Consider the following 144,179-nt stretch of genomic DNA (forward strand, 5'->3'; position numbering starts at 1 on the left):
AGATAACAAGTATATTATTAATAATAATATATATATGAAATTGTTCGATTACGAGAATATATTTTAATATAAATACGAATGATATAGGTTCGTGAATTCGAGGCCAACCCTGCATTGTTAGATGTCGTCTTATGTATTTTTACTACAAAATACATTAGGTGAGTGCATTTGCTCCCTTTTACTCTTTACATTTTTGGGCTGAGTGTAACGACCCTGGAATTTCCAACATTTTTTTATTAATAATTACTATTATTAATACGCGTGTTTAAACGAATGTACGTTATTACATTTACATGTTGCCATGATTGCCCGTACTTGACTTTTAAGGGCCCGAAACGTCTTTGTGACACCCGGAACTTTCACGAATAATATTTTTAGATATTATTTACATTCATGATTAAATTTATTAATCATTTTAATTAACTAAGGCTATTAGTTAGTTACTTGGGCTTTAATTGGTTTAACTTGTGATTTATTTGAACTTGGGCTTTGTTAGTGTAATGGACTCATGTTATTGGACTTCCAAGCCCACCCTACACTACTAGTGGACTTAGTTAGCCCATGTCTTCAAGTGTAAGTATTATTTAGTGAAAGGAACTAGTTAGTTAAGAATTGGAATCTAGTTTGCATGTAATCCCCATGAAACCCCACCTATTAACCACCTTTGTAAGACTTTTCATGCAAGAGACCACTAAACAACTCTCCCCCCCTCCCCTTGATGAAAACCAACGGCCATATGGCCATATGGGGAGTTCAAAATCTTTTTTTTTTACTACTTATTCTCATGTATCTTCATTTCACTCACACACACTTACTTGCTACTTCACTTTTCTCTTATCTTTTCTCTCTTTTTCTCTAAAAGATTGTAAGTAACTTGTGACTTTTCTTCTCTTCTTTCTCTTGCAAAACCATAGCACTAAACCCTCATCATCATCATTCTTTTGTTTAATGTTACTTGTCTTTGATTATTATTTACTTACTTGTAGTTACTTTGTTGATTGTTACTTACTTACTAGCTTTCAAGAATCAAACTTGTTAGTTTGATTCTTCATTTTATCTTGTTAAAGCAAGAACAACAAGAACATATACTTTCAAGTTATGTTCTACATTTGTTATTTTTTTTAAAGCTTTATGTTCATGTGTTGATAAACCCATACTTGAAGCTCATGAAGTAAACTTTAAAGTTTACTTTCTAAAGATCAAACTTTGGTTTGAATCTTTAAAGTATGAACAACCATGAACCTTTTCTTGTTTATATAAGTTTACTTCTTCAATTTATGCACTTTAATTTCATGTAGTTAGTTTATATGGTCAAGTACTACAAGTTAGTCTTGATCTCATATCTCTTGAACAAATTAAGTTAACCTTGGAAGCTCAAGAACACACAAATAAGTTTTCTTTAAATATAACTTTGGATCTAGACTTTTGAGTCTTGGATCTTCAAGATCAAACTAAGAACTATGTTCTACTACTTATGATCTTGATTAGTTAGTTAACTTTCAAGTTTATAGTTCATGTATGTGTTAGATCTAAGACTTTGATGTAACTTTGGTTCATCAAACTTCATACAACTCTTAAGTGAGTTGTGCTTCATGTCTTAGACTTGCACTAGGGTTATGATGGTCAATACTTGGTTAAGATGATGTAGATACATCAATGAGTTGTACACTTGAAGCTATATGCATCAAGGATGAGAACCATGATGAACATCAAGCACCAAGACCACCGGAACCCTTTTAAACTCACTGTTCTGTCCAAAACCTACTGACCTGATGCTTCTGGAACAGACCAGTAGACCTGGGCTGTTCTAACCTTGATTTTTAGATAGAACTTTTTGAGTAGATAACTTTTCTTTATAGGACTCGTCTTAATCCGAGTTACGGTTTAGGATTTATGGCCCTCCGATCGTTACTATGTCCTTTAACGTTGTGCAGAAATTTCTGACCTACTCGCACTTAGACCGTCGCCACGGTCAAACCAAGACAATTTTGCTTCTGTAAATTTTACCACACTTAAGGGACTCATAGACGGAGCCGTGGCCACTGGTCTCACCTTAATTCAGTAAGGGTAGAGGCCGTGGCGACTGACTTAAGTCAGACTTTGTTGAAAACTACTTTCATAAACGAAACTTACTTTACGCCTTTTGTTTGATGATGAATGATGATGACCCTTAAGACCTTAATTACATACTTTTAAACCTATTAAGACGATTTACTGACTTAGTACTATTTGACTTAGGTTGAGGACTTCGGACCATTTACTTGCACACCTTTCCCGACTACTACTTTACCGCTACATATCATTGTGAGTTATAGCATTCCCTTTTTACTTTAACTTATTTTGGGAACTGAGAATACATGCGGATTTTATGTTTTACATACTAGGCACGAGTACTTAAACTTATATATGTGTGGGTTATACAACGGCATAAACATTCCCTTTAGCTCGGTAACGTTTAATCATTGATTTTTGAACCATGAACGCGAATCTTAGATATGGATCCATAGGGTTTGACATCCCCACTCGGGCTAGTCGCGCTAGCAGTCAACGAGTGTTTAATACTTCATAAACATACGCACTCGCCAAGTGTACTTTCAGGGGGTATTTTAAACGTTAAGTTAGTTACCAAGTGCCCACGGTTAACATATACTTTATCATACTGTTTTGAAACGCTCTTTGTAGCACTGAAATCTCGTGGCCTACCTTACATACTGTTATACTTAAACTATAGCTCACCAACCGTTGTGTTGACGTTTTTAAGCATGTATTTCTCAGGTGCTTGAGGTTGCTTCCGCTGTGTACTAGTCGTGCTGTAGAACCCGCTGCTTAGAGTTGTCCACGCATGAACTACTTTACTTTGCATTCAAACATTCGTACTTTTGAACTATGACTTGTAACGACCATTGTGGTTACGTACCCTTATTATTTGCTTCTACTTAGTGAAGCATGCTTTTGAAATGTAAAACATTTAATGTCGGTTATGACATCACCTTTTTATCGCGAATGCAATTTCTTTAATTACAGCATATAGTACTTAACCTTGTAATGATCCTGTTGTTGATGATTCGTACACGATGGTTTTGTACGGGGCATCACATTTGGTATCAGAGCATTGTTTGTAGGGAATTAGGTTGCATTAGTGAGTCTAAGACCGACCCGAGTAGGATTCACTAATAGGACTAATCTACAACTTGCTAGTTTACTTGTTTCCGCTGAATTTACTGCATTGTACTGCTTACTTTTTTTCCGCTATATGCCGTATGCTACTACATGATTTCACTACTGCATGATGCTACTTGCTTTCGATTGCATGCTACTTTCATACGAATTACTGTTATTGCCCTGCTAGTTACCGTTATACATGATTTAAACTGTTGTCCTATTATTTGCTTGCTTTATGACATACTGACATGGAAAATTTATTTTTCCTTGTTCAGATGTCGGATGTTCCACCTGCTGGCATTTCGGGCAGTACAGACTCAGACCCCATCGCCCTACCTACTGCTACACCTGCTGCTGCTACTGCCGATACACCGACCCCGACACCCACTAGTGATCCCGGCGCTTCCACTTCCGGAGATGGTACTTGTAGTGACCCGAACTTTTCCATGTTTATATATATTAATTGAGATTGATATTTACATGATTAAATGTTTCCAACATGTTAAGCAATCAAACTTGTTAAGACTTGATTAATTGAAATATGTTTCATATAGACAATTGACCACCCAAGTTGACCGGTGATTCACGAACGTTAAAAGTTGTAAAAACTATATGATGACATATATATGGATATATATATAGTTAACATGATACTATGATAAGTAAACATATCATTAAGTATATTAACAATGAACTACATATGTAAAAACAAGACTACTAACTTAATGATTTTTAAACGAGACATATATGTAACGATTATCGTTGTAAAGACATTTAATGTATATATATCATATTAAGAGATATTCATACATGATAATATCATGATAATATCATGATAATATAATAATTTAAAATCTCATTTGATATTATAAACATTGGGTTAACAACATTTAACAAGATCGTTAACCTAAAAGTTTCAAAACAACACTTACATGTAACGACTAACGATGACTTAACGACTCATTTAAAATGTATATACATGTAGTGTTTTAATATTTATTTATAAACTTTTGAAAGACTTCAATACACTTATCAAAATACTTCTACTTAACAAAAATGCTTACAATTACATCCTCGTTCAGTTTCATCAACAATTCTACTCGTATGCACCCGTATTCGTACTCGTACAATACACAGCTTTTAGATGTATGTACTATTGGTATATACACTCCAATGATCAGCTCTTAGCAGCCCATGTGAGTCACCTAACACATGTGGGAACCATCATTTGGCAACTAGCATGAAATATCTCATAAAATTACAAAAATATGAGTAATCATTCATGACTTATTTACATGAAAACAAAATAACATATCCTTTATATCTAATCCATACACCAATGACCAAAAACACCTACAAACACTTTCATTCTTCAATTTTCTTCATCTAATTGATCTCACTCAAGTTCTATCTTCAAGTTCTAAGTGTTCTTCATAAATTCCAAAAGTTCTAGTTTCATAAAATAAAGAATACTTTCAAGTTTGCTAGCTCACTTCCAATCTTGTAAGGTGATCATACAACCTCAAGAAATCTTTGTTTCTTACAGTAGGTTATCATTCTAATACAAGGTAATAATCATATTCAAACTTTGGTTCAATTTCTATAACTATAACAATCTTATTTTAAGTGATGATCTTACTTGAACTTGTTTTCGTGTCATGATTCGGCTTCAAGAACTTCGAGCCATCCAAGGATCCATTGAAGCTAGATCCATTTTTCTCTTTTCCAGTAGGTTTATCCAAGGAACTTAAGGTAGTAATGATGTTCATAACATCATTCGATTCATACATATAAAGCTATCTTATTCGAAGGTTTAAACTTGTAATCACTAGAACATAGTTTAGTTAATTCTAAACTTGTTCGCAAACAAAAGTTAATCCTTCTAACTTGACTTTTAAAATCAACTAAACACATGTTCTATATCTATATGATATGCTAACTTAATGATTTAAAACCTGGAAACACGAAAAACACCGTAAAACCGGATTTACGCCGTCGTAGTAACACCGCGGGCTGTTTTGGGTTAGTTAATTAAAAACTATGATAAACTTTGATTTAAAAGTTGTTATTCTGAGAAAATTATTTTTATTATGAACATGAAACTATATCCAAAAATTATGGTTAAACTCAAAGTGGAAGTATGTTTTCTAAAATGGTCATCTAGACGTCGTTCTTTCGACTGAAATGACTACCTTTACAAGAACGACTTGTAACTTATTTTTCCGACTATAAACCTATACTTTTTCTGTTTAGATTCATAAAATAGAGTTCAATATGAAACCATAGCAATTTGATTCACTCAAAACGGATTTAAAATGAAGAAGTTATGGGTAAAACAAGATTGGATAATTTTTCTCATTTTAGCTACGTGAAAATTGGTAACAAATCTATTCCAACCATAACTTAATCAACTTGTATTGTATATTATGTAATCTTGAGATACCATAGACACGTATACAATGTTTCGACCTATCATGTCGACACATCTATATATATTTCGGAACAACCATAGACACTCTATATGTGAATGTTGGAGTTAGCTATACAGGGTTGAGGTTGATTCCAAAATATATTTAGTTTGAGTTGTGATCAATACTGAGATACGTATACACTGGGTCGTGGATTGATTCAAGATAATATTTATCGATTTATTTCTGTACATCTAACTGTGGACAACTAGTTGTAGGTTACTAACGAGGACAGCTGACTTAATAAACTTAAAACATCAAAATATATTAAAAGTGTTGTAAATATATTTTGAACATACTTTGATATATATGTATATATTGTTATAGGTTCGTGAATCAACCAGTGGCCAAGTCTTACTTCTCGACGAAGTAAAAATCTGTGAAAGTGAGTTATAGTCCCACTTTTAAAATCTAATATTTTTGGGATGAGAATACATGCAGGTTTTATAAATGATTTACAAAATAGACACAAGTACGTGAAACTACATTCTATGGTTGAATTATCGAAATCGAATATGCCCCTTTTTATTAAGTCTGGTAATCTAAGAATTAGGGAACAGACACCCTAATTGACGCGAATCCTAAAGATAGATCTATTGGGCTTAACAAACCCCATCTAAAGTACCAGATGCTTTAGTACTTCGAAATTTATATCATATCCGAAGGGTGTCCCGGAATGATGGGGATATTCTTATATATGCATTTTGTTAATGTCGATTACCAGGTGTTCACCATATGAATGATTTTTATCTCTATGTATGGGATGTGTATTGAAATATGAAATCTTGTGGTCTATTATTATGATTTGATATATATAGGTTAAACCTATAACTCACCAACATTTTTGTTGACGTTTTAAGCATGTTTATTCTCAGGTGATTATTAAGTGCTTCCGCTGTCGCATACTTAAATAAGGACAAGATTTGGAGTCCATGCTTGTATGATATTGTGTAAAAACTGCATTCAAGAAACTTATTTTGTTGTAACATATTTGTATTGTAAACCATTATGTAATGGTCGTGTGTAAACAGGATATTTTAGATTATCATTATTTGATAATCTACGTAAAGCTTTTTAAACCTTTATTGATGAAATAAAGGTTATGGTTTGTTTAAAAATGAATGCAGTCTTTGAAAAACGTCTCATATAGAGGTCAAAACCTCGCAACGAAATCAATTAATATGGAACGTTTTTAATCAATAAGAACGGGACATTTCAGTTGGTATCCGAGCGATGGTCTTAGAGAACCAGAATTTTGCATTAGTGTGTCTTATCTAGTTTGTTAGGATGCATTAGTGAGTCTGGACTTCGACCGTGTTTACTTGAAAAATGATTGCTTAACAAATTTTGTTGGAAACTATATATTTTTAACATGTGAATATTATGTGATATATTAATCTCTTAACGCGTTTGATATTATGTGATAGATGTCTACCTCTAGAACAAGTCCCATTGACTCACCTAATAATAATGAAGAGTTAAATGTAAATTGGAATGATTCGTGGACTGATTCACAAGTTCCCGAAGAGGAACCGGAAGAAGAGTCGGAACCGGAAGAAGAATCGGAACCGGAAGAAGAATCGGAACCGGATGAAGAAATAGAACCGGTGGGGGAAATAATAAAACGGTTAAGTAAAAGAAAATCCTCAACCAACCGACCAAAGTTAATTATGGTCAATGGTGTTTCCGCCAGGGAAGCAAAATATTGGGAGGATTACCAATTCTCCGATGAATCAGATTCCGACGAGAATTCCGATGATGTTATAGAAATTACCCCAACTGAATTTAAAAAGGCAAAAGAAAATAATAAGGGAAAGGGCATAAAAATAGAGAAATCTAATTCCAACCCCGATGAACTGTATATGTATCGTCAACCCCCGAAGTCCTTAAGTTGTAACAATGACCCGGGAACCTCTAAACCACCAGGTTTTTCTAAACCAATGTGGATAACGACGGCTCGTATTAGGGGAACATCATATATCCCTAGAAACTTGGCAAAACGAACAAAAATCGAAGAAGAAGAAACGAACGAGTCGGAATAAGATAGTTGTATTCGTGTGGTGTAATATATGTAATATAGTGTTCTTATGCTTTATGATATATGTAAAAATTGCTTGTATTAATAAGTATTTTTTTTTTATGAATCTAACTCTTGTCTATTTTACAGTTTAAAAACACAAAATGGATAGACAGCCCAATATTTTAAGAGACCTACCCGGAGACATGATTGATGAAATCTTGTCTAGAGTCGGCCAGAATTCCTCGGCACAACTATTTAAGGCGAGATCAGTTTGTAAGACATTCGAAGAACGTTCCAAGAATGTCTTGGTTTATAAGAGACTTTCGTTTGAAAGATGGGGGATATCACATTGGGAAACCCATAAGTTACGATGTGTTTACTTTGACGCATATATTGCGGGGAACCCAAATGCTATTTTACGCAACGGGTTAAGAAATTATTTTGACTCAATATATCCGAATATTGGACTTCGTGATTTAGAAAAAGCGGCTAACATGCAACATAAAGAAGCATGTTATGCTTACGGATTAGTAATGTTCGCTTCTCACCAGAGTGAGAACAAGAACATCGGGCTACAACTATTAAACAAAACATTTCCACAAGTGACGGAGTCGGTAATTGGGGTAAGAAATGAGGTTTTTAGATTGTTACGGGACTGTTGGACATTACGTAACCCTCGTCCCTTTGACGACGTTACAACACGCTGTCTTATCAACGGCCATAACGGTTATGTTGCACAAGACCAAGGATGGGAAGTAGTCCTAGTAAAACCAGAATGCATGACTTGTTTCTGGACGTATGAATTACGTGTCTTTATTGCCTTTGCTGAACGACTTGTGTATTAGCTAGAATTATCTTCACAACTATCTTGTATCAAAGTTATTGTGTGCTATATTTCATGCTTTATGTAAAATAAGCGATATTGTAAGTTTGTAAAATATTGTATAAAAGTTTGAACGCGAAATATTATTATAATCAGTTTTTCATATAGAATTGTAGTAGTTGAATTGTATATTAGCTACTAAGTATGAACTTAACGGGTAGGTACTACCCGAATTTAAACTTATAAAACGCTAATATGAAGAAAAAGCTTTTATAAATGAGTTCATATTATGCTACGAAATACTATTAACTACTCTTAATATTCTGTATGATTAACTTGTTCCATTTAACTATTTTGAAGGAAATGGCACCGACTACTCGACACACCGTGAATATGAATGAAGAGGAATTCCGTACTTTTCTAGCTTCAAACATAGCCGCAGTACAGGCTGCGCTACATACCAACAATAACCTTGGATCTAGCAGTACAGGAAATCGTGTAGGATGCACCTACAAAGAATTCACTGCCTGCAAACCTTTGGAATTTGATGGAACCGAAGGACCGATCGGATTGAAACGGTGGACCGAGAAGGTCGAATCGGTGTTTGCCATAAGTAAGTGTACTGAAGAGGACAAAGTAAAGTACGCTACGCATACCTTCACAGGTTCTGCGTTAACATGGTGGAATACCTATCTAGAGCAAGTGGGACAAGACGATGCGTACGCACTACCGTGGTCAGCATTCAAGCACTTGATGAACGAGAAGTACCGTCCCAGAACCGAGGTCAATAAGCTCAAGACAGAACTTAGAGGGTTACGAACCCAAGGATTTGATATTACCACGTACGAAAGACGATTCACAGAATTGTGCCTATTGTGTCCGGGAGCATTCGAAGATGAGGAAGAGAAGATCGACGCGTTTGTGAAAGGATTACCGGAAAGAATCCAAGAAGATATAAGTTCACACGAGCCCGCCTTCATACAACAGGCATGTAGAATGGCTCACAAACTCGTGAACCAAATTGAAGAAAGAATTAAAGAACAGACTACTGAAGAGGCCAATGTGAAGCAAGTCAAAAGAAAGTGGGAGGAAAACGGTGATAAGAATCACCAATACAACAACAACAGCAATTACAACAATAATCGCAACAATTATCCCAACAATCGCAACATCAATCGCAACTACAACAAACGGCCCAACAACAACAACAACAACAACAACAGCAACTACAACAATCATCCCAACAACAATAATAACCGCAACAACAACAACAATCAGAAGCAGCTATGCCAAAGGTGTGAAAAGTATCACTCGGGGTTCTGCACCAAAGTTTGCAACAAGTGTAAAAGAAATGGTCATAGCGCGGCGAAGTGTGAGGTCTACGGACCAGGGGTTAATAGAACAAAAGGAACAAATGGTGTCGGAACGAGTAATGGCGGAGCAAGTAGTGTCGGAGCAAGCTATGCCAATGTAGTTTGTTATAAATGTGGAAAACCGGGCCACATTATTAGAAATTGCCCGAACCAGGAGAACACGAATGGACAAGGCCGCGGAAGAGTTTTCAATATTAATGCGGCAGAGGCACAGGAAGACCCGGAGCTTGTTACGGGTACGTTTCTTATTGACAATAAATCTGCTTACGTTTTATTTGATTCGGGTGCGGATAGAAGCTATATGAGTAAAGATTTTTGTGCTAAATTAAGTTGTCCATTGACGCCTTTGGATAGTAAATTTTTACTCGAATTAGCAAATGGTAAATTAATTTCAGCAGATAATATATGTCGGAATCGAGAAATTAAACTGGTTAGCGAAACATTTAAGATTGATTTGATACCAGTAGAGTTAGGGAGTTTTGATGTGATAATCGGTATGGACTGGTTGAAAGAAGTGAAAGCAGAGATCGTTTGTTACAAAAATGCAATTCGCATTATACGAGAAAAAGGAAAACCCTTAATGGTGTACGGAGAAAAGGGCAACACGAAGCTACATCTTATTAGTAATTTGAAGGCACAAAAACTAATAAGAAAAGGTTGCTATGCTGTTATAGCACACGTCGAGAAAGTACAAACTGAAGAAAAGAGCATCATTGATGTTCCCGTCGCAAAAGAATTTCCCGATGTATTTCCGAAAGAATTACCGGGATTACCCCCACATCGATCCGTTGAATTTCAAATAGATCTTGTACCAGGAGCTGCACCAATAGCTCGTGCTCCTTACAGACTCGCACCCAGTGAGATGAAAGAACTGCAAAGCCAATTACAAGAACTTTTAGAGCGTGGTTTCATTCGACCAAGCACATCACCTTGGGGAGCTCCTGTTTTGTTTGTCAAGAAGAAAGATGGTACATTCAGGTTGTGTATCGACTACCGAGAGTTGAACAAACTTACCATCAAGAATCGCTACCCACTACCGAGAATCGACGACTTATTTGATCAACTACAAGGCTCGTCTGTTTATTCAAAGATTGACTTACGTTCCGGGTATCATCAAATGCGGGTGAAAGAAGATGATATTCCAAAGACTGCTTTCAGAACACGTTACGGTCATTACGAGTTTATGGTCATGCCGTTTGGTTTAACTAATGCACCAGCTGTGTTCATGGACCTTATGAACCGAGTGTGTGGACCATACCTTGACAAGTTTGTCATTGTTTTCATTGATGACATATTTATTTACTCAAAGAATGACCAAGAACACGGTGAAAATTTGAGAAAGGTGTTAGAAGTATTGAGGAAGGAAGAATTGTACGCTAAGTTTTCAAAGTGTGCATTTTGGTTGGAAGAAGTTCAATTCCTCGGTCACATAGTGAACAAAGAAGGTATTAAGGTGGATCCGGCAAAGATAGAAACTGTTGAAAAGTGGGAAACCCCGAAAACTCCGAAACACATACGCCAGTTTTTAGGACTAGCTGGTTACTACAGAAGGTTCATCCAAGACTTTTCTAGAATAGCAAAACCCTTGACTGCATTAACGCATAAAGGGAAGAAATTTGAATGTAATGATGAACAAGAGAAAGCGTTTCAGTTATTGAAGAAAAAGCTAACTACGGCACCTATATTGTCATTGCCTGAAGGGAATGATGATTTTGTGATTTATTGTGATGCATCAAAGCAAGGTCTCGGTTGTGTATTAATGCAACGAACGAAGGTGATTGCTTATGCGTCTAGACAATTGAAGATTCACGAACAAAATTATACGACGCATGATTTGGAATTAGGCGCGGTTGTTTTTGCATTAAAGACTTGGAGGCACTACTTATATGGGGTCAAAAGTATTATATATACCGACCACAAAAGTCTTCAACACATATTTAATCAGAAACAACTGAATATGAGGCAGCGTAGGTGGATTGAATTGTTGAATGATTACGACTTTGAGATTCATTACCACCCGGGGAAGGCAAATGTGGTAGCCGATGCCTTGAGCAGGAAGGACAGAGAACCCATTCGAGTAAAATCTATGAATATAATGATTCATAATAACATTACTACTCAAATAAAGGAGGCGCAACAAGGAGTTTTAAAAGAGGGAAATTTAAAGGATGAAATACCCAAAGGATCGGAGAAGCATCTTAATATTCGGGAAGACGGAACCCGGTATAGGGCTGAAAGGATTTGGGTACCAAAATTTGGAGATATGAGAGAAATGGTACTTAGAGAAGCTCATAAAACTAGATACTCAATACATCCTGGAACGGGGAAGATGTACAAGGATCTCAAGAAACATTTTTGGTGGCCGGGTATGAAAGCCGATGTTGCTAAATACGTAGGAGAATGTTTGACGTGTTCTAAGGTCAAAGCTGAGCATCAGAAACCATCAGGTCTACTTCAACAACCCGAAATCCCGGAATGGAAATGGGAAAACATTACCATGGATTTCATCACTAAATTGCCAAGGACTGCAAGTGGTTTTGATACTATTTGGGTAATAGTTGATCGTCTCACCAAATCAGCACACTTCCTACCAATAAGAGAAGATGACAAGATGGAGAAGTTAGCACGACTGTATTTGAAGGAAGTCGTCTCCAGACATGGAATACCAATCTCTATTATCTCTGATAGGGATGGCAGATTTATTTCAAGATTCTGGCAGACATTACAGCAAGCATTAGGAACTCGTCTAGACATGAGTACTGCCTATCATCCACAAACTGATGGGCAGAGCGAAAGGACGATACAAATGCTTGAAGACATGCTACGAGCATGTGTTATTGATTTCGGAAACAGTTGGGATCGACATCTACCGTTAGCAGAATTTTCCTACAACAACAGCTACCATTCAAGCATTGAGATGGCGCCGTTTGAAGCACTTTATGGTAGAAAGTGCAGGTCTCCGATTTGTTGGAGTGAGGTGGGGGATAGACAGATTACGGGTCCGGAGATTATACAAGAAACTACCGAGAAGATCATCCAAATTCAACAACGGTTGAAAACTGCCCAAAGTCGACAAAAGAGCTACGCTGACATTAAAAGCAAAGATATAGAATTTGAAATTGGAGAGATGGTCATGCTTAAAGTTGCACCTTGGAAAGGCGTTGTTCGATTTGGTAAACGAGGGAAATTAAATCCAAGGTATATTGGACCATTCAAGATTATTGATCGTGTCGGACCAGTAGCTTACCGACTTGAGTTACCTCAACAACTCGCGGCTGTACATAACACTTTCCACGTCTCGAATTTGAAGAAATTTTTTGCTAAAGAAGATCTCACTATTCCGTTAGATGAAATCCAAATCAACGAAAAACTTCAATTCATCGAAGAACCCGTCGAAATAATGGATCGTGAGGTTAAAAGACTTAAGCAAAACAAGATACCAATTGTTAAGGTTCGATGGAATGCTCGTAGAGGACCCGAGTTCACCTGGGAGCGTGAAGATCAGATGAAGAAGAAATACCCGCATCTATTTCCAGAAGATTCATCAACACCTTCAACAGTTAAAATTTCGGGACGAAATTTATTTAACGGGTAGGTACTGTAGTGACCCGAACTTTTCCATGTTTATATATATTAATTGAGATTGATATTTACATGATTAAATGTTTCCAACATGTTAAGCAATCAAACTTGTTAAGACTTGATTAATTGAAATATGTTTCATATAGACAATTGACCACCCAAGTTGACCGGTGATTCACGAACGTTAAAAGTTGTAAAAACTATATGATGACATATATATGGATATATATATAGTTAACATGATACTATGATAAGTAAACATATCATTAAGTATATTAACAATGAACTACATATGTAAAAACAAGACTACTAACTTAATGATTTTTAAACGAGACATATATGTAACGATTATCGTTGTAAAGACATTTAATGTATATATATCATATTAAGAGATATTCATACATGATAATATCATGATAATATCATGATAATATAATAATTTAAAATCTCATTTGATATTATAAACATTGGGTTAACAACATTTAACAAGATCGTTAACCTAAAAGTTTCAAAACAACACTTACATGTAACGACTAACGATGACTTAACGACTCATTTAAAATGTATATACATGTAGTGTTTTAATATGTATTTATAAACTTTTGAAAGACTTCAATACACTTATCAAAATACTTCTACTTAACAAAAATGCTTACAATTACATCCTCGTTCAGTTTCATCAACAATTCTACTCGTATGCACCCGTATTCGTACTCGTACAATACACAGCTTTTAGATGTATGTACTATTGGTATATACACTCCAATGATCAGCTCTTAGCAGCCCATGTGAGTCACCTAACACATGTGGGAACCATCATTTGGCAACTAGCATGAAATATCTCATAAAATTACAAAAATATGAGTAATCATTCATGACTTATTTACATGAAAACAAAATAACATATCCTTTATATCTAATCCATACACCAACGACCAAAAACACCTACAAACACTTTCATTCTTCAATTTTCTTCATCTAATTGATCTCTCTCAAGTTCTATCTTCAAGTTCTAAGTGTTCTTCATAAATTCCAAAAGTTCTAGTTTCATAAAATCAAGAATACTTTCAAGTTTGCTAGCTCACTTCCAATCTTGTAAGGTGATCATACAACCTCAAGAAATCTTTGTTTCTTACAGTAGGTTATCATTCTAATACAAGGTAATAATCATATTCAAACTTTGGTTCAATTTCTATAACTATAACAATCTTATTTTAAGTGATGATCTTACTTGAACTTGTTTTCGTGTCATGATTCGGCTTCAAGAACTTCGAGCCATCCAAGGATCCATTGAAGCTAGATCCATTTTTCTCTTTTCCAGTAGGTTTATCCAAGGAACTTAAGGTAGTAATGATTTTCATAACATCATTCGATTCATACATATAAAGCTATCTTATTCGAAGGTTTAAACTTGTAATCACTAGAACATAGTTTAGTTAATTCTAAACTTGTTCGCAAACAAAAGTTAATCCTTCTAACTTGACTTTTAAAATCAACTAAACACATGTTCTATATCTATATGATATGCTAACTTAATGATTTAAAACCTGGAAACACGAAAAACACCGTAAAACCGGATTTACGCCGTCGTAGTAACACCGCGGGCTGTTTTGGGTTAGTTAATTAAAAACTATGATAAACTTTGATTTAAAAGTTGTTATTCTGAGAAAATTATTTTTATTATGAACATGAAACTATATCCAAAAATTATGGTTAAACTCAAAGTGGAAGTATGTTTTCTAAAATGGTCATCTAGACGTCGTTCTTTCGACTGAAATGACTACCTTTACAAGAACGACTTGTAACTTATTTTTCCGACTATAAACCTATACTTTTTCTGTTTAGATTCATAAAATAGAGTTCAATATGAAACCATAGCAATTTGATTCACTCAAAACGGATTTAAAATGAAGAAGTTATGGGTAAAACAAGATTGGATAATTTTTCTCATTTTAGCTACGTGAAAATTGGTAACAAATCTATTCCAACCATAACTTAATCAACTTGTATTGTATATTATGTAATCTTGAGATACCATAGACACGTATACAATGTTTCGACCTATCATGTCGACACATCTATATATATTTCGGAACAACCATAGACACTCTATATGTGAATGTTGGAGTTAGCTATACAGGGTTGAGGTTGATTCCAAAATATATTTAGTTTGAGTTGTGATCAATACTGAGATACGTATACACTGGGTCGTGGATTGATTCAAGATAATATTTATCGATTTATTTCTGTACATCTAACTGTGGACAACTAGTTGTAGGTTACTAACGAGGACAGCTGACTTAATAAACTTAAAACATCAAAATATATTAAAAGTGTTGTAAATAGATTTTGAACATACTTTGATATATATGTATATATTGTTATAGGTTCGTGAATCAACCAGTGGCCAAGTCTTACTTCCCGACGAAGTAAAAATCTGTGAAAGTGAGTTATAGTCCCACTTTTAAAATCTAATATTTTTGGGATGAGAATACATGCAGGTTTTATAAATGATTTACAAAATAGACACAAGTACGTGAAACTACATTCTATGGTTGAATTATCGAAATCGAATATGCCCCTTTTTATTAAGTCTGGTAATCTAAGAATTAGGGAACAGACACCCTAATTGACGCGAATCCTAAAGATAGATCTATTGGGCTTAACAAACCCCATCCAAAGTACCAGATGCTTTAGTACTTCGAAATTTATATCATATCCGAAGGGTGTCCCGGAATGATGGGGATATTCTTATATATGCATTTTGTTAATGTCGATTACCAGGTGTTCACCATATGAATGATTTTTATCTCTATGTATGGGATGTGTATTGAAATATGAAATCTTGTGGTCTATTATTATGATTTGATATATATAGGTTAAACCTATAACTCACCAACATTTTTGTTGACGTTTTAAGCATGTTTATTCTCAGGTGATTATTAAGTGCTTCCGCTGTCGCATACTTAAATAAGGACAAGATTTGGAGTCCATGCTTGTATGATATTGTGTAAAAACTGCATTCAAGAAACTTATTTTGTTGTAACATATTTGTATTGTAAACCATTATGTAATGGTCGTGTGTAAACAGGATATTTTAGATTATCATTATTTGATAATCTACGTAAAGCTTTTTAAACCTTTATTGATGAAATAAAGGTTATGGTTTGTTTAAAAATGAATGCAGTCTTTGAAAAACGTCTCATATAGAGGTCAAAACCTCGCAACGAAATCAATTAATATGGAACGTTTTTAATCAATAAGAACGGGACATTTCAGTACTAGTGCACCTGCCCCAGTGTCTGCTCCCGGACCCTCGAGGTCACAGCCCCGCATTGGTGGTATTGAGATCCCCGCGGAGTTCGGGGAAGGGCCGTTTGGTAACCACATGCGCACGCCTTGCCGACGCACTCCCGACGGACGTTTAGTCGTGATTCCTCCAGGCAAACACAGACAGATGTTGGCCGCCTTCGGACGCTTCGGATTACCAGCTCAGCCACCAGTGTCACCACCACATGATTCGGATGACTCATCATCCGCCGATTCTTCATCATCAGATGACTCCAGCGATGATGAGGATCCTGCTGATAGACCTATTCAGGCACCCTCCACCCCGCCGAAGAAGCGGTACCGTTTCGACGGCACAGTCATTCCAGGGGTGAATGGAGGTCGTGCTTTTACTGATGCTTTTGGCCATCGACGTAGGGTTACTGCTCGTAAACGAGTTGTGCCATACCCTGCCGACCCACAGATACGTAAGGTTCCCCGTTACGTATTGACTATTCCTGGAACCGTACCACCTAGATTTAGATACGGACCGCTTACATCTAGGGACGTACCGTCTACATCCGGAGCCGGACCATCTACATCAGCACCACCCGCACCACCCGCACCACCATCCCCACCTGCACCACCTGCCCCACCAGCTCCCTCTAACGAGGAACTGATGAGGGAGACTGAGACTCTTCGAGCTCGAGTCACTGAGCTCGAGGAGCAGTTGGCTCGAGGAGCAGTTCACCCGCCTTCACCGTAGGACCTTGTATTTAGATTTCATGATGTAATCTAGATATAGTTTCATGCATTTCTTATGTATTGTACGAACTTATTCAGATGTATGAAACTTATTATTATTAATGAATGGAACTTTGCGTTATTTAATTCTTGCACGATGTTCTATTTACATTGCTGTACGATGATTCTGTGGTATTTGTACCTAGATGCATTATTTAATAACATGTGATGTTTTGATTCCATGTTGGTCACTATATACTGTATTATTACTACTTGCATGCTGGATTTTGACTTGGGTCAAAAATTTTGTTTAGAATACCATGGCTAATGGAAGAACCACACCTACCACCGCCCAGATTGAGGACATGATCAGCGAACGGGTCACTGCAGCCCTAGCAGAAAGAAATCTCCAAGCTCCACCGCCACCACCACCAGTTATCCCACCCGTTCGAAATGGGTGTACATACAAGGAATTCCAGAGCTGCAAACCACATAACTACAGCGGCACCGAGGGACCAGTTGGTCTCACCAGATGGTTCGAGAAACTTGAATCAGTATTCCGAGTTAGCAACTGTTCGGAGGATAATAAGACCAAGTTTGCATCTTGCACACTATCTGACGACGCGCTAACGTGGTGGAACACGTTAGCTCAAGAAAAAGGGATTGATGAGGCGTATGCTACGCCTTGGGAAGAGTTTAAGTGTGCTATGATTGATGAGTATTGTCAAAGAACCGAAATTCAGAAGATGGAAATTGAATTCATGCAGTTAAAGGCCGTAGGGAACGACCTTAATAGTTATAATCGTAGGTTTTTGGAGTTAGCATTAATGTGTCTGACCATGGTCACCCCCGAATTCAAGCGCATGGAGAAATACTTCTCGGGACTTCCTAAGTCCATCAAAGGAAATGTCACCTCATCCAAACCACCGAATGTTCCCGAAGCAATGCGCATGGCGCATACCCTCATGAATCAGATCCTTATTGATGAGCCGGAGAAGGCTAAGTTTGAAGCTGGTAGTAGCGAAAAGAGAAAATGGGATAACAACCACAACAACCACAACAACAATAACAACAACAGGGGTAGAAACTATGATCAAAACCCGGTGAAGCGACATGAAGGGTTCAGGCAAAACAACAACAACCCCAACCCCAACAACAACAACTCCAACCCGAACTACAAAGGCACGCTACCACAATGCAAGAGGTGCTACAAGCACCACACCGGGTATTGTAATGCTGTTTGTGAGAAGTGCAAGAAGAGCGGGCACATCGGTAGAGACTGCAAGACTACCACGATGACAGGGAGGCCGAACACCAACTGGCCGAAAAAGTGTTACGAATGCGGGCAGACGGGCCATTTCAGAAACGAGTGCCCGAACAAACGAAAGGATGGCGGACCACCGCGTGCTAGGGCTTTTAATGTTAATGCAAGGGATGCACGCGATAACCCCGACTTGGTGACAGGTATATTCAAAATCAATAATCTTTTAGCTTCTGTCTTGTTTGATACTGGTGCGGATAGAAGTTATGTATGTAGACATTTTTGCGATAAGATTAATTGGTCATTAGTCCCGTTAAAAGAAAGTATGCTTGTCGAGGTCGCCAATGGAAAACTTGAAAAGGTTGACCATATTAGTCGTGGAGCTATTATCAACATAGCTGGTGCAGATTTCGAAATTGATTTGATACCTATCAAACTGGGAAGTTTTGACGTGATCGTCGGTATGGATTGGTTGAGCAAGATAAAGGCCGATGTTATCTGTGGAGATAAAGCACTTCGCATACCACAAGGAGATGGCGAACCACTGGTTATCTATGGAGAGAGATGTACCTCGAAGTTGAACCTCATTAGTTGCTTGAAAGCGCAAAAGATTATGAAGAAGGGACGCTTTGCTGTCCTAGCACATGTGAAAGCGGTAGAAACTGAGGTGAAGAGCATGAACGATGTTCGAATTGTGAACGAATTTTCCGATGTCTTCCCAGAGGAATTGCCTGGATTACCACCGCCGAGAGCCGTAGAATTTCAGATTGATTTTGTGCCAGGAGCTGCACCTGTAGCTCGTGCACCTTATAGACTCGCACCTTCCGAGATGTAAGAATTACAGAGTCAACTACAAGAGCTATTAGATCGAGGGTTTATCCAACCAAGTTTCTCGCCTTGGGGTGCACCTGTTCTGTTTGTGAAGAAGAAGGATGGATCCTTTTGTATGTGTATCGACTACCGTGAGCTCAACAAATTGACAATCAAGAATCGGTATCCTCTTCCGCGAATTGATGATCTTTTTGATCAACTACAAGGATCGAGCGTTTATTCAAAGATCGATTTGCGATCCGGCTATCACCAGTTGAGGGTGAAGGAAAGTGACGTGATGAAGACTGCATTCAGAACCCGTTATGGTCATTATGAGTTCCTCGTGATGCCATTCGGTTTGACAAATGCACCTGCCGTGTTCATGGACCTCATGAATCGTGTCTGCAAGCCTTACTTAGACAAGTTTGTTATCGTCTTCATAGATGATATCCTCATCTACTCTAAGAGCGAAGAAGAACATGAGCAACACCTCCGACTAGTACTTGAACTCTTGAGACAAGAACAACTTTATGCCAAATTCTCCAAGTGTGAATTTTGGTTGAAGGAAGTACAGTTTCTGGGTCATATTGTGAGCGACCAGGGTATCAAAGTTGATCCCCTCAAGATTGAAGCCATCAGCAAGTGGGAGACCCCCACTACTCCGACGCATATTCGCCAATTCCTAGGTCTCGCCAGTTACTATCGAAGATTCATCAAAGGATTTTCTCTGATTGCGCGTCCTTTGACCGCGCTGACTCACAAGGGCAAGAAGTTCATTTGGGAACCCGCACACGAATCAGCATTCCAAACTTTGAAGAAGAAGTTAACCACCTCACCTATCCTATCACTTCCTGAAGGCAGTGACGACTTTGTGGTTTATTATGATGCATCGAAGAGTGGTTTTGGTTGTGTACTGATGCAACGATCAAAGGTTATTGCCTATGCCTCCCGCCAATTGAAGATTCACGAGCGGAACTACACTACACATGATCTTGAACTTAGAGCCGTTGTCTTTGCACTCAAATTGTAGAGACATTATTTGTATGGAACTAAGAGCACTATCATCACCGACCACAAGAGTCTCCAGCACATCTTTGATCAGAAGCAACTGAATATGAGACAGCGTCGATGGATCGAGACGCTCAACGACTACGATTGTGAACTCCGTTATCACCCTGGTAAGGCCAATGTTGTAGCTGACGCTTTAAGCTGAAAGGAGAGGACGACACCTCTTCGTGTTAGGGCTCTGAACATCACCATCCATTCGAACCTCAACAGCCAGATCAGAGTAGCCCAAGTTGAGGCTCTCAAGGAGGAGAACATATCTCACGAACATTTGAACATACTTGTCTCTCGATTCGAGGTTAGGGAGTCTGGACTCCGATGTTATGCCGGAAGAATTTGGGTACCTCTTTATGGAGATCTACGGAACCTGATACTTGATGAAGCACACAAATCGAGATATTCGATTCACCCCCGGTGCGGGTAAGATGTACCACGACCTTAAAGAACAGTATTGGTGGCCGAATCTTAAGAGGGACGTTGTGACTTATGTTGGTAAGTGTTTGACTTGCTCGAAGGTTAAAGCCGAGCATCAGAGACCTTCTGGTTTACTTCAGCAACCGGAAATCCCACAATGGAAGTGGGAAAGGATCACAATGGATTTCATTACTAAGCTGCCGAAGACGGTGGGCGGATACGATACCATTTGGGTTATTGTTGACCGCCTCACCAAATCTGCACACTTCCTAGCGATGAAGGAAACTGATACAATGGAAAGACTTGCTCAGCTGTACATTAAAGAGGTTGTATCTCGTCATGGTGTACCTTTATCGATCATCTCAGATCGCGATCCCCGTTTTGCTTCTAGATTTTGGCGTTCTTTGCAAGAAGCCATGGGAACTCGTCTCGACATGAGCACTGCTTATCATCCTCAGACTGACGGGCAAAGCGAATGAACGATTCAGACCTTGGAGGACATGCTGCGTGCATGTGTCATTGATTTTGGAAAGGCCTGGGAAAGACATTTGCCACTCGCCGAATTCTCGTACGACAACAGTTATCACTCTAGCATTAATGCTGCACCTTTTGAAGCATTGTATGGCCGCAAGTGCCGATCTCCTATTTTTTGGGCCGAAGTAGGCGAAAAGCAAATCACCGGACCCGAGGTAGTCCACGAAACGACGGAGAAGATTGCTCAGATCCAAGCTAGACTTACGACTGCCCGTGATCGCCAAAAGAGTTATGCCGATCTTAAACGTAAGGACTTTGAATTCAACGTTGGTGACCGTGTAATGTTGAAGGTTGCACCTTGGAAGGGTGTGATTCGCTTTGGAAAACGTGGAAAGTTAAACCCACGATACATTGGTCCTTTTGAGATCTTGGAACGTGTTGGACCCGTTGCTTACCGATTAGATCTACCAGCACAATTGAGCTCAGTTCATCCTACCTTCCATGTGTCAAACTTGAAGAAGTGTCTTGCTGCACCCGAACTTATCATACCATTGGAAGAACTTACTATTGACGACAAACTCCACTTTGTGGAAGAACCAGTTGAGATTATGGATCGTGAGATCAAAAATTTGAAACGCAACAAGATTCCAATTGTACGGGTACGATGGAATGCCAAACGAGGACCTGAGTTTACTTGGGAACGAGAGGATCAAATGATGCGAAAGTATCCTCACCTTTTCCCAACTCCTCCATCTACCTCAGCTTAAATTTCGGGACGAAATTTTCTTTAACAGGTGGGTAATGTAACGACCCTGGAATTTCCAACATTTATTTATTAATAATTACTATTATTAATACGCGTGTTTAAACGAATGTACGTTATTACATTTACATGTTGCCATGATTGCCCGTACTTGACTTTTAAGGGTCCGAAACGTCTTTGTGACACCCGGAACTTTCACGAATAATATTTTTAGATATTATTTACATTCATGATTAAATTTATTAATCATTTTAATTAACTAAGGCTATTAGTTAGTTACTTGGGCTTTAATTGGTTTAACTTGTGATTTATTTGAACTTGGGCTTTGTTAGTGTAATGGACTCATGTTATTGGACTTCAAAGCCCACCCTACACTACTAGTGGACTTAGTTAGCCCATGTCTTCAAGTGTAAGTATTATTTAGTGAAAGGAACTAGTTAGTTAAGAATTGGAATCTAGTTTGCATGTAATCCCCATGAAACCCCACCTATTAACCACCTTTGTAAGACTTCTCATGCAAGAGACCACTAAACAACTCTCCCCCCCTCCCCTTGATGAAAACCAACGGCCATATGGCCATATGGGGAGTTCAAAATCTTTTTTTTTACTACTTATTCTCATGTATCTTCATTTCACTCACACACACTTACTTGCTACTTCATTTTCTCTTATCTTTTCTCTCTTTTTCTCTAAAAGATTGTAAGTAACTTGTGACTTTTCTTCTCTTCTTTCTCTTGCAAAACCATAGCACTAAACCCTCATCATCATCATTCTTTTGTTTAATGTTACTTGTCTTTGATTATTATTTACTTACTTGTAGTTACTTTGTTGATTGTTACTTACTTACTAGCTTTCAAGAATCAAACTTGTTAGTTTGATTCTTCATTTTATCTTGTTAAAGCAAGAACAACAAGAACATATACTTTCAAGTTATGTTCTACATTTGTTATTTTTTTTAAAAGCTTTATGTTCGTGTGTTGATAAACCCATACTTGAAGCTCATGAAGTAAACTTTAAAGTTTACTTTCTAAAGATCAAACTTTGGTTTGAATCTTTAAAGTATGAACAACCATGAACCTTTTCTTGTTTATCTAAGTGTACTTCTTCAATTTATGCACTTTAATTTCATGTAGTTAGTTTATATGGTCAAGTACTACAAGTTAGTCTTGATCTCATATCTCTTGAACAAATTAAGTTAACCTTGGAAGCTCAAGAACACACAAACAAGTTTTCTTTAAATATAACTTTGGATCTAGACTTTTGAGTCTTGGATCTTCAAGATCAAACTAAGAACTATGTTCTACTACTTATGATCTTGATTAGTTAGTTAACTTTCAAGTTTATAGTTCATGTATGTGTTAGATCTAAGACTTTGATGTTACTTTGGTTCATCAAACTTCATACAACTCTTAAGTGAGTTGTGCTTCATGTCTTAGACTTGCACTAGGGTTATGATGGTCAAGACTTGGTTAAGATGATGTAGATTCATCAATGAGTTGTACACTTGAAGCTATATGCATCAAGGATGAGAACCATGATGAACATCAAGCACCAAGACCACCAGAACCCTTTTAAACTCACTGTTCTGTCCAAAACCTACTGACCTGATGCTTCTGGAACAGACCAATAGACCTGGACTGTTCTAACCTTGATTTTTAGATAGAACTTTTTGAGTAGATAACTTTTCTTTATAGGACTCGTCTTAATCCGAGTTACGGTTTAGGATTTATGGCCCTCCGATCGTTACTATGTCCTTTAACGTTGTGCAGAAATTTCTGACCTACTCGCACTTAGACCATCGCCACGGTCAAACCAAGACGAGTTTGCTTCTGTAAATTTTACCACACTTAAGGTACTCATAGACAGAGCCGTGGCCACTGGTCTCGCCTTAATTCAGTAAGGGTAGAGGCCGTGGCGACTGACTGAATTCAGACTTTGTTGAAAACTACTTTCATAAACGAAACTTACTTTATGCCTTTTGTTTGATGATGAATGATGATGACCCTTAAGACCTTAATTACATACTTTTAAACCTATTAAGATGATTTACTGACTTAGTACTATTTGACTTAGGTTGAGGACTTCGGACCATTTACTTGCACACCTTTCCCGACTACTACTTTACCGCTACATATCATTGTGAGTTATAGCATTCCCCTTTTACTTTAACTTATTTTGGGAACTGAGAATACATGCGGATTTTATGTTTTACATACTAGGCACGAGTACTTAAACTTATATATGTGTGGGTTATACAACGGCATAAACATTCCCTTTAGCTCGGTAACATTTAATCATTGGTTTTTGAACCATTAACGCGAATCTTAGATATGGATCCATAGGGTTTGACATCCCCACTTGGGCTAGTGGCGCTAGCAGTCAACGAGTGTTTAATACTTCGTAAACATACGCACTCGCCAAGTGTACTTTCAGGGGGTATTTTAAACGTTAAGTTAGTTACCAAGTGCCCACGGTTAACATATACTTTATCATACTGTTTTGAAACGCTCTTTGTAGCACTGAAATCTCGTGGCCTACCTTACATACTGTTATACTTAAACTATAGCTCACCAACCGTTGTGTTGACGTTTTTAAGCATGTATTTCTCAGGTGCTTGAGGTTGCTTCCGCTGTGTACTAGTCGTGCTGTAGAACCCGCTGCTTAGAGTTGTCCACGCATGAACTACTTTACTTTGCATTCAAACATTCGTACTTTTGAACTATGACTTGTAACGACCATTGTGGTCACGTACACTTATTATTTGCTTCTACTTAGTGAAGCATGCTTTTAAAATGTAAAATATTTGATGTCGGTTATGACATCACCTTTTTATCGCGAATGCAATTTCTTTAATTACAGCATATAGTACTTAACCTTGTAATGATCCTGTTGTTGATGATTCGTAAACGATGGTTTTGTACTGGGCATCACACTGAGAATATATGCAAATGCTTTATTAACTGTATTACAATATTTATATGCGTGAGTTCATTTGCTCCCTTTTTACTCATTACATTTTTGGACTGAGAATACATGCAAATGCTTTATTAACTATTTTTACAATATTTATATGCGTGAGTTCATTTGCTCCCTTTTACTCTTTACATTTTTGGGACTGAGAATACATGCGCTATTTTTATAACTGCTCTATTAAATGCTTTTGAAATATATTTTGAACTGAGAATACATGAATTGCTTTTATAAATGTTTGACGGGATAGACACAAGCAAAACATTCCTCGAATGAATTATTATACAGACAGAAGTTCTGTTGATTATTATTGAATTAGGTGGACATGATAATTGCCACCAATTGATGAATATATTTTCCCCTTATTATTATTGCTTGGTAACCTAAGAATTAGAATCGGGTATGGCCCTAATTCACGTGAATCCTAAAGGTAGCTACCGGGTTTAACACCCCCACCCAGAATGTTCACTAGACGGAAGGGCTAGTGGGCGTGGTGTTTAGTACTTCGAAGTTTATATGATTATTATACAGACGAGATGTTCTGTTTTGGGGATATTATTATGCGCATTATATGTTAAGGTCGGTTACCAAGCCAAGCTATGAAAGCAATGAAAAGTGAATGTTATGTATCGAGAGAATGATTTTATACACAGGTTATGTGTATGATATTTTTATACACGATATATGTGTACGGTTACTAAGATTTATGAAAATGGTTTCGTACACGAGATAAGTGTACTGTATTTGAATCTTGTGGTCAATCAAAATGTGAATTTTATTGTTTACGATAAACTTATGAACTCACCAACCTTTTGGTTGACACTTGAAAGCATGTTTATTCTCAGGTATGAAAGAAATCTTTCGCTGTGCATTTACTCATTGTAAAGACATTACATGGAGTCGTTTATGGCATATAGAGGTCAGAACCTCGCAATGGGACCAACTGTCGAAGACTTCTTCCAGATGGATTAGGACGGGGCATTTCAGTATTACAATTATTTAATATTTATTTTTAATATACTTTATTTGTATATAAATATGTTTTAAATAATATTTATTATTTTTACATAACTAATTTCTAACAATTACATCATAAATTATATTTCAAATCATATATATATTTATATTTAAATATATACATACCTATTTACAAATAGTTGTTTGTGAATCGTCGGAAATAGTCAATGGGTAATTTGAATATATGAACATAGTTTCCAAAATTTTTGAGACTCAATAATACAAACTTTGCTTATCGTGTCGGAGTTATATAAAGATTAAGTTTAAATTTGATCGGAAATTTCCGGTCGTCACAGGTACTTAAGTATTGCTTCTGCTGTGTATTTGCTAATTGAAAGCAACATTTCAACGAGCCATTCATGGATAATTTGAAAGACTTGCATTTGCTAAACTGATGATAATTGCTTGCTATGCTTGGAGTCTTCATCACATATCATATCAACTAAAGACATTTAATGTGTTGTTCATTATATACAATGTAACTTATTTATCTTCTGCTGCAAATCTCAATAAAACGTCTCATATATAGTCGTTCTCATTTATAAAATTGTGATTTGATATATTTAGTGACGTTATTCTTCCAGGCCCTATCTGGAGGACGTCACAGATTGGTATCAGAGCAGATTGTTGTAGAGAACCAGGATTGCATTTTATGTGTGCCTTATACAATTAGGTACCTTAGCAATGTAGGACTACAACTTTCCTTGACCATAGTGCCTTTACTTGTTGCCTTTAACTGTTAAATGCTACACTATACTATAGAAACTTTACTTATCTTAGAATGCCGAGCCAATCTAAGAACTCTGCTCACTTTCCTAAGTACTATCCAATTCCGCCACCGCATTTAAATGCAACACCATGATTTCAGAAATTCTTGACATTCCTATGTCATTTATCATGGTTTTGTATATTACATATGTATTACATGAAACATTATCCATGATTTTTAAAACTCCTATAATTGTTACTATTCATACTCAAACGTATATAACTCCCTGTTATATATCACGTACCTATATGCCTTATGCCCATATGCATCGATTTGCGAACCAAAAAATGTCATTGGGATATCACAGTATACGAATTGAAAGTCTTTAATCGAAAGATTATTAGATTACATACTTATCATTTTATGATCTCGACACATCATACTGCCATTATTGGAGTATAGACAAATCATATCTTATCATATCTATCTCAACAGACTTTGTCTAACACTTTTCCTAAATTTTCTCCGTAAATTACAGAAATCTTTTGCTATATATACATATTCAAGGAGACAAATATATCATTCAGTATTCAACAACTCATCTCATATCGAAACCCTTATCCGATCACATAATATGGATTTCTCATCTGATTCCTCGAGCTCCAATGGTAGCGTAACCGGAACGAACGAACCAATCAGTTATCATCAATTCTGGATGGATTGGGGATGGGTTCGTAGTCGACTCAATCAATGGAGACAAGAACAAGGTGATCCCTTACACCAACCGAATTCACCACTTGGCGAAGAACCTAAAGCACTTACCGGCGAACTGATCCGAAACACCATTTTCACCCTCATTTCCACAACAGCTCGCCACGATTATATAATATCTAGAATTCTAGATCTTATTCGTCCCCTTGTCCGAACTGCCAATCATCCCAGTATAATAGAAGAAGTTAACGAGCTTCGCGCTCGAGTGGTGGCTCTTGAGAATATGGTGCAATATCTACATGCATCAGCATCACCAGCAGCATAACCAGCACCACCAGTACCATCAGCATCACCACCAACAGCAACAGTACCAACAACAACATCCGCATCCCACGCCTCAACATTACACTCAGTACCTCAAAGATTTACATCATACGCCCCTAGATACCAAGGAATATTAGTAATAATGAGTTAAGATGTATTGACTCATTCTTCCTGAAGAATTATATATGTATGCTTTATATATATATGGTTTGGAACAATAATAAATCTTTTCGTACTAAGCTATTACGTGTGAATCTTAACTAGTATGTACTACTTGGTTAATTCATATCACTAATATGCTGTGATGTACATCTTTTGTTAATAACTTAACAATCGTTAATCACTGCTTCAGCACAATAAACTCCATTTCATAATAAACCAAGTGTATTACTCAAATACATGATTGATTGTATATTTTCATTTTCGGTGTACTCGAAACTTTCTAGAAAATATCATTCGTGCCTTGTAAATTTCACAAGAAATCCACGAGCACCAACATCATATACCGAGATATATCAATAACAATGAACGATGAAGTATTGATTCATAACTTCATTAGAGAAATATTCCCCTACGATTATGTAATCTCTCAAGTCTTGAAGATTATTTATTCTCGTTACAACCGCAAATCAAATGAGTTTAATATTATATTAACTCATTAAATCTAATTATATCTGAAGAATACATATATGAACGTATATCTTCATAAAGATTGTAATTAAAAATTCTTTTGTACAAACTGTTAATTGTGAAAATATTTTAACGGTAGGTAATACCCGAGAAATATTTATATCTCACATTAATATATTACATTGTACATTCTTCAATTCTGATTCAATAGTCAGTAACTATACTACTTACAAGATATATGTATTCGTTCACTAAAGAATAAGCATTTTCATACAAATTCAATTACATATTCTGATTTTGACAAATCAGAATTCAAGTAAAGTTTTAGCAGATGTTATCGTCCTAAAGATCACTACATTCATGAATTATATTCCTTCATATTCTATGATGAATTATCACATCAAACCACCGAAAGTATCATTGATTACTTTTGAAATCAACAACGCCTATTCATCAACCATTAGATCCGTTGACGATTACAATCAGCGTTTAATCATCTAAAAATAAAAATTTCTTGAAACCATCTCGGATTGATAATCAATGATTCAGATTCGTTAACCTTGAGAATGCTGACGAAGCAGCAAAAGCTATAGATGGTCTTAATGGCCAAAAGTTTGATGATAAAGAATGGTATAAGCTCAGATTTGGAACTGGAAAACAGATTGAGCAAACTATGAAGGAGGCTGTGGACAAATCACAAGGACTAAACCTATACTCAAGGGATCCAGATGATTCGATTTCTGATGGAAATTACAGAAGACAAATAACCTCCTTACGCATTCTAAATCCTTACAGAAGAATTTTCCTCATTATCATTCGATCTTAGAAATTCTAAGATATCATCGTATCTTTCGTTATAAATATCCTCTATATTTCTGAAGATATCTTCATAACGATTCTTGTCCACAATTAATTATCTCTTTGCGATATCTTTATTTCATCATAAAGGAAACTGTATTAGTTTTTATATTCTGTAAAATTCAAGTTTAAATTATAAATGTTTTGAAGAAGTGTTGGGAATTGAAGCATGAGTTAGTATAATATAATGACATCAGGCCAACATGATTATATTACAGTAAGTTATGCTAAATTTTTAATGGAAGATGATGATTCATAAACCTTATAATCATCATTTCTCATGTTACACGACTCTTGCATTCTACTTAATCTCTGAACATATCAAGAAAATATATTCTTGATAGTTCTATTTTCAGTAATTCTGGTAATTTACCAAATCAAATCGTGATATTACGCTTAGAACAGCAGGTCCATTCGAAACTTCATACCTACAAATTCTGGACCATTACTCGCTTAACTTAGAGTCGAGAGGAGAATAAAAAGGCAAAGAGCTCTGACATATAAGAGAAAATACAAAGCCCGATAACAACACGAAAATTACAAACCTTGTATATCAATGCGTATAGCAACATAAATACACGGGAGAATTAAAAACACTATAACCCCAAGAGCATAGTAGAAGTAAACAGATTCCTCTGGTGGTAAAAGAAAAAGAAGAATGACTGCATATATGGTTAATATAATAACAAGTATCAATACGGGATTAAGCATATTAACAAATCTTTTGGAAGTATGAATTTAGGAAGAAATTATAGAAGTGGTGAAGATAATGAAATGGAAGAAGCTAATTTATAGCAAAATTTCCAAAAACAGCAATCGAGACAATTTACCGCATTTAATCAAAGAAAATCCCAATTTCCTTAATTATCGGAGAATCAAATCTTATAAAGATTTATGAAGATTTCTTTAAATCCCTAAAATTCCGGAAGTCAACTATGACTACGTCAAAAGTTAAGACAAAGCTTTATTACCTCATTTCACTCTTTTGTGATAGCTTCACTCGTACTCTTCGAGTAATCGAATTATTTTATCCATATTATTCAAAGGTGATAAAACTCTATTTTTCAACTCATATTCATCATTACAATATTCTTATTGTAAACAATGACGATCTCTATCAAATTTAATGACTGTGATTTTCACGAACTCCTCTGTGTCTTATCTTCCCCAATATTGTGGCATAAACGCTGAAGGTTTTAAATGAGCTCAATAATATTCATAACACATTTCATGTGTTCAGTTTACTGAAATGCTTGTATAGCACCATCATCTCTTTTGAGGATAACTCAGTCAAATGACACTCTTGCTAATCCTTTAGATAACCTCTGCATTAATGATAAAATGCACTTCATAGAAGAACCTATAGAAATTATGGTTCATATGATTTAAACACTTGAAACAGAACAATATTCTATCCGTTAGAATTCACAAAAGGCCCCGAGCATACCTGGGAACGTGAAGACCAAATAAAACGGAAATATCCTCACCTGTTTACAAACAACGCCGATTGATGGCAACAACTAAATTTCGGGACGAAATTTCTTTTAATGGGTAGGTACTATGACAACCCGGAAATTTCTGACTAAATTTAAACCTAACTTTTATATGATTCCGACGATTCATGAACAATTTTATGTAAATATATATATTAATTAAAAACGTTACGTATTATAATAATTTCTATTATTTAAATGATTTTAAAATAAACTTTAAAATATAATTGATTTTGAAAAACTAAATATTAAATAAATATTTCAAATATATATTTCGAAATGAATATATATATATATATATATATATATATATATATATATATATATATATATATATATATATATATATATATATATATATATATATATATATATATATATATATATATATATATATATATATTCAATGTAATGATTTAGTAAAAAGAAAATAATACTTATCATGTAGTAAATGTAATAATAATAATAATAATAATAATAATAATAATAATAATAATAATAATAATAATAATAATAATAATAATAATAATAATAATAATAATAATGAGACTAAAAAAAAGAATCCTAAACAAATACATCCTAAACAAATACATCCTTATGTTGACTAAAAATAAATAAAAAAAGAAAAAGAAAGTATAAACTAGTACATCCTTATGTTGACTAAAAATAAAATTATAAACTAGTATACATATAGTCAATTTTGGTACATAAAGTATATATTTTTATATTGAAATTTTAGGCTATAAATACTCATGAATGCAAGCATTAAACTTGCACCATTTCTCACACTTACAAAGTGTTTCTTTCTTTCTCTTCATTATCATCTTTATTCTTAAACTTCATTATTAGTATTCTTAATCAAGAATCAAACCACTAAAGGTAGTTATAAGCCTAATGAATTATAACATATTATTATCTATACATAAAATACTACGACGAAGTCATGAGCGGGTCATTTCAAAACGGGTTTTATGAGCGGGATAGAGCTAAGGAAAGTATGGGTTATAGCTATGGAGGTTATGGGTATTGTTCGTGAGGTCAACCTAGCATTTGTAATGTCCGTTACATCTACGTACTTTTTCCTGCAATATTGAGTCACAATTATCATACGTGAGTGATTTTTCCATTTTCAATTATTATTATTATTACTATCGTTATTATCACCAAGGTAATAATCAAGATAACGTGCACTATATATGAACCTCAACGTTACTTAAGGCCTAGGGTGATCGTTGGTACCACTATGGGACGCTTGTAGATTTCGAATGCCAAACTTAGATTTTGGTCGAGAAATCATGGACCAATCGGTAAAAACAGATCATTCAAATGACTCGGCGATGGCATAGATGTTTGGGTATGGTGCACAATATCAAACCCGACTATAGTAATCATACACTCACTAAGTGAACAACACTTAGTCACTTACACACTTAATAAGTGGTGGACTTATTAAGAACAACTCACTAGTATTCAACACTAACTTACTAAACATGGAAACTTACTAAAAGTGGAAACTTTTCATAGATAGTAACCTTTCCGAAAATGGAATTTCTTTCAGAAAACCATTATCATTGGTATAGTTACCATACTTATGTCTATTAGACAACATCTGATCGTACATTCTATCTCTAGGTTGAGATCCCGGTCACTTATTTCCATTCATTTCATTCCTTTCAAGGAATACTTCAACTGCTATTTAAGGTGAGTTTTCATAGTTCCCTTTTTATCTATATTTTTGGGCTGAGAATACATGCGCTACTTTTATAACTGTTTTTATGAAATGAATACAAATACTAAAACTGATTTTTCGTGAGTTTATTTGATTCCCTTTTACTCTTTACATTTTTGAGCTGAGAATACATGCGCTACTTTTATAACTGTTTTTATGAAATGAATACAAATACTAAAACTGATTTTTTGTGTTTATTTTATTCCCTTTTACTCTTTATATTTTTGGACTGAGAATACATGCACAACTTTTATAACTGTTTTACACGCTAGACACAAGTACCAACTTTAAACTATGCTATACCTGGCTATGTCCGACTAAATCCCTAACCGACAAGTATAAACACAACATGTCTTTGGGGTAAACTTTGAACAACTTTTGGATCTATGTGATCTACTAATTGGTCCCTACGAGACCAAGCTTATGAATAACTTTTAGATCTACGTGATCTACTAATTGGTCCCTGCGAGACCAAGCTTATGAACAACTTTTGGATCTGCGAGATCTACTTCTATATTAAATCTTGTGGTCTATATCTATTACTGAAATCATTATTTATGATAAACCTATGAACTCACTCAACCTCGTGTTGACACTTTAAATCATGTTTATTCTCATGTACTTAATTATTGCTTCCGCTGTATATTTGCTAATTGAAAGCAACATTTCAACGAGTCATTCATGGATAATTTGAAAGTCTTGAATTTGCTAAACTGATGATAATTGCTTGATATGCTTGGAGTCTTCATCACATATCATATCAACTAAAGACATTTAATGCGTTGTTCATTATATACAATGTAACTTATTTATCTTCCGCTGCAAAACTCAATATAACGTCTCATATAGAGTCGTTATCATTTATACAACTGTGATTTGATATAATTAGTCACAAATACCCCCGGCCCTATTTGGGGGTGTGACACTAATTAAGAGGTCCATCAATTACATGATTTGTCTTAAAATCCGGTGTGCATATAAGCCTTCCCGATTATGAGACAGCCGCACAGGTAGTTGTACTGAAACGACCTACCTTGGGTGTAAATTTTTTGGGGGGTCTATTGCACGAAATCTGAAAGACTTTACTTTCAAGCAATGGTCTTTTGAAACTCAACTTTAACTTATAAGACTTTACTTACAAGTTCGGAAGACTTTACTTCCTAAGAACAACATGGGAGGACTCGATTCTTCCGGAAGTGTTTAAACACTTTTAATTTATTTAAGGTCCTTGGACCCCACTTGTAATACCCCGTCAGAATCCACTAACGGCATATTAACTCTCGTCCCAATACTTGGCTTGACTTCTACATAACAGCAATGTTCTACAGCGGAAGCAACTAATACCTGAGATAAAACATGCAAAACGGATCAACATAAAGTTGAGTGAATCTACAGGTTTGAGTAAATAGTTCTTGTATGTTTCATAAAACAGTTTTCATAATTCGTTTGTCGAAAATCATTTCTCAAAATTGTTTATCTGAATAAACCGCTAAGGTTTAATCTCAAAAGTTTGTATTTAGCAAATGCTAAGTAATAAACTGTTTGTAAGATGTCAAGTTTCAACTGTGAGTGACATCAAAAAGTTCGTTTTGTTTCATCTGTTTGTAGACATAACTATGTCTAGTTTCAAGTTTGAAAACATCATGTTTAAGTAACATTCTTCGTAAGTTAGGCCACGAGAATTCTGAAAAACTTCGTAATAATATACACTTATCATGAGCACTTGATTATAAAGCTTTAATCTTTGCGTGAGCCGAGCCACACGTCTTAGTTTACCCTATCTTGGTGATACACCAATCAAGTGTACGAGTAACAACAAAATAAGCAACAGTTTATGTTGCGGTGAGGTTTGTCAAACCTAACGGTACCGTCCCTATAAGTCGATCTTACAAAGTAACTAATATAATCAAGCTAAGGGATTTTTGATCTGAACTCATATGTATATTCTTGGTAAGTTACTTGTGCCTATTATGTAAAATAGTTGTAAAAACATTTTAAGAAATAGTTTCAAAAGCATCATGTATCTCATCCCAAAAATTTTGCTGAAAAAGGGACTGTAGACTCACCTTAGCAAAAGCACCTGAAATATCTTAGCAAAACGTACTGTAGTCGAACAATCTCGACCGAATAACGCAATCTAATCATGTAAGTCATCTTAAGTATATACATATAGGTCATACTATGTCAACCCATAGTGTACGCAAAGTCCTAATGCTCAGATTGACCCGACAGACAAGTAAAAGTCAACTAGTCCAAGCAAGTCAACAAAAGTCAGCCAAAGTCAAACCAAAAGTCAACTCGGTCAAAGTGGTCAACTAATGTCAAACATCTCATTAGGTCATGAAAACATGGTCAACATGTCAAACCTAGGTCAAGTATCACTTTACAACTCGTAGTTAAGCAAATTACACATTCACAGTTTAAAGCATGCCTTCAAAATACGTACATCGTAGAAAGATACAACTATAGCTCATAGCACATAACTCATAAAATTATGACCAACTCCAGATCACAAATAGACTTAAAATTGATTCCAAAAAGTTTAACCAAAGCCTCATACGATAATTAAAAGTTGGATATCAGAAGGGGTCTAGTTACAGTTTACTAAATCAGTTTCAGCACGCGCATCAGTTTTGTAACATTTCTCAAAAAATATAGTAAATAGATTTTGATGAACGGCCAATTGGGGATTACTCTAGACATCTCAAAATATTAGTGATAAAATAATCAAAGAAATATCTTAAGCCAATTCGTACAGTTTAGCAAACCTTTACAAACTTATTAGTTTTAATCAACAAATAGACACATCACTTAGACGAGCATATATCTCATGGCAAATCATGTTTTCGCAAGTTCTCATACAAATGAAATATGTCAAGTAACATATAAAATATCATATTACAGAAGATCAAAGTCTCAGAAAATAATCAAAGACATATCTTAAGCCAATTGGTACAGTTTAGCAAACCTTTACAGACTTATTAGTTTTAATCAACAAATAGACACATCACTTAGACGAGCATATATCTCATGGCAAATCATGTTTTTGCAAGTTCTCATACAAATGAAATATGTCAAGTAACATATAAACTATCTATAAACTATCATTAGCCAAATCACAAAGCATACAACTCAGAAAATTCGAATTACATGTGAAACCCTAATGAAACTTCGATTAACCATAACTTGAGCATACGATAACGAAATCAAGCAAAATCGAAGTCCAAACTTATTAAATTTTCGAGATCTATCCATCTAGATATAATACAAAATCAGTACATAAACTAATTTGATCAGATCCATAGAAAACAAATTCGTGATTCATAGCAACGACAACAATCGAGCAATTTAACGACTAATGACAACTCCAATCGCATGTAATTGAGCACTAGACATCAATACACTATGTAATTGACATAAAAACCGATCTAATGAAATTAGGCTTAGTGTTTATACCTCAATTGATCAATTAGTTTATACTATCGCATAGAGGATGATCAAGGCTATCACTATCGTGTAGAACGCAAGAGCAAATAATCAAAATTGAATGGAGGATGATGATGATGATAAAGTCGACGATGGAGAGGGGTTTGGGGGTTGCAAAATTCGTGGATGGGGGTTAGGGTGGAAGGGTTGGTGATTAAAAGGCTTTATTTACTTATTTCCTTAATTAGGTTAGGTCTTAAACTAGTGGGTTAATAATCAAAAGGCCAATACATGAACCAAATGGATATGAGAGGTAGATTTTAGGCCATTAGAGCCTTAAGGAAAGTATTTGGGCTGAATCTAACAAGTTAGTACATTTCTAGTGTAGCCCATTAGGTGTCGTTGGCCGAAAACGCAAACTGGAACGTTAACTGAGCGTTTTAGCGAATTCTTCGCGTTTTAAATTCTTAAAACTTCTAATAAATTAAAAGTATTCTTAAAACATAATAATTACATAAAATAATTATTAAAAGTGAAATGAAATTCATTTCGTTATTTCCTTGTATGCGCGCGGTCCGTTTCGAGTGCCGTTAACCATACCGGGTCTCCGAAACGTTAACTAATCGTTGAAACGATATCACCGGGTTTAATTTACTAAATAAATAATAAATTAAATTAATTTTTCTTAAAGTCAATAATTATTAGAAATAATTATTTTATCGTTTTTCCGAGTTCCGTAAACTAAAATCCACTAGAATCAAGTATGCATTTAATTCCATTAAACACACAAAGTCTAAGTAATCACCGTTAAATATTTAACGGACAAGTAACGATAGTAAACTGAAAAAGTGGGGTTGTTACACCACTTCCCATGCATCTAGCTTTTATGCTAGTTTTAAGAAAATGTAGGAAGCAGATACTACATTCCCGTAATTTAAAGGGTACCATGGATTTTGGCCATGACGTGCGTTGTCTAAGCAAACGCTAGCACGAAGCCATTGCTCTTACATAAAAAGACAGCACGGTTGAAGCTCAAGGCTCCTCTTCCCACAGTACGATACATCAGTGTAATACATCGTAAAATGAAGTATTAACCAATGTCAGTATGAAATGATGTAGATTAGGAAGTCTCCTACACCAAGTAAGACGGGCATTCGGAAGACTTGACTTCCATATGGATGCACTTGAATCATCCTACAATTTGGATTTTTAAAATTCTGGAAGACTTTGCTTCCTTATTTTTTTTCAACAAAAACTTAATCAAAAAGTCCATAAATTTTTCAAATTGGCGACAAATATCGGCAAGGATTTATCTCCCCCCCCCCCACACACACACACACTTAAGATCATGTAATGCCCTCATTTACATGAAATCAGATAATCAAAGATAAATTCGAGAGGACAATAGTGAAAAGGGAAAAGAAAAATAAAAACCCGGATTTTTAGATCCAGAGATCATGGAGAGACGGTGCACGATGGCGCTGAACTTACTGCCAGCATAAGAACATCAGCATCCACTCGAACATCAACCACACAATTATCATCAAATGCAATAAATTGTTGAACTTAATGCCAGTCTTTGAAATTTAACAGCATGCAAATCATAATATCCTACAAATAAAATAAAAACCACGCATGCAAGGATGAGGTGGTACCACCGCGATACCAAAATGCCCCATCAAAATACCAAGGTACATAGTTTAAAAATATCAAATACAGTTATCCAAAATAGAAACAGACAGAAATTAAAAATTGTCTTAACAACCACACATGCGCACACACACGCCCACGCCATTAACATAAAAACTGTTCAAAAGAACCACCAGAAGGACCCACTTGGCCCGGGGTTTTGAAGATCATGTTGTTGCTACTGAGACTGCTGGTGCTGCTGTTGCATTGCAAGCTGGTGGGTGGCTTGAGCCTGAGCAAGAGCCGAATCATAGCTGTAAGAAGGGCGAGGTGAGCCTGGACCTCCCCAGTCAATCCAACCGGGACCAATCGGTTGAATGAAGTTTTGCGGATCACGGCGGTAAAGATCAAAGGAATGTTGATTCCACTGCAAATTAGCACGAATACCGGCTTGGTTATACCAAGTCTGTTCAAAACCCTGATCAACATGCTGACGAAGTAATCGGTTCTGCGTCATAGTACTCCCGATCAACTCTACTAAGATCATTAACATACTCTCGCATACTCGTAAACTACTCCTCAGTATGCAACCTCATACCACTAAACTGGTTTGTAATAAAATCACAAGTCAAACCAGCACCACTCGAACTACCAGCCTCGGTCATCTCTACATCAGCTGGAGGCACATCCTCCTCCTCATCTGGATCTGTCAAATCAGCTTCAGAGCATGCACACCTGTATACTTACAAATCTTTTTCTTCTTTCTCACCAAAACCTTACAACCTTCATAGACCTAAGTACCAAGTGCTCTTGTACCCTCATTCACTATCTTAGCTGGCTGAATATGCCTAACATGCAGAGGCGTTAATGAAAGACCAAGAAACTCAGCAATTAAAGTAACATAAACACCACCACTTAACAGACTGTTGGGCTTAAGATTATGACCCTGCCCTCAAAGAGATTTAGCGACCCCATAAGGAATGTTAACCTTCTTCTCATCTCGCAAATGACTAAGATAAAACAAATCAGCAATACTGACTTTCTCTGTGTTTTGCCATTTCTGATTAATGGTATTTGCAATAAACCGCTAGATGATACGAAGACGATTATCTTTTATCAATGTGTAGGAGCTGCTACTCAGTTTGTAACTGTACTTATGAGTCATGTTGTACCAAGCTACCTCATGCTGAAACGAATTAGTGAAACGAGTACACTCAGTCAAATAATAACCCAGCATATCCTCATCCACCTCAGAATCTTCATAAATAGTGAGTGCATTAGCCATGTCCAAGATAGTCATGGCGCGCATTTGACCACCCAACTGAAAAGTTAGTAACACATCATCATAGCGAATGGCAGTTGGGACAAACTTAGCAGTTGAAAAGAATTCCAAACACCACACTTTGTAGATCGGACGATCGAGGTAAAAGAACTCATACCAATCATTAAAACTAATACGTTCCCCAGGACCTCTAATATACTGTTGAACCAACATTTCGCGTACCTCCTCAGCTAAACCAACCTCCTCGAGAGGTTCCCAATCAGGATAACGCGTAGATATAAACTTACGGTCCTCTATTTCAGTTAACACATCCATCCATTCGGTATAATTTTCATTAGTATGCTCCCAACCAACTAAGGATGCAAATCCTCAGGGAGTTTATGAGTCCTTGGATGAACGGGTGCCATTGGCACATTCTGTGAAGAACTAGGTCTTTTCATTCCCTACAAAAACAACCACAAACAAAAGAAACAAAATGGGACAAAGAAAATGTTAGCATTAGTTAAAATCAAATAAATTCAGACTTCCACATTTGCTTGCATGTTTAACAAATAACATCCATATTCAAAAACTCAATTAACAAAAACCTACATTATCATATAAACGCATAAAAATCATCATTACATAATACCAATATCATCTTTCATGCAATAATAGATAAAATCAATTTAACGAATAACACATGAATTAGGCATAGTACATTCTCATAATTTAATCTCAAATCAACGGTCAAACTGAGTCAAACTTAGTCAACTAGTTCATAATAACCCAAATTGACATGAACCCTAATTTTAAAAATCGAGTAATCAAATGATTCATGACAATTAATAACCAACAAACTTGATAACTAGCATAACTAACACCAATTCATAACAATTAATGAACAAAATCAAAATAAAGGCCAAACTTTTTCATACTCATAAACCCTGGAATTAAAACTAACAATTAAGATCAAATAGCATATGAAACTAGATTCTAGAATGTTATACAATCATAATCTAAATCAAATTCGTCCAAAAACAAATCAATCAACACCCCCACACTTGATTTCAACCAAACTCATTTGAGCACCCAATTAGAAATCAAAATTAGAAGAAATTACACATAGAAAGAATGTTAAAATCATTACCTTTGTCTTAGGAGGCATGATTAACAATGGATTTAATGTTGAATTGAAGTGAAAATTGATTAGGGTTTAGTGTGGGAGCTCAAGAAATTCAGCTGGTGTATGTGTGTGTGTGTGTGTGTGTGTTTTTGAGAAGAAAACAACAATTAAAACAAAAAACGATTTTGAGCTAGGCCCGAATCGCGATATGTAGTGACCCGAACTTTTCCATGTTTATATATATTAAATGAAATTGTTATTTACATGATTAAGTGTTTCCAACATGTTAAGCAATCAAACTTGTTAAGACTTGATTAATTGAAATAGGTTTCATATAGACAATTGACCACCCAAGTTGACCGGTGATTCACGAACGTTAAAACTTGTAAAAACTATATGATGACATATATATGGTTATATATATAGTTAACATGATATTATGATAAGTAAACATATCATTAAGTATATTAACAATGAACTACATATGTAAAAACAAGACTACTAACTTAATTATTTTGAAACGAGACATATATGTAACGATTATCGTTGTAACGACATTTAATGTATATATATCATATTAAGAGATATTCGTACATCATAATATCATGATAATATAATAATTTAAAATCTCTTTTGATATTATAAACATTGGGTTAACAACATTTAACAAGATCGTTAACCGAAAGGTTTCAAAACAACACTTACATGTAACGACTAACGATGACTTAACGACTCAGTTAAAATGTATATACATGTAGCGTTTTAATATGTATTCATACACTTTTGAAAGACTTCAAGACACTTATCAAAATACTTCTACTTAACAAAAATGCTTACAATTACATCCTCGTTCAGTTTCATCAACAATTCTACACGTATGCACCCGTATTCGTACTCGTAGAATACACAGCTTTTAGATGTATGTACTATTGGTATATACACTCCAATGATCAGCTCTTACCAGCCCATGTAAGTCACCTAACACATGTGGGAATCATCATTTGGCAACTAGCATGAAATATCTCATAAAATTACAAAAATATGAGTAATCATTCATGACTTATTTACATGAAAACAAAATTACATATCCTTTATATCTAATCCATACACCAACGACCAAAAACACCTACAAACACTTTCATTCTTCAATTTTCTTCGTCTAATTGATCTCTCTCAAGTTCTATCTTCAAGTTCTAAGTGTTCTTCATAAATTCCAAAAGTTCTAGTTTCATAAAATCAAGAATACTTCCAAGATTGCAAGTTTACTTCCAAGTTTTCTAAATTCATTCCAAGTAATCATCCAAGATCAAGAAACCTTTGTTACTTACAGTAGGTTATCTTTCTAATACAAGGTAATAATCATATTCAAACTTTAATTCAATTTCTATAACTATAACAATCTTATTTCGAGTGAAAATCTTACTTGAAATTGTTTTCGTGTCATGATTCTGCTTCAAGAACTTTCAAGCCATCCAAGGATCCTTTGAAGCTAGATCCATTTTTCTCATTTCCAGTAGGTTTATCCAAGGAACTTTAGGTAGTAATGATGTTCATAACATCATTCGATTCATACATAAAAAGCTGTCTTATTCAACGTTATAAACTTGTAATCACTAGAACATAGTTTAGTTAATTCTAAACTTGTTCGCAAATAAAGTTAATCCTTCTAACTAGACTTTTAAAATCAACTAAACACATGTTCTATATCTATATGATATGCTAACTTAATGATTTAAAACCCGGAAACACGATAAACACCATAAAACTGGATATACGCCGTCGTAGTAAAACCGGGGGCTGTTTTGGTTGGGATAATTAAAAGCTAAGAAGAAATTTGATTTAAAAGCTATACTTCTGGAAAAATGATTTTTCTTATGAACATGAAACTATATCCAAAAATCATGGTTAAACTCAAAGTGAAAGTATGTTTTTCAAAATGGTCATCAAGATGTCGTTCTTTCGACGGAAATAACTACCTCTTTCAAAAATGACTTGTAACTTGTATTTCCGACTATAAACTTATACTTTTTCTGTTTAGATTCATAAAGTTAAGTTCAATACGAAACCGTGGCCACTGGAATCACTCAAAACGGATTAGAAACGAAGAAATGGCGAGTAAAACAAGATTGATAAAAACTACTCATTTTACCTACGTGAAAGTTAGTAATAAATCTATTCCAACCATAACCTAATCAACTTATATTATATATTAGGTAATCTTGAGATACCATAAACACGTATACAATGTTTCGACCTATCATGTCGACCCATCTATATATATATTGCGGAACAACCATAGACACTCTATATGTGAATGTTGGAGTTAGCTATACAGGGTTGAGGTTGATTCCAAAATATATATATATATAGTTTGAGTTGTGATCAATACTGAGATACGTATACACTGGGTCGTGGATTGATTCAAGATAATATTTATCGATTTATTTCTATACATCTAACTGTGGACAACTAGTTGTAGGTTACTAACGAGGACAGCTGACTTAATAAACTTAAAACATCAAAATGTATTAAAAGTTTTATAAATATATTTTGAACATACTTTGATATATATGTATGAGGAATATTCATTTGAGTCCATAAATTAAGTTGAGATTCAAGGGACCAATGAGAGCGCGACACGTGTCGCGAAAATCATTGAAAAAAAATTCGAAAAATTTTTTTTGAAAAAAAAAATTTAAAATTTTTTTTTCGAAATTTAAAAAAAAAAAATTTTAAGTTTTTTTTTTTTACAATCACATGTGATTTACCTGCACAATCACATGTGATTGAATTGTACAATCACATGTGATTGGATTTGCCATGCATAATCATATGTGATTGGGTTTACAATCACATGTGATTGGGTTTACAATCACATGTGATTGACATGCATAATCACATATGATTTTTTTTAAAAAAAAAATTTCGAAAAAAAAATTTCGGAAAAAAAATTTGAAAAAAAAATTAAAAAAAAATTTCGAATTTTTTTTCCAATCACATGTGATTTTCGTGCCACATGTTGCCATCTCATTGGTCCCTTTGTTTTCAAGCAAATTTATGGATGCAAGTGATTACAACTCATATATGTATATATTGTTATAGGTCTGTGAATCAACCAGTGGCCAAATCTTACTTTCCGACGAAGTAAAAATCTGTGAAAGTGAGTTATAGTCCCACTTTTAAAATCTAATATTTTTGGGATGAGAATACATGCAGGTTTTATAAATGATTTACAAAATAGACACAAGTACGTGAAACTACATTCTATGGTTGAATTATCGAAATCGAATATGCCCTTTTTTATTAAGTCTGGTAATCTAAGAATTAGGGAACAGACACCCTAATTGACTTGAATCCTAAAGATAGATCTATTGGGCCTAACAAACCCCATCCAAAGTACTGGATGCTTTAGTACTTCGAAATTTATATCATATCCGAAGGATGTCCCGAAATGATGGGGATATTCTTATAAATGCATCTTGTTAATGTCGGTTACCAGGTGTTCACCATATGAATGATTTTTATCTCTATGTATGGGATGTGTATTGAAATATGAAATCTTGTGGTCTATTGTTACGATTTGATATATATAGGTTAAAACTATAACTCACCAACATTTTTGTTGATGTTTAAAGCATGTTTATTCTCAGGTGAATACTAAGAGCTTCCGCTGTTGCATACTAAAATAAGGACAAGATTTGGAGTCCATGTTTGTATGATATTGTGTAAAAACTGCATTCAAGAAACTGATTTCGATGTAACATATTTGTATTGTAAACCATTATGTAATGGTCGTGTGTAAACAGGATATTTTAGATTATCATTATTTGATAATCTACGTAAAGCTTTTTAAACCTTTATTTATGAAATAAAGGTTATGGATTCTTTTAAAAATGAATGCAGTCTTTGAAAAACGTCTTATATAGAGGTCAAAACCTCACAACGAAATCAATTAATATGGAACGTTTTTAATCAATAAGAACGGGACATTTTAGTTGGTATCCGAGCGTTGGTCTTAGAGAACCAGAATTTTGCATTAGTGTGTCTTATCGAGTTTGTTAGGATGCATTAGTGAGTCTAGACTTCGACCGTGTTTACTTGAAAAAAAAAAAAGATTGCTTAACAAATTTTGTTGGAAACTATATATTTTTAACATGTGAATATTATGTGATATATTAATCTCTTAACGTGTTTGATATTATGTGATAGATGTCTACCTCTAGAACTAGTCCCATTGACTCACCTAATAATAATGAAGAGTCAAATGTAAATTGGAATGATTCGTGGACTGATTCACAAGTTCCCGAAGAGGAACCGGAAGAAGAGTCGGAACCGGAAGAAGAATCGGAACCGGAAGAAGAATCGGAACCGGAAGAAGAACCAGTGGGGGAAATAATAAAACGGTTAAATAGAAGAAAATCCTCAACCAACCGACCAAAGTTAATTATGGTCAACGGTGTTTTCGCCAAGGAAGCAAAATATTGGGAGGATTACCAATTCTCCGATGAATCGGATCCCGAAGAGGATTCCGATGATGCTATAGAAATTACCCCACCTGAATTTAAAAAGGCAAAAGAGAACAATAAGGGAAAGGGCATAAAAATAGAGAAATCTGATTCTAACCCCGATGAACTTTATATGTATCGTCAACACCCGTATTTCTTAAGTTGTAACAATAACCCGGGAACCTCTAAACCACCAGGTTTTTCTAGACCAATGTGGAAAACGACGGCTCGTATTAGGGGAACATCATATATCCCTAAAAACTTAGTAAAAAGAACCAAGTTCGAAAAAGAAGAAACGAGTGAGTCGGAATAAGATAGTTGTATTTGTGTGGTGTAATATATGTAATATAGTGTGCTTATGCTTTACGATATTTGTAAAAATTGCTTGTATTAATAAGTATCTTTTATGAATCTAACTCTTGTCTATTTTACAGTATAAAAACACAAAATGGATAGATAACCCAATATTTTAGAAGACTTACCCGGAGACATGATTGATGAAATCTTGTCTAGAGTCGGTCAGAATTCCTCGGCACAACTATTTATGGCAAAATCAGTTTGTAAGACATTCGAAGAACGTTCCAAGAATGCCTTGGTTTATAAAAGGCTTTCGTTTGAAAGATGGGGGATATCACATTGGGAAACCCATAAGTTACGATGTGTTTACTTTGACGCATATATTGCGGGGAACCCAAATGCTATTTTACGCAACGGGTTAAGAAATTATTTTGACTCAATGTATCCGAATATAGGACTTCATGATTTAGAAAAAGCGGCTAACATGCAATATAAAGAAGCATGTTATGCTTATGGGTTAGTAATGTTCGCTTCTCACCAAAGTGAGAAAAAGAACATCGGGCTACAACTATTAAACAAAACGTTCCCACAAGTGACGGAGTCGGTAATTGGGGTAAGAAATGAGGTTTTTAGGTTATTACGAGACTGTTGGTCATTACGTAACCTTCGCCCTTTTGACGACGTTACAACACGTTGTCATACTATCGGTCACAACGGTTACATTCCGCAAGACCAAGGTTGGGAAGTGGTATTAGTAAAACTAGAATGCATGACTTGTTTCTGGACGTATGAATTACGTGTCTTTGTTGCCTTTGCTGAACGCCTTATTTATTAACTAGAATTATCTTCGCAACTACTTTGTATCAAAGTTTTATGTGCTATATTTCATGCTATATGTAAAATAGCGGTGTTGTAAGTTTGCACGTTATTGTATAAAGGTTTGAATATGACATATTTTTTTTTTTTTTTGTGATTAGTTTTTCATATAGAATTGTAGTAGTTGAAATGGTATGTTAGCTACTAAGTATGAACTTAACGGGTAGGTACTACCCGAATTAAAGAGTATAAAACGCTAATATGAAGAAAGAGCTTTTATAAATAAGTTCATATTACGCTACGAAATACTATTGACTACTCTTGATATTCTATATGATTAACTCGTTTCATTTGACTATTTTAAAGGAAATGGCACTGACTACTCGACACACCTTGAATATGAGTGAAGAGGAATTTCGTGCCTTTCTTACTTCAAACATAGCGGCAGTACAGGCTGCGCTACATACCAACAATAACCTTGGATCTAGCAGTACAGGAAATCGTGTAGGATGAAACTACAAAGAATTCACTGCCTGCAAACCTTTGAAATTTGATGGAACCGAAGGACCGATCGGATTGAAACGGTGGACCGAGAAGGTCAAATTGGTGTTTGCCATAAGTAAGTGTACTGAAGAGGACAAAGCGAAGTATGCTACGCATACCTTCACAGGTTCTGCGTTAACATGGTGGAATACCTATCTAGAGCAAGTGGGACAAGATGATGCTTATGCACTACCGTGGTCAGCATTCAAGCACTTGATGAACGAGAAGTACCGTCCCAGAACCGAGGTCAATAAGCTCAAGACAGAACTTAGAGGGTTACGAACCCAAGGATTTGATATTACCACGTACGAAATACGATTCACAGAATTGTGCTTATTGTGTCCGGGAGCGTTCGAAGATGAGGAAGAGAAGATCGACGCGTTTGTGAAAGGATTACCGGAAAGAATCCAAAAAGATATAAGTTCACACGAGCCCGCCTCCATACAACAGGCAGGTAGAATGGCTCATAAACTAGAGAACCAGATTGAAGAAAGAATTAAAGAACAGACTGCTGAAGAGGCCAATGTGAAGCAAGTCAAAAGAAAGTGGGAGGAAAACGGTGATAAGAATCACCAATACAACAACAACAGCAATTACAACAATAATCGCAACAACTATCCCAACAATCGCAACATCAATCATAACTACAACAAACGGCCCAGTAACAACAACAACAACAACAACAACAACAACATCAACTACAACAATCATCCTAATAACAATAATAACTGCAACAACAACAACAATCAGAAGCAGCTATGCCAAAGGTGTGAAAAGTATCACTCGGGGTTCTGCACCAAATTTTACAACAAGTGTAAAAGAAATGGTCAGAGCGCGGCGAAGTGTAAGGTCTACGGACCAGGGGTTAACAGAACAAAAGGAACAAATGGTGTCGGAACGAGTAATGGCGGAGCAAGTAGTGTCGGAGCAAGTTATGCCAATGTAGTTTGTTATAAATGTAGAAAATCGGGCCACATTATTATAAATTGCCCGAACCAAGAGAACACGAATGGACAAGTTCGCGGAAGAGTTTTCAATATTAATGCGGCAGAGGCACAGGAAGACCCGGAGCTTGTTACGGGTACGTTTCTTATTGACAATAATTCTGCTTACGTTTTATTTGATTCGGGTGCGGATAGAAGCTATATGAGTAGAGATTTTTGTGCTAAATTAAGTTGCACATTGACGCCTTTGGATAGTAAATTTTTACTCGAATTAGCAAATGGTAAATTAATTTCAGCAGATAATATATGTCAGAATCGAGAAATTAAACTGGTTAGCGAAACATTTAAGATTGACTTGATACCAGTAGAGTTAGGGAGTTTTGATGTGATAATCGGTATGGACTGGTTGAAAGAAGTGAAAGCAGAGATCGTTTGTTACAAAAATGCAATTCGCATTATACGAGAAAAAGGAAAACCCTTAATGGTGTACGGAGAAAAGGGCAACACGAAGCTACATCTTATTAGTAATTTGAAGGCACAAAAACTAATAAGAAAAGGTTGCTATGCTGTTCTAGCACACGTCGAGAAAGTACAAACTGAAGAAAAGAGCATCAATGATGTTCCTGTCGCAAAAGAATTTCCCGTTGTATTTCCGAAAGAATTACCGGGATTACCCCCACATCGATCCGTTGAATTTCAAATAGATCTTGTACCAGGAGCTGCACCAATAGCTCGTGCTCCTTACAGACTCGCACCCAGCGAGATGAAAGAACTGCAAAGTCAATTACAAGAACTTTTAGAACGTGGTTTCATTCAACCAAGCACATCACCATGGGGAGCTCCTATTTTGTTTGTCAAGAAGAAAGATGGTACATTCAGGTTGTGTATCGACTACCGAGAGTTGAACAAACTTACCATCAAGAACCGCTACCCACTACCGAGAATCGACGACTTATTTGATCAACTACAAGGCTCGTCTGTTTATTCAAAGATTGACTTATGTTCCGGGTATCATCAAATGCGGGTGAAAGAAAATGATATTCCAAAGACTGCTTTTAGGATGCGTTATGGTCATTACGAGTTTATGGTTATGCCGTTTGGATTGACTAACGCACCAGCTGTGTTCATGGACCTTATGAACCGAGTGTGTGGACCATACCTTGACAAGTTTGTCATTGTTTTCATTGATGACATACTTATTTACTCAAAGAATGACCAAGAACACGGTGAACATTTGAGAAAGGTGTTAGAAGTATTGAGGAAGGAAGAATTGTACGCTAAGTTTTCAAAGTGTGCATTTTGGTTGGAAGAAGTTCAATTCCTCGGTCACATAGTGAACAAAGAAGGTATTAAGGTGGATCCGGCAAAGATAGAAACTGTTGAAAAGTGGGAAACCCCGAAAACTCCGAAACACATATGCCAGTTTTTAGGACTAGCTGGTTACTACAGAAGGTTCATCCAAGACTTTTCCAGAATAGCAAAACCCTTGACTGCATTAACGCATAAAGGGAAGAAATTTGAATGGAAGGATGAACAAGAGAAAGCGTTCCAGTTATTGAAGAAAAAGCTAACTACGGCACCTATATTGTCATTGCCTGAAGGGAATGATGATTTTATGATTTATTGTGACGCATCAAAGCAAGGTCTCGGTTGTGTATTAATGCAACGAACAAAGGTGATTGCTTATGCGTCTAGACAATTGAAGATTCATGAACAAAATTATACGACGCATGATTTGGAATTAGGCGCGGTTGTTTTTTCAGTAAAGACTTGGAGGCACTACTTATATGGGGTCAAAAGTATTATATATACCGACCACAAAAGTCTTCAACACATATTTAATCAGAAACAACTGAATATGAGGCAGCGTAAGTGGATTGAATTGTTGAATGATTACGACTTTGAGATTCGTTACCACCCGGGGAAGGCAAATGTGGTAGCCAACGCATTGAGCAGGAAGGACAGAGAACCCATTCGAGTAAAATCTATGAATATAATGATTCACAATAACCTTACTACTCAAATAAAGGAGGCGCAACAAGGAGTTTTAAAAGAGGGAAATTTAAAGGATGAAATACCCAAAGGATCAGAGAAGCATCTTAATATTCGGGAAGACGGAACCCGGTATAGGGCTGAAATGATTTGGGTACCAAAATTTGGAGATATGAGAGAAATGGTACTTAGAGAAGCTCATAAAACCAGATACTCAATACATCCTGGAACGGGGAAGATGTACAAAGATCTCAAGAAACATTTTTGGTGGCCGGGTATGAAAGCCGATGTTGCTAAATACGTAGGAGAATGTTTGACGTGTTCTAAGGTCAAAGCTGAGCATCAGAAACCATCAGGTCTACTTCAACAACCCGGAATCCCAGAATGGAAATGGGAAAACATTACCATGGATTTCATCTCTAAATTGCCAAGGACTACAAGTGGTTTTGATTGATTATGTATCACAATTTCATCACTACATCGAAGGCTTTTTTGTAAATATATTGATGAGATAGTTTGGATACATATATGTATATATATATGTATATATATATATATATATATGTATATATATATATATATATATGTATATATATATATATATATATATATAATAGTTGATCGTCTCACCAAATCAGCACACTTCCTGCCAATAAGAGAAGATGACAAGATGGAGAAGTTAGCACGACTGTATTTGAAGGAAGTCGTCTCCAGACATGGAATACCAATCTCTATTATCTCTTATAGGGATGGCAGATTTATTTCAAGATTCTGGCAGACATTACAGCAAGCATTAGGAACTCGTCGAGACATGAGTACTGCCTATCATCCACAAACTGATGGGCAGAGCGAAAGGACGATACAAACGCTTGAAGACATGCTACGAGCATGTGTTATTGATTTCGGAAACAGTTGGGATCGACATCTACCGTTAGCAGAATTTTCCTACAACAACAGCTACCATTCAAGCATTGAGATGGCGCCGTTTGAAGCACTTTATGGTAGAAAGTGCAGGTCTCTGATTTGTTGGAGTGAAGTGGGGATAGACAGATTACGAGTCCAGAGATAATACAAGAAACTACCGAGAAGATCATCCAAATTCAACAACGGTTGAAAACCGCCCAAAGTCGACAAAAGAGCTACGCTGACATTAAAAGAAAAGATATAGAATTTGAAATTAGAGAGATGGTCATGCTTAAAGTTGCTCCTTGGAAAGGCGTTGTTCGATTTGATAAAAGAGGGAAATTAAATTCAAGGTATATTGGACCATTCAAGATTATTGATCTTGTCGGACCAGTAGCTTACCGACTTGAGTTACCTCAACAACTCGTGGCTGTACATAACACTTTCCACGTCTCAAATTTGAAGAAATGTTTTGCTAAAGAAGATCTCACTATTCCGTTAGATGAAATCCAAATCAACGAAAAACTTCAATTTATCGAAGAACCCGTCGAAATAATGGATCGTGAGGTTAAAAGACTTAAGCAAAACAAGATACCAATTGTTAAGGTTTGATGGAATGCTCGTAGAGGACCCTAGTTCACCTGGGAATGAGAAGATCAGATAAAGAAGAAATACCCGCACTTATTTTCAGAAGATACGTCAACACCTCCAACTGCTTATGGTCTTCATGTAACCTAAAGATCTAAGCTTTATACTTCAAGATCTTCAAGAACACCAAAGATTCAAGCTTTCTAGCTTTGTAATCTTATAACTTGTGTGAAAAGGATCCAAGCTCTCTAGTTTAGGGCTCCATCACTTCATTTGATTAAGATTTTTTTCATATTTGTTTGATTGAAGTAAAGTTTGTAGCTTTAGTTGTAAATAGAACTTGTATTTGTGTTAAGACTAAGGATATGATGTAACCTTGGTTCATCATCCATCTAAGACACTTAAATGAGTTGTATTCTTACGTGGTCTTAACATATTGTGTGTTTATGTTTGAATCTTGGTCAAGGTGATGCTAACCCATCAAAGAGTTGTACACTTGAAGCTTACAAGCATCAAGGATGAGAACCGTGATGAGCATCAAGCACCAAGAACCCCACCGGAGCACTTATTTACTATTTTTTGGGATCTGAACAGATTCTTGGACTTCTGTAAAATTTATTTTCAGTTAGTTTGTTTTGATTAGATGACTTTTCATTTAGGCCTCCTCTTAATCCGATATACGGTTTAGGATTTATGGCCTTCCGAAAGTCACTACGCCTTTGTAACGTTATGCTGAAATTTCTAACCTTCTCGCACTTAAACCGTCGCCGCGGTCAAATGAAGACGAGTTAGGTTCTGAAAATTGGTCAGCGGTTAGAGGACTCACATATGGAGCCATGGCCACTGACTACGTGTCTTTTCGATTTGTATAGAGGTCGTAACAGCTGTCCGAAGTCAGCCTTTTGTTTCGATCTGTATTCTTGTTAAACTTACGTTAGTGTTGATGAATGATGATGATAATGATGATGTTGATGATGATACTTAAACATAATTTATTCACTCTTAACCCTTTTGGGACAACATACTGACCTAGTAACCTTTGACTTAGGTTGACGACCTTTTGGACCGACTTACTACTTGCATACTTTCATTATCGACTTTACCGCTTTTATCACTGTGAGTTATAGCTTCCCTTTTTACTTATACTATTTTTGGGACTGAGAATACATGCGCTTGTTATGTTTTACTTACTTGACACGAGAACTTAAACTTAACATCTGTTTGGGTTATATAATGGCATAAACATTCCCCTTAGCACGGTAACATTTAATCATTGGTTTTGAACCGGTGAACGCGAATATTAGATATGGATCCATAGGGTTTGACATCCCCACTCGGGCTAGTCGCGCTAGCATTTAACGGGTGTTTGATACTTTGAGGACATACGCACTCGCCAAGTGTACTTTTTAGGGGGTATTACTATTACATTAAGTTAGTTACCGGGTGCCCATGGATTAAGCATATACTTTATCATACTATTATGAAACGCTGTTTGAAGCACTGAAATCTCGTAGTCTACATTACATTACTGATTACAAATATACTATAGCTCACCAACATTCGTATTGACTTTTTAAGCGTGTATTTCTTAGGTGCTTAGACGTTGTTGCTTCTGCTGTTAGACTTGCTGTCTTGGTGTTATAGACTTGTTGTTATGGAGCTGCTGTGTTAGATTTTTGCTTCATTACTTAGAGATATCTCAATCATGATACTTTTATTGTGCATTCGCAACTTACGTTATTTTCAAACAATGGCTTTGTAACGACCTTTGTGTCATATACTTATGTTAATGCTTCTATTCATAGGAAGCACGTTATCATTTGTAAACGCTATCTTTTTATGAATGCAAAACTGGTTTTCAAACAGCATATAGTGTTTGACCGTGTAAAGATCCTGTTGTTGACGAATCGTACACGGTGGTTTTGTACGGGGTGTCACATTTGTTTTCAGAGCATTGGTTATAGGGAATTAGGTTGCATTAGTGCATCTTGACCGAGTCAAGTAGGATTCACTAATAGGACTAATCTACAACTTGCTCATTTACTTGTTTCTGCGGAACCTGCTGCATGCTACTGTGTTAAATTATTGCATGATACTGCTTACTACTACTTCATGCTACTGCTTACTTTTACTGCTATATGAACTTGTTGCATGTCACTGCCTACTTTCACTACTATGTTAACTTGCTGTATGCTACTGCGTGTTCTCGCTACTGCATGCTACTATCTGCTTTTTGCTTGATACTTCAGTTTGATACTGTTACTATTGCCATGCTACGTACTGCTGTAGACGATCTAGGCTACTGTAGTTGTTATGCCTGATTACGCTCTTGCTACATGTTTGCTATTCGTTGTACCGACTTGGAGAACTTATCCTCCCCAGTTAAGATGTTTTTCTGGACTACTTTCCCACTCGTCTAACCCTAAGAACTAGTAATGTAATCCACTTGTTACTACTGTTCCACCGTTCCAGAGATCGAAACATTGCTTCACGTAATCTATAAGGAGTACCCATCAGATTACACGCCCACTAAAGTTGATCCTCGGAGGAGGAGATATGTGAGGACTTGTCGGAGTAACCGCACCCCGAGCTCACTCTAATTAACCACGTACACCGCATGAACATTAGAAGGATGTTCAGTTTTTGCAAGTTGACTCGTATCCCGTACGCTTTCATGATCGTCGCTTATCTCTTTCCTTCTACACCACTACTCGATGATCTAACGACACTTCTGGACTTAGGTCCCTAACACTCCTAGGCATTGGAGAAGTCGGGAGGCCATCTCCTTTCACAAGGTCATAGTGTCTTCTACTGATGCTCAGCCATAACCGAAGACTTGAGAGTCGCCTCAAAACATATCGTATTACTACTTGCTACATGTACAACTCAACACGGGACCCAGATTGAATTTCTAGAAAGGAACCTAACGACATTACCTGAACCTGAACATCTTGAAGAGAATTTCGGGACATTTGGGCATTGATGCATGATCTACGGAACCTACGCACCTACACCGAGAAACCGTGAGATTAGTTATGTAGAATCTGTTTTGAGATAGCATAGATAAAGCACCGTTAGGTAAAATTGAGTAGGACTTAAAGTGATCACGTTACATTGACCATATGGAGTGATATTGGAATGAAAGTGCGATTTAGTACAATATAATGATGCCAGGCCAGCGTGATTATGTTGAAGTAAATCATGCAGAAGTCCCAATGTTACTATATAAGGAATATGAAGTGATTCAGAGAAAATTTTGGTAGGAACCACTTAAGTATACACATTATGGTCTGTTAGAGGTAGGGAAAGAATAACCACGTAGCCCAGATATTGTACATGGAGGGCCTTGATTGCAGAATTGGTAACCCAAAAATTTGTTATAGATATAGACACCCGGGACACTTAAGGAAAAAGTTCTCAAATAGGAAAAACTTCGGACTTACTTGCGGTAGAGCAATCATTATCTCAGCTATGGAGACTCGCATGGATCCTGATTTTAGTTAGGGTACGATTCATCACAACGTTTTGTTGTCTCGGAGTTGTTTAATACTAGAGCGATAGAAACCCTATATCTAAGGACCTTAGCGTTATGACTAATAAGCCATTAACAACCATGAGGGTTAAGTATTCTATAGGACAAGCAAATGGTAAGCTGGCAGAGATAGAGGAATGATTTAAGGTAGTACCTTAAAATTAACAGGTGAGTCATTTGGAGATGACCTCATGTCAGCAAAACTTGGAAGTTTAAGGTAATAGTGAAAAGGATTAGTTACCTACGCACAAGCAGATGTTATTTGAGAAGATTGATAGAGTTTTTCACGGTATTATAATAAGATTTGTTGGAATGAACCTTAAGATTAACCTAACACCCATCAATTTGGGAAGCTTGATGTAATGGTTGGAATGGACTTTAGGATTAACCTAATACTCATCAAGTTAGGAAGCTTGATGAAATAGTTGGAATGGACTGGCTTTCAAGGATGAAAGTGAAAGTTATTTATAGTAAGAAGATTTTTCGTATACCTCGCGAGAATGGTGAGCCAAAAGCCATCTGGGTTACTTCAACAACCCGAAATCCCACAATGGAAATGGGAAGGATTAATAATGGATTTCATCACAAAGCTACCAAAAACGGTAGGCGGTTACGACACTATCTGGGTTATCGTTGACCGCTGCACCAAATCTGCTCACTTTCTAGCCATGAAAGAAATCGATACAATGGACAAACTTGCACAACGATACATAAAGTAAATTGTATCCCGTCACTTCAGCGATTCAAAATTAAAGATTACCCAAGACTCTTATTTGATACTCATTCTTACGCGACTCTAAATCCTAACTTATCCCGAGAAATTTCTTATTTGATGATAATCACACCATCATCCTTCTTACGCCGATATTAGTCATACCAGTTCGAAATTTCCAAAATCAATGGGTAGTTAATTCTCATCCTCATACTCTCCCTTTCGCATCTCACTTATAAGCAACAACTTTACACTTAAGTATTTTTGGTCGAAAGACTTATGCCCTACCAATAGTCATCAACAACATTTAAACACAATGGTTTTTATTACCTCAAAGATCACCCGACATTTTCAAAATCTTTTACTCAATCCCCATCAATCTTTTTCCAACTTATAACCTCCGAAATATAAAAATTTTTGTTTGCCAAAATTTTTCACACACTATTTTACAGTACGATCCTCTTAAAGTTTTATAAAAGTAAATTTATTTTATTTGCCATTCGTGCAAATTTTTGAAATCGTATATGTTATACAAATAAGAGTAAATGATTACTTATTTTTGACAAATACATATGAAATTTTACTTTCACTTTTACAAATCAAATCTTCTATTCAAAAGATATCTTACTTTGAATGGTACGTGTTGTACATAGCCCCAGTTTACTAAGAACTTTGTTTCTTTTTTTACGTTGTCACCTTAAACGATTTCTATAAAATTTTCGTTGATTATTATATAAAATTTTTCGTTGCTTATTCGTATCCAAGTCATCATGAAGACTGACAACCGTCGAAATTGAGAAATTCATATGTGTGTGTATGTGATGGAGGCACTTACTACCACGTCATGCAGAGCCTTCGGGCATCCACTAACACTTAAACCATTTAAAGCTATTGCGTTACCCCAAGGATCTTATTTGCCAAGCCTATTGGAACGATGCTCTTTCTTACATAACTCGAAGTCCTGACTTATTCCAAGAGATTCTCATCTAGCAATATTAACACCATCAGTATTCCGACTTTAATATTAGTCATAACTTGTTTGGTATTTTGCAATGTCAAGAAGCGATTAACTTCTCATCCTCATGCTCTATCCTTCATACCTCACTTTTTAGCAACAACTTCGCACGTGAACATTTTTTGCCCAAAGACTTATGTCATGATAGTTTTCAAAACTACCTTTAATTCATTAGTTTTCATTACTTAGTAACATGTCAACCAATGGTTCAAAGATTTTTCACTCGATCTTTTTCAACTCGTAACCTTTGAAACCTTTGAAATACGAAAAACTATGTTTATCAAAATTTTTACACGTTGATTTTTACACTTTGTTTATTCGTGCGGTCCTCACGAGATTTATGGACAAATGAAAGTAATAAAGTTTTTCTATCACTTATGCGATTTATAAAATCATATATGTATGTATATAATTAAGTTAATAAATTTACCTTTACTTATTTGGGGTTAGTACATACTAAGATATACCTTCAAATTATTTAAAAATCGCTCCTTTATTGAGTTGTTCAACTTAAGTCAAATAGTTTTGGTAAAAAATGGTACACGTTGTACATACTTCTAAATTTACTAGAAACTTCGTTCCGTTTATGTTGTCACATCAAACGTTTAAAGGTTTTTCAAAACTTCCTTGGTTGATTTTATTAAAGGTTTTCGTATTAGACTACACCATGTATGGATCACACTTCTTCTCGCCCTCCGTTAGGGATGAAACTTACTATTAAGATCTTTATTAAAAACTCTTGAGCCACTTTGGATGGCGGTTTTATAAAATTTGTTAAGAAGACCTTGCGCTCATGAAATGTTCCTTTTAAGGTTAGACATGGCAAAAACGCGGGCCGATAAATCAGTTTTCTGGGGTACACTCAGTGGTCACCCTATCGTAGGAAAGGCACTAGGCGGATTTTTACTCTCAATGTTTCACGACTAATCGCAACACCCTCGTAAACATCATCTCTATGAATCAGTATATTGAGGTACAAAAAATCACTTTTGGGATTATTTTCACTCGGAGTAAACCATTCTTTAGGACCAACAGTTCACGTATCTTCTCATCCGCGCATCCCCTTAAGTATAAGGATAAATTCAGAACGAACCGCTTGAAGAGTTCACTCTCATTCAAAGATCACACCTTTCGTGCGATTTTCTTTCGGAAATGTAATATAAGATACTTTGAGAATCTATGAAACTTGTTATCCTCTTGGAAGGGGACTGCTTAAGACGTCTATAACACTGATGTGGTTACTCTACACATTCTTCCTTCGTTGGTTGCAACTATATGTTGCTCTAGTTAATGTTAACCCTAACTTTAACATGTAACTGAAAGGATAAAGTTACATTATGGAATTGTGCTTTCATTCAAGGATAAGATCACATGCATCATGGAAAACTGGGTGATATCCTTCATTGTTCGTTCAGACCGTCCTGAAGACTCTATAAATAGTTATGGCTTGCATTGCATGTAAGTCTGATTAGTCACTTTCAACTAAAAATTTCAATTCATTTATTCAAAATAAACATTTCTTAAATATTGGGTTCTTTATGCCTATGGTCTCCTTCCGAAATTTAGGGATTAGTAAAATCCATGGCTAACACTATCCAGACATCAAATCGCATGGTTGTAATCACCATGTTTTTCACTCTATCTGTCAGCTTTGTATTGTGACATAAGCACTCAATGTTTTAGATGAGTTTAGAAACATTCGTGATACATTTCATGCATCCAGGTTACTGAAGATGCCTGTAGGGCTAAAAATGTCATCTTTCCTTTTGCGGGTATATCTTCAGATGACATACTCATATTAACAAGAAACGAAATCAATTTGTTGATCTCTTAGGACAAGAGATTTAATTAATAGCATATACCTATTTTTACTGTTATACGCCCAAGTACCTTTCAAGGTAAATAACTCACTTCTGAGCCCACAAGTCTCACAGAACTTTAATACGCTCCTTCTCATTCGAATACGGTACCATTGTTGGTCACTCCTCAAAATTTCGGGACGAAATTTTCTTTAACAGGTGGCTAATGTAACGACCCGACTTTTTCGACATGCTTTGGTGCTTTGTGCTTTCACAAAACTGCGTATATGTGTGTACTGAGCTATTTTATGCTCTGGGATCTTAATTAATGATTAATTACTTTCATTAATATCTTACAACGAACTATTAAGTGTGTAATCACTTAACTTGATCCCCGAAAACTTTTACGACCGTTGGTGTCACTTGACGTTTGAAACGAGCTATGTATTTTAGTACACGTTTAACTTTGGTCATAATTGGAATATTATGACTACGTAATACTAATTGTTATTTTATAATAACAATTACTTGAGTTTTTAGATGCTTAATTACGCTTAGTAATTTATTAGAGCACACTAGTTAGTCTTGTTGGACTTTCTACCTTATTGGACTTTAGCCCACCCTACACTAGCTAGTGGACCATTTAATTAGCTCAATTATAATAAGTTAGTGACCCATAATAATGAAAGACAAATGCCCATTTTTTAGAGGGAACATACTAGCATTTTTGTCAAGTATTATCCTTAATATTGCATGGGATCCCAACACAAGCACCAACTTTAGACAACCATTAACCAAAAAGCAAAAAAGTGTCCCCCTTGTCCCCCACCATATCTCACGTCTAACTCACCCTTCCCACACCCTCACCACCTATAAATACAAGCCTTATTCCATCCATTTCACACTTGCTCTCATTTGTATTTTACACACACTTACTCTCTAATTCTTTCTCTAGTCTTTCTCTCCCTAAAAAGTGTAAGTATTTGATTTTTCTTCTTCTTCTTCTTCCTTTCTCTTTCACGAAATCATCATCATCATCAAAGGGTATAGCTTTTTAGCTTTGATCTTGATTACATCTTGTAGATTCAAACATGGATTTGAATCCTTCAAGAACATGGAAGATTCAAGCTTTCTAGCTTTGAATCTTCACCTATTTTGTAGATCTAAATCTTTTAGCTTTAATCTTGTTATTTTATTATAAAGATTCAAACTTGTGTTTGTAATCTTCATGTAACTTAAAGATCCAAGCTTTATGCTTCAAGATCGTCAAGAACAACCAAGATTCAAGCTTTCTAGCTTTGAATCTTCATTTCTTTTTTTGGATCTAAGTTTTCTAACTTATGATCTCATTACTTTGTTATAAAGATCAAAACTTGTGTCTATGGTCTTCATGTAACTTAAAGATCTAAGCTTTATGCTTCAAGATCTTCAAGAACACCAAAGATTCAAGCTTTCTAGCTTTATAATCTTATAACTTGTGTGAAAAGGATCCAAGCTCTCTAGCTTAGGGTTCCATCACTTCATTTGATTAAGATTGTGTTCATATTTGTTTGATTGAAGTAAAGTTTGTAGATTTAGTTGTAAATAGAACTTGTATTTGTGCTAAGACTAAGGATATGATGTAACCTTGGTTCATCATCCATCTAAGACTCTTAAATGAGTTGTGTTCTTACTTGGTCTTAACATATTGTATGTTGATGGTTGAATCTTGGTCAAGGTGATGCTAACCTATCAAAGAGTTGTACACTTGAAGCTTACAAGCATCAAGGATGAGAACTGTGATGAGCATCAAGCACCAAGAACCCCACTGGAGCACTTGTTTACTGTTTTTGGGATCTGATCAGATTCCTGGACTTCTAGAAAATTTATTTTCAGTTATTTCGTTTCGAGTAGATGACTTTTCGTTTAGGCCTCGTCTTAATCCGATATACGGTTTAGGATTTATGGCTTTCCGAAAGTCACTACGCCTTTGTAACGTTGTGCTGAAATTTCTGACCTACTCGCACTTAAACCGTCTCCGCGGTCAAACAAAGATGAGTTAGGTTCTGAAAATTTTTCAGCGGTTAGAGGACTCACATACGGAGCCATGGCCACTGACTACGTGTCTTTTCGATTTGTATAGAGGTCGTAACAGCTGTCCGAAGTCAGCCTTTTGTTTCGATCTCTATTCTTGTTAAACTTACCTTAGTGTTGATGAATGATGATGATAATGATGATGTCGATGATGACACTTAAACATAATTTATTCACTCTTAACCCTTATGGGATGTGACCTTTGACTTAGGTTGACGACCTTTCGGACCGACTTACTACTTGCATACTTTCATTATCGACTTTACCGCTTTTATCACTGTGAGTTATAGCTTCCCTTTTTACTTATACTATTTTTGGGACTGAGAATACATGCACTTTTTTTGTTTTACTTACTTGACATGAGAACTTAAAATTTACATATGTGTGGGTTATATAACGGCATAAACATTCCCCTTAGCACGGTAACGTTTAATCATTGGTTTTGAACCGGTGAACGCGAATATTAGATATAGATCCATAGGATTTGACATCCCCACTCGGGCTAGTCGCGCTAGCATTTAACGGGTATTTGATACTTCGAGGACATACGCACTCGCCAAATGTAATTTTTAGGGGGTATTACTATTACGTTAAGTTAGTTACCGGGTGCCCACGGATTAAGCATATAATTTATCATACTATTTTGAAACGCTGTTTGAAGCACTGAAATCTCGTGGTCTACATTACGTTACTGATTACAAACAAACTATAGCTCACCAACATTCGTGTTGACTTTTTAAGCGTGTATTTCTCAAGTGCTTAGACGTTGTTGCTTTGGCTGTTAGACTTGCTGTCTTGGTGTTGTAGACTTACTGTTATGGACCTGTTGTGTTAGATTTCCGCTGCATTACTTAGAGATGTCTCAAACATGAAACCTTTATTGTGCATTCGAAACTTACGTTATTTTCAAACAATGCTTTGTAATGACCTTTGTGTCACATACTTATGTTAATGCTTCTATTCATAGGAAGCACGTTATCTTTTGTAAACGCTATCTTTTTATGAATGCAAAACTGGTTTTCAAACAGCATATAGTGTTTGACTGTATAAAGATCATGCTGTTGATGAATCGTACACGATGGTTTTGTACGGGGTGTCACAACTTCGGTGTCTCCTCATTAATGAAGAAAACACTTCGGGTGGTTATGGCATTCACTTGCTCATTTCTAACCGGTCCCTTGTTGTTTGGATTGGACTGCGTGTTAGAAGGAAGAGTATTCGGTGGTCTCTCCGATAAAGACTGAGAAATACGACCCACATCATGTTCCAGATTCTGAATTGATGCATGTTGACTCCTAACTTGCTGCTTTTTCGACTCACCATCCTGTCTTAAAGTAGTAATACTCTCATCAGTTTTCATGATAAATCCCCTCAACAATTCTTCCAACGGAGGCATCTTATTTTTGGGGTGCTGTACTGGTTGTATCGGTTGCTGCAAATTTCGAGGCGGAGCTTGCTGATTTCTGTTGTTAAATCCAGGCGGCCTGTACGGATATACCTTCTGATTATCTTGATAAACCTGATTAACACTCTGATAATTGTTACCACCCGAATTACCTGCTTGGTTGAAAAACTGTCTCCCGCCCAGAAATTCACTAAGAGCAAAATGACCCTTTTTAACATACCCAGATAATTAGCCTTTTCCTCCATTGACGCTTGATCACAACATTTCGTCAGATGCGGTCCCTGACATAACTCACAACCCACTTTAATATCGTGCATTTCTTTAGTCATAGACTCCATCTGTCTCTTAAAAGTAGCAAGTTGAGCTTTTACTGAAGCAAGCTCGTCACTAGTTTCGGTACTAGCAATATGAGAATATCGAGAGACACCCATTTCTTGATGCCAATCATATGAATGCGTAGCAGTTTTGGAGATGATTTCATAAGCTTCATCTGGAGTCTTTTTCATCAAAGAACCACCTGCAGCAATATCTATTTCTTTCCTCGTCGGCACATTAACACCCTTATAGAAAATCTGGACCTTATTGAAGTTGTTCAACCCGTATTGAGGACAATTACGTAACATTTTACCAAACCGTGTCCATGCATCATAAAGTGTCTCATGTGGCTTCTGAACGAAGTGATTAATGTCACTTTGCAATTTAGCAACCTTAGAAGCTGGAAAGAAACGCAGCAGAAATTTATCTTCCATCGTAGTCCAACTATCAATATCACCTTTGAGCAATGATTCCAACCAGTCCTTGGCGTCATCTTTTAAAGACCAAGGAAAGACCCTTAAATAAATAAATGTATCTTCGACATTCGCAATCTTGAACAAATTACAAATGCTTTTAAAATTTCGAAGATGCTCGAATGCATCCTCTTTCGGTGTACCCCTGAATTGACAATGGTGAGTTATCATGTTAAGAATCTGCCCTTTGACCTCAAAATCTGTAGTGACTGGTGGTTGTCTAATAGCATGTCTATTACCAGCCCTTGTGGCTTTCATCATTGCTTCCATAGTCTGACCTACTGCTCCTTCAGCCATATTAACTTCTTCCGTAATATACTCAAAATCCGGAATATAAAAAGGCAATTCAGCGAAACCTTCGGCGATTTCCTGTTCTTCTTTAGCTTTGCTGCGTGTATAGTAAACTCTAGACGGTTCCAGAGTTATTGGTACCTAACCTGTAATCACACCACAACAAAACCACGCGTAAAACCAAAATAAAAATAAATAACAGAAAAATAACTTTTGCAAGAATTGCTTCTCACAAAAGGATCGAATAATCAAAAGCAAACTTAAAATCCCAATTAAGAACCGCTCCCCGACAGCGGCGCCAAAAAGTTGATATGTGAAATCGTACCTTAAAATAACTAGCTAAAAACTTAACAATTATCACACACTTACAGGCAACTATAACCCGATCTTGCATTAATCTATAAGTATTTGACCAGTTCGTTCCACATAGAGCAGTTTAATCAAGATCTTAACACTAATAATTATCCTAGAATTCAGTTTAAAAGTTTTGGTTTGTATTTCAATTCACGCAATCAACGTGAAGTAAAACGAAATGAACTAACACTAAAGATAAAACAGTGTTCACTTGAATGATTCACTACTCGTATGGATTGTCCTTGCAATTATTACCGATTATTATGTTCTAAATATAGTTATATGACTTTTCACAAAGTACTAATCAATCAAAGTTGGTAAACTCACATAAACCAGCTTCAATAGATTAAACTATATTCAATAGAAACTAATGAGACTTGATTTGGACTAAACTCACATAAAGTCCTAATTATCACAATCACTTGCAACAATTTCACTATCATACAACTCACTAGTGTTTCAATTACCAATTAAATCAATGACACAATCACTTGAGACACCTCTTTAATTGTCTAGATCACCTAAGTGTTGAAGCATAGATTGCAGCTCAAATCTAACTCACATTAAATGATTAACAACCTATGTAATTGAATTAAGAACTAGGAACATGCACAAGAGTGGATCTTTAATCAAACACAATTAATTTCAATCATCAAAACATTAAATCAATAAGATAGAACAATCCAATACTTATAGTTTTACATTCAAGCAAACACTAAACCGATTTAGCCTAGCATATTAAAATAACAAAGAACATTCAAACAATAAAAAGCAATAGTATTCATGATTACAAGATAAAGTGATGATAAAAACGAGTACCAATTGTAATGATTAAGTGAATAAAAGTAAAGAAATAGCAAGCTTTCAATGGTAGGGTTTAGACCTTCAATTCATAGCTGGAAAACTGCACTCCCTTTTAGGGTTAAAAACCTCGAATATTTATAGTAGAACAAAAAGTCACCAGTTCGAGCCCGCATCGCGATCGCGATACCCCCATCGCGACCGGGATAGATCTCCAGCATCGCGACCGCGATGCCTCTATTACGACCGCGATACACCTTTTTTCGAATTCTGAAAATCTCTGTCAACTTATTACGACCGGGATACTATCTATCACGGCCGTGATTCACTCCAGACTCAGCAAAACTTCATTTTCTTGCATCCAAACGTACTTTAAGCTCAAATATCACCAAAACTTAGCAAGAAATCACCAAAACACTAACCCGAAGACCTCCGAGGCAATACTTATCATTTTAGCTCAATAATTAACAAAAGTCTTCACATTTCTTTGAATAAACAACAATAATGAACCGATATCGCGATAATAAATATGTATAATTTGAGCGATATCACTGTATAATGCTTGAAATGATATGATCACATTAGTATGATGGAATGGTTGTTAGTTTTCATTTAAGTTTTTGCCAACTTAAACCAACGGACTCCTTCCATTTGTGATTAGTGTTTAATCAACACGGCACGTTGTTATTCAGTTAACCCAACTGATAACGAGGGTTAGGATTAGAGCTCAACTCACTAATAAACCTAGTACTTTCCTAAGGATAACCTCCGAGGTATAGTTACCTTTCAATTATACAACCAAGTGACATACTTCTCACTGCTCAAAGAGAACTTCGAGAGTTCAGAGATAAGTAGGTCTGTGTAATTGGCTCATCCAACCAGATCTACATCATTCCAAGCATAGCTTAACATAAGCATAATTACCTTCCCCTAACCTAACACTGATATCTTGGTCAACTTCCTTGATCTGCATACTCCGGATATCCTTCCACTTATTTACCTTTCCGCACTTACGACTTTTAGCTTAAACCAACCACTATCTTTTTCTAAGTAATTTAAATAAAAGACAATTATCCACTTGATTTTCAATTCGTTAATCTAATCAAAAATACGACATTAGGTTAACTTACATCTTTTACACCTTAGAAAGTAAAAGTAAATTTAGACCCCGCATAATATAAATAAACAAAACCACTGTGTGCTACCCTGATTAACTGAATCAGACATCCTGCGGCCTAACGACGCCGCACGAATAAAACCATCCTTTTCAACCGTACCTTTGTAGTCACATCAAGTTTTCTGGCGTCGCTGTCGGGGATCGAATATTTTGATTGAGAAAGATTTTAAACAGACAAAAGTATTGTTTGGTGGTGTCTAAGAAAGACAATTATACACGGACTTGGTTGTTGGATTTTTTAAATAGTATTCAATTATATTGGAACCAAAAGGATCCTGCCTCTCCATAGTCGGCCTGGCCACCTAGATACAAGTAATCTGTAAGAAATCCTATCCGTTGAGATATCCGATAAGGTTAGCGATCGAATTTCAAGAATAATTATTTTTTATTAAATTATCGATCCTTTTAGTAAATTAATATTTTCTGAAAGTTACTTTTAAGTATTTTTAAACAGAAAATCTAAAAAATGGAACAATAAAATACCCTTGCTTCTATGCATAAGTCATGCTTGGAGGGAAGAGGAGGACCAATCACCTTAGGAACCGAAGAAATTCCAGAAGTAAGTTCACACATGATTAAACTAGTCAGTATGATCTGTAAATTTCAAGGATTACCGACTGACGATCCGAACTTTCACTTAAACAAATTTATCAGTCTGGTTGACTCTTTTAAGAAGGAAGAAAACGAGAAAAATATTTTAAAACTTCATCTTTTTCAATATTCGCTGTCTGCACACGCTCTAGCATGGTTTGACAAACTTAACCCGAATTCAATACATTCATGGGAGGAACTAGCCACTAAATTTCTAAACAAATTTTATTCCCCTCCCTACAAACCTATTTAAGAAATGACATCCCAAAATTTTCTCAAAAAGAAAATGAGTCATTGTGTCTAGCATGGAATAGAATGAAGATGATGCTTAAAAGATGTCCGAATCATTCATCAAGTCAGGCAGACATAATCTGTATGCTTTACAATGGTTTGACCAAAGATGATAAGTCTCTCATAGACATGGCCTTGCAAGGTAATTTCATGTCCCGAACAGCAGACGAAGATGGATCCTCTTGGATACAATAGCCGCACACCAGTAAGATTGGAGCTATGAAGCTGCCGAGAAGGATGACGTCTTCACGCATACGATAAAATGCTGGAAACCAGGTTACAAGATCTCACCCTCACTCTTAAAGTTTACCAATTCCTAAAAACTCCGATGCTACTAGAACCAATCTAAGGTATCTTCACCCTTGATGGGCACATAAACAGCAAAATAGCTCGAATCATAATATAATCTTCCCATTACACAAACCTGCTCTCCACTCTAAGGAAATTTTTGTTGAATTTATTAAAAAGAAATAGATGATAAACCTTCAAGTCATAGAATGTCAAAATAAGTTCCACACTTTTATAAAGACTTTTGAAGAATTAATAACCAATTTTCAGCTTACGCTTAAAAGTTTAACCACAAAATTTGATATAGAGTGCAGTGAGTCTGATGCCCTAGTAATCACTAGAGGTGGGAAAGAAACAACTGTTAATATACCTATACAAGATTTTTCCGATAAGGAACCTGTGTCAATTGACCCAGTTGTTAATCCACCGGAACCTATCTCTCCTAAGGCCCCGAAAATTATTCCGCGCGCCCGCATTCCTTTCCCAAGTAGGCTTAGAAAGGAAAAACAATAAGCGAAATTCGCTAAGTATTAGGATATTATCAAGAACTTGCATTTGAATGTACGACTAGTAGATGCTTTAGTAGAAATGCCAAACTGCGCTAAATTTTTCAAAGAACTGCTTTCAAATAAAGAGATATTAAGAGAGATAGTTAGCTTGCCCTTAAGTGAAGAATGCTCATTAGTGTTACAACATGGTATTCCCCCTAAGTTAGGAGATACAGGAAGATTTACGACACCTTGCAACCTGTAAGATGTCCAAATTAGCAATGCGTTAGCAGACTTAGGAGCCAGTGTAAACCTAATGCCCTATTCATTATTCAAAAAGCTAGGATTAAATGACTTAACTATCTAACTCGTGGACAGATAAGTTAAGATTCCTTGAGGAATAGTTGAAGATGTCCTAGTTAGAGTGGATAAGTTCGCATTTCCGTTGATTTCATCATTATAGAAATTGAGGAAGACACGAAGGTCCCACTCATTCTTGGCAGACCATTCCTAAATACTGCCAAGGCCGTAATTGATGTGCACGAGAAATTACTGAAATTAAGGGTTGGAAAAGAAGAAATTGCATTCAATGTTGACCGTCTCATGAACCATCCTCGCGAAGAAGATGTGAATCTCTCCGATTCTTTTCAAGAACTCGTCAACGAATACCTGGAAGAAACCATCGCTATATGTAGTCAAGATCAAAATTATAAAGATCTGTTCTTTACAGCTCCTAAAGGAAATCTCGACATCCATTCATCCATAAACCCTAGTCAACACAAATATCCCCTCTCCGAAAGTAATTTTCTTAGTAAAACTATCCAAATAGCACCGCTAGGACAAGGCATTCCCCTGTCTCTTTTAAGAAGAGTACCGAATGAAGAAACAAAGTTTATTCCGGTATTTCAGGAACCCCAATCAAAAGAGGACTATGGGGAAATTCCTAAACCAACCTTCGAAACTAAGGAAGACGTTTCCTGAAGAGGAAGCATTGAGAAGGACAATTTTTAATAACGAAGAACAGATAGCATCAGTGACCGCTATTGAAGAATCAGAATTCCAGGAGAGATATGACTCATTAGACTGAAAGGAAATAGCTAGAATGAAGCCATCTATCGAGGAACCTCCGGAATTGGAATTAAAGAAGTTACCCGACAATCTAGAGTATGCATTCTTAGAAGGAGAATCGCAACTCCCCGTAATCATCTCAAAAGACCTCACGCCACAAGAGAAGGTGAAATTGATTCAAGTTTTGAAATCACATAAGAGGCAATTGCTTGGAAGATCTCTGACATAAAAGGAATCAGCCCCAACTATTGCACCCACAAGATCTTCATGGAAGCTGATTTCAAACCATCAGTTCAGAGGCAAAGACGGGTTAACCCTATGATTCAAAAAGTCATCAAGAAAGGAGTAATTAAACTTCTGGACGCCCGTCTGATCTACCCCATTTCTGATTCACCATGGGTCAGTCCTGTTCAAGTGGTACCCAAGAAGGGAGAGACGACCATAATTCAAAATGAGAATAATGAACTTATTCTAACACGGGAGGTCACCAGTTGGATGGTTTGTATAAATTATCATAAACTAAATGATGCAACCCGAAAAGATCATTTTCCATTACCTTTCATCGATCAAATGTTGGAACGTCTATCAGGAAATGAATACTATTGTTTCCTCGACGATTTTTTCGGCTACTTTCAGATTCCCCTCGATCCAAATGACCAAGAGAAGACAACCTTCACCTGTCCTTATAGAATATTTGCCTATCGTCGCATGCCCTTCGGGTTATGCAATGCACCAAATACATTCCAGCGATGCATGGTAGCAATATTCCACGACATGATTGAATGTTGTATGGAAGTGTTCATGGATGACTTCTCAGTCTTTGGTAGCACCTTTGATTCGTGCCTTTCTAACCTTGACAAGATGCTCACCCGATGTGAAGATTCAAATTTAGTTCTGAATTGGAAAAAATGTCACTTCAAAAATACTTGATGTTAAAGCAGAGGGGTATGCAATAGTTATATTTTTGCTATTTATACTATTAAATACGATACAATTTTACACAAGTTATTTATTTATTTATAGGGTGGATATACCTAAACCTTGCTACAACATTTATAGGCAGTGTACCTAATCGTACAGTAGTGTAGTTTTTAGTAAGTCCGGTTCGTCCACAGGGAACTAGCCAAGTTTAACGCTATATTTTTAAAACTATATTTGTGTGTGTGTGTGTGTATATATATATATATATATATATATATATATATATATATATATATATATATATATATATATATATATATATATATATATATATAAGTAGTATTATTATTATAAAAGGGGGGTTTTTACCGTTTAATGACCGGTTTGTCGATTTTATGTCTTAAGTCGCAATTAAAACCTAATGTAAAATTTTAAATATACAAATGACTTAATTTAAAGCGTAAATTAAATGACGATAATAAAAGTGCAATAATTTAAAGTGCAATAAATAAAATGACGATAAATAAAATTGCGATAATTAAAAAGTACGATAATTAAAAGTGCGATAAATAAAATGACAGTAAATAAAATTGTGATGAAATATGAAATAAAAGAATTATGCTTATTTAAACTTCCGTAATCATGATGTTTGACGTGTTGATTTTAGTTTATTACCATGGGTTAATTGTCCTTTGTCCTGGATTATTCAATATGTCCATCTGGTTTTTGTCCATAACAGTCCATCAGTCATAAATATAAAGTGCGAGTGTCCTCGTCAATTTATCCTTATATCCGAAGTCAAATATTCCAACTAATTGGGGACTTAAACTTTAACAAGGTCTTAATACTTTGTTTAATAATTACACCAGGATATCGACTGCGTGTAACCCAAGGTTTTAATACTTTGTTAATAATTACGCCAAGTGTCCTTGTACATAATTCACCCCTATTTTAATGAGTCCATTGACTATTAATCCATTCCCGTGTCCGGTTAAATGAACGATTATTAGTACTTATAAATATCCCGCCCATCGTATCCGATCGAGTGTATATGGTTATTTATAGGTACGTCCAATTGTAAATCTTTATATGAAATTAACGAACTATCATTCAATTAAACAAATATAAAGCAGATTAATAGCCCATAGTCCAATTTCCAAAAGTGTCGGTCTTTTGTCCAAACCCCAATTATGGTCCAAAGCCCAATTACCCCGTCTTTAATATTTAGCCCAACATCACGATTACTTCAGCTTAAATAAGCATAATAATAACTTAGCTACGAGACATTAATTTAAAAAGGTTGAACATAACTTACAATGATTAATAATAGCTTAGCGTTACATGAACAGAATTTTGACTTACACCCTTACAATATTCGCTAACATAACCTTATTATTATTAATCTTAAATTAAAATTAAAATTAAAATTATATATATATATATATATATATATATATATATATATATATATATATATATATATATATATATATATATATATATATATATATATATATATATATATATATATATATATATATCATGAGAGAGAGATTATAAAAAGATGTCAGGAATCGATCAGAATGCGCGGCCTTTTATAGGCCCACGTTTCACTGTAGAGCTCCGCGAGTGCGAAGCTTTTGTTCATCACAGCTCTGCGAGTGCGGAGGTCTGGAATCCAGCTCATAGATTAAATCCAAAACGTGGGCTGCGTATAATTATAATATATAATAATATATATAATTAATTATATATTATATTATATTCTTGTGCATAGTTAACTTGTAATTTTTGGTCCGTTGCGTCGCACGCTGAAAGTTGGTTCATGTCTCGGTTCCGGATTTTCGAACGTCCTTTCGTACAATTTAATATCTTGTACTTTATGTTTCACGGCTCGTACTCTTGTAACTTTTAGACGTTTCTCATCAATAATTTGAACCACTTGGATTGTACTTTGTACTTTTTAGCTTTTTGGTCGTTTGCGGCTTCAAATCGTCGAATCTGTCTTTTATCTTCACCTTTTATTATTTAAACGAATATAACTTGTAAATAGAACAACTGCAACTAAAAGCTTGTCTTTCTTGAGGGATAATGCTATGAAATATATGTTCGTTTTTAGCATTATCAAATATTCCCACACTTGAGCGTTGCTTGTCCTCAAGCAATATAGAACTTAAATATAAACATACTTGAATCACTTCTTTATTCTTCACACTTTGTACATCAGTGATTTTAATACGGCAGTATGAACAATGATAGTAACGTTGTGGTTTACAGTCCCACATGACTATGAAAATTTAGATCCTTTAGGAAATTGGATCTTTATGAAAACATTTGATCTTTTGAAAATTCAATCTAGCTTTTACCCTAGATAAGTTTTTCGAAATAACCCTTCACCGGTGTTTGTAAATTATTTTTGTGGGTTTCAGATTTGAAAATTTTAGCTCAAAACTTATGGTTTTGTGTCACCCACTTGCTAACCTTGTATTGGGAAAGCAACACGTCCAGTTTACTTGCTCCATATATTACCTTTCGGTAAACTACCGTCCGGTTGTAAAGGAAAGCGTTGAACAAGTAACTGTTAAGGCAATGTCTCGTGACATGCTTTTAATTATGGTCTATATCGTGTCAGATGCAATTACTATCCTTTGTAGGAGCAAGAGTAAAGATCACCCTATAATTTTTCGGTCTGGCACAAGGTCCTGTCTTTAACCATGCTATGCAACCACCGTTCTTACAGTTGATACCCGATTTGGTTCAAGTGACCTAATGAATTCCGGTGAATTCCTAGGATTTTACGTTCAATGGTAATGAACGCATTGAAAATAGGGTTTTCAGAAAACAAATCGGTTTGTAATTTGATCAAAATATTTTCTCGTTCAAGCTCGAGTTTAGATATCATTGAATTCCATGAGTTTGAATTCTCAATCTTTAAGGTCAATCTCAAGGATTGAGTAATATCAGTCTTAAAAGCTGATTTTTGATCTTTAAGGAGATTATCCTTTCTGGGGATCTGATTCATTAGTCTTATAAGCTAATTTGCATGGTGCCCCCCATTATACGAGACAGATCCTCTCATGGTTAGGATAAGTCTGACCACTTGGTGACCCTGTTTGATGCTGAGGTCCGTGGATTTCCAGCTGATTTTCGAGAAAACTTTTCAAGATTTTTAGTAGACTCTACAACTGGTCTGGACGACAACTTCTGACCTAAATCAAGAAGCGTGTGTCTTTTTTGGAAGACTTTACTTCCTTTTAATGATGGAATTGATTCATCGTGTAGATCCATCTATTCTTTCAAAGGTATTACAATAAATCGGGTAAAACTGATTAGTTTAGTCCAAAGCAAAAGTACCTTCAATTTTTTGTACAAAAATATGTGATATATGTTCTAAATAACTTGGTAAATTTTTCCCACAGTTAGATTTTATTTTCCTTTCTTTGCCTTTTTATTTTCCTCTATTCCATTTTAAATGAATTCTAACATTTTGGGTTGTTTCTCAATTTATGTCCTTTACGAGGTAACAATAATTTCGGTGATAACACCTAGTTTTATCGTTCATAAATATGTATAAACATGATTTTGAGTTCATTTATTTGAAAATTTTTAAAAATTTTACGAGAATTGGGTAGTCAGTATATAAGACTAGGGCTGTTCTTTATTATCAGAGAGCACTAGATTCTAATACAACTACTGCGTTACTAGTATTTTTAATGGTAACCAAGTGTTTAAATTTAAAATTTTAAAAATCCGAAAGAATTTAACCCCTTCCTACACTTAAGATCTTGCAATGCCCTCATTTGCAAGAACTCGGCACAATTTAAATTATTGAGGGTGATTAGCGTAGAAAAATGATTAAATTTTACCAAAGTTTCCAAACATTTTGGCGTTTGTTTGTTGAATGATAAATGGTGCACATCATTTGTTCATTCCGTCTTGTTGTTACATCACATTTGTTTTTCGTTTTGTCGTCAAAATTAGTAGCTTTTGCTGAACTTAATGTCAGTCTTTGAAAATGCGCTGTTTTACCCTGTTTTGTACATGAGATAAACTACAAACATATATATATATATATATATATATATATATATATATATATATATATATATATATATATATATATATATATATATATATATATATATATATATATATATATATATTTTTTTTTTTTTTTTTTTAAGTTGGGTATATTACCCCACATTCAAAAATTATTAAAAATCTAATAATAAAAGTTAGAAAATTATAAAAACTATTATAGTATCAAAAGAAATATTAAAAGTATAAAATTACAAGTTACCAAATAAATAAAAATAGGCATAAAAGAAAATTAAGGTTGATGAGGATGGTGCCAGTAGGGATCCCATTCATAGCCGTATGTGCTGTAGAATGCTTGAGTTGGGTCATCTGTAGGGTACGGTGCTCGGGTCTGTATAGTCCAGGGAGGAAATACGGGCATTGGAGTAGAAATATAGTTTGTATTTATGTGTGCACAATTACTTATGATTTGGTTTTGATGATACTGCCAATCTTGAAATGATGTTTGTCTAGCCATTTCATACTCATGTTGAGCCATAAAAATTTGCATTTCTGTCATCTGATTCCCTTCTCCCGCATTACCTTGCTGTTGATCTCTTTCGACCTGTGGATGATGGCCATCATATGGTGCTGCAGCGTTATGTCGTTTCTTTAAAACCTTAGCACCATGATATACTTTCAAACCAATTGTATCACGGGGTTCTGGTGCTATAATTATTAATCCCCCTTGACTTCTATCGACTCCGAGATACTCAGCAATTAAAGTAACAAAGATACCACCTCCTATTATACCATTAGGCCGTATACTCCTAACCATAGCCGATAATTAATAACCCACACAATAAGGTATACTCACAGCGCTCTGTGGGTCTCGAATACACATGAGATAAAATAAATCATTCTCATTTACTTTCTCTTTGTTCTTACCTCGCTGTGTAATCGAGTTTGCTAAGAACCTATGGATTACTCTTAGCTCAGCTCTATCAATATCACTATAAGAGTTATTCCCCCCATGAAATCGGTTATGCCTAGTAATTCTACTCCATATTCCATTCATATCAAAATTTTCATCAACCCTCCTACCATTAACTATTAACCTTTGACAATCAGTAGATGCTAGTTCCTCAGGCGTATATATACACAAATCTTGAGCTATGTCTAGTAGAGACATATGGCGCATCACACCTCCTAATAAAAATCTAATAAAACTCCGATCGGTTAAGGTAGCTACCCGATCATTTATTTCAACACTACATAATAATTCCACACACCATTCTCTATATACACGCCTACATAAATTAAACAAATGTTTCCAATCATTAAAAGTAGAATTACCATACCTTTGTGTAAGTAATTCTCTGATTGGATTGGCTAATCCCACTGTTTCTAACGGTTCCCAATCTATTACCCTGGGTACTTCAACAACATAGACTGAAGGGTGTGTAAGTTCCTCTGATATTTTGGATAATCTATCAAATGTCGGTCAAACCTTAAATTAGGGTGTAAATCTGCCAATTCTATATTTGAATATAAAATGAATTGATGCGGTAGATTTTGTCTATATTGGTTGTTAATCTCCTGTTCTTCTGCATTCTTAGGAGGAGCATTGTGAGCCTAAGATGCGGATGAAGATTCACCCTTTTCAGTCTGCAAAACACATTAAACACAATTTTTGTGCATCCAAATATGCATTAGTGTTAGCAAAGTCATAAATGAAAACAATCATAATGACATGTTTAATCCATATTAAACTTTATACGCATTTTCATAATATTAACAATTCTACACTTTTACAAATAAACATATATGAAAATGTATACAATGTTCCTTAGCTTTTATCTCAAATAACATGTCAAAATAATCATAACTAGCAATTAAACAAGTTCCAAATGGCATTCATATCAATTAAATTGAGTTCATGCATTTTTGACTCAAAAAGTCTACTTTAATACTTAAAAATCATGTTTAGGATCAAAGTTTTGATCATTTAGCAACCTAAACATGCTACACTACTCAATTTAGTATAAACTAACGACAAAATTCGGCCATAACCCGTTTATTTCAAAAAGCCCCTATTTTGCTCAAGAACACAAACCCTAGATTACTCAAATTTTGAAGTTTAAGGGTTCTAATCATGTTAAATAGCATCAATCTAGGTTATACAAGCATAATACACAAATAATTTGACCATAATTAAACTAGAAATCATCAAAATCAAATTAGGTATAAATTCATTCAAGAACACTAAAAATCCGAATTACAGAGTATTTAGATGTAGAAATTACCGATCTCCTTGAGTAACTTCTTGGTAGGATCCTTGTCAACATGATTTTAGCAAAAAATTTGATGTTTAACGGTGAAAAATTTCGAATTTGAGAGCATTTTTGTGGGTTTTTTCGCAAAAAATTGGGTGTGGGTGTGTTGGGGACTGGTCTGTTCGACCAGTTAACCCTATCTGGATTTTGATATCTCTGCGAGTGCGGATGTGGGTCCCTATCAAGTTCTGCGAGTGCGGATTTCTTTTTTTCTTTTTTTTATAAAATCTTTAATAATAAAACAATGAATTAAATTTAAAATTTTGCTTTCCTTTTTATTTAGGATGAGGTTGTTTCGGTACGTTTACCTAGTCCGTCCCTCGACAAAATTTTAAAATTTGTCATTTTAAAGCGTTTGTTTTAAAAGCAAAGATTTTGAGTCTTTTTAAATATTTTTGGCATACTTTAAACCAATAAAATTAAAAATAATGATAATAAAATTTCTCGTCCCTCCCCTGGGTAAAGCAATTTCGATTCAACGACCTAATCTTCAACTCACGACGAATTTTAAATATCAAATTTTTAATTTAATGAAATAAAGTAAATTTTTGTTTTTAAATTCACACCAAACTTAATTTTAAAATACATAAAATTAAAAATTCATATAAATATCATTAATATTTTTATACATTAATTTTACAAACTTATATTAAAAATATTAAGTTTTAAAATATTTAAAAACTTAAATATATTAATTTTAAAAATTTGCATTATATATTAATTTTAAAAACAAGGTAAAAATTAAAATTAAAAATATTTTTGGTCTTTTATCCCACTTTAATCAATCAAATATTATCAAAAATATACGCCCCTCTTTTGGGTAAAGTAATTTCGGCTATTTTACCTAGTTTTACTCCTGACGAATTTCTGAAATATTTTGGATTGATTGATTAAAGATATTTATACCTTAAGAATAAACGGTAAATTTCGCAGTGATGTAATAAATTTTTGTATGATATCAATAATTTCGGTTTCGCATACCTAATTTTATTGAATATCAATTTAATACTTTATAGCGAACGATTCAGCGTTTATTATCAAAAGGTTAAAAGCAATAAATAAAAACAAAAATAAAAACTATACATACTTACCTATGAGATAGAATTCTCAGAGACCTGCTTTAGCTGACTCATATGAGAGTCGTGTGATTTGGTTCTCCATAGCTACGTAAGTGTAACCTTGATTCTTTAATAACTTTTCTTCTAAATATGTTTGATTGTTCGAACATTTACCTTCGTGTGACCATTTTCCGCATTTATGACATCTTTCAAGGTGTCGTGCTCTTCTTTTTGTTGCGGATTTTGATTTTCCTTTACCAAAATGTGTTTTATGATGATCTTTCCTGAGTTCTTTCCTCACTTCATCCATTTTGCCTCTTATGAATGATACCAGTTCACTCGGAAAGATGTTATTATTACGTTTAGTAATCATAGCTTGTAGTAGTAGACCATGGTTCAGATCAAAGGAATTCTTCATCTCGTAAAACCTAAAAGAAATAAAAATTCAGAATGGAGGGAGAAGACTAGTTCTTCAGAGTCTGCTAGGGAAAGACCATTCAGATTCCATTTTCGGAAACTACACGAAAACAGAATATCTAACTCTAACAGAAATATATATAATACTTAAAAGACTCGAATCTTCCCACACTTAGTTAGCTGTGGTGTCGAAATTGTGATTAACTTCATCTTCAACTTCCATTGGATTATCAATGTAATGTTTAACTCTGTGACCATTAACCTTAAATTCAATTCCATTTGAATTTATTAACTCTACTGTTCCGTATGGAAAAACTCTTTTGACTCTGAATGGTCCAGACCATCTTGATTTCAATTTTCCAAAAAATAGCTTGAATCGTGAATTGAAAATAAGAACTTTGTCTCCTTCTTTAAATTCTTTTGAACTTCTGATTCTTTTATCATGCCATTTCTTCGTTCTTTCTTTATAGATTAACTAATTTTCATATGCTTCATGTCTCAATTCTTCTAATTCGTTTAATTGACTTAACCGTAGACGTCCGGCTTCATGTAAATCAAGATTACATGTCTTTAAAGCCCAAAATGCTTTGTGCTCAATTTCTACTGGAAGATGACATGCTTTTCCATAAACGAGTTTAAAAGGTGTGGTACCAATTGGAGTTTTGTAGGCTGTTCTAAAAGCCCAGAGTGCAACCTCCAATTTCATGGACCATTCCTTCGGATTTGATCCTACGGTTTGCTCTAGAATACGTTTTAATGCTCGGTTAGTATTTTCAACTTGTCCACTTATTTGTGGATGATAAGCGGTTGAGATTTTACGAGTTACTCCATATCTTTTGAGAACTTTCTCAAGTTGATTATTACAAAAAATGAGTACCCCGATCACTTATTAAGGCTTTCGGTGTTCTGAACCTTACAAAAAGACGTTTTAAGAAGTTGACTACAACTCGTGCATCGTTAGTTGGGAGTGCTTGTGCTTCCGCCCATTTAGATACATAATCAATGGCAACGAGAATGTAGAGATTATTATGAGATTTTGGAAATGGACCCATAAAGTCAATACCCCAAACGTCAAATACTTCACATGCTTGAATGACATTTTGTGGCATTTCATCACGTTGACTTAATTTTCTGGCCCTTTGACATGCATCACAGGATTTGCAAAGAAGGTGTGCGTCTTTGAAAATTGCAGGCCAATAGAATCCAGCATCGTAGACTTTTCTTGCTATAAGTTGAGGCCCATTATTCCCTCCTGTTGGTTCTGTGTGACAATGGTTTAAGATTTGACTAGCTTCATCCCCGAATACACATCGGCGTATTATTCCATCGGGACAACTTTTAAACAAATGTGGATCTTCCCAGAAATAGTGTTTTATATCACTAAAGAATTTCATTTATTTTTGGTACGACAATCCTTTTTCAAGGAATCCACATACTAAGTAGTTTGCATAGTCTGCAAACCATGGAATTTCATTATAATCGATCTTCAAAAGATATTCATCAGGAAAGTTATCTTGTATGTCCGATTCATTTAGAACTTCTAATTCGGGATTTTCAAGACGAGAAAGATGATCAGCGGCGAGATTCTCTGCTCCCTTTTTGTCTCGAATTTCAATATCGAACTCTTGTAGGAGTAAGATCCAACGGATTAATCGTGGTTTGGCATCTTGTTTTGAAAATAGGTATCTAAGAGCAGAATGGTCGGTATAGACCACCGTTTTAGCTAGAACGAGATATGAACGAAATTTGTCAAAAGCAAAGACAATAGCAAGGAGTTATTTTTTAGTAGTTGTGTAATTTGTTTGTGCTCCTTGTAACGTCTTACTAGCATAATAAATAGGTTGAAATCATTTTTCAATCCTTTGTCCTAAAACGGCTCCCATTGCAAAATCACTTGTATCGCACATGAGTTCAAATGGTAGATTCCAATTTGGAGTTATCATGATCGGTGCATTAGTGAGTTTTTCTTTAAGAATATTAAAAGATTTGATGCATTCATCTGAAAAGATGAATGCAGCATCCTTTTCTAGGAGTTTATTCATAAGAGTGGCAATTTTAGAAAAATCTTTTATGAAACGTCGGTAAAAACCGGCATGTCCTAGAAAACTCCTAACTCCTCTAACATTGGTGGGATGTGGAAGTTTAGCAATTACATCTACTTTAGCTCTATCCACTTCAATTCCTTCCTTTGAAATTTTATGTCCAAGAACGATGCCTTCTTTAACCATGAAATGGCATTTCTCCCAATTAAGAACTAGATTTGATTGCTCGCATCTAATAAGCATTCGTTCAAGATTAACTAGAGATGTTTCAAAAATATCACCGAAGACTAAAAAGTCATCCATGAAAACTTCCATGCATTCTTCTATCATGTCGTGGAAGTAAAAGTACCATAAGGGCACGTGAACGTGGTTTTCTCTTGGTCCTCGGGTGCTATTGGAATTTGAAAGTATCCGGAGAAACCGTCAAGAAAACAATAGTAACTATTTTCGGCTAACCTTTCCAACATTTGATCAATGAAAGGTAAGGGAAAGTGATCTTTTCTGGTGGCGTCATTTAATTTTCTATAATCAATACAAACACGCCATCCTGTTACAGTCCTAGTAGGAATAAGCTCATTTTTTTCATTTGTGATGACAGTCATGCCACCCTTCTTAGGTACACATTGAACTAGGATTACACATGGACTATCATAGATTGGATAAATTAAACCTGCATCTAGCAGTTTAATAATTTCTTTCTTAACAACATCTTGCATATTAGGATTTAGTCTTCGTTGGCGTTGCACATAGGTTTTATGACCTTCTTCCATAAGGATTTTATGTGTGTAATACGAAGGACTTATGCCTTTAATGTCATGAATCTTCCATGCAATAGCTGGTTTATGAGCTTTTAACACAGAAATGAGTTGAGATTTTTCATTTTCCGTAAGAGAAGACGATATTATTACAGGTAATTCAGATTCACCATGTAAATAAGCGTATTCCAAATGGTTTGGAAGTGGCTTTAACTCTAATGTCGGTGGTTCTTCTATCGATGATTTGTATCAATATCTGTCTTCCTCTTTTAGCATTTGAAGTTCTTCTGTTGTTGGTTCGTATTCATTAGCCATGAGTGCGGCTAACATTTCAGCTTCATCAATTGGTTCAGTTCCTTCTCCTAAAGAACATTCTCCTATTCCTTGTAATTCTGGAAATTTTTCTAACAATTCTGCATGTGAATCTATAGTTTGAATGTAATAACATATATCATTAGCAGATTGCGGTTGTTGCATGGATCTATCCACAGAAAAGGTAACACTCTCATCCTCTATACTTAGGGTCAGTTACTTACCGAACATGTCTATTATTGCTTTAGCCTTGTTTAAGAATGGTCTTCCTAATATAAGAGGAACTCGAGAATCTTCTTCCATGTCTAGAATAACAAAATCTACTGGAAATACTAAAGTACCCACTTTAACTAGCATGTTCTCCATTATCCCTCTAGGATATTTTACTGATCGATCGGCTAGTTGTATGCTTATTCGTGTTGGTTTCAATTCTCCAAGGTCTAGTTTAGCGTATAATGAATACGACATTAAATTTATACTAGCACCTAAATCTGCCAATGCTTCTATTGAACTAAGACTACCCAGAAAATATAGAATTGTGAAACTTCCTGGATCTGATAATTTTTCTGGTATCTTATTCAACAACACTGTAGAACAATTAGCATTCATAGTAACAGCCGAGAGTTCTTCCATTTTCTTTCTATTTGTGATTAGATCTTTCAGAAATTAGCATATCTAGGCATTCCTGATATCACATCAATGAAAGGAAGATTTACATTTATTTGTTAAAACATATCCAAGAATTTAGATTGCTCGGCTTCAAGTCTTTCTTTTCTCATTTTACTCGGGTAAGGAAGCAGTGGTTGGTACGGTTTAACATAAAGCTTAGCCTTAACTGTGTTATCTTCATTAACCTTTTCAACTACCAGTTCTGTTTCCTTATCTTGCTCAGATTGTGGTTCTTGTGTAGTAGGAGTAGAGTCATCAGAAATTACAGGTATTTCAGGTGGTTTAAGTGTAATACCACTTCTTGTGGTAATGGCTTTAGTTGTTTCATTCCGGAGGTTAGCATTTGTATCACTAGGTAGACTTCTCGGTTTTCTTTCACCTATCAACCTTGCTAGGTTGCTTACTTCTTGTTCCAGATTTTGAATTGAAGCTTGTTGATTTCTAAATGCTTGAGCATTTTGTTCATTGGTTTATTTCTGAGATGTGAAAAATTGAGTTTGAGATTCAACTAGCTTTGACATCATGTCTTCTAAATTTGGCTTTTTATCATCGGTTTGTGGTGGTTTATTTTGGAAAATAGGTCTTTGTTGATTGTAAGTATTATTAGATACTTGTTGATTGCTAGGACCTTGTTGGTTGTTGTATGGAATATTTCGGTTATAATTCTGATTTTGATTGTAGATTGGTCTTGGCGGTTAATAATTATTCTGATAATTATTTCAAGGCCTTTGGTTCATGTATGAAATATTCTCTCTTTGTTCCGTTGTTTGTTCAATACTGAGACAATCTTTTATCAAATGTGGTCCTCCACACTGCTCACAACTAATTCGTATTGAGTGAATATCTTTAGTCATTTTTCCATTCGTCTCTCGACAGCATCTATCTTTGCGGAAATGGAATCAAAGTCATGGCTAGAATCGGCTCTAGCTGCTTTAGATGATCTAACGATATCTTTTTCTTGGTACCACTCATGTGAGTGGGAAGCAGTGTTATCAATAATTTTGTAAGCTTCAGTTGCGGTTTTCTTCATAATGGAACCACCAACTGCTATATCGATGTCTTTTCTTGTAGTGATGTCGCATCCTTGGTAAAAATATTTTTACTATTTGATAAGTGTCTAAACGATGTTGTGGACATCCTTTCAATAACTTTTCAAATCTTGTCCACGCCTCATATAGAGTTTCATTTGGCTTTTACGTGAACGTAACTATTTCTCCTTGAAGTCTTACGGCTTTAGATGCCGGAAAGAATTGTTTAAGAAATTTTTCAACTAAAACATCCCATGTATCAATCGCCCCTTCAGGTAACGATTCTAACCAATCTTTGGCTTCTCCCTTTAAAGTCCGGGGAAATAACATGAGATATATCTGTTCATCCTCCACTTCTCTGATTTTGAATAGTGTACAGATCCTATTAAAGGTACAAAGATGTTCGTTTGGATCTTCCTTCGGCGCACCACTAAATTGGCATTGATTAGTTACCATGTGTAGGATTTGTCCTTTGATTTCATAATCTGGCGCATTAATGTCTGGTTGAGTAATTGCGTGACCTTGGCTAGTGCGTTTAGCTCTCATTCGATCTTCCATACTTAGAGATTCCAGATTTTCCATGATTGAATTTGTTGAATTTGAATCACTAGAGGATTCTGATTTAATGGTTTCTTCTGCGACAATCTCTAGATGAGTAATTTGTGGTTCAGGAGGAATGATTAGTGGTTCAGGATCTCTGAATTGTCCCTGAATATCCTCCGGATTCTCAATTGTGAGGTCGGATTCAAAAAATGGATTATCGGAAATTTGAATTGGAGTACTCGGTCGACTAGATGACGATTCTAAAGAAAAATCAACGGCGACAATATTGGCTAGATATCTTGATCGAGTTACAGGTGGTGAACGTATGAAAGGTGGTGAACGTTTTGCTCAGTGCATTCACAGAATATCCTATTAGTTATAAAAGATAAAAATTATATAAGTTATCAAATTAATAGACTTTTCTGATTTTGCCCACGTTTCGAATAGCCAATAGATGCAGCAGGTAGCCAGGACCCTTTAAATCGGAAGCCCACAACTCGCCACTAACAAATCCAACTATTACTACGAATTAGAAAATTTTGGATGTCTATCAATTTAACCGCTTAAAATAATTTTGGTAGACAAGGAACAATAAATTCACCCGGGTCACCCAACCTGGGTGGAGGTTTTGGTGGAACTGTCTTCACCGAGTTTACTTTTACGGTTTTTGTTTCATGCACTTTCTTATTCTTTTTTTCCCAGAGGTATCACAAACTTTATTACCTATCACTTGCTCATACTCAACTCCTTTTCTTGGAAATAGGATGGGTGGTCTGTATGGTGCCACCACTGGCTTTACATACTCGGGTGGTGGTGGTGCTGTAACTTCTTCATTATTACTCACATCGAAAACCTTCCCATCTTCTGATACTGGTTTTTCAGAATTTGTTGATACCATATTAACATTCTCATTCCGAGGATTTACTTCAGTATTACTCGGTAGCTTTCCTTGTTCCCTCTCACTAATCATGCTAGCAAGATTACCTACGTGTTTTTCTAGATTCAAAATGGAAGCTTGTTGAGTTCTAAATGACTGATCAAACCTCTCATTCGTTTGGGTTTGAGATGTAATAAATTGTGTTTGAGATTCCATTAGCTTTGCCATAATTCTTCCAGATTTGGCTTTTTCTCTTCGATTTATTGTGGTGGTTTATACCAGCTAGGTCTTTGTTGATTGAAAGTGTTGTTTTGAGTTGGTTGGTTATTCGGACCTTGTGGGTTGTATGAGTTAATGTTGGGTCCATTTGGATTGTAAAGAATGTTTTGATTTCGATTAAAGTTTGGCCTTGGCGGTTGATAATTAGTTTCCAACCTTTGGTTCATGTATGAAACATTCTCTCGTTGTTCCATCGTTTGTTCGATGTGACAATCTTTCATTAAGTGTGGTCCACCGCATTGCTCACAACTAATTCGTATTGCGTGAATATCTTTAGTCATCTTTTCCATTCGTCTTTCAAAAGCATCTATTTTTGCAGAAACGGAATCAAAGTCATGGCTAGAATCGGCTCTAGCCGCTTTAGATGAACGATATATATCCTTTTCCTGGTGCCACTCATGCGAGTGAGAGGCTGTGTTATCAATGATTTTGTGAGCTTCGGTTGCGGTTTTCTTCATAATGGAACCACCAGCTGCTGTGTCGATATCTTTTCGTGTAGCAACGTCGACACCTTGGTAGAATATTTGTACTATTTGATAAGTGTCTAAACCGTGTTGAGGATATCCTCTCAACAACTTTCCGAATCTTGTCCATGGCTCATATAGAGTTTCATTTGGGTTTTGTGTGAACGTAACAATTTCTCCTTGAAGTCTCATGGCTTTAGATACCGAAAAGAATCTTTTAAGAAATTTCTCAACTAAAACATCCCATGTGTCAATCGCCCCTTCAGGTAACGATTCTAACCAATCTTTGGCTTCTCCCTTTAAAGTCCAGGGAAACAAAATGAGATAGATCTGTTCATCCTCAACTTCTCTGATTTTGAATAGAGTACAAATCCTATTAGAGGTTCGAAGATATTCGTTTGGATCTTCTTTTGGCGTACCACTATATTGGCATTGATTAGTTACCATGTGTAGGATTTGTCCTTTGATTTCATAATCTAGCGCATTAATGTCTGGCTTAATAATGGCGTGACCTTGGCCCGTGCGTGTTGCTCTCATTCGGTCTTCCATACTTAGAGGTTCCGTTACTTCCATAATTGAATTTGTTGAATACGAATAACTAGAAGATTCTGATTTAACGATTTGTGGTTCAGGAGGAATGATTATTGGTTCAGGATCATGGAATTGTCCTTGAATATCCTTCGGGTTCTCAATTGTGAGGTCGGGTTCAAAAAATGGATTATCAAAAATTTGAATTGGGGTACTTGGTCGACTAGATGATGATTCTAAAGAAAAATCAACGGCAACAATATTGGCTAGATGTCTTGATCGAGTTACAGGTGGTGAACGTATGAAAGGTGGTGAACGTTTTACTCGGTGCATTCACTGAATATCCTACTAGTTATAAAGATAAAAATTATTTAAGTTATCAAATTAATAGACTTTTCTAATTTTTCTTGGTACCACTCATGTGAGTGGGAAGCAGTGTTATCAATAATTTTGTAAGATTCAGTTGCGGTTTTCTTCATAATGGAACCACCAGCTGCTATATCGATGTCTTTTCTTGTAGTAATGTCACATCCTTGGTAAAAATATTTGTACTATTTGATAAGTGTCTAAACCATGTTGTGAACATCCTTTCAATAACTTTTCAAATCTTGTCCACGCCTCATATAGAGTTTCATTTGGCTTTTACGTGAACGTAACTATTTCTCCTTGAAGTCTTACGGCTTTAGATACCGGAAAGAATTGTTTAAGAAATTTTTCAACTAAAACATCCCATGTATCAATCGACCCTTCAGGTAACGATTCTAACCAATCTTTGGCTTCTCCCTTTAAAGTCAGGGGAAATAACAAGAGATATATCTGTTCATCCTCCACTTCTCGGATTTTGAATAGTGTACAGATCCTATTAAAGGTACGAAGATGTTCGTTTGGATCTTCGTTCGGCGCACCACTGAATTGGCATTGATTAGTTACCATGTGTAGGATTTGTCCTTTGATTTCATAATCTGGCACATTAATGTCTGGTTGAGTAATTGCATGACCTTGGCTAGTGCGTTTAGCTCTCATTCGATCTTCCATACTTAGATATTCCAGATTTTCCATGATTGAATTTGTTGAATCTGAATCACTAGAGGATTCTGATTTAATGGTTTCTTCTGCGACAATCTCTGGATGAGTAATTTGTGGTTCAGGAGGAATGATTAGTGGTTCAGGATCTCTGAATTATCCCTGAATATCCTCCGGATTCTCAATTGTGAGGTCGGATTCAAAAAATGGATTATCGGAAATTTGAATTGGAGTACTCGGTCGACTAGATGACGATTCTAAAGAAAAATCAACGGCGACAATATTGGCTAGATATCTTGATCGAGTTACAGGTGGTGAACGTATGAAAGGTGGTGAACGTTTTGCTCGGTGCATTCACAGAATATCCTATTAGTTATAAAAGATAAAAATTATATAAGTTATCAAATTAACAGACTTTTCTGATTTTGCCCACGTTTCGAATACCCAATAGATGCAGCAGGTAGCCAGGACCCTTTAAATCGGAAGGCCACAACTCGCCACTAACAAATCCAACTATTACTACGAACTAGAAAATTTTGGATGTCTATCAATTTAACCGCTTAAAATAATTTTTCGTTTAGAAATTTTAGAGAAGAAATAGAAAATTCTATGTCCTAAAAACTAGAGCGTCGAGAAATAAGAAAGAAAAAGAGCGCGTTGAAAAACGTCGAAAAATAAAAGGTCGAAAATTAAGAAATAAGAAAATGCAGCGTCGAAACTTAAAAGTTCTAAAAACTAAAATTAAAACTTACGTCTAAAGGTATTAAAGCTTAAAGGAATTCTATATCCAAAACGGCAATAACTTAAAAAGTACTAAAATCTTAAAACGGCGTCGCAAAATTCTAAAGCACCTAAATCTCTTAGTCTAAAGAAAAAGTACTTAAGGAATTTTACGGCAAAGCCTAAAAATCTAGAAATATAAAATAACTAAGGCAAAAATACTAAGTTTAAAACTAATTACGAACGATAAATATATAAAATTTTAAAATATTCAATTTATAAAAAGATACAAAAAAATATGATAAAATTACTTATTTTTATAAAAATATTATTTTTATATTATTATTTTATAAAAGTACTAATTTATAAAGTAATAAAACTAATTAAAACTTAAAATACAAAATTAACTAAAACTAAAACTAATTAATATTTAATTTAAACCTAATCTTAATTAATTATAAATAATAATAAAACTAAAGCCCTAACTAATTAAAATGTACCGAGTTCTTGCAAATGAGGGCATTGCAAGATCTTAAGTGTGGGAAGGGGTTAAATTCTTTCGGATTTTTAAAATTTTAAATTTAAACACTTGGTTACCATTAAAAATACTAGTAATGCAGTAGTTGTATTAGAATCTAGTGATCTCTGATAATAAAGAACAGCCCTAGTCTTATATACTGACTACCCAATTCTAGTAAAATTTTTAAAAATTTTCAAATAAATGAACTCAAAATCATGTTTATACATATTTATGAACGATAAAACTAGGTGTTAACACTGAAATTAAGGAACATATATTTAGTATCAATATCCTTCCAGTATGTAAATCTTTCAGTTACTATTGTTCTATTTTTATGTAATAATCGTTTAAATAAATAAGTGCGAAGACAAAAGAAGAAAACGACGATTTAAAGAAGCAAACGACCAAAAAGCTAAAAAATACAAAGTACAATCCAAGTGGTTCAAATTATTGATGAGAAACGTCTAGAAATTACAAGAGTACAAGCCGCAAAATGCAAAGTACAAGATATTAAATTATACAAAAAGGCGTTCGAAAATCCAGAACCGAGACATGAACCAACTATCAACGTGCGACTCAACGGAGCTAAAATTAAAAGTCAACTATGCACAAGAATATAATATTATATATAATTAATTATATATATATTATATATTATTTTAATCAAAGCAGCCCATGTTTAATTCATTTGGTGAGCTGGAATCCGAAGCTCCGCACTCGCGGAGCTGTGAAGAACAAAACCTCCGCACTCGCGGAGCTGTACAGTTCAAAGTGGGCCTATAAAAGGCCGCGCATTCTGATCGATTTCCTTACATCTTTTTCTTTTCCTTTCTATGTAACGTATATATATATATATATATATATATATATATATATATATATATATATATATATATATATATATATATATAAAATAAATAATAAATAATTTTAATTTTAAGTTAATAATAATAAGGTTATTGTAAGAATGTTTTACGGATTTTAAGTCGAAATTCTGTTCGTGCGACGCTACGCGATTAATCACCACTGTAAGCTATGTTCTTCCTTTTTAAATTAATGTCTCGTAACTAAGTTATTATTATGCTTATTTGAGCTGAAGTAATCGTGATGTTGGACTGAAAGGACCCGTTCATATACATTATAAACGATTCATAATAGTTGATTACATCGCGAGGTATTTGACCTCTATATGATACATTTTACAAACATTGCATTCGTTTTTAAAAGACAAACTTTCTTTACAACGAAAGTTGATGGCATGCACGCCATTTCATAATACATCCAACTATAATTGGCTTAATAATAATCTTGATGAATTTAATGACTCGAATGCAACGTCTTTCAAAATATGCCATGAATGACTCCAAGTAATATCCTTAAAATGAGCTAATGCACAGCGGAAGATTTCTTTAATACCTGAGAATAAACATGCTTTAAAGTGTCAACCAAAAGGTTGGTGAGTTCATAGGTTTATCATAACAATCATTTCAATATATTAATAGACCACAAGATTTCCGTTTATAAATATATGTACACTCGCAAGTGTATAAAAGTATTCTATAAGTTGTAGGCACCCGGTAACAAGCCTTAACGTTCATGTTTTACCCTCTGAAGTACACTAGATCAGGTGTGTTTAAAATAACCTCGAAGTACTAAAGCATCCCATAGTCAGGATGGGGTTTGTCAGGCCCAATAGATTTATCTTTAGGATTCGCGCCTACCGTACATAGACAAGTAGTTTAATATTACCAAGCTAAGGGTATATTTCTGGTTTAAACCCACGTAGAATTAGTTTTAGTACTTGTGCCTATTTCGTAAAACATTTATAAAAACAGCGCATGTATTCTCAGTCCAAAAAATATATATAAAAGGGAGCAAATGAAACTCACAATACTGTATTTCGTAGTAAAAATACATATAACGTCATTTAACAAGTGCAAGGTTGGCCTCGGATTCACGAACGTATCAATATTGAGATTCAATATTGCAGGAAAGTACGTAGACGCAACGGAGATGATAAATACTAGATTGACCTCACGAGCATACCCATGAACCATACCCATCACCTCCATAGCTATAACCCATAATTTCCTTAGCTTCGACTCATTAAAAAAAACTATTTTGAAATCACTCGGACAGCACTTCGTCGTAATATTTTATGTATACTAATAATATCTTGAAATAATACAGAGCAAATATATATATATATATATATATATATATATATATATATATATATATATATATATATATATATATATATATATATATATATATATATATATATATATATATATATATATATATATATATATATATATATATATATATATATATATAAATCGATTGAGAGAGTTTAGAGAAATATATTTTCAAGTTTCTATGAAATAATGAAACCTATTGAATTCTATTTATAATAGATTTTTGAATTATTAAAGTGAATTATTAAAGTATGAATTATTAAAGTGAATTATTAAAGTGAATTATTAAAGTATGAATTATTAAAGTGAATTATTAAAATATGAATTATTAAATTGAATTATTAAAGTATGAATTATTAAAGTGAATTATTAAAGTATGAATTATTAAAGTGAATTATTAAAGTTAAAGTAAAGTAAAAATAAAGTAAAGGTAAAGTTAAAGTATAGTAAAATTATAAAACTTTATACGTATAATACGCGTATAAATATATATAATATTAATTTAAATCGTTATATATATATTTAATAAAATAAAATATAAATATCGTTATCTTTATCATACTGGTTAAGTAATGAGTTGTCAAAAGTGGTTCTAGATATTTATAAAAGTTATATACGTTTTAATAATAAAGTTCTTTTTAAACTGAAAACGTCTTTGTACGTTTGAAAATAGATTAATAGAATATTATGGAAACCAATTCTCCACTAACTTTTGTCTAACTTTCGTAAATGACACTTTTTGTTTTTATTTATAAATAACTTTACAAATTATTCTGAATATCGTTAAGAGGAATTGATTTTCTCAAATCATAGTGGACCTCTCAACAGAGACTTGTAATCATAATTCAATGTTTCTGATAATTCAATCATTTAATATATTTTTTTTTAATTTCGTCAAAAATCATATTGAAACAAATACGTTCGTGTAAATTATTATACGTTTAATACTTTATTAATATTCTCAAGTTATATATATATATATATATATATATATATATATATATATATATATATATATATATATATACATATACATATCTATTTATATATAACGGTTCTTGAATCGTCGGAATTTGGTCGAGGTTATAATGAATGTATGAACACAGTTTAAAATTCTTGAGATTTAACTTAACAAACTTTGCTTATCGTGTCGGAATAATATAAAGATTAAAGTTTAAATTTGGTCAGAAATTACCGGGTCGTCACAGTACCTACCCGTTAAAGAAATTTCGTCCCCGAAATTTGATTGAGGTCGTCATGACTAACAATGAGAATGTTATTATAACGATTATAGAGTTTTATCATGTTCAAGAAGAATGGATAAAATAATTCGATTACTCGAAGCGTGTGAGTGAAGTTATCGTAAATGAATGAAATAAGATAATAGTGATTCGTCGTATCTTTTGACGTCATCACGATTGATCTCCGAAAAGAAAATCTTTGTAATCTATATTGGATTTGATTATTCGGCGATTAAGGGAATTATGATCCTCTTCGAATTAATGCGATAATCCATTTTGATTTCTCTGTCGGATATTTCACTATAAATCCACCTCATTTGTTTTCTTACAACTCACACCTTCTCAACTCATATTTTAAAGTATTTGTCAATATGCTTCATCCAGTGATGATTCTTGATATACTCCTCACTTTCATATCTGTCGCTCTTCTTTTTCATCTGCCTCCGGAAGAATCTATTTACTTCTACTATACTCTTGGTTTTATAGTGTTTTTAGTTCTCCCGTGTCTTTATATTGCTATATGCATTGATATATACGGTTTGTGATTTCTGGGTTGTTGTTGGGTTTTATATCTTCCCTTATATTTCAAAGTCCTTGCTTCTTCTATAATCATTGTCATCCACAGTTAATGCTCTCTTCTATTTGCTATGATTTATACTCCCATTTCTAGTTCGGAGCTTTGTCCTTTCGTTTCTTCTTCTTCCGATTAAGCACCGTTTGTAATGGTCCAGAATTCGCAAATATAAATTTCAGAATGAACATTGTTAATGTTCTAGGAAGGAAATTGTAATGACACGATCTTGACTTGTCAAATTATCAGAATACCTCGGAAAAGGCCGAATCATCAAGAAATATTTTCTTGATATTTAGAGATTAAAGAGAATACAAGAGTCGTGTAACATAGCACATGATGACGTTATGATCTGTGAATCATCATGTTCCATTTAGAAACTCAGCATAAATTACTGTAATATAATCACGTTGATCAAGTGTCATTATATTATAGTAACTCATGCTTCAGCTCCCAACACTTCTTCAAGAATATTCCTATTTTAAACTCGAATGTTTCAGAATTTAGAAACTAAAATAGTTTCTTTTATGATATAATACAGATAGTGCGAAGAGGTAAATGATTTCAGATAAGAATAATTATAAAAATATCTTCAGAAGTATGGATGATATTTATAATGAAAGATACGATGATATCTTAGAATGTCTAATATCAGAGGATGATGAAGGATATTGTCCGCATGGGTTTAGAGTCAGGAGCAAGGTATTTGTTAATGACTTCAGCAAGTACTGAATCATTTGGATTCTATGAAGGCAGGTTCAGCCTTTGTGATTTGTCCACAGCCTCCTTCATACTTTGCTCAATCCGTTTTCCAGTTCCAAAGTTTCTCTTTTTCTGAGCTTTGCCAATATACTATCCTTTATCATCCAACTTTTTACTGTTAAGGTCGTTTACAGTTTTTGCTGCTTCATCAGCATTTTTCAAAATTTCGAGAACTGGTTCCTGTTTAGGGTGTTTTTCAGAAATTTCTCATTCAAAGAATGTAAGTCTTGGAGGTAGACGTTGTGTGTATATGTAATTGTTGATGTAGACATGCTGTGAGATTTCAAAATACTGATTGCTGATTCTCAATAATTGGTATGGCAATTCTTGTTATAAGGTACGAATGAGTATATGATAGGGTTTCGATAATTATAATGATTTTTTTTTGGAAAGTCAAAGATCAGTGAAGTTGTTGGTAAGTTTATTGCTAATGTGGTGAATATAAACAATTCCCCGGTAACGTTGGCGAAAGGGCAACGTATCTATCGAGGTTATAATAAGACTGTTTTGATTGAAAAGTCGAAGTTGACTTGCTGGAGCTGTGACAAAACTGTCTATTTTGAAACGGAATTGAAAAGTTATTTTAGCTAGTAAATGCCAAAGGGTCTAACACGGATACGTGTCGAACTATGACTTGGGTTTTGAGAGTTTTTCAGGTGTATAACTGTGGGTAACATGTGGTTGAATCATCATCTCGATTGTTCCTTAGTTGAAGTGTCTTCAGGAATTTCGAAGGGTTTGAGCACATATTATAATCGTTAATACATATGATGTTCTAACACAGTTTTGAAGTCAAAGTATAGCTTTGAAAGATATAGGAATCTAAGAGTGATGATACTGGTTATATTTCGAATTGAATTATGCGATTTCAAAATCAGAATATGTAATTGAATTTGAATGAGTATGATTGTTTTGATTTATATGAAAGAATGGATATTGTTGTGAAAGTAGGGAGTATAGTTGATGATTGCTAAATCAGTTTCGAAAAATGTAATATATTAATTGTGAATTTATATATCTCTCGGGTATTACCTACCCGTTAAAAAAATTTTCACAATTAATATTTTGTACAAAAGAAGTTTATTACAGTCTTTATGAAAATATATGTGTATATTTTCTTTAGATGTAATATAGATTTAATGAGTTAATATTAAATTAAACTCATTTGTTTTATTGTTGGGACTAGAATTGAGTAATCCCTAAAACTTTATAAATTGAATAAGTATTTCTTCAATAATATTTAAATTATGAATCATTACTTTGTTATTTGTTGGTTTTTGTGAAATTCTTGTGAACTTCGCAAGGTACGAATGATGTTATTTGAAAAGTTTCGATTACATCGATGATGAAAGTGTAAAATCTAACATATATTCGAATAATACACTTGATTTATTATGAATTGGATTTTTATTGAATTGAGACAGAGATTGTAATTAACGATGGTTAAGTTGCGGACGAAGGACGTACATCATTGCATATTTGTAATATGAATTAACTGAGTAGTTAAGATTCACACATAATAGCTTAGTACGGGAAGATTTATTATGGTTTAAAAATTTATACATATAAAATATACATATAAATCTTTCGATTGGAAATGAGTTATGAAATGTCCCGTTCTTATTAATTAAAAACGTTCCATATTAATTGATTTCGTTGCGAGGTTTTGACCTCTATATGAGACGTTTTTCAAAGACTGCATTCATTTTTAAAACAAACCATAACCTTTATTTCATAAATAAAGGTTTAAAAAGCTTTACGTAGATTATCAAATAATGATAATCTAAAATATCCTGTTTACACACGACCATTACATAATGGTTTACAATACAAATATGTTACATCGAAATCAGTTTCTTGAATGCAGTTTTTACACAATATCATACAAACATGGACTCCAAATCTTGTCCTTATTTTAGTATGCAACAGCGGAAGCTCTTAATATTCACCTGAGAATAAACATGCTTTAAACGTCAACAAAAATGTTGGTGAGTTATAGGTTTAACCTATATATATCAAATCGTAACAATAGACCACAAGATTTCATATTTCAATACAGATCCCATACATAGAGATAAAAATCATTCATATGGTGAACACCTGGTAACCGACATTAACAAGAAGCATATATAAGAATATCCCCATCATTCCGGGACACCCTTCGGATATGATATAAATTTCGAAGTACTAAAGCATCCGGTACTTTGGATGGGGTTTGTTAAGCCCAATAGATCTATCTTTAGGATTCGCGTCAATTAGGGTGTCTGTTCCCAAATTCTTAGATTACCAGACTTAATAAAAAGGGGCATATTCGATTTCGATAATTCAACCATAGAATGTAGTTTCACGTACTTGTGTCTATTTTGTAAATCATTTATAAAACCTGCATGTATTCTCATCCCAAAAATATTAGATTTTAAAAGTGGGACTATAACTCACTTTCACAGATTTTTACTTCGTCGGGAAGTAAGACTTGGCCACTAGTTGATTCACGAACCTATAACAATATATACATATATATCAAAGTATGTTCAAAATATATTTACAACACTTTTAATATATTTTGATGTTTTAAGTTTATTAAGTCAGCTGTCCTCGTTAGTAACCTACAACTAGTTGTCCACAGTTAGATGTACAGAAATAAATCGATAAATATTATCTTGAATCAATCCACGACCCAGTGTATACGTATCTCAGTATTGATCACAACTCAAACTATATATATTTTGGAATCAACCTCAACCCTGTATAGCTAACTCCAACATTCACATATAGAGTGTCTATGGTTGTTCCGAAATATATATAGATGTGTCGACATGATAGGTCGAAACATTGTATACGTGTCTATGGTATCTCAAGATTACATAATATACAATACAAGTTGATTAAGTTATGGTTGGAATAGATTTGTTACCAATTTTCACGTAGCTAAAATGAGAAAAATTATCCAATCTTGTTTTACCCATAACTTCTTCATTTTAAATCCGTTTTGAGTGAATCAAATTGCTATGGTTTCATATTGAACTCTATTTTATGAATCAAAACAGAAAAGTATAGGTTTATAGTCAGAAAAATAAGTTACAAGTCGTTTTTGTAAAGGTAGTCATTTCAGTCGAAAGAACGACGTCTAGATGACCATTTTAGAAAACATACTTCCACTTTGAGTTTAATCATAATTTTTGGATATAGTTTCATGTTCATAATAAAAATCATTTTCTCATAATAACAACTTTAAAATCAAAGTTTATCATAGTTTTTAATTAACTAACCCAAAACAGCCCGCGGTGTTACTACGACGGCGTAAATCCGGTTTTACGGTGTTTTTCGTGTTTCCAGGTTTTAAATCATTAAGTTAGCATATCATATAGATATAGAACATGTGTTTAGTTGATTTTAAAAGTCAAGTTAGAAGGATTAACTTTTGTTTGCGAACAAGTTTAGAATTAACTAAACTATGTTCTAGTGATTACAAGTTTAAACCTTCGAATAAGATAGCTTTATATGTATGAATCGAATGATGTTATGAACATCATTACTACCTTAAGTTCCTTGGATAAACCTACTGGAAAAGAGAAAAATGGATCTAGCTTCAATGGATCCTTGGATGGCTCGAAGTTCTTGAAGCAGAATCATGACACGAAAACAAGTTCAAGTAAGATCATCACTTGAAATAAGATTGTTATAGTTATAGAAATTGAACCAAAGTTTGAATATGATTATTACCTTGTATTAGAATGATAACCTACTGTAAGAAACAAAGATTTCTTGAGGTTGAATGATCACCTTACAAGATTGGAAGTGAGCTAGCAAACTTGAAAGTATTCTTCATTTTATGAAACTAGAACTTTTGGAATTTATGAAGAACACTTAGAACTTGAAGATAGAACTTGAGAGAGATCAATTAGATGAAGAAAATTGAAGAATGAAAGTTTTTGAAAGTTTTTGAATGGTCCAATATACCTTGGATTTAATTTCCCTCGTTTACCAAATCGAACAACGCCTTTCCAAGGTGCAACTTTAAGCATGACCATCTCTCCAATTTCAAATTCTATATCTTTTCTTTTAATGTCAGCGTAGCTCTTTTGTCGACTTTGGGCGGTTTTCAACCGTTGTTGAATTTGGATGATCTTCTCGGTAGTTTCTTGTATAATCTCCGGACCCGTAATCTGTCTATCCCCCACTTCACTCCAACAAATCGGAGACCTGCACTTTCTACCATAAAGTGCTTCAAACGGCGCCATCTCAATGCTTGAATGGTAGCTGTTGTTGTAGGAAAATTCTGCTAATGGTAGATGTCGATCCCAACTGTTTCCGAAATCAATAACACATGCTCGTAGCATGTCTTCAAGCGTTTGTATCGTCCTTTCGCTCTGCCCATCAGTTTGTGGATGATAGGCAGTACTCATGTCTAGACGAGTTCCTAATGCTTGCTGTAATGTCTGCCAGAATCTTGAAATAAATCTGCCATCCCTATCAGAGATAATAGAGATTGGTATTCCATGTCTGGAGACAACTTCCTTCAAATACAGTCGTGCTAACTTCTCCATCTTGTCATCTTCACTTATTGGCAGGAAGTGTGCTGATTTGGTGAGACGATCAACTATTACCCAAATAGTATCAAAACCACTTGCAGTCCTTGGCAATTTAGTGATGAAATCCATGGTAATGTTTTCCCATTTCCATTCCGGGATTTCGGGTTTTTGAAGTAGACCTGATGGTTTCTGATGCTCAGCTTTGACCTTAGAACACGTCAAACATTCTCCTACGTATTTAGCAACATCGGCTTTCATACCCGGCCACCAAAAATGTTTCTTGAGATCCTTGTACATCTTCCCCGTTCCATGATGTATTGAGTATCTGGTTTTATGAGCTTCTCTAAGTACCATTTCTCTCATATCTCCAAATTTTGGTACCCAAATCCTTTCAGCCCTATACCGGGTTCCGTCTTCCCGAATATTAAGATGCTTCTCCGATCCTTTGGGTATTTCATCCTTTAAATTTCCCTCTTTTAAAACTCCTTGTTGCGCCTCCTTTATTTGAGTAGTAATGTTATTATGAATCATTATATTCATAGATTTTACTCGAATGGGTTCTCTGTCCTTCCTGCTCAAGGCATCGGCTACCACATTTGCCTTCCCCGGGTGGTAACGAATCTCAAAGTCGTAATCATTCAATAATTCAATCCACCTACGCTGCCTCATATTCAGTTGTTTCTGATTAAATATGTGTTGAAGACTTTTGTGGTCGGTATATATAATACTTTTGACCCCATATAAGTAGTGCCTCCAAGTCTTTAATGCAAAAACAACCGCGCCTAATTCCAAATCATGCGTCGTATAATTTTGTTCGTGAATCTTCAATTGTCTAGATGCATAAGCAATCACCTTCGTTCGTTGCATTAATACACAACCGAGACCTTGCTTTGATGCATCACAATAAATCACAAAATCATCATTCCCTTCAGGCAATGACAATATAGGAGCCGTAGTTAGCTTTTTCTTCAATAACTGAAACGCTTTCTCTTGTTCATCATTCCATTCAAATTTCTTCCCTTTATGCGTTAATGCAGTCAAGGGTTTTGCTATTCTGGAAAAGTCTTGGATGAACCTTCTGTAGTAACCAGCTAGTCCTAAAAACTGGCGTATGTGTTTCGGAGTTTTCGGGGTTTCCCACTTTTCAACAGTTTCTATCTTTGCCGGATCCACCTTAATACCTTCTTTGTTCACTATGTGACCGAGGAATTGAACTTCTTCCAACCAAAATGCACACTTTGAAAACTTAGCGTACAATTCTTCCTTCCTCAATACTTCTAACACCTTTCTCAAATGTTCACCGTGTTCTTGGTCATTCTTTGAGTAAATAAGTATGTCATCAATGAAAACAATGACAAACTTGTCAAGGTATGGTCCACACACTCGGTTCATAAGGTCCATGAACACAGCTGGTGCATTAGTTAAACCAAACGGCATGACCATAAACTCGTAATGACCGTAACGTGTTCTGAAAGCAGTCTTTGGAATATCATCTTCTTTCACCCGCATTTGATGATACCCGGAACGTAAGTCAATCTTTGAATAAACAGACGAGCCTTGTAGTTGATCAAATAAGTCATCGATTCTCGGTAGTGGGTAGCGGTTCTTGATGGTAAGTTTGTTCAACTCTCGGTAGTCGATACACAACCTGAATGTACCATCTTTCTTCTTGACAAAAAAAACAGGAGCTCCCCACGGTGATGTGCTTGGTCGAATGAAACCACGCTCTAAAAGTTCTTGTAATTGGCTTTGTAGTTCTTTCATCTCGCTGGGTGCGAGTCTGTAAGGAGCACGAGCTATTGGTGCAGCTCCTGGTACAAGATCTATTTGAAATTCAACGGATCGATGTGGGGGTAATCCCGGTAATTCTTTCGGAAATACATCAGGAAATTCTTTTGCGACGGGAACATCATTGATGCTCTTTTCTTCAGTTTGTACTTTCTCGACGTGTGCTAGAACAGCATAGCAACCTTTTCTTATTAGTTTTTGTGCCTTCAAATTACTAATAAGATGTAGCTTCGTGTTGCCCTTTTCTCCGTACACCATTAAGGGTTTTCCTTTTTCTCGTATAATGCGAATTGCATTTTTGTAACAAACGATCTCTGCTTTCACTTCTTTCAACCAGTCCATACCGATTATCACATCAAAACTCCCTAACTCTACTGGTATCAAGTCAATCTTAAATGTTTCGCTAACCAGTTTAATTTCTCGATTCCGACATATATTATCTGCTGAAATTAATTTACCATTTGCTAATTCGAGTAAAAATTTACTATCCAAAGGCGTCAATGGACAACTTAATTTAGCACAAAAATCTCTACTCATATAGATTCTATCCGCACCCGAATCAAATAAAACGTAAGCAGATTTATTGTCAATAAGAAACGTACCCGTAACAAGCTCCGGGTCTTCCTGTGCCTCTGCCGCATTAATATTGAAAACTCTTCCACGGCCTTGTCCATTCGTGTTCTCCTGGTTCGGGCAATTTCTAATAATGTGGCCCGGTTTTCCACATTTATAACAAACTACATTGGCATAACTTGCTCCGACACTACTTGCTCCGCCATTACTCGTTCCGACACCATTTTTTCCTTTCGTTCTATTAACCCCTGGTCCGTAGACCTCACACTTCGCTGCGCTATGACCATTTCTTTTACACTTGTTGCAAAATTTGGTGCAGAACCCCGAGTGATTCTTTTCACACCTTTGGCATAGCTGCTTCTGATTGTTGTTGTTGTTGCGGTTATTATTGTTGTTGGGATGATTGTTGTAGTTGTTGTTGTTGTTGTTGTTGTTGTTGGGCCGTTTGTTGTAGTTGCGATTGATGTTGAGATTGTTGGGATAATTGTTGCGATTATTGTTGTAATTGCTGTTGTTGTTGTATTGGTGATTCTTATCACCGTTTTCCTCCCACTTTCTTTTAACTTGCTTCACATTGGCCTCTTCAGCAGTCTGTTCTTTAATTCTTTCTTCAATTTGGTTCACGAGTTTGTGAGCCATTCTACATGCCTGTTGTATGGAGGCGGGCTCGTGTGAACTTATATCTTCTTGGATTCTTTCCGGTAATCCTTTCACAAACGCGTCGATCTTCTCTTCCTCATCTTCGAATGCTCCCGGACACAATAGGCACAATTCTGTGAATCGTCTTTCGTACGTGGTAATATCAAATCCTTGGGTTCGTAACCCTCTAAGTTCTGTCTTGAGCTTATTGACCTCGGTTCTGGGACGGTACTTCTCGTTCATCAAGGGCTTGAATGCTGACCACGGTAGTGCGTACGCATCGTCTTGTCCCACTTGCTCTAGATAGGTATTCCACCATGTTAACGCAGAACCTGTGAAGGTATGCGTAGCGTACTTTACTTTGTCCTCTTCAGTACACTTACTTATGGCAAACACCGATTCGACCTTCTCGGTCCACCGTTTCAATCCGATCGGTCCTTCGGTTCCATCAAATTCCAAAGGTTTGCAGGCAGTGAATTCTTTGTAGGTGCATCCTACACGATTTCCTGTACTGCTAGATCCAAGGTTATTGTTGGTATGTAGCGCAGCCTGTACTGCGGCTATGTTTGAAGCTAGAAAAGTACGGAATTCCTCTTCATTCATATTCACGGTGTGTCGAGTAGTCGGTGCCATTTCCTTCAAAATAGTTAAATGGAACAAGTTAATCATACAGAATATTAAGAGTAGTTAATAGTATTTCGTAGCATAATATGAACTCATTTATAAAAGCTTTTTCTTCATATTAGCGTTTTATAAGTTTAAATTCGGGTAGTACCTACCCGTTAAGTTCATACTTAGTAGCTAATATACAATTCAACTACTACAATTCTATATGAAAAACTGATTATAATAATATTTCGCGTTCAAACTTTTATACAATATTTTACAAACTTACAATACCGCTTATTTTACATAAAGCATGAAATATAGCACACAATAACTTTGATACAAGATAGTTGTGAAGATAATTCTAGCTAGTACACAAGTCGTTCAGCAAAGGCAATAAAGACACGTAATTCATACGTCCAGAAACAAGTCATGCATTCTGGTTTTACTAGGACTACTTCCCATCCTTGGTCTTGTGCAACATAACCGTTATGGCCGTTGATAAGACAGCGTGTTGTAACGTCGTCAAAGGGACGAGGGTTACGTAATGTCCAACAGTCCCGTAATAATCTAAAAACCTCATTTCTTACCCCAATTACCGACTCCGTCACTTGTGGAAACGTTTTGTTTAATAGTTGTAGCCCGATGTTCTTGTTCTCACTTTGGTGAGAAGCGAACATTACTAATCCGTAAGCATAACATGCTTCTTTATGTTGCATGTTAGCCGCTTTTTCTAAATCACGAAGTCCAATATTCGGATATATTGAGTCAAAATAATTTCTTAACCCGTTGCGTAAAATAGCATTTGGGTTCCCCGCAATATATGCGTCAAAGTAAACACATCGTAACTTATGGGTTTCCCAATGTGATATCCCCCATCTTTCAAACGAAAGTCTCTTATAAACCAAGACATTCTTGGAACGTTCTTCGAATGTCTTACAAACTGATCTCGCCTTAAATAGTTGTGCCGAGGAATTCTGGCCGACTCTAGACAAGATTTCATCAATCATGTCTCCGGGTAGGTCTCTTAAAATATTGGGTTGTCTATCCATTTTGTGTTTTTAAACTGTAAAATAGACAAGAGTTAGATTCATAAAAAAATACTTATTAATACAAGCAATTTTTACATATATCATAAAGCATAAGAACACTATATTACATATATTACACCACACGAATACAACTATCTTATTCCGACTCGCTCGTTTCTTCTTCTTCTTCAGTTTTGGTTCGTTTTGCCAAGTTTCTAGGGATATATGATGTTCCACTAATACGAGCCGTCGTTGTCCACATTGGTTTAGAAAAACCTGGTGGTTTAGAGGTTCCCGGGTCATTGTTACAACTTAAGGACTTCGGGCGTTGACTATACATATAAAGTTCATCGGGGTTGGAATTAGATTTCTCTATTTTTATGCCCTTTCCCTTATTATTTTCTTTTGCCTTTTTAAATTCAGTTGGGGTAATTTCTATAATATCATCGGAATTCTCGTCGGAATCCGATTCATCGGAGAATTGGTAATCCTCCCAATATTTTGCTTCCTTGGCGGAAACACCATTGACCATAATTAACCTTGGTCGGTTGGTTGAGGATTTTCTTTTACTTAACCGTTTTATTATTTCCCCCACCGGTTCTATTTCTTCATCCGGTTCCGATTCTTCTTCCGGTTCCGATTCTTCTTCCGGTTCCGACTCTTCTTCCGGTTCCTCTTCGGGAACTTGTGAATCAGTCCACGAATCATTCCAATTTACATTTGACTCTTCATTATTATTAGGTGAGTCAATGGGACTTGTTCTAGAGGTAGACATCTATCACATAATATCAAACGCGTTAAGAGATTAATATATCACATAATATTCACATGTTAAAAATATATAGTTTCCAACAAAATTTGTTAAGCAATCATTTTTCAAGTAAACACGGTCGAAGTCCAGACTCACTAATGCATCCTAACAAACTCGATAAGACACACTAATGCAAAATTCTGGTTCTCTAAGACCAACGCTATGATACCAACTGAAATGTCCCGTTCTTATTAATTAAAAACGTTCCATATTAATTGATTTCGTTGCGAGGTTTTGACCTCTATATGAGACGTTTTTCAAAGACTGCATTCATTTTTAAAACAAACCATAACCTTTATTTCATAAATAAAGGTTTAAAAAGCTTTACGTAGATTATCAAATAATGATAATCTAAAATATCCTGTTTACACACGACCATTACATAATGGTTTACAATACAAATATGTTACATCGAAATCAGTTTCTTGAATGCAGTTTTTACACAATATCATACAAACATGGACTCCAAATCTTGTCCTTATTTTAGTATGCAACAGCGGAAGCTCTTAATATTCACCTGAGAATAAACATGCTTTAAACGTCAACAAAAATATTGGTGAGTTATAGGTTTAACCTATATATATATCAAATCGTAACAATAGACCACAAGATTTCATATTTCAATACACATCCCATACATAGAGATAAAAATCATTCATATGGTGAACACCTGGTAACCGACATTAACAAGAAGCATATATAAGAATATCCCCATCATTCCGGGACACCCTTCGGATATGATATAAATTTCGAAGTACTAAAGCATCCGGTACTTTGGATGGGGTTTGTTAAGCCCAATAGATCTATCTTTAGGATTCGCGTCAATTAGGGTGTCTGTTCCCAAATTCTTAGATTACCAGACTTAATAAAAAGGGGCATATTCGATTTCGATAATTCAACCATAGAATGTAGTTTCACGTACTTGTGTCTATTTTGTAAATCATTTATAAAACCTGCATGTATTCTCATCCCAAAAATATTAGATTTTAAAAGTGGGACTATAACTCACTTTCACAGATTTTTACTTCGTCGGGAAGTAAGACTTGGCCACTGGTTGATTCACGAACCTATAACAATATATACATATATATCAAAGTATGTTCAAAATATATTTACAACACTTTTAATATATTTTGATGTTTTAAGTTTATTAAGTCAGCTGTCCTCGTTAGTAACCTACAACTAGTTGTCCACAGTTAGATGTACAGAAATAAATCGATAAATATTATCTTGAATCAATCCACGACCCAGTGTATACGTATCTCAGTATTGATCACAACTCAAACTATATATATTTTGGAATCAACCTCAACCCTGTATAGCTAACTCCAACATTCACATATAGAGTGTCTATGGTTGTTCCGAAATATATATAGATGTGTCGACATGATAGGTCGAAACATTGTATACGTGTCTATGGTATCTCAAGATTACATAATATACAATACAAGTTGATTAAGTTATGGTTGGAATAGATTTGTTACCAATTTTCACGTAGCTAAAATGAGAAAAATTATCCAATCTTGTTTTACCCATAACTTCTTCATTTTAAATCCGTTTTGAGTGAATCAAATTGCTATGGTTTCATATTGAACTCTATTTTATGAATCTAAACAGAAAAGTATAGGTTTATAGTCAGAAAAATAAGTTACAAGTCGTTTTTGTAAAGGTAGTCATTTCAGTCGAAAGAACGACGTCTAGATGACCATTTTAGAAAACATACTTCCACTTTGAGTTTAATCATAATTTTTGGATATAGTTTCATGTTCATAATAAAAATCATTTTCTCATAATAACAACTTTAAAATCAAAGTTTATCATAGTTTTTAATTAACTAACCCAAAACAGCCCGCGGTGTTACTACGACGGCGTAAATCCGGTTTTACGGTGTTTTTCGTGTTTCCAGGTTTTAAATCATTAAGTTAGCATATCATATAGATATAGAACATGTGTTTAGTTGATTTTAAAAGTCAAGTTAGAAGGATTAACTTTTGTTTGCGAACAAGTTTAGAATTAACTAAACTATGTTCTAGTGATTACAAGTTTAAACCTTCGAATAAGATAGCTTTATATGTATGAATCGAATGATGTTATGAACATCATTACTACCTTAAGTTCCTTGGATAAACCTACTGGAAAAGAGAAAAATGGATCTAGCTTCAATGGATCCTTGGATGGCTCGAAGTTCTTGAAGCAGAATCATGACACGAAAACAAGTTCAAGTAAGATCATCACTTGAAATAAGATTGTTATAGTTATAGAAATTGAACCAAAGTTTGAATATGATTATTACCTTGTATTAGAATGATAACCTACTGTAAGAAACAAAGATTTCTTGAGGTTGAATGATCACCTTACAAGATTGGAAGTGAGCTAGCAAACTTGAAAGTATTCTTCATTTTATGAAACTAGAACTTTTGGAATTTATGAAGAACACTTAGAACTTGAAGATAGAACTTGAGAGAGATCAATTAGATGAAGAAAATTGAAGAATGAAAGTTTTTGTAGGTGTTTTTGGTCGTTGGTGTATGGATTAGATATAAAGGATATGTAATTTTGTTTTCATGTAAATAAGTCATGAATGATTACTCATATTTATGTAATTTTATGAGATATTTCATGCTAGTTGCCAAATGATGGTTCCCACATGTGTTAGGTGACTCACATGGGCTGCTAAGAGCTGATCATTGGAGTGTATATACCAATAGTACATACATCTAAAAGCTGTGTATTGTACGAGTACGAATACGGGTGCATACGAGTAGAATTGTTGATGAAACTGAACGAGGATGTAATTGTAAGCATTTTTGTTAAGTAGAAGTATTTTGATAAGTGTATTGAAGTCTTTCAAAAGTGTATAAATACATATTAAAACACTACATGTATATACATTTTAACTGAGTCGTTAAGTCATCGTTAGTCGTTACATGTAAGTGTTGTTTTGAAACCTTTAGGTTAACGATCTTGTTAAATGTTGTTAACCCAATGTTTATAATATCAAATGAGATTTTAAATTATTATATTATCATGATATTATCATGTATGAATATCTCTTAATATGATATATATACATTAAATGTCTTTACAACGATAATCGTTACATATATGTCTCGTTTAAAAATCATTAAGTTAGTAGTCTTGTTTTTACATATGTAGTTCATTGTTAATATACTTAATGATATGTTTACTTATCATAGTATCATGTTAACTATATATATATCCATATATATGTCATCATATAGTGTTTACAAGTTTTAACGTTCGTGAATCACCGGTCAACTTGGGTGGTCAATTGTCTATATGAAACATATTTCAATTAATCAAGTCTTAACAAGTTTGATTGCTTAACATGTTGGAAACATTTAATCATGTAAATATCAATCTCAATTAATATATATAAACATGGAAAAGTTCGGGTCACTACAAGTTAATACTTCATAACTCGTTGATACAATATATTTGTTGTCGATTCGTAATGATGTCCACAATGATTCTTGAACTGACAGAGTTTGTGATGTTACAGGTGCTGTTGATTCTGACGATACTGACGGCACTGACTGTGTTGATGATGCTACGGTCCTGTTGATGCTGTTGGTAAAACAATTCTAGCTTGTAAATCGTACACACTGCTGTTGGTAAAACAATCCTGTTGATGACTAATTGGTTGATCCATTCCGGTCACACTGCTTTTGGAACTTGAGTGGGATTCCATTTCGGAATCCGAGGGACTTGAACTAATGATGAATTCCATTTCGTACGATTGAATAAATAATTTTTCAATATGAAATGATTTTCCGGCTATCGGGTGGTATTCTAATTATATAGAGCAAAAGGTTTCGTAGATTATGGAGGAATTTACGGAATATGTCAGGCAAAGTTTACAGTAACAGATACGCTAAGATATGAATTAGCAGATACACTAAGATATGAATTTTGTCTATACACTATTCATGCAATCAATGCAATAAGATGTGTCTAGACTAAGAATGATAAGCAGGTAATTTCCGACAAGAATGATGAGCAAAACTTTTAAAATGCAGACACGGTCGAAGTCCAGACTCACTAATGCATCCTAACGACTATCAGTTAGACACACTAATGCAGACCTGGTTCGCTAAGACCACCGCTTGGATACCAACTGAAAGGACCCGTTCATATACATTATAAACGATTCACAATAGTTGATTACATCGCGAGGTATTTGACCTCTATATGATACATTTTACAAACATTGCATTCGTTTTTAAAAGACAAACTTTCTTTACAACGAAAGTTGACAGCATGCACACCATTTCATAATACATCCAACTATAATTGGCTTAAAAATAATCTTGATGAACTCAATGACTCGAATGCAACGTCTTTCAAAATATGCCATGAATGACTCCAAGTAATATCCTTAAAATGAGCTAATGCACAGCGGAAGATTTCTTTAATACCTGAGAATAAACATGCTTTAAAGTGTCAACCAAAAGGTTGGTGAGTTCATAGGTTTATCATAACAATCATTTTAATATATTAATAGACCACAAGATTTGCGTTTATAAATATATGTACACTCGCAAGTGTATAAAAGTATTCTATAAGTTGTAGGCACCCGGTAACAAGCCTTAACGTTCATGTTTTACCCTCTGAAGTACACCAGATCAGGTGTGTTTAAAATAACCTCGAAGTACTAAAGCATCCCATAGTCAGGATGGGGTTTGTCAGGCCCAATAGATTTATCTTTAGGATTCGCGCCTACCGTACATAGACAAGTAGTTTAATGTTACCAAGCTAAGGGTATATTTCTGGTTTAAACCCACGTAGAATTAGTTTTAGTACTTGTGCCTATTTCGTAAAACATTTATAAAAACAACGCATGTATTCTCAGTCCCAAAAATATATATAAAAGGGAGCAAATGAAACTCACAATACTGTATTTCGTAGTAAAAATACATATAACGTCATTTAACAAGTGCAAGGTTGGCCTCGGATTCACGAACGTATCAATATTGAGATTCAATATTGCAGGAAAGTACGTAGACGCAACGGAGATGATAAACACTAGATTGACCTCACGAGCATACCCATGAACCATACCCATCACCTCCATAGCTATAACCCGTAATTTCCTTAGCTTCGACTCATTCAAAAAAACTATTTTGAAATCACTCGGACAGCACTCCGTCGTAATATTTTATGTATACTAATAATATCTTGAAATAATACAGAGCAAATATATATATATATATATATATATATATATATATATATATATATATATATATATATATATATATATATATATATATATATATATATATATATATCGATTGAGAGAGTTTAGAGAAATATATTTTCAAGTTTCTATGAAATAATGAAACCTATCGAATTCTATTTATAATAGATTTTTGAATTATTAAAGTGAATTATTAAAGTATGAATTATTAAATTGAACTATTAAAGTATGAATTATTAAAGTGAATTATTAAAGTATGAATTATTAAAGTGAATTATTAAAGTATGAATTATTAAAGTGAATTATTAAAGTATGAATTATTAAAGTGAATTATTAAAGTTAAAGTAAAGTAAAAGTAAAGTAAAGGTAAAGTTAAAGTATAGTAAAAGTATAAAACTTTATACGCATAATACGCGTATAAATATATATAATATTAATTTAAATCGTTATATATATTTAATAAAATAAAATATAAATATCGTTATCTTTATCATACTGGTTAAGTAACGAGTTGTCAAAAGTGGTTCTAGATATTTATAAAAGTTATATACGTTTTAATAATAAAGTTCTTTTTAAACTGAAAACGTCTTTGTACGTTTGAAAATAGATTAATAGAATATTATGGAAACCAATTCTCCACTAACTTTTGTCTAACTTTCGTAAATGACACTTTTTGTTTTTATTTATAAATAGCTTTACAAATTATTCTGAATATCGTTAAGAGGAATAGATTTTCTCAAATCATAGTGGACCTCTCAACAGAGACTTGTAATCATAATTCAATGTTTCTGATAATTCAATCATTTAATATATTTTTTTTTATTTCGTCGAAAATCATATTGAAACAAATACGTTCGTGTAAAGTATTATTCATTTAATACTTTATTAATATTCTCAAGTTATAATATATATATATATATATATATATATATATATATATATATATATATATATATATATATATATATATACATATACATATCTATATATATATAACGGTTCTTGAATCGTCGGTATTTGGTCGAGGTTATAATGAATGTATGAACACAGTTTAAAATTCTTGAGATTTAACTTAACAAACTTTGCTTATCGTGTCGGAATAATATAAAGATTAAAGTTTAAATTTGGTCGGAAATTACCGGGTCGTCAAATGGACTAAATATTAAAGACGGGGTTATTGAATTTTGTACCTAATTGAGTTTTGGACAAAAAGACCGACACTTGTGGACATTAGACTATGAACTATTAATAGATGGGGGTATTGTCTAATCGAATGACAACTCATTGGAATCTATTGAACCTATCTTCAAATTAGTTAATTATTAAATGATTATGCATGTCCTATTTAGTGACGTTTATACGACATCTTTTACGATCATTTAATTAATTATTCGGGTTGGGTAATTGATTATTCAAACTGATCAAGTGGGTAAATTAATGTTCATATCTTATTAAAACAGGGGTGGATTACATACAAGGGTAATTGGTGTAATTGTTAACAAAGTATTAAAACCTTGGATTATACGCAGTCGATAACCTGGTGTAATCATTAAACAATGTATTAAAACTTTGTTACAGTTCGAATCCCTAATTAGTTGGAATATTTGACTTCGGGAATAAGGTTAATTTGACGAGCATTTTATAATTATGACCGATGGACTATTATGGACAAAAACCAGATAGGTATCAAATAAACCAGGACAAAGGACAATTAACCTAGGGTAATAAATCAAAATCAAAACGTCAAATATTATGATTACGGAAGTTTAAATAAGCATAATACTTTTATTTCATATTTCATCGTACCTTTATTTACTGTCATTTTAATTACTGCAATTTAATTTATTGCAATTTAAATTCTGTCAATTATATTATCGTCATTTATCTTTACGCTTTATTTAAAATCGACAAACCGGTCATTAAACGGTAAAAACCCCCTTTTATAATAATATTACTATATATAATTATATATATTTTATACAAATATAGTTGTTAAAAATATAGTATGTAATCGCTAGCTCCCTGTGGAACGTACCGGACTTACTAAAAACTACACTACTTTACGATTAGGTACACTGGCTATAGTGTTGTAGCAAGGTTTAGGTATATTCCATCCGTAAATTAATAAAATTTGCGTAATATTTCGTCGTATTTCGTAGTAAACAATAATAGTATTTCGTACACCTCCGCTCGCACATCAAGTTTTTGGCGCCGCTGATGGGGAACAAAAAGCGAAACGCTATATATATAAAAAAATAAGTTTTTAAGCTATTTTTGTAAAAATATATAAGTTTTTAAAAAATATAAAAACATAAAAAAGAAAAATATATATATCTATATTTCTAAGTACGAAATTAAAAAGTGTAATTTTTTTTTAGTTATAAAACTAATAAGTAATTTTTAAAATATAAGTTTTATTTAAATTATATTTTAAATATATTAAAATCAGAAATAGAGTTTAAAAAAAAATTACGCTGAACCTGCATATTTTGGCCTGCATCAATCTGAGACTGCGTAACTCCGCACTCGCGGAGCTTTTCTGGCACGTGGCACTTCACTCGCGGAGCCGTCTGACAGGTCAAACACTCAGCCTGCATTTATTACGAAATTAGGGTTATAATTTAATTATTATTAATTATAATTAGGGTTTAATTAAATATTAATTAGTTTTAGTTTTAATTAAATGTGTATTTTTAAGTTTTAATTAGTTTTATTAATTATAAAATTAATACTTTTATAAAATAATAATACAAAAATAATATTTTTATAAAACTAAATAATTTTATCATTTTTTTTATTTTCTTTTTATAAATTGTATATTTTAATTCATAATTTGTATATTTATCGTTTGTAATTAGTTTTAAACTTAGTTTGTGCCGTAGTTATTTTTATATTTCTAGTTTTTAGGCTTTGCCGTATAATCCCTTAAGTGCTTTTTCTTTAGATTAAGATTTAGGCGCATTAGAATTTTACGACGTCGCTTATCGCTTTAATATTTAATAGATTTTAGTACCTTTTAAGTAATTGCCGTTTTTCGTTTAGAATTCCTTTTAAGCTTTAATTCCTTTAGACGTAATTTTTAATATTTAGTTTTTAGACTTTTAAGTTTCGACGCTTTACTTTCTTATTATTATTTTTCAACCTTTTATTTTTTTCGACGTTTTTCGACGCACTCTTCTTCTTTCTCATTTCTACGCTCTAATTTTTAGGACATATAATTTTCTTTATTTTCTTTAAAATTTTGACGAAAAAATTATTTTAATCGGTTAAATTGATAGACATTCAAATTTTCTGGTTAGTAGTAATAGTTGGATTTGTTAGTGGCGAGTTGTGAGCTTCCGATTTAAAGGGTCCTGGCTACCTGCTGCATCTATTGGCTATTCGAAACGTGGGCAAAATCAGAAAAGTCTATTAATTTGATAACTTATATAATTTTTATCTTTTATAACTAATAGGATATTCTGTGAATGCACCGAGCAAAACGTTCACCACCTTTTATACGTTCACCACCTGTAACTCGATCAAGATATCTAGCCAATATTGTCGCCGTTGATTTTTCTTTAGAATCGTCATCTAGTCGACCGAGTACTCCAATTCAAATTTCGGATAATCCATTTTTTGAATCCGACCTCACAATTGAGAATCCGGAGGATATTCAGGGACAATTCAGAGATCCTGAACCACTAATCATTCCTCCTGAACCACAAATTACTCATCCAGAGATTGTCGCTGAAGAAACCATTAAATCAGAATCCTCTAGTGATTCAGATTCAACAAATTCAATCATGGAAAATCTGGAATATCTAATTATGGAAGATCGAATGAGAGCTAAACGCACTAGCCAAGGTCACGCAATTACTCAACCAGACATTAATGCGCCAGATTATGAAATCAAAGGACAAATCCTACACATGGTAACTAATCAATGCCAATTTAGTGGTGCGCCGAACGAAGATCCAAACGAACATCTTCGTACCTTTAATAGGATCTGCACACTATTCAAAATCAGAGAAGTGGAGGATGAACAGATATATCTCATGTTATTTCCCCGGACTTTAAAGGGAGAAGCCAAAGATTGGTTAGAATCGTTACCTGAAGGGGCGATTGATATATGGGATGTTTTAGTTGAAAATTTTCTTAAACAATTCTTTCCGGTATCTAAAGCCGTAAGACTTCAAGGAAAAATAGTTACGTTCACGTAAAAGCCAAATGAAACTCTATATGAGGCGTGGACAAGATTTGAAAAGTTATTGAAAGGATGTCCACAACATGGTTTAGACACTTATCAAATAGTACAAATATTTTTACCAAGGATGTGACATCACTACAAGAAAAGACATCGATATAGCAGCTGGTGGTTCCATTATGAAGAAAACCGCAACTGAAGCTTACAAAATTATTGATAACACTGCTTCCCACTCATATGAGTGGTACCAAGAAAAATTAGAAAAGTCTATTAATTTGATAACTTAAATAATTTTTATCTTTATAACTAGTAGGATATTCAGTGAATGCACCGAGTAAAACATTCACCACCTTTCATACGTTCACCACCTGTAACTCGATCAAGACATCTAGCCAATATTGTCGCCGTTGATTTTTCTTTAGAATCATCATCTAGTCGACCAAGTACCCCAATTCAAATTTTTGATAATCCATTTTTTGAACCCGACCTCACAATTGAGAACCCGAAGGATATTCAAGGACAATTCCATGATCCTGAACCAATAATCATTCCTCCTAAACCACAAATCGTTAAATCAGAATCTTCTAGTGATTCGTATTCAACAAATTCAATTATGGAAGTAACGGAACCTCTAAGTATGGAAGACCGAATGAGAGCAACACGCACGGGCCAAGGTCACGCCATTATTAAGCCAAACATTAATGCGCCAGATTATGAAATCAAAGGACAAATCCTACACATGGTAACTAATCAATGCCAATATAGTGGTACACCAAAAGAAGATCTAAACGAATATCTTCGAACCTTTAATAGGATTTGTACTCTATTCAAAATCAGAGAAGTTGAGGATGAACAGATCTATCTCATGTTGTTTCCCTGGACTTTAAAGGGAGAAGCCAAAGATTGGTTAGAATCGTTACCTGAAGGGGCGATTGACACATGGGATGTTTTAGTTGAGAAATTTCTTAAAAGATTCTTTTCGGTATCTAAAGCCATGAGACTTCAAGGAGAAATTGTTACGTTCACACAAAACCCAAATGAAACTCTATATGAGCCATGGACAAGATTCGGAAAGTTGTTGAGAGGATATCCTCAACACAGTTTAGACACTTATCAAATAGTACAAATATTCTACCAAGGTGTCGACGTTGCTACACGAAAAGATATCGACACAGCAGCTGGTGGTTCCATTATGAAGAAAACCGCAACCGAAGCTCACAAAATCATTGATAACACAGCCTCTCACTCGCATGAGTGGCACCAGGAAAAGGATATATATCGTTCATCTAAAGCGGCTAGAGCCGATTCTAGCCATGACTTTGATTCCGTTTCTGCAAAAATAGATGCTTTTGAAAGACGAATGGAAAAGATGACTAAAGATATTCACGCAATACGAATCAGTTGTGAGCAATGCGGTGGACCACACTTAATGAAAGATTGTCACATCGAACAAACGATGGAACAACGAGAGAATGTTTCATACATGAACCAAAGGTTGGAAACTAATTATCAACCGCCAAGGCCAAACTTTAATCGAAATCAAAACATTCTTTACAATCCAAATGGACCCAACATTAACTCATACAACCCACAAGGTCCGAATAACCAACCAACTCAAAACAACACTTTCAATCAACAAAGACCTAGCTGGTATAAACCACCACAACAAACCGAAGAGAAAAAGCCAAATCTGGAAGAATTATGGCAAAGCTAATGGAATCTCAAACACAATTTATTACATCTCAAACCCAAACGAATGAGAGGTTTGATCAGTCATTTAGAACTCAACAAGCTTCCATTTTGAATCTAGAAAAACACGTAGGTAATATTGCTAGCATGATTAGTGAGAGGGAACAAGGAAAGCTACCGAGTAATACTGAAGTAAATCCTCGAAATGAGAATGTTGATATGGTATCAACAAATTCTGAAAAACCAGTATCAGAAGATGGGAAGGTTTTCGATGTGAGTAACAATGAAGAAGTTACAGCACCACCACCACCCGAGTATGTAAAGCCAGTGGTGGCACCATACAGACCACCCATCCTATTTCCAAGAAAAGGAGTTGAGTATGAGCAAGTGATAGGTAATAAAGTTTGTGATACCTCTGGAAAAAAAAGAATAAGAAAGTGCATGAAACAAAAACCGTAAAAGTAAACCCGGTGAAGACAGTTCCACCAAAGCCTCTACCCAGGTTGGGTGATCCGGGTGAATTTATTGTTCCTTGTCTACTTAGTGATTATGTCATGTATGATGCACTAGCAGATTTAGGAGCGAGTGTGAGTGTTATGCCTCTTTCATTATATAAGAGATTAGGAGTAGGTGAGTTAAGTCCAACAGAGATGAGTGTTCGACTCTTTGATCAAACCATTAGGCACCCAGTTGGAATTGCTGACAACCTACCCATTCAAGTGGGTAATTTAACCTTTTTAGTCGAATTTATTGTTATTGACATAGAAGAGGACTCAAATGTTCCTCTTATTTTAGGACGACCATTCTTAGCATCCACCGAGGCGTTTATTAATGTTAGAGAGGGTAGAATGACACTTAGTGATGATGAAAAATCGATCACCTTTGTGAGTCGAAAGTCTAAATCTCCACCAACCAAAACCTTTGAACCAAAAACGATTGGTAAAAACCATATTGTTTTACCAACTCCAACGGTAGTGCTTAACAATAATAAAACGCCTAAGTATGGGGAAGATGAAGTAACACCTAATGATGTCTTGATAACAAAGAACCCCGCTGTTGATACGAAATTAAATGACTCCGTTATTAACAGTTCAATGAAGAAACTTATTAAACGGATTCGCGATGCTAGAACTAAGGGGAACTTTAAGTTATGTAACCGGTTAGTATCCAATCTATCACCTAAAGAAAAGGTGAAACTAGTTGAATTTGTGGATATTACACAAGAATTCGACCAATGGCTTAAAGCAAAAGTCACAGATATGCAAGTTGATTATGGTCCAAAAGAAATTGACGATGAAGTTAATCACAATTTCGACACCACAGCTACCTAAGTGTGGGGAGATTCAAATGTTCTAAAAAGAAAACGTTGTCTAGAGTTAGTTGTTCTGTTCTCGTGTAGTTCCGAGAATGGAATCCGATTGGTCTTTTCCACTAGCAGACACTAAAGAACTAGTTTTCTCCCCCATTCTGAATTTTTGTTTTGTAGGTTTTGTATGAAATTAATTTGCATTTTTAAATTTAATTTTTGTGTGATTTAAAAAACAAAAATTACTTTATTTCATTAAGCTTAAAAAATGATTTCTAAAATTCATTGTAAGTTGAAGACTAGGTCATGGAACCGAAATTGCTTTACCCGAGGGCGGGGCGAAAAATTTTGTTATCATTATTTTTAATATTATTGGTCTAAAGTATACCAAAAAAATTAAAAACTCAAAAATCTTTGCTTTTAAAACAATCGCTTTAAAAACGAAAAATTTTAAATTTTGTCGAGGGACGGACTAGGTAAACATACCGAAACTACCTAAAGTAAAAGGAAACAGAATTTTAAAAAAAATTATTCATTTAAATTATTTTAATAAATAAAGGTTTTATAAAATATATATATATATATATATATATATATATATATATATATATATATATATATATATATATATATATATATATATATATATATATATTATATGTATGTTTGTAGTTTATCTTATGTACAAAACAGGGTAAAACAACGCACTTTCAAAGACTGACATTAAGTTCAGCAAAAGCTACTAATTTTGACGACAAGACGCAAAATATCAAATGTGATATAAAACAATATGTTTGCAAACTCGGTATTTTTAATCACTTTTCTACACTAATCACCCTCATGAATTTATAATTATAGTCTGATTTCATGCAAATGAGGGCATTGCATGATCTCAAGTGTGGGGAAGGGTTATAAATTTTCTCTGGTTTACACTTAGTTTAATTGCCAAATTTTGTGAAAATTTGAAAAATTTTCAACTAAATGAATTCAAAATCATGTTTATACATATTTATGAACGATAAAACTAGGTTATAATACCGAAATTATTGTTACCTCGGAGAGAACATAAATGGAGAAACAACCCAAAACGCTTTAATTAATTTAAAATGGAATAAAGGAGAATAAAAAGGCAAAGAAAAGAATAAATAAAAGCTTAGTGTGGGAAGAATTTACCAATTTTTTTAAAACACATATCACATATTTGGTACAGATTATTGCAGGTACTTTTGCTTTAGACTAAACTAATCAGTTTTACCCGATTTATTGTAATACCTTTGAAAGAATGGATGGATCTACATGATGAATCAATTCCATCATTAAAAGGAAGTAAAGTCTTTCGAAAAAGACACGCGCTTCTTGATTTAGATAAGGAAGTTGTCGTCCAGACCAGCTGTAGGTTGACAAAAAATCTAGAAAAGTCGTCTCTAAAATCAGCAGGAAATCCACGGACCTCAGCATCAAACAGGGTCGCCATGTGGTCAGACTTATCCTAACCATGAGAGGATCTGTCTCATAAAATGGGGAGGGCGCCGTGCAAATTAGCTTGATAAGACTAATGAATTAGACCCCCAGAAAGGATAATCTCCTTAAAGATTAAAATTCAGCATTTAAGCCTGATATTACTCAATCCTTGAGATTGACTTTAAAGATTGAGAATTACAAACTCATGGAATTCAATGATATCTAAACTCGAGCTTGAACGAGAAAATATTTTGATCAAATTAAAATCGATTTGTTTTCTGAAAACCTATTTTCAATGCGTTCATTACCATTGAATGTAAAATCCTAGGAATTCACCTGGAATTCATTAGGTCACCTGAACCAATTCGGGTGTCAACCGTAAGAACGGTGGTTGCATAGCATGGACGAAGACAGAACCTTGTGCCAGACCGAAAAGATATAGGGTGATCTTTACTATTTCTCCTACAAAGGATAGTAATTGCATCTGACACGTTTTTGACCATAATTATCTGCATGTAATTAGACATTGTCGTAACAGTTTCTTGTTCATCGTTTTCCCTTACAACCGGACGGTCGTTTACCGAAAGATAATATACGGGATAAGTAAACTGGACGTATGCTTTCCTAATACAAGGTTAGCAAGTGGGTGACACAAAACTGCAGGTTTTGAGCTAAAATTTTAAAATATGAAACCCACGCAACCCACAAAAATATTTTGTAAACACCGGTGAAGGGTTATTCCGGAAAACTTATCTAGGGTAAAAGCTAGAATGAATTTTCAAAAGATCAAATGTTTTCATAAAGATCAAATTTCCTTAAAGGATCTACATTTTCATAGTCATGTGGGACTGTAAACCACATCATTACTATCATTGTTTATACCGCCGTATTAAAATCACTGATGTATAAAGTGTGAGAATAAAAAAAGTGATTCGAGTCAAGTGTGTTTTAATTTCAAGTTCTGTATTGCTTGAGGACAAGCAACGTTCAAGTGTGGGGATATTTGATAATGCTAAAAAGGAACATATATTTAGTATCAATATCCTTCCAATATGTAAAGCTTTTAGTTACTATTGTTCTATTTTTATGTAATAATCGTTTAAATAAATAAGTGCGAAGACAAAAGAAGAAAACGACGATTTGAAAATGCAAATGAACAGAAAGCTAAAAAATACAAAGTACAATCCAAGTGGTTCAAATTATTGATGAGAAACGTCTAGAAATTACAAGAGTACAAGCCGCAAAATGCAAAGTACAAGATATTAAATTATGCGAAAAGGCGTTCGAAAATCCGGAACCGAGACATGAACCAACTATCAACGTGCGACTCAACGGAGCTAAAATTACAAGTCAACTATGCACAAGAATATAATATTATATATAATTAATTATATATATATTATATATTATTTTAATCAAAGCAGCCCACGTTTAATTCATTTGGTGAGCTGGAATCCGAAGCTCCGCACTCGCGGAGTTGTGAAGAACAAAAGCTCTGCACTCATGAAGCTGTACAGTTCAAAGTGGGCCTATAAAAGGCCGCGCATTCTGATCGATTTCCTTACATCTTTTTCTTTTCCTTTCTATGTAACGTATATATATATATATATATATATATATATATATATATATATATATATATATATATATATAATATAATATAATTTTAATATTAAGTTAATAATAATAAGGTTATTGTAAGAATGTTTTACGGGTTTTAAGTCTAAATTCTGTCCGTGCGACGCTACGCGATTAATCACCACTGTAAGCTATTTTCTTCCTTTTTAAATTAATGTCTCGTAACTAAGTTATTATTATGCTTATTTAAGCTGAAGTAATCGTGATGTTAGACTAAATATTAAAGATGGGGTTATTGGATTTTGTACCATAATTGAGGTTTGGACAAAAGACCGAAACTTGTGGACATTGGACTATGAACTATTAATAGATGGGGGTATTGTCTAATCGAATGACAACTCATTGGAATCTATTGAATCTATCTTCAAATTAGTTAATTATTAAATGATTATGCATGTCCTATTTAGTGACGTTTATACGACTTCTTTTACGATCATTTAATTAATTATTCGGGTTGGGTAATTGATTATTCAAACTGATCAAGTGGGTAAATTAATATTCATATCTTTTTAAAACAGGGGTGGTTTACATACAAGGGTAATTGGTGTAATTGTTAACAAAGTATTAAAACCTTAGATTATACGCAGTCAAAAACCAGATAGGTATCAAATAAACCAGGACAAAGGACAATTAACCTAGGGTAATAAATTAAAATCAAAACGTCAAACATCATGATTACGGAAGTTTAAATAAGCATAATACTTTTATTTCATATTTCATCGTACATTTATTTACTGTCATTTTAATTACTGCAATTTACTTTATCGCAATTTAAATTCTGTCATTTATATTATCATCATTTATCTTTACGCTTTATTTAAAATCGACAAACCAGTTATTAAACGGTAAAAACCCCCTTTTATAATAATATTACTATATATAATTATATATATTTTATACAAATATAGTTGTTAAAAATATAGTTTGTAATCGCTAGCTCCCTGTGGAATGAACCGAACTTACTAAAAACTACACTACTTTACGATTAGGTACACTACTTATGGTGTTGTAGCAAGGTTTAGGTATATTCCATCCGTAAATTAATAAAATTTTTGTAATATTTCATCGTATTTCGTAGTAAACAATAATAGTATTTTGTACACCTTCGCTCGCACATCAATGGTTAACGAAGGGATAGTTTTAGGACATAAGATTTCAAAAGCAGGAATAGAAGTTGATAAAGCTAAGATTGAGACAATAACAAAACTTCCAGAACCTACCACGGTAAAAGCGGTAAGAATTTTCCTTAGACACGCCGGCTTTTCTGACGTTTCATTAAAGATTTCTCAAAGGTCACGGGCCTCTCACTCATCTCCTAGGAAAGGAAATTTCGTTTGTCTTCGATGAAGAATGTATTAAAGCATTCAACTATCTGAAGGAGCAGCTAACACATGCACCCATCATGATAGCTCCTGATTGGAGTTTACCATTCGAAATCATGTGTGATGCTAGTGACTTCGCAGTTGGAGCTGTACTCGGACAACAGATAGATAAGCACTTTCATACAATCTATTAAGCCAGCAAAACCTTAATCGAAGCTCAAGAGAATTACACTACCACGGAAAAGGAGCTGCTAGCTGTAGTATTCGCCTTCGACAAATTCTGTTCCTATCTCATCCTGTCCAAAACTACGGTTTATACACATCATTCAGCCCTTAAATATCTATTCACTAAGAAAGATGCTAAACCAAGACTCCTACGATGGATCTTACTCCTTCAGGAATTCGATATTGAAATTAAAGATAAGAAAGGAGCAGAGAACGTCGCAGCAGACCATCTTAGTCTTTTGGAAACCCGGCAATGGAACAACTTGCTGAACAAAATATCAGAGATAAATTTCCGGAAGAACAGCTTATGAGTTTAGGACAAGCTCACATAGGATCACAATTCACTGATACTCCTTGGTATGCCGACATGGCCAACTACCTAGTTGCTGGAGTAGTACAAAAGGAAATGAGCACATCCCGAAGAAGGAAGTTCTTCAGGGATGCCAAGTACTACTACTGGGAAGAACCTTACCTGTTTATAATTTGCTCTGATCAGATAATCAGGAGATGCGTAAATAAAAAACAAGCAGCAGGGATTCTTCACCAATGTCACCACGGACCAACTGGAGGTCATCATGGAGAAAACTTAACTGCAAGAAAAGTCTACGAATCAGGATTTTATTGGCCGTCTATATTCCGATATGCGCAAGAGCTTGTAAAGCGTTGCGACGCATGCCAAAGGAAAGGTATTATCTCTATGAAGAATGAGATGCCTCGGACTAATATCCAAGCTTGCGAGATCTTCGATATATGGGGATTAGACTTCATGGGGCCATTCTCAAAGTCTAATGGGAAAGAATATGTCCTCGTAGCAGAAGATTACGTCTCCAGATGGGTTGACGCCCAAGCATTTCCAACCAATGATGCCAAGGTCATCACCAACTTCCTGAAGAGACTCTTATGCCGATTCTGCAATACCCAATCTATGAAGGTGATGCAATAATACAGAGTTACCCACAAAATATCCACCGCCTATCATCTGCAAACTAACGAACAAGCAGAGGTCACCAACAGAGCACTTAAGAGAATTCTAGAACGCACCATCGGCCATCATGGAAATAAATGGGCCGAGAAACTAGACGATGCTTTGTGGGCATTTTGGACTGCTTACACGAATCCTCTAGGGACTACACCCTACCGCATGATCTATGGAAAAGCCTGTCACCTTCCGCTAGAACTCGAATATAAAGCTCTCTCGGCACTGAAGACCTGCAACCTCAATCCTTCTGTTACCGCAAAGCATCGGAAGATGCAGATGAATGAACTCACTGAATTAAGAGACCAAGCGTACGAAACATCATACATCTACAAGGAATGAACGAAGCTGACACATGATGCAAAATTGATTCCTATAAAGTTCGCTCCTAGAGATCAAGTGTTGCTCTTTAATTCTCGATTCAAGAAGTTCGCTGGAAAATTTAGATCAAGATGTAGTGGGCCATACGAAGTTATATATGATTTTCCACACAGAGAAGTGGAACTAGAAGGACCTGCTGGCAACTTCAAATTCAATGGTCGATAAAAGCTTATCTAGAAGACCACGATAAGGAGGAGCACCTCTTCTCCTTTGATCCATTCTGAAGATCTGGCAAAGAAAAGTCGAGCTGTAACGACTTGATAAACAAAGCGCTCTTGGGAGGCACCCCTTGCTTATCCTTTTCTTTATTTTTTTTTATTTTCAGTCTATAAAAATATTATCTCTGTGTACTAACAATTAAGCGCCATACTTGCGCTTAGTACTTACAAGTTTGTTGAACGTGTTCAGGCAGAAAATACCAAGTTCAGGAGCTTCAGTTTACATCCCAGTTCGTAGGAGGAGGACTCCGAGGATTTACTCACCGAAAAGCACCGCTGATCAGAACATGCCATCAACAGGGCAATTAGGCCCAAGGCGATTGATATTAGAGAGTGTTGAGGAAGATATTGGTACAGCACCGCCAGCACCTCATGTTCGACGCTCCAGATGATTAGTTAGGATACTTGCTGAGTATACACAGCCACTAGAGACACATGAGCCATAGACGGTGATACACTATGGAGCCACCTTGAATGACCCAGATGTTGCATGGGCATTACTCAGAGACCAGCAGAGACTTTATTGAAATGTCCCATTCTTATTGATTAAAAACGTTCCATATTAATTGATTTCGTTGCGAGGTTTTGACCTCTATATGAGACGTTTTTCAAAGACTGCATTCATTTTAAAACAAACCATAACCTCTATTTCATAAATAAAGGTTTAAAAAGCTTTACGTAGATTATCAAATAATGATAATCTAAAATATCCTGTTTACACACGACCATTACATAATGGTTTACAATACAAATATGTTACATCGAAATCAGTTTCTTGAATGCAGTTTTTACACAATATCATACAAACATGGACTCCAAATCTTGTCCTAATTTTAGTATGCAATAGCGGAAGCTCTTAGTATTCACCTGAGAATAAACATGCTTTAAACGTCAACAAAAATGTTGGTGAGTTATAGGTTTAACCTATATATATCAAATCGTAACAATAGACCACAAGATTTCATATTTCAATACACATCCCATACATAGAGATAAAAATCATTCATATGGTGAACACCTGGTAACCGACATTAACAAGATGCATATATAAGAATATCCCCATCATTCCAGGACACCCTTCGGATATGATATAAATTTCGAAGTACTAAAGCATCCGGTACTTTGGATGGGGTTTGTTAGGCCCAATAGATCTATCTTTAGGATTCGCGTCAATTAGGTTGTCTGTTCCCTAATTCTTAGATTACCAGACTTAATAAAAGGGGCATATTCGATTTCGATAATTCAACCATAGAATGTAGTTTCACGTACTTGTGTCTATTTTGTAAATCATTTATAAAACCTGCATGTATTCTCATCCCAAAAATATTAGATTTTTAAAAGTGGGACTATAACTCACTTTCACAGATTTTTACTTCGTCGGAAAGTAAGACTTGGCCACTGGTTGATTCACGAACCTATAACAATATATACATATATATCAAAGTATGTTCAAAATATATTTACAATACTTTTAATACATTTTGATGTTTTAAGTTTATTAAGTCAGCTGTCCTCGTTAGTAAACTACAACTAGTTGTCCACAGTTAGATGTACAGAAATAAATTGATAAATATTATCTTGAATCAATCCACGATCCAGTGTATACGTATCTCAGTATTGATCACAACTCAAACTATATATATATTTTGGAATCAACCTCAACCCTGTATAGCTAACTCCAACATTCACATATAGAGTGTCTATGGTTGTTCCGCAATATATATATAGATGGGTCGACATGATAGGTCGAAATATTGTATACGTGTCTATGGTATCTCAAGATTACCTAATATACAATCTAAGTTGATTAGGTTATGGTTGGAATAGATTTATTACTAACTTTCACGTAGGTAAAATGAGTAGTTTTTATCAATCTTGTTTTACTCGCCATTTCTTCGTTTCTAATCCGTTTTGAGTGATTCCAGTGGCCACAGTTTCGTATTGAACTTAACTTTATGAATCTAAATAGAAAAATTATAAGTTTATAGTCAGAAATACAAGTTACAAGTCGTTTTTGAAAGAGGTAGTCATTTCCGTCGAAAGAACGACATCTTGATGACCATTTTGAAAAACATACTTTCACTTTGAGTTTAACCATGATTTTTGGATATAGTTTCATGTTCATAAGAAAAATATTTTTTCCATAAGTATAGCTTTTAAATCAAAGTTCTTCTTAGCTTTTAATTATCCTAACCAAAACAGCCCCCGATTTTACTACGACGGCGTATATCCAGTTTTATGATGTTTATCGTGTTTCCGGGTTTTAAATCATTAAGTTCGCATATCATATAGATATATAACATGTGTTTAGTTGATTTTAAAAGTCTAGTTAGAAGGATTAACTTTATTTGCGAACAAGTTTAGAATTAACTAAACTATGTTCTAGTGATTACAAGTTTATAACGTTGAATAAGACAGCTTTTTATGTATGAATCGAATGATGTTATGAAAATCATTACTACCTCAAGTTCCTTGGATAAACCTGCTGGAAATGATAAAAATGGATCTAGCTTCAAAGGATCCTTGGATGGCTTGAAAGTTCTTGAAGCAGAATCATGACACGAAAACAATTTCAAGTAAGATTTCCACTCGAAATAAGATTGTTATAGCTATAGAACTTGAATTAAAGTTTGAGTATGATTATTACCTTGTATTAGAAAGATAACCTACTGTAAGTAACAAAGGTTTCTTGATCTTGGATGATTACTTGGAATGGATTTAGAAAACTTGGAAGTAAACTTGCAATCTTGGAAGTATTCTTGATTTTATGAAACTAGAACTTTTAGAATTTATGAAGAACACATAGAACTTGAAGATAGAACTTGAGAGAGATCAATTAGATAAATAAAATTGAAGAATGAAAGTGTTTGTAGGTGTTTTTGGTCATTGGTGTATGGATTAGATATAAAGGATATGTAATTTTGTTTTCATGTAAATAAGTCATGAATGATTACTCATATTTTTGTAATTTTATGAGATATTTCATGCTAGTTTCCAAATGATGGTTCCTACATGTGTTAGGTAACTCACATGGGCTGCTATGAGCTGATCATTGGTGTAGTGACCCGAACTTTTCCATGTTTATATATATTAATTGAGATTGATATTTACATGATTAAATGTTTTCAACATGTTAAGCAATCAAACCTGTTAAGACTTGATTAATTGAAATATGTTTCATATAGACAATTGACCACCCAAGTTGACCGGTGATTCACGAACGTTAAAACTTGTAAAAACTATATGATGACATATATATGGATATATATATATAGTTAACATGATACTATGATAAGTAAACATATCATTAAGTATATTAACAATGAACTACATATGTAAAAACAAGACTACTAACTTAATGATTTTTAAACGAGACATATATGTAACGATTATCGTTGTAAAGACATTTAATGTATATATATATATCATATTAAGAGATATTCATACATGATAATATCATGATAATATAATAATTTAAAATCTCATTTGATATTATAAACATTGGGTTAACAACATTTAACAAGATCGTTAACCTAAAGGTTTCAAAACAACACTTACATGTAACGACTAACGATGACTTAACGACTCAGTTAAAATGTATATACATGTAGTGTTTTAATATGTATTTATACACTTTTGAAAGACTTCAATACACTTATCAAAATACTTCTACTTAACAAAAATGCTTACAATTACATCCTCGTTCAGTTTCATCAACAATTCTACTCGTATGCACCCGTATTCGTACTCGTACAATACACAGCTTTTAGATGTATGTACTATTGGTATATACACTCCAATGATCAGCTCTTAGCAGCCCATGTGAGTCACCTAACACATGTGGGAACCATCATTTGGCAACTAGCATGAAATATCTCATAAAATTACAAAAATATGAGTAAACATTCATGACTTATTTACATGAAAACAAAATTACATATCCTTTATATCTAATCCATACACCAACGACCAAAAACACCTACTAACACTTTCATTCTTCAATTTTCTTCATCTAATTTATCTCTCTCAAGTTCTATCTTCAAGTTCTAAGTGTTCTTCATATATTCTACAAGTTCTAGTTACATAAAATCAAGAATACTTTCAAGTTTGCTAGCTCACTTCCAATCTTGTAAGGTGATCATCCAACCTCAAGAAATCTTTGTTTCTTACAGTAGGTTATCATTCTAATACAAGGTAATAATCATATTCAAACTTTGGTTCAATTTCTATAACTATAACAATCTTATTTCAAGTGATGATCTTACTTGAACTTGTTTTCGTGTGATGATTCTGCTTCAAGAACTTCGAGCCATCCAAGGATCCGTTGAAGCTAGATCCATTTTTCTCTTTTCCAGTAGGTTTATCCAAGGAACTTAAGGTAGTAATGATGTTCATAACATCATTCGATTCATATATATAAAGCTTTCTTATTCGAAGGTTTAAACTTGTCATCACTAGAACATAGTTTAGTTAATTCTAAACTTGTTCGCAAACAAAAGTTAATCCTTCTAACTTGACTTTTAAAATTAACTAAACACATGTTATATATCTATATGATATGCTAACTTAATGATTTAAAACCTGGAAACACGAAAAACACCGTAAAACAGGATTTACGCCGTCGTAGTAACACCGCGGGCTGTTTTGGGTTAGTTAATTAAAAACTATGATAAACTTTGATTTAAAAGTTGTTATTCTGAGTAAAGGATTTTTATTATGAACATGAAACTATATCCAAAAATTATGGTTAAACTCAAAGTGGAAGTATGTTTTCTAAAATGGTCATCTAGACGTCGTTCTTTCGACTGAAATGACTACGTTTACAAAAATGACTTGTAACTTATTTTTCCTACTATAAACCTATACTTTTTCCGTTTAGATTCATAAAATAGAGTTCAATATGAAACCATAGCAATTTGATTCACTCAAAACGGATTTAAAATGAAGAAGTTATGGGTAAAACAAGATTGGATAATTTTTCTCATTTTAGCTACGTGAAAATTGGTAACAAATCTATTCCAACCATAACTTAATCAACTTGTATTGTATATTATGTAATCTTGAGATACCATAGACACGTATACAATGTTTCGACCTATCATGTCGACACATCTATATATATTTCGGAACAACCATAGACACTCTATATGTGAATGTTGGAGTTAGCTATACAGGGTTGAGGTTGATTCCAAAATATATATAGTTTGAGTTGTGATCAATACTGAGATACGTATACACTGGGTCGTGGATTGATTCAAGATAATATTTATCGATTTATTTCTGTACATCTAACTGTGGACAACTAGTTGTAGGTTACTAACGAGGACAGCTGACTTAATAAACTTAAAACATCAAAATATATTAAAAGTGTTGTAAATATATTTTGAACATACTTTGATATATATGTATATATTGTTATTGGTTCGTGAATCAACCAGTGGCCAAGTCTTACTTCCCGACGAAGTAAAAATCTGTGAAAGTGAGTTATAGTCCCACTTTTAAAATCTAATATTTTTGGGATGAGAATACATGCAGGTTTTATAAATGATTTACAAAATAGACACAAGTACGTGAAACTACATTCTATGGTTGAATTTTCGAAATCGAATATGCCCCTTTTTATTAAAGTCTGGTAATCTAAGAATTAGGGAACAGACACCCTAATTGACGCGAATTCTAAAGATAGATCTATTGGGCCTAACAAACCCCATCCAAAGTACCGGATGCTTTAGTACTTCGAAATTTATATCATATCCGAAGGGTGTCCCGGAATGATGGGGATATTCTTATATATGCATCTTGTTAATGTCGGTTACCAGGTGTTCACCATATGAATGATTTTTATCTCTATGTATGGGATGTGTATTGAAATATGAAATCTTGTGGTCTATTATTATGATTTGATATATATAGGTTAAACCTATAACTCACCAACATTTTTGTTGACGTTTTAAGCATGTTTATTCTCAGGTGATTATTAAGAGCTTCCGCTGTCGCATACTTAAATAAGGACGAGATTTGGAGTCCATGCTTTTATGATATTGTGTAAAAACTGCATTCAAGAAACTTATTTTGTTGTAACATATTTGTATTGTAAACCATTATGTAATGGTCGTGTGTAAACAGGATATTTTAGATTATCATTATTTGATAATCTACGTAAAGCTTTTTAAACCTTTATTGATGAAATAAAGGTTATGGTTTGTTTTAAAATGAATGCAGTCTTTGAAAAACGTCTCATATAGAGGTCAAAACCTCGCAATGAAATCAATTAATATGGAACGTTTTTAATCAATAAGAACGGGACATTTTAGTTGGTATCCGAGCGTTGGTCTTAGAGAACTAGAATTTTGCATTAGTGTGTCTTATCGAGTTTGTTAAGATGCATTAGTGAGTCTGGACTTCGACCGTGTTTACTTGAAAAATGATTGCTTAACAAATTTTGTTGGAAACTATATATTTTTAATATGTGAATATTATGTGATATATTAATCTCTTAACGCGTTTGATATTATGTGATAGATGTCTACCTCTAGAACAAGTCCCATTGACTCACCTAATAATAATGAAGAGTCAAATGTAAATTGGAATGATTCGTGGACTGATTCACAAGTTCCCGAAGAGGAAGCCGAAGAAGAGTCGGAACCGGAAGAAGAATCAGAATCGGAAGAAGAATCAGAACCGGATGAAGAAATAGAACCGGTGGGGGAAATAATAAAACGGTTAAGTAAAAGAAAATCCTCAACCAACCGACCAAGGTTAATTATGGTCAACGGTGTTTCCGCCAAGGAAGCAAAATATTGGGAGGATTACCAATTCTCCAATGAATCGGATTCCGACGAGAATTCCGATGATGTTATAGAAATTACCCCAACTGAATTTAAAAAGGAAAAAGAAAATAATAAGGGAAAGGGCATAAAAATAGAGAAATCTAATTCCAACCCAAATGAACTTTATATGTATCGTCAACCCCCGAAGTCCTTAAGTTGTAACAATGACCCGAGAACCTCTAAACCACCAGGTTTTTCTAAACCAATGTGGAAAACGATGGCTCGTATTAGGGGAACATCATATACCCCTAGAAACTTGGCAAAACGAACCAAAACCGAAGAAGAAACAAGCGAGTTGGAATAAGATAGTTGTATTCATGTGGTGTAATATATGTAATATAGTGTGCTTATGCTTTATGATATATGTAAAAATTGCTTGTATTAATAAGTATTTTTTTTTTATGAATCTAACTCTTGTCTATTTTACAGTATAAAAACACAAAATGGATAGACAACCCAATATTTTAAGAGACCTACCCGGAGACATGATTGATGAAATCTTGTCTAGAGTCGGTCAGAATTCTTCGGCACAACTATTTAAGGCGAGATCAGTTTGTAAGACATTCGAAGAACGTTCCAAGAATGCCTTGGTTTATAAAAGGCTTTCGTTTGAAAGATGGGGGATATCACATTGGGAAACCTATAAGTTACGATGTATTTACTTTGACGCATATATTGCGGGGAACCCAAATGCTATTTTAAACAACGGGTTAAGAAATTATTTTGACTCAATGTATCCGAATATAGGACTTCATGATTTAGAAAAAGCGGCTAACATGCAACATAAAGAAGCATGCTATGCTTACGGGTTAGTAATGTTCGCTTCTCACCAAAGTGAGAAAAAGAACATCGGGCTACAACTATTAAACAAAATGTTCCCACAAGTGACGGAGTCGGTAATTGGGGTAAGAAATGAGGTTTTTAGATTGTTACGGGACTGTTGGACATTACGTAACCCTCGTCCCTTTGACGACGTTACAACACGATGTCTTATTAACTGCCATAACGGTTATGTTCCACAAGACCAAGGATGGGAAGTAATCCTAGTAAAACCAGAATGCATGACTTGTTTCTGGACGTATGAATTACGTGTCTTTATTGCCTTTGCTGAACGACTTGTGTACTAGCTAGAATTATCTTCACAACCATCTTGTATCAAATTTAATATGTGCTATATTTCATGCTATATGTAAAATAAGCGGTATTGTAAGTTTGTAAAATATTGTGTAAAAGTTTGAACGCGAAATATTATTATAATCAGTTTTTCATATAGAATTGTAGTAGTTGAATTGTATATTAGCTACTAAGTATGAACTTAACGGGTAGGTACTACCCGAATTTAAACTTATAAAATGCTAATATGAAGAAAAAGCTTTTATAAATGAGTTCATATTATGCTACGAAATACTATTAACCACTCTTAATATTCTGTATGATTAACTTGTTCCATTTGACTATTTTGAAGGAAATGGCACCGACTACTCGACACACCGTGAATATGAATAAAGAGGAATTCCGTACTTTTCTAGCTTCAAACATAGCCGCAGTACAGGCTGCGCTACATACCAACAATAACCTTGGATCTAGCAGTACAGGAAATCTTGTAGGATGCACCTACAAAGAATTCACTGCCTGCAAACCTTTGGAATTTGATGGAACCGAAGGACCGATCGGATTGAAACGGTGGACCGAGAAGGTCGAATCGGTGTTTGCCATAAGTAAGTGTACCGAAGAGGACAAAGTGAAGTACGTTACGCATACCTTCACAGGTTCTGCGTTAACATGGTGGAATACCTATCTAGAGCAAGTGGGACAAGACGATGCGTACGCACTACCGTGGTCAGCATTCAAGCACTTGATGAACGAGAAGTACCGTCCCAGAACCGAGGTCAATAAGCTCAAGACAGAACTTAGAGGGTTACGAACCCAAGGATTTGATATTACCACGTACGAAAGACGATTCACAGAATTGTGCCTATTGTGTCCGGGAGCATTCGAAGATGAGGAAGAGAAGATCGACGCGTTTGTGAAAGGATTACCGGAAAGAATCCAAGAAGATATAAGTTCACACGAGCCCGCCTCTATACAACAGGCATGTAGAATGGCTCACAAACTAGTGAACCAGATTGAAGAAAGAATTAAAGAACAGACTGCTGAAGAGGCCAATGTGAAGCAAGTCAAAAGAAAGTGGGAGGAAAACGGTGATAAGAATCACCAATACAACAACAACAGCAATTACAACAATAATCGCAACAATTATCCCAATAATCGCAACATCAATCGCAACTACAACAAACGGCCCAACAACAACAACAACAACAACACCAACTACAACAATTATCCCAACAACAATAATAACCGCAACAACAACAACAACAACAATCAGAAGCAGCTATGCCAAAGGTGTGAAAAGTATCACTCGGGGTTCTGCACCAAATTTTGCAACAAGTGTAAAAGAAATGGTCATAGCGCGGTGAAGTGTGAGGTCTACGGACCAGGGGTTAATAGAACGAAAGGAACAAATGGTGTCGGAACGAGTAATGGCGGAGCAAGTAGTGTCGGAGTAAGTTATGCCAATGTAGTTTGTTATAAATGTGGAAAACCAGGCCACATTATTAGAAATTGCCCGAACCAGGAGAACACGAATGGACAAGGCCGCGAAAGAGTTTTCAATATTAATGCGGCAGAGGCACAGGAAGACCCGGAGCTTGTTACGGGTACGTTTCTTATTGACAATAAATCTGCTTACGTTTTATTTGATTCGGGTGCGGATAGAAGCTATATGAGTAGAGATTTTTGTGCTAAATTAAGTTGTCCATTGACGCCTTTGGATAGTAAATTTTTACTCGAATTAGCAAATGGTAAATTAATTTCAGCAGATAATATATGTCGGAATCGAGAAATTAAACTGGTTAGCGAAACATTTAAGATTGATTTGATACCAGTAGAGTTAGGGAGTTTTGATGTGATAATCGGTATGGACTGGTTGAAAGAAGTGAAAGCAGAGATCGTTTGTTACAAAAATGCAATTCGCATTATACGAGAAAAAGGAAAACCCTTAATGGTGTACCGAGAAAAGGGCAACACGAACCTACATCTTATTAGTAATTTGAAGGCACAAAAAACTAATAAGAAAAGGTTTCTATGCTATTCTAGCACACGTCGAGAAAGTACAAACTGAAGAAAAGAGCATCAATGATGTTTCCATTGCAAAATAATTTCCCAATGTATTTTCGAAAGAATTACCGGGATTACCCCCACATCGATCAGTTGAATTTCAAATAGATCTTGTACCAGGAGCTGCACCAATAGCTCGTGCTCCTTACAGACTCGCACCCAGCGAGATGAAAGAACTACAAAGCCAATTACAAGAACTTTTAGAACGTGGTTTCATTCGACCAAACACATCACCGTGGGGAGCTCCTATTTTGTTTGTCAAGAAGAAAGATGGTACATTCAGGTTGTGTATCGACTACCGAGAGTTGAACAAACTTACCATCAAGAACTGCTACCCACTACCGAGAATCGACGACTTATTTGATCAACTACAAGGCTCGTCTGTTTATTCAAAGATTGACTTACGTTCCGGGTATCATCAAATGCGGGTGAAAGAAGATGATATTCCAAAGACTGCTTCCAGAACACGTTACGGTCATTACGAGTTTATGGTCATGCCGTTTGGTTTAACTAATGCACCAGCTGTGTTCATGGACCTTATGAACCGAGTGTGTGGACCATACCTTGACAAGTTTGTCATTGTTTTCATTGATGACATACTTATTTACTCAAAGAATGACCAAGAACACGGTGAACATTTGAGAAAGGTGTTAGAAGTATTGAGGAAGGAAGAATTGTACGCTAAGTTTTCAAAGTGTGCATTTTTGTTGGAAGAAGTTCAATTCCTCGGTCACATAGTGAACAAAGAAGGTATTAAGGTGGATCCGGCAAAGATAGAAACTGTTGAAAAGTGGGAAACCCTGAAAACTCCGAAACACATATGCCAATTTTTAGGACTAGTTGGTTACTACAGAAGGTTCATCCAAGACTTTTGCAGAATAGCAAAACCCTTGACTGCATTAACGCATAAAGGGAAGAAATTTGAATGGAATGATGAACAAGAGAAAGCGTTTCAGTTATTGAAGAAAAAGCTAACTACGGCACCTATATTGTCATTGCCTGAAGGGAATGATGATTTTGTGATTTATTGTGACGCATCAAAGCAAGGTCTCGGTTGTGTATTAATGTAACGAACGAAGGTGATTGCTTATGCGTCTAGACAATTGAAGATTCACGAACAAAATTATACGACGTATGATTTGGAATTAGGCGCGGTTGTTTTTGCATTAAAGACTTGGAGGCACTACTTATATGGGGTCAAAAGTATTATATATACCGACCACAAAAGTCTTCAACACATATTTAATCAGAAACAACTGAATATGAGACAGCGTAGGTGGATTTAATTATTGAATGATTACAACTTTGAGATTCGTTACCACCCGGGGAAGGCAAATGTGGTAGCCGATGCCTTGAGCAGGAAGGACAGAGAACCCATTCGAGTAAAATCTATGAATATAATGATTCATAATAACCTTACTACTCAAATAAAGGAGGCGCAACAAGGAGTTTTAAAAGAGGGAAATTTAAAGGATGAAATACCCAAAGGATCGGAGAAGCATCTTAATATTCGGGAAGACGGAACCCGGTATAGGGCTGAAAGGATTTGGGTACCAAAATTTGGAGATATGAGAGAAATGGTACTTAGAGAAGCTCATAAAACCAGATACTCAATACATCCTGGAACGGGGAAGATGTACAAGGATCTCAAGAAACATTTTTGGTGGCCGGGTATGAAAGATGATGTTGCTAAATACGTAGGAGAATGTTTGACGTGTTCTAAGGTCAAAGTTGAGCATCAGAAACCATCAGGTCTACTTCAACAACCCGAAATCCCGGAATGGAAATGGGAAAACATTACCATGGATTTCATCATTAAATTGCCAAGGACTGCAAGTGGTTTTGATACTATTTGGGTAATAGTTGATCGTCTCACCAAATCAGTACACTTCCTGCCAATAAGAGAAGATGACAAGATGGAGAAGTTAGCACGACTGTATTTGAAGGAAGTCGTCTCCAGACATGGAATACCAATCTCTATTATCTCTGATAGGGATGGCAGATTTATTTCAAGATTCTGGCAGACATTACAGCAAGCATTAGGAACTCGTCTAGATATGAGTACTGCCTATCATCCACAAACTGATGGGCAGAGCGAAAGGACGATACAAACGCTTGAAGACATGCTACGAGCATGTGTTATTGATTTCGGAAACAGTTGGGATCGACATCTACCATTAGCAGAATTTTCCTACAACAACAGCTACCATTCAAGCATTGAGATGGCGCCGTTTGAAGCACTTTATGGTAGAAAGTGCAGGTCTCCGATTTGTTGGAGTGAAGTGGGGGATAGACAGATTACGGGTCCGGAGATTATACAAGAAACTACTGAGAAGATCATCCAAATTTAACAACGGTTGAAAACCGCCCAAAGTCGACAAAAGAGCTACGCTGACATTAAAAGAAAAGATATAGAATTTGAAATTGGAGAGATGGTCATGCTTAAAGTTGCACCTTGGAAAGGCGTTGTTCGATTTGGTAAACGAGGGAAATTAAATCCAAGGTATATTGGACCATTCAAGATTATTGATCGTGTCAGACCAGTAGCTTACCGACTTGAGTTACCTCAACAACTCGCAGCTGTACATAACACTTTCCACGTCTCGAATTTGAAGAAATGTTTTGCTAAAGAAGATCTAACTATTCCGTTAGATGAAATCCAAATCAACGAAAAACTTCAAATCATCGAAGAACCCGTCGAAATAATGGATCGTGAGGTTAAAAGACTTAAGCAAAACAAGATACCAATTGTTAAGGTTTGATGGAATGCTCGTAGAGGACCCGAGTTCACCTGGGATCATGAAGATCAGATGAAGAAGAAATACCCGCATCTATTTCCAGAAGATTCGTCAACACCTTCAACAGCTTAAAATTTCGGGACGAAATTTATTTAACGGGTAGGTACTGTAGTGACCTGAACTTTTCCATGTTTATATATATTAATTGAGATTGATATTTACATGATTAAATGTTTTCAACATGTTAAGCAATCAAACTTGTTAAGACTTGATTAATTGAAATATGTTTCATATAGACAATTGACCACCCAAGTTGACCGGTGATTCACGAACGTTAAAACTTGTAAAAACTATATGATGACATATATATGGATATATATATAGTTAACATGATACTATGATAATTAAACATATCATTAAGTATATTAACAATGAACTACATATGTAAAAACAAGACTATTAACTTAATGATTTTTAAACGAGACATATATGTAACGATTATCGTTGTAAAGACATTTAATGTATATATATCATATTAAGAGATATTCATACATGATAATATCATGATAATATAATAATTTAAAATCTCATTTGATATTATAAACATTGGGTTAACAACATTTAACAAGATCGTTAACTTAAAGGTTTCAAAACAACACTTACATGTAACGACTAACGATGACTTAACGACTCAGTTAAAATGTATATACATGTAGTGTTTTAATATGTATTTATACACTTTTTAAAGACTTCAATACACTTATCAAAATACTTCTACTTAACAAAAATGCTTACAATTACATCCTCGTTCAGTTTCATCAACAATTCTACTCGTATGCACCCGTATTCGTACTCGTACAATACACAGCTTTTAGATGTATGTACTATTGGTATATACACTCCAATGATCAGCTCTTAGCATCCCATGTGAGTCACCTAACACATGTGGGAACCATCATTTGACAACTAGCATGAAATATCTCATAAAATTACAAAAATATGAGTAATCATTCATGACTTATTTACATGAAAACAAAATTACATATCCTTTATATCTAATCCATACACCAACGACCAAAAACACCTACTAACACTTTCATTCTTCAATTTTCTTCATCTAATTGATCTCTCTCAAGTTCTATCTTCAAGTTCTAAGTGTTCTTCATATATTCTACAAGTTCTAGTTACATAAAATCAAGAATACTTTCAAGTTTGCTAGCTCACTTCCAATCTTGTAAGGTGATCATCCAACCTCAAGAAATCTTTGTTTCTTACAGTAGGTTATCATTCTAATACAAGGTAATAATCATATTCAAACTTTGGTTCAATTTCTATAACTATAACAATCTTATTTCAAGTGATGATCTTACTTGAACTTGTTTTCGTGTCATGATTCTGCTTCAAGAACTTCGAGCCATCCAAGGATCCGTTGAAGCTAGATCCATTTTTTTCTTTTCCAGTAGGTTTATCCAAGGAACTTAAGGTAGTAATGATGTTCATAACATCATTTGGTTCATATATATAAAGCTATCTTATTCGAAGGTTTAAACTTGTAATCACTAGAACATAGTTTAGTTAATTCTAAACTTGTTCGCAAACAAAAGTTAATCCTTCTAACTTGACTTTTAAAATCAACTAAACACATGTTATATATCTATATGATATGCTAACTTAATTATTTAAAACCTGGAAACACGAAAAACACCGTAAAACTGGATTTACGCCATCGTAGTAACACCGCGGGCTGTTTTGGGTTAGTTAATTAAAAACTATGATAAACTTTGATTTAAAAGTTATTATTCTGAGAAAAGGATTTTTATTATGAACATGAAACTATATCCAAAAATTATGGTTAAACTCAAAGTGGAAGTATGTTTTCTAAAATGGTCATCTAGACGTCGTTCTTTCGACTGAAATGACTACCTTTACAAAAATGACTTGTAACTTATTTTTCCGACTATAAACCTATACTTTTTCTGTTTAGATTCATAAAATAGAGTTCAATATGAAACCATAGCAATTTGATTCACTCAAACCGGATTTAAAATGAAGAAGTTATGGGTAAAACAAGATTGGATAATTTTTCTCATTTTAGCTATGTGAAAATTGGTAACAAATCTATTCCAACCATAACTTAATCAACTTGTATTGTATATTATGTAATCTTGAGATATCATAGACACGTATACAATGTTTTGACCTATCATGTCGACACATCTATATATATTTCGGAACAACCATAGACACTCTATATGTGAATGTTGGAGTTAGCTATACAGGGTTGAGGTTGATTCCAAAATATATATAGTTTGAGTTGTGATCAATACTGAGATACGTATACACTGGGTCGTGGATTGATTCAAGATAATATTTATCGATTTATTTCTGTACATCTAACTGTGGACAACTAGTTGTAGGTTACTAACGAGGACAGCTGACTTAATAAACTTAAAACATCAAAATATATTAAAAGTGTTGTAAATATATTTTGAACATACTTTGATATATATGTATATATTGTTATAGGTTCGTGAATCAACCAGTGGCCAAGTCTTACTTCCCGACGAAGTAAAAATCTGTGAAAGTGAGTTATAGTCCCACTTTTAAAATCTAATATTTTTGGTATGAGAATACATGCAGGTTTTATAAATGATTTACAAAATAGACACAAGTACGTGAAACTACATTCTATGGTTGAATTATCGAAATCGAATATGCCCCTTTTTATTAAAGTCTGGTAATCTAAGAATTAGGGAACAGACACCCTAATTGACGCGAATCCTAAAGATAGATCTATTGGGCCTAACAAACCCCATCCAAAGTACCGGATGCTTTAGTACTTCGAAATTTATATCATATCCGAAGGGTGTCCCGGAATGATGGGGATATTCTTATATATGCATCTTGTTAATGTCGGTTACCAGGTGTTCACCATATGAATGATTTTTATCTCTATGTATGGGATGTGTATTGAAATATGAAATCTTGTGGTCTATTATTATGATTTGATATATATAGGTTAAACCTATAACTCACCAACATTTTTGTTGACGTTTTAAGCATGTTTATTCTCAGGTGATTATTAAGAGCTTCCACTGTCGCATACTTAAATAAGGACGAGATTTGGAGTCCATGCTTGTATGATATTGTGTAAAAACTGCATTCAAGAAACTTATTTTGTTGTAACATATTTGTATTGTAAACCATTATGTAATGGTCGTGTGTAAACAGGATATTTTAGATTATCATTATTTGATAATCTACGTACAGCTTTTTAAACCTTTATTGATGAAATAAAGGTTATGGTTTGTTTTAAAATGAATGCAGTCTTTGAAAAACGTCTCATATAGAGGTCAAAACCTCGCAACGAAATCAATTAATATGGAACGTTTTTAATCAATAAGGACGGGACATTTCAATTGGAGTGTATATACCAATAGTACATACATCTAAAAGCTGTGTATTGTACGAGTACGAATACGGGTGCATACGAGTAGAATTGTTGATGAAACTGAACGAGGATGTAATTGTAAGCATTTTTGTTAAGTAGAAGTATTGTGATAAGTGTCTTGAAGTCTTTCAAAAGTGTATGAATACATATTAAAACACTACATGTATATACATTTTAACTGAGTCGTTAAGTCATCGTTAGTCGTTACATGTAAGTGTTGTTTTGAAACCTTTAGGTTAACGATCTTGTTAAGTGTTGTTAACCCAATGTTTATAATATCAAATGAGATTTTAAATTATTATATTATCATGATATTATGATGTATAAATATCTCTTAATATGATATATATATATTAAATATCGTTACAACGATAATCGTTACATATATGTCTCGTTTCAAAATCATTAAGTTAGTAGTCTTATTTTTACATATGTAGTTCATTTTTAATATAATTAATGATATGTTTACTTATCATAATATCATGTTAACTATATATATATCCATATATATGTCATCATATAGTTTTTACAAGTTTTAACGTTCGTGAATCACCGGTCAACTTGGGTGGTCAATTGTCTATATGAAACCTATTTCAATTAATCAAGTCTTAACAAGTTTGATTGCTTAACATGTTGGAAACACTTAATCATGTAAATAACAATTTCATTTAATATATATATATAAACATGGAAAAGTTCGGGTCACTACAGTACCTACCCGTTAAATAAATTTCGTCCCGAAATTTTATGCAGTTGGAGGTGTTGACGTATCTTCTGGAAATAAATGTGGGTATTTCTTCTTCATCTGATCTTCTTGTTCCCAGGTGAACTCGGGTCCTCTACGAGCATTCCATCGAACCTTAACAATTGGTATCTTGTTTTGCTTAAGTCTTTTAACCTCACGATCCATTATTTCGACGGGTTCTTCGATGAATCGAAGTTTTTCGTTGATTTGGATTTCATCTAACGAAATAGTGAGATCTTCTTTAGAAAAACATTTCTTCAAATTCGAGACGTGGAAAGTGTTATGTACAGTCGCGAGTTGTTGAGGTAATTCAAGTCGGTAAGCTACTGGTCCGACACGATCAATAATCTTGAATGGTCCGATATACCTTGGATTTAATTTTCCTCGTTTACCAAATCGACAACACCTTTCCAAGGTGCAAATTTAAGTATGACCATCTCTCCAATTTCAAATTCTATATCTTTTCTTTTAATGTCAGCGTAGCTCTTTTGTCGACTTTGGGCGGTTTTCAACCGTTGTTGAATTTGGATGATCTTCTCGGTAGTTTCTTGTATAATCTCCGGACCCGTAATCTGTCTATCCCCCACTTCACTTCAACAAATCAGAGACCTGCACTTTCTACCATAAAGTGCTTCAAACGGTGCCATCTCAATGCTTGAATGGTAGCTGTTGTTGTAGGAAAATTCTGCTAATGGTAGATGTCGATCCCAACTGTTTCCGAAATCAATAACACATGCTCGTAGCATGTCTTCAAGCGTTTGTATCGTCCTTTCGCTCTGCCCATCAGTTTGTGGATGATAGGCAGTACTCATATCTAGACGAGTTCCTAATGCTTGCTGTAATGTCTGCCAGAATCTTGAAATAAATCTGCCATCCCTATCAGAGATAATAGAGATTGGTATTCCATGTCTGGAGACGACTTCCTTCAAATACAGTCGTGCTAACTTCTCCATCTTGTCATCTTCTCTTATTGGCAGGAAGTGTGCTGATTTGGTGAGACGATCAACTATTACCCAAATAGTATCAAAACCACTTGCAGTCCTTGGCAATTTAGTGACGAAATCCATGGTAATGTTTTCCCATTTCCATTCCGGGATTTCGGGTTATTGAAGTAGACCTGATGGTTTCTGATACTCAGCTTTGACCTTAGAACACATCAAACATTCTCCTACGTATTTAGCAACATCGGCTTTCATACCCGGCCACCAAAAATGTTTCTTGAGATCCTTGTACATCTTCCCCGTTCCAGGATGTATTGAGTATCTGGTTTTATGAGCTTCTCTAAGTACCATTTCTCTCATATCTCCAAATTTTGGTACCCAAATCCTTTCAGCCCTATACCGGGTTCCGTCTTCCCGAATATTAAGATGCTTCTCCGATCCTTTGGGTATTTCATCCTTTAAATTTCCCTCTTTTAAAACTCCTTGTTGCGCCTCCTTTATTTGAGTAGTAAGGTTATTGTGAATCATTATATTCATAGATTTTACTCGAATGGGTTCTCTGTCCTTCCTGCTCAAGCGATCACCTTCGTTCATTGCATTAATATACAACCGAGACCTTTCTTTGATGCGTCACAATAAATCACAAAATCATCATTCCCTTCAGGAAATGACAATATAGGTGCCGTAGTTAGCTTTTTCTTCAATAACTGAAACGCTTTCTCTTGTTCATCCTTCCATTCAAATTTCTTCCATTTATGTGTTAATGCAGTCAAGGGTTTTGCTATTCTGGAAAAGTCTTGGATGAACCTTCTGTAGTAACCAGCTAGTCCTTAAAACTAGCGTATGTGTTTCGGAGTTTTCGGGGTTTCCCACTTTTCAACAGTTTCTATCTTTGCCGGATCCACCTTAATACCTTCTTCGTTCACTATGTGACCGAGGAATTGAACTTCTTCCAACCAAAATGCACACTTTGAAAATTTATGTAACGACCCGGATTTTTCCGATCATTTTATACTTATGAGATTAATATTTACATAAAATAAACCTTACCAACATGATAAGCAATCCAAACTGTTGAGACATATGTTTTTGAAAAGAGTTTCACACAACATTTGACCCTCCAATTTGACCGATGATATCACGAACTATATAACACACGATAATTATACGATTATGTATATGTACATATCTATACATATTTAACATGATTTAAGGATGGTTTAACATTTCATTGTGAACTAACAACAATGAGTTATAAGTATACTCCACTAACTTAAGTTTTCAAAACGATAACTATATGTAACATTCTTTGACATATATACTTACAATATATAATGTATTGGTGATCTATGTCACCAATATGATTTAAGTGTAATGGGATTAATTTGTAACCAAAATAATCTTGATAAATATCGAACAAGTTTGGGGAAGTGTGGAGTGCACACTTGTTTGAACTTATCTTGATTATGACGGGGGTTCGGGGGCAGCGCCCCCGATAAGCGGGGTCCAAGGGGTGGCAACCCTTGGCGGGGTCCAAGGGGCAGAGCCCAGTTTTGAGCCTCTTTTACAGTTATAAACCCGTCCATATTTGAATTCTCGTTCCGATTCCTCAAAATATCTACAAGTATATCTAGGGTATATGTAACCGTATCATACCCAGCTTCTATACATATTTACTATTGGTATATACCAACAATAAACTTCAATGATCAGCCACTAGACATGATGTTACATGTGGGAACCAACCATTTAACCTCATGTGTGACTTTTGTGCAAGAAAACAAACTAAATCTCCTATATATCCATCCCATAATCATGCTATTTTGCACACACACACATACAATTTCATTTCCAATTTTCTTTCAAGTTAATTCACTCCCTAATCTCTCTTCATTTACCTACTCAAGAACGTATCAATATAGTCATCTGATTTTAAGGAGATTACTTCCAATCTTTTAATCCCACTCCACCACTCTTTTGATTCCAATATCTTTCTTACCTTTTCCAGTAGCTTTGTCCAAGTAACTTGAGGTAGTAACCTTATTCATAACCTTATTCGATTCATATTTATATAGCTATCTTATTTTTTGTTATAAAATTTTAACAACAAGAACATAGTTTGAGTGATTTCAAACTTGTTCGCAAACTAAATAGATCCTTCTAATTTGATTTTTAAAAAACACTTCAAGACCTGTAATATATCATATTATGACAAAATCGGATTAATCATATCTTGGCTAATTAACATAATATTTAATATATATTTACTTATGATTTGATTTTATATATTTCAGGACCACCCGTAAACAACACGAGAAGATTAATCAGAAGACCTCATGATTGTACGCAACACGTCATTTGACAACACGGTACTTTATGTACGCAACACGTCACTTGACAACATGGTACCATGGGTCGAGATTAATTCTGATCAATACGAATACGATGGGGTCTTTATTTATTTTATTTAAGCAACTAATTGTGGACCACTAACATCGGACTGCTAACTACGGACTAAGAAAATATTAAAAGTATATATATATATATATATATATATATATATATATATATATATATATATATATATATATATATATATATATGTAACGATTACTTAAAAAGAAAATATGTTGATATATTATATATATGGTTAGGTTCGTGATATCTATCGGAGACCAAGTCGTGATAAATACCTTCAAGGCAAAAGTGAGTATATAGTCCCACTTTTAAACTCTAAATATTTCGGGATGAGAATACATGCATTTTATGATTTACGTTATGGACACAAGTGATTAAAAATATATATTCTACGTTGAGTTGTACCACTGGCATACTTCCCTGTAACTTGGTAACTATTATTTACATGAGGTATTGTAAACGCGAATCCTGTTGATATATCTATCGGGCCTGACAACCCCAACCGGACTGGACGACCAGTATTCAACGGTTGCACAGTACTTCGTTTCGGTGACTACACTTGGTACGGTGTAGTAAGATTTCATAATAAAGGGAATATGCGACGTTGATTAAATGTTAAGTATGGTTATTGTAACATCCCGCCTTTTTCCGTTTACTTTTCCGTTTAACTATTTAAATCCCGTTATATGTTTATAACATCTCCCGTTAATACGTGTTTTAAAAATATCTCGTCTAGGTAATTCACGCACCCGCAACCGAACTTGAGGGACTAGTTTCGCCAAAATGCCAAAGAGGTGACTAGCCTTTGACTAGTCAACCCCCACCCCCTATCTTTTCTTTTTCATTTTCCCTTTTCTTCTTCTACTTCCATATTTTCTCTCAATTTCTCAAACAAGGAATCATCATCTAAATCCAAGCTAGCGGGTGTCTTGCAAAACAAATTACATATTTGAAATCCTTGCAACTTCCTCTTCGATTCCATACCGACTTCATCAAGTTTGGGTAACTTTCTAAAATCACTAGATTTTGTGTTCTTGATATTTTTTGAACTTATAAAGTTGTTAATTAGTGTCTATGGCTCAAGTCTAATATGAATATATGATTTATATGCTCGATTTCATTATTTGAAGTAACTAGCTTGAGTATGAACTTTGGTGTGTTTGATTTGGTGATTTGGTTGTTTGAATGTTGTTAAATGTTATAAATGCATGTATTAAATGTGTTCCTAGTATCACTAGCTTCAAATTGATGTGTAGGTTGCTTGAGAAAACTCCATAAACTTGATTAGTGATTTTGGTGAATTCGGGTTAGGGTTTGATAAGCTTGAAATGAATATTTGATGCATTGAATGACATGAATTGTAGTTAGTAAGTAGTTAGTTGTATTGTATGCTCGATTACCTACAAAACGGCATGTTATATGTATGCATTAAATGCCCGAATCATAAATGTGCACTTATCAAATTTGTGTATTAAATGTGTGCATTAATTGATCATTTACTTTGGAAAGCCGATTGTTACAAATAACATTTTTGGTTGGTGAAATGTATTTAGTTATGTTCTTTGTCAAATTACCTTTCTAACGATATAAGATACGAGTTCTAAGTATTAGCGGTTTGCGAGTTATGCTTGAAAGTGTTTGGAATTGAGACCTGGACATTTGAGACTGACCAGGTACCAGTTCCCGTGTATTGTCGCGGCGCGACAATTTGGGGCCGCGGTTTCTGACCTCTTTGGTCAAAATACGAAAAATGTTTGGCACACTATGGACCTCCGATTCACATGAGACTTGTTCTAACATGCTTATATATGAATAAAAACCTCAGAAAAATAGTTCGGGACCCGACCCGAACGTGTTGACTTTCGTTGACTTTGACCGACCAAAGTTTGACTTTTTGTCAAACTTAACCAAATGATTATGCAACCTTCCTAACTTGTTTCTGTACTTGTATCTTGCATGAAACTTGACAATTTGATTCACATGCTACATAATCGAGTCGTAACGAGCCATAGGACTAATTAAACATCTTTAACCTATCGTGTTTACCGTTATTGATACGACCTATTGGTTTAGGTCAAGACTAGCACTATCCTTCGCACACGTTACTTTGTGAAGTACTTTTCATACGTGCACTCAAGGTGAGATCATAGTCCCATCCTTCAAACAACTTTTATGCTTTAAACTATGGGATGAGAAACATATACGTATCATACTTTTACGCTTTAAATACAAGTACGAAAACGAACATTCCACGTACGGGTTTGAACAAAAAGCCTCAATTCAATTATCATTAGTTACACTTGCAGGGTGTAAACGTGAACTTATATTATGTGATCACATGGGCTTGACGAGCCTCATTCGGACGGTTCGCTACCGTTAGCGGATGAAATATATTTTCGGGTCTAGTGTATGTTCTAACACTATGCGAAGGGTGCAAAACAGTTAAGTTTGATAATTGGGTGCCCTCGAAACACATTACAACTTTGGAATGCAAATGATTTAGATAATCATATTATATTAAATCTTGTGGTTCAAATGCAACGTTTACTAAAACACCTATGATTTCACCAACGTTTTCGTTGACAGTTTTCTAAATGTTTTCTCAGGTCCTTGAAAGCTACTTGATACATGCTTCCGTACTCTTTTTGATACTTGCTTGGATGTTGAGTATACATGCATAGATGGAGCGTCTTTTGACTACTTTAAATTGTGTCGCATAGGTTTCATTCGTACGTTAAACATTGTAATGTAACTAGTCTTTCGAACTACATTTGTAAACTTGAAACATCCTTTTTCTTATAAAATAAATGCGACATATTTTGGTCAAAAGTCATAATAAAGACTTATGACCACGCAATGGGACCGAAGTAGTCGGCGCCGTCAAACATGATTTGGTCGGGTCGCTACAGATGGTATCAGAGCGTTGGTTGTAGGGATTTAGAGTTCATTGGTGTCAACCCCGAGTCATAGGGTACATTGGTGAGTCTAGACTACAACCGGCATATAGACTTGAAGTAGGAATTACTTGACTATTTGTGCATTTATACTCGAACGCTTCTACTCATATCTACTCTTATTTCATCTAAATCTCACGTTGTTTAATTTGATTGACACGCCACCTTGACTATATGAAATAATGTCGAATGCACATATGAATCAGGGTAATATAATTTCCGGGATTATATTACGGTGACTCATGTGAACGTTCCGACATTATGACATAAAGAATTTAAGCCGAGTCAAGGAAAATTTTCTCTCTATCTTTATTCCATATCACGGTTAGTATTATTTAGAATACTAACCAACGGTATTCTTTTGTTTTGAAGGAACAATGCCTCCTCGTCGTGCACCACGCCGTGAAACACCCGAACAAGCTCTACAACGCATGATAGCCACCGCCGTAGATGCGGCCATGGCCGGTCACTCATCCAACAACAATAACAATAATAATAACAACAACCAAAACAACAACAACAACAACAACAATGGAGCCGGTAACTCAAACGAGGGATGCTCCTATAAAGCCTTCATGGGGTGCAAACCTCACACTTTTGATGGAACCGGGGGACCGGTTGTGCTCACCCGATGGTTTGAGCAAACGGAAGCCGTCTTTAGCATAAGTGGTTGTCGGGACCAAGACAAGGTCAAATACTCCACTCACACTTTCGCCGGTGTCGCTCTTACATGGTGGAATACTTATGTACAATCGGTGGGTACCGATGAAGCTCACGCCCTCTCTTGGGCCGATTTAAGGGAAAAGATGGTCATCGAATATTTCCCTCGCGAAGAAACCCGAAAGCTCGAACAAGAGCTAAGAACCTTGGAGGCGGTCGGAAACGATCTCAATGCCTATAATCAACGATTCGCCGAACTATCCTTGATGTGCCCAAACCTCGTGAACCCCGAATCTCAAAGGGTAGAACTTTATATGTATGGTCTTCCAAAGAGCATCAAACAAGGGGTGATGTCATCCAAACCCGCTAACCTACAACAAGCTTTGAACATGGCCCGCCAATTGATCAAAACGGTTGACGAAATCGTAGTACCGGTGCCTAAAGCCGAGGACAAGTCGGGTAACAACAAAAGAAAATGGGAAGCCCCTCAATCAAGCAACAACTACAACAACAACTTCACCAAAAAGCCTTTCACCTCCGATGCCAAGAAAAGTTATGGCGGAAATAAACCCTTTTACAACAAATGCCACAAACACCACTATGGTGAATGTAGCAATCTATTTTGCCACCGGTGCCAAAGGGGTGGTCATGTGGCCAACGATTGTACAAGTGCCGCCCCCGTCGCTCAAAAGGTGCCCAATGCACCAAAATCGGGTACTTGTTATGAATGTGGACAAACGGGTCATTTTAGAAATGCCTGTCCGAAGAAGAAAGCCAACCCCAACACACGCAGCCGAGCTTTCAACATCAACACCGAGGAAGCCCGAGATGACAATGAATTAGTCACGGGTACGTTTCTCCTCAACAACACTTATGTTACTTGTTTATTCGATTCGGGTGCCGATAAGAGTTTTGTATCCAAGACTTTGACTCATTCTTTTAGCACTCCACCACTTCCACTAGATACCACTTATACCATTGAAGTGGCTAACGGGAAACTATTAAGTG

The sequence above is a fragment of the Rutidosis leptorrhynchoides genome, chromosome 10 (assembly GCF_046630445.1).
Source record: "Rutidosis leptorrhynchoides isolate AG116_Rl617_1_P2 chromosome 10, CSIRO_AGI_Rlap_v1, whole genome shotgun sequence".
Taxonomy (NCBI): domain Eukaryota; kingdom Viridiplantae; phylum Streptophyta; class Magnoliopsida; order Asterales; family Asteraceae; genus Rutidosis; species Rutidosis leptorrhynchoides.